At 35.5% G+C, this 120,621-nt stretch overlaps 3 protein-coding genes and 2 long non-coding RNA genes across 14 annotated transcripts; 1 reads left to right on the plus strand and 4 right to left on the minus strand.

Annotated features, from left to right (window-relative positions):
• Positions 1 to 4,507: 4,507 nt before the first annotated feature.
• gpr4 (G protein-coupled receptor 4) lies at positions 4,508 to 55,035 on the minus strand. 6 transcript variants are annotated; one of them, XR_015508698.1, is made up of 3 exons: positions 54,722 to 55,035; positions 9,685 to 11,627; positions 4,508 to 8,840 (listed from the first exon to the last, which is right to left on the minus strand). XR_015508698.1 is itself a non-coding variant. In XM_087283150.1 (2 exons), the coding sequence occupies exon 2, from the start codon at positions 11,244 to 11,246 to the stop codon at positions 10,125 to 10,127; it is 1,122 nt and encodes a 373-aa protein (XP_087139276.1). In that variant the 5' UTR covers positions 11,247 to 11,627; positions 54,722 to 55,035; the 3' UTR covers positions 4,508 to 10,124. The 6 variants fall into 6 exon arrangements, 2 of the variants coding, with proteins under 2 accessions (XP_087139276.1, NP_001429733.1); XR_015508697.1 differs by having other exon boundaries at positions 4,508 to 5,297; positions 5,722 to 11,627; XR_015508695.1 differs by lacking the exon at positions 54,722 to 55,035 and adding an exon at positions 47,017 to 47,258.
• Positions 55,036 to 56,991: 1,956 nt separating this feature from the next.
• On the plus strand, positions 56,992 to 59,212 carry LOC137487691 (uncharacterized). Of its 2 annotated transcripts, XM_087284275.1 has the most exons (4): positions 57,008 to 57,371; positions 58,314 to 58,448; positions 58,588 to 58,628; positions 58,717 to 59,212. In XM_087284275.1, exon 4 carries the CDS (start codon positions 58,725 to 58,727, stop codon positions 59,178 to 59,180), a length of 456 nt encoding a protein of 151 aa, XP_087140401.1. In that variant the 5' UTR covers positions 57,008 to 57,371; positions 58,314 to 58,448; positions 58,588 to 58,628; positions 58,717 to 58,724; the 3' UTR covers positions 59,181 to 59,212. The 2 variants fall into 2 exon arrangements, with proteins under 2 accessions (XP_087140400.1, XP_087140401.1); XM_087284274.1 differs by having other exon boundaries at positions 56,992 to 57,371; positions 58,588 to 59,212.
• Positions 59,213 to 60,221: 1,009 nt separating this feature from the next.
• On the minus strand, positions 60,222 to 63,693 carry LOC141377861 (uncharacterized). Its single transcript, XR_015509608.1, has 3 exons — positions 61,791 to 63,693; positions 61,465 to 61,563; positions 60,222 to 61,365 (listed from the first exon to the last, which is right to left on the minus strand). It is a non-coding gene; the product is annotated as an uncharacterized LOC141377861 (long non-coding RNA).
• A 4,458-nt stretch (positions 63,694 to 68,151) lies between these two features.
• eml2 (EMAP like 2) lies at positions 68,152 to 94,769 on the minus strand. 4 transcript variants are annotated; one of them, XM_087283206.1, is made up of 22 exons: positions 93,634 to 93,669; positions 89,746 to 89,931; positions 89,114 to 89,240; positions 86,051 to 86,155; positions 81,890 to 81,918; positions 81,367 to 81,496; positions 80,761 to 80,910; positions 78,830 to 78,899; positions 77,617 to 77,727; positions 77,355 to 77,450; positions 74,586 to 74,720; positions 74,234 to 74,333; positions 73,869 to 74,023; positions 73,443 to 73,568; positions 72,431 to 72,562; positions 72,026 to 72,093; positions 71,789 to 71,877; positions 71,047 to 71,144; positions 70,859 to 70,946; positions 70,675 to 70,770; positions 69,615 to 69,745; positions 68,152 to 68,755 (listed from the first exon to the last, which is right to left on the minus strand). In XM_087283206.1, the coding sequence occupies exons 2-22, from the start codon at positions 89,903 to 89,905 to the stop codon at positions 68,630 to 68,632; spliced, it is 2,322 nt and encodes a 773-aa protein (XP_087139332.1). In that variant the 5' UTR covers positions 89,906 to 89,931; positions 93,634 to 93,669; the 3' UTR covers positions 68,152 to 68,629.
• A 10,748-nt stretch (positions 94,770 to 105,517) lies between these two features.
• Positions 105,518 to 109,307, minus strand: LOC137487761 (uncharacterized). The gene is made up of 6 exons (XR_015509602.1): positions 109,245 to 109,307; positions 108,818 to 108,924; positions 107,722 to 107,848; positions 107,460 to 107,545; positions 107,115 to 107,157; positions 105,518 to 107,017 (listed from the first exon to the last, which is right to left on the minus strand). It is a non-coding gene; the product is annotated as an uncharacterized LOC137487761 (long non-coding RNA).
• Positions 109,308 to 120,621: the final 11,314 nt, after the last annotated feature.

Below are 120,621 nucleotides of genomic sequence, written 5' to 3' on the forward strand. Positions count from 1 at the left end.
TAGCCACTGACATCCATGGTAAGAAAAAGGGGTGACAATTTTCATGTTTAACCCTTTTTTTTCTGACACTGCTTTACTTGTACCAGCATCAAACACTGCACTTACAAGTAAAATAAAATATTAATAAAACTATAACAATAGTGCTTATACTATTAGTGTTTAATTTATTCATTTTCTTTCGTCTCAGTCCTTTAACTAATCAGGAGTCGCCACAGTGGAATGAACCACCAACTATTCCAGCACACAGCGCATGCCCTTCTAGTACTGGGAAACATCCATACATACTCTCATTCACACTCACACATATGGCCAATTCAGTTCCAATTCACCTGTATCGCATGTCTTTGCACTTTGGGGGAAACTGGAGCACCCGGAGGAAGCTCATGCCAATGTAACCCCGCCGGTCCAACGCCACCCAACCCGCTCCGAGCTGGTATCGAACCGACGACCTTTCACATGGGAGTTGGTTGCTCTACCAAGGAGGCTAAAGACCGTGGCCTCTAGCGGCTGTTGCTAGAGCACCTTTAAAAGTCAGAGGAGTGAGGTTTACCTGCACAACACACACTAGCTGGCCTCCGTTACACTCACCCCCCTAAACCTCACTCCCATCCGGGTCACGGCACCAATGCAACCCCACCAGTCCTACACCACCCAACCCGCTCCGAGCTGGGATCTAACTGGTGACTCTCACCTTTAGAGGTCAGAGGAGTGAGGTTTACATGCACAGCACACACTAGCTGGCCTCCATTACACCAATACAGGGAGAACATGCAAACTCCACACAGAAATGCTAACTGACTCAGACGGGTAGTGTTTCTTTTTAAAAAATTTTTTTTCTCCAAATTCAAGGTCAATTTATGGCAGGGAGCAGAAGTATGCATACATTTGCACAGTCTGACACTTTCAGATAAGAACCCATTGGCATTACTCCTTTCCAGGTCACTGGACAGCCACACACACACCGGCACAGAGCTGAAGTGCCAAGGCATTGTGTTTCAGTCAGGAGGAACATGACCCAGTGAACAGTGACCTTGGACAGATGTGCAGTTTTCTGCAGGACATTGTTAAATGAAGGAGTATGAAGACATGACTTCAGTCACACAGATGTTGAAAGGTAATAGTAAATGTTGGCAAGGCATGTTTAAAAATAAACTCATTAAAGACCTTTTCAACCTTTTCCCAGTGTTATTCTGTTTTATTAGTGATGTCTAACTACACATTTCAAGTAATAGTTCAGCATAAAATGGAAATTCCATCATCAATTTTTCACCCTCCAGTTGTTCCAGGACTGTTTGAGTTTCTTTATATTTTTCAACTCAAAAGAAGATATTCTGAAGAATGTTGAAAATCAGATATTCATAATATTTTATTTATTCATTTCTTTCACAAGTCAGCAGTTACTGGTTCCTCTGAATATCTTCATTTGTGTCCAACAGAAAAAAAGCATTTTTTTTCCATTCGTGTGATTTTAATAGGTGATTTAGGGCCAATCACAACAGGACAATGACTGTAAAGAATATTTTTAGCATATTTTTTTGTAATTATATCTTAATAGCTATCTTTACTAAAGATAACTATTAAGATATAATAAAAAAAGATATAATAAAAAAGACCCATATGTTATTTTCTATTGGTCTAAGTTTACTCCAAATATTGATTGGAGGAAATTTGGATATAACCTTAAATATCTAATTACAAATATAATCAAAGAAATCTCATTTAAGATACTACACAAATTTTACCGTTAAGCATTTTTTTTTACCTGGATTTATTAAAGACATGGATGTCAATTGTTCATTCTGTTTATTGTACCCAGAAACAGTACCTCATATTTTCTGGCATTGACCCAGACAAAACGGTTGGGGAAATGTATCTAAATTGATTTATCTAGTTTTATTTTTTGGGCTCTGGTCATCCCAAACATCATTCATTTAAGGATTATGAAGGCCACTGTGTTCTTAGGAACCTTAAGTGCAGCAGAATTAATTTTTTTTTGTAACCTTGGCCAGATCTGTGCCTTGCACTATTCTGTCTCTGAGTTCTTCAGGCAGGTCCTTTGACCTCATGAATCTCATTTGCTCTGACATGCATTGTGAGCTGTAAGTTCTTATACAGACAGGTGTGTGGCTTTCCTAATCAGGTTCAACCAGTATAATCAAACCCAGCTGGACTCAAATGAAGGTGCATGGTACTGTATATATGCAGGAATCCTAAAGGTAATTTCATTACATTATTAAGACTTTTTAAAGACCTTCTCAGAGCATTTTAAGTCCTCTTCGCCACTTAAAATTCTAATCAGTATCAAACTTTTAACTTAATAAACAGTTGTTAATAAACAGTTGTAGTAAAATAAATGGAGCACAACTATGCAACAGAACGAAGAAACAAAGCTTGAAAGAATTAATTGCGTGGTTGTTTTCAGCGACAGGCTTCAGCCACTGTTTAAACTCGTCATTCACCAGGAGTACGCAAACTTACATTTTTCCATTTTGCCGTCTGTTTTGCTCTATGGTTTCGCTACATGTGGAGAGTGTCACATCACCTTCCCACGTTTGTCGCAAATTACGTGACATGACCTGGACGGAGGAGCTTGGCCAGACGCTCCTTGACCCGAATCAATCGAATCAAGCACGCCATTGTTAATATTAGGAGGAAAATATATATATTTATGCTTTTTTGGAGTCAAACACTTTGGACAACGCTCAGAAAAAAGTTAATAACTCAATAAAGACTTTTAATATTTTTTGATGACCTTCATTTTGTCATAATTGATTTATCCATTTTTAATACTTTTAAAGACCCTACGGACACCCTGTATATTTCAACCATCGGTTTAGTTTTTTTGCCTGCACTTACAGTGGAAGCAATAAAATCTCACAGATTTAGTGTTACTAATATGAATGAAAGTCATCTGTTTGAAATTACATGAGGGTTAATTTGGAATGAACAGGCTGTTTTAAGTAGTCACTAGCCAGACACAAAACTTCATGCTTATAATAAAAAATCAGTTTCATGGACCGGTGTGAATGCTTATATAGTTATCTGAACAAACCTTCGCTGCATCATTAGCAAGAGCAAACATCTTTACAAATGAAGAGTTCATATGCAAAACCTCTATGTGCAACTAAACAAAAACCCAGGAGGCTGAAAAAAAGCTCATTTTAGGAGAAAATTTCAGACACATCCTCGTTTTTGCATCTGAACTCTTCAAAGGATCTTTTTTCACACTGAAAGAGACAAAAACAGATCACTCGTGCAGAAAGATTAACTTTCAGTTTGTTATACAAACTGGAATTAACAGACTTCTTAGCATACATAAATATTTTGGAGATAAAGCAGTGTGTTTACAGAATATGTACGGGTTTCCCCTTGAGCATTTTACTGGCAGCTTGGAGTTCTGCTCTATTAATCGGCTGAGACGCGCTACGAGCAGCTTGATTCTTCTTTACAGTGGCCAGTAAGTGATGTCATCTGTGATAAAACATCTACACGTGAACAGCCGTGTTACAATGACTACAATTTTCTCAAGTTTTGCCCTGGATTGCACGACCGTGTATAAACGGCAACATTCTAAAAATGTAGCCCTTTGTATATACATTTCTGGAGATCACGAATTATGTAGCCAGAGCTACGTATGGCTGCACTTCATCTTTAAAATGAATGCTACGGGGTGGTATGACAACATTCCTTTTCTCACTTACCAGCTGGCCACTTACCTCCACATGGACGACTTTACTGCTGTGACCAGTTTGTCCGGTAGCTAGACATGTATGTCGACAAACTTGAGATGCAGAGCGGAGTTGATCATGACAACAGGGTTCGAGTCCGATAAAAAAACTGTTCCAGAAAACAGGTAAGATAAAAACAAAAGCCAAAAGATAAAATAAACAAGTAAATAACAGGGTGAGAATGTGGTAAAATCTCAAAACCTGGTAAAAATCTGGGGGCTTTTCTTTTTCTGGATTGCTTTTTAAAAAACTGCAGTTGGGTTCAGGGAAGTGGCTGGGCAGCTCAATCTGTGCTTTTTAAAACACTATTGGTTGGGTTTAGGGAAGGGAGAGGGTTGGGGATTTGGTCAGTTGGTCAGTCAGTAAATCAGTCAGTCGACAGCGGCCTCTGGTGGATTTACATAAGACCAGCAGGTGGAAATGGCACTCACGAGAAAAATTTAAGATCTGATAAAACATACACAGCGGCCTTCAATAGATTTGCGAAAACAACAACTGCAAAAAAAAAAATAATAATAAAAAAATAAAAAATACTTAGCTACTGGGATGTATTTTGCTCTCTCCAGAAATGTATATAGAGGAACATAATCAGATGTAAACTTTATCTTTAGGTTATAAAGCTTAATTCCAATGACCTTCAGAGCACATAATGTAATACAACTTTCACATGTTTTATTTATGTACAGTACCGCCATTACTTCAGTCTAGAACATCTGTTAATAAAGAAATCATTCAACTAGAACTGCCTTGAGAAAAAAAAGCTGAGCACTACACAACAGTACAACGACTGACATGTATTTTATTTTGGCATAACAGAGAATCCATTACATTGCACTTTCCACTGCTGACATTCAGGGCTTGGAGTTTGGTAGTCTGAAACAGGGCACCTGAAGAGAAAAAAAATGTAAACAACAGCAAAGCCCATTGTTTTGGGAATAGTTTTCATTTTGGTTATCTTTGGGCCACCAGACAGAAAGTATGTCAAAGAGATGGCCGACTCTGCACAGAGTCTTCCTAAGACTTTATACAGCACATTAAGATGCACATTGAGACGTACAGTAAAACAACTCAGTTGATGTTTGTGTTGACTGTGACAGGAAGGGGGAAATAAATAATTGGACTTAAAACAAACAGTAATTTCAAAATGGGGACAGTAGAAAATAATTTCCTACAAATACAATAAGAACAGACACAAACAGCAGGCATGAACAGAGAAAACATTCAAAAAGGACAAGCGACTTTGACAAAAACACTTTGCTTTCATCGAAAAATCCTTATCATAGTGTTTCTGGTTGAAAGTCTAGGCACACATACAGTAGCTGTTGGATCTTCAGAAAGTGTACGTTTATATACAGCGGCCCCCAAAAGTATGTATACTTCAAGGGATAGTTCACCCAAAAATAAAAATGTAGTATTTGCCCATTTTTTTCCAGTTCTTTTTCTCCATAAAATTGTTCTTTTATGTCTTATGATTTTCTAATGATAGTCCAAAATAAAACTTAATTCATAATTGTATGGAGAAAAATATACACTGACTTTCAACAACATGGCTGCGTCCGAAACCGCATACTACCATACTATATAGTACGCTAAAATCAGTATGCGAGCCGAGTAGTATGTCCGAATTCATAGAATTCGAAAATCAGGCGAGAAGTATCCAGATGACTTACTACTTCCGGCGAGATTCTGAAGTGCGCATCCCATGCATGCTGCGCTATCCCATAATGCCCCGTAAGAGAAATCATGAATGGAAGTGAGGCGACGCAACTGACGCAGGTAGGTCATGTGACCATGACAAAATGGCGGATTTAGTACGTCCGAATTCCATTCATACTTTTCACATTCATACTGTATAAAACATACTTTTCTAACGGCCGAGTAGTACGTTTAAATTCAAATGCAGTACCTACTGAGTAGTAGGCGGTTTCGGACGCAGCCCATGACTTCAAAAAAAAATTATATTTTTAAAGACATGAGGCTGAATAAATGAAACATTTTCCAATTTTTAGGTGAACTATCCATTAAAGTCACACTTAAACATGTGAATGTTATTGCAGTACTTGAAAAAAATCGAATCAATGAGTGTTATTTTAGACAAAGATCATACAAGCACAGTTTCTAAAAAAAAATAAAAAAATGTTAATGTTTACATTTGTACAACTTTTAAGGCCTGGGTATACTTCTCAGCACAGGCTGCTTGCTGATATCCACAGACACCGTCACAAAATGAGGCTAGATGAAGTATATGTTGAGCTTTATGCATTGTGTACACTCCACTAATCCTAAAAATTGAAGCAAATGAATCCAAAATATTTTGATCGCCCCCTGGTGTCTGGCTGCAATAAACGACTTAAACCCCATGTAAATGAATGAATGAGATGTGAGCCAATTTTACAATTTAGGCTGTTCACAATGATCAATGTTCAAATGTTTTTTTCTTTAAAGTTTGCTTTTAGATAGCGATTTGATGGAATATGGAATAAATTGGGTTGTTTCTTTTGAAAGTAATGCACTACAATATTGAGTTACTCCCCAAAAAAGTAACTATAGTTGCGTTACTTAGTTACATTTTATGGCAAGTAATGCATTAAGTTACTTTTGAGTTACTTTTTTATTACTTTTTATTACCTGACTGAGGCTTGATCTCTTTCAGAACTTACACCTACACCTTCATTTACCTTTCAAGAGTTCACACATGGTTGATGATTAATTATAAAGTGAGTTTGGCATGCTGTCCCGGGAGGGAGTCCTGAGCTCATCCTCGAGCCTGTGGCTCTCTTTCATTTGCAGGGGAGTTTGAGCTCAGGTAGACTCACTCCCCTTTTTTAGGGCTGATGACAGATTATAAACTGCTATTCAGTAACATACTGCTGGTTAAGAGCTTGACTATGGTGCTAATTTAGAATGATCAATTCACATAAGACATATGTTTTTGGACTATGGGAGGAAACCGGAGAACCCCAGGAAAACCCACGTAAGCACGGGGAGAACATGTCAACTCAGAAACAACAACTGGCCTGTTAAGGATTTGAACCAGTGACATTCTTGCTGTGAGGCTACAGTGCTAATCACTAAACCCCCATATAAAGGGAAAGGTGGAGGAGTAAGTGTGGAAGTCAGATTCTTCAAGGCGAAGATAACTAAAGTAAGAATCTCTGCCAACTGACCCAGCCGAGGCTTGAACCAGCGACTGTCTTGCTGTGAGGTGACAGCACTACCTACTGCGCCACTGCGTCGCCCACCTTTAAAAAAAAACATGTCAAACAAAAATATTTTAGCATAATGTTATCTGAGAACTTCCTGACCCCATAGCTACATGCTGTATATGCAGATTATTGAAAGTTTTCTGCAATGTGTTAGCTTTTTTTGTATTATTTGCCTTTTCTTTGATACGCATTCTCTTATTGACTGTATGATTTACTGTGACTACTTTAATTTAAAGCTAATTAATTAAACTAAAAAGTAGCTCTCGTTACATTTTCAAAAAAGTAACACAAATATTATTACTTTTTTTTAAGTAACCCGTTTTTAGTTAAAAAAGTAATATTATTACATAACTCACGTTACTTGTAATCTACAAGAGTTTGGGCAGGACTTTGATATACATTTGTCATACATGTCACCAAATGGTGTCATCGGTGCAGTATGACAGAAGCCATTACTGTAATGCTGAGATCACACCACACATGGAGCACTGCATCACTTTCTCTAGTTTACTCACAGGATGTTTTTCCGCTCAAGCAGATATTTTGTTTAAGGGATTTAGGCAAATTCTGCCCAACTTCTGATGCATTTCGAGTTATATGCCTTGAGTTATTATCACAAATTTGTGTGTAATTTACTTGTGTAAATACTTAATCCCACATTTGCTGTAAACTCAACATAACAATTTCAGTGCAGATAATCTCTATGATACGTAACATACAGTAAATCAGGGGTCACTAATCTCTGTCCTGGAGGTCCGGTGTCCTGCAGAGTTTAGCTCAAACCCAATCAAACACACCTCAACAAGCTAATAAAGGTCTTAGAAGGTATAGACCATTTCAATGTGGTGGCCAATGAACATTTCCTGCTTGTTATTAAACTGATTCATAACTGTAACAAGAGGCGATTCAATCATAACCTATTGTTGAATCAGCTATTATAAAATTATTTATCAACGTGTGGATCTTTTTGGATTCTCTGAAGCTATAGAAATTAAAAACGTAAAACAGGAAATATACTGAGACTGTTGTTTCTGTTTACATCTCTTTAAACGGTCTATAATGGAAACTTAAAGGAAGTTAGAGCTAAACTCTGCAAGAACCCTGGCCCTCCAGTAGCAAGACTGGTGACCGCAACAGTAAATGGTCATATCCAGTGTAGACAGCACTAGTGAAACACGGTTATAACTACTGTGAATTAAACATGAGGTTACTTTACAATCATCTAAGCTCAAATTATACTTCAATTTTATAGGTAGATTGGGGTACACATGCAGTGTGTATGACTGAAAATTCAGCATCAGCATAGTACATGAATAATCAAATTAGGCGGAACTCACACATGTACACATTTTTTAAAATTAGTTAGTTTGTCCATGAAGGTGGCAACAGTGTCTGGTCTGTTAAAAAAACAATGGAGAGACATGACATTAACAACAAACAAACTACAAGAAATGTGTCAATGAGGGGATTAAGAGACACACAATTCTTGCTTTAATGCCTTCAATTACATCATTATCAGTCATAACTTCTGGAAAGAAATAGCACAGACACTGGACAAGAAAATACTTTCTACAGTGCCTATGGTCAAGTGCCTGTGTTCATGCACACTATGAGACATTCAGCGCGTAAGCATTCCCGTCAAAACGGAAATACATTTTGGACTTTAAAAGTGACTGACAAAATGGCTCACAAAACAAACTCGAATTTTTTTTTCACAAAAGCTCTATCAGCATTTGCAGATGATACCTGGTTTAATATTTTGCTAATATCAGTTAAATTTATAAGAGTTTTAAGTGTGGTGTTCACCCCATATAGAAGTCTGACATATGGAAATATATGCAAACTACATACACTACCTGACATAAGTCTTGTTGTCAATCTCAATTGTAAGAGCAGCTAATAATAACTTGACTTCTAATTGATCATTTGGGAAAGTGGCAGAAGGCAGATTTTTCTGAAGAATCGTCTGTTGAACTGCCTCCAAACCATCACAAATACTGCAGAAGAGCTGCTGAAACTCGCAAGGACCCAAGACTGTCACAGGAATCAGTCAAGTTTGGTAAAGGAAAAATCATGGTTTGGGTAGACATTCAGTATCGGGGCATGCAAGAGATCTGCAGAATAGATGGCAACATCAGCAGCCTGAGGTATCAAGACATTTGTGCTGCCCATTACATTACAAACCACAGGAGAAGGCAACCTCTTCAACAGGATAGTGCTCCTTCTCATACTTCAGCCTCCACATCAAAGTTTCTAAAAGCAAAGAAGGTCAAGGTGCTCCAGGATTGGCCAGCCCAATCACCAGACATGAACATTATTGAGCATATCTGGGGGAAGATGAAGGAGGAGGCATTGAAGATGAATCCAAATAATGTTGATAGGAGTCCAACAAGAAGGCTTTATTTGCCATTCCAGATGACTTTATTAATAAGTTATTTGAGTCATTGCAGAGATGTATGGATGCAGTCTTCCAAACTCATGAGAGTCAGACACAATATTAATTCTTTTCCCACTGCACCATGACTTTATATTCTATACTTTACATTATTTCTGTTAAGTGACCAGACTTTTGTTTAAGCAAAGTCAGACTTTACTGTCCTAATTAAATCATTAAAAATCAAGGCATGATCATATTTTATTTTGGTAAAATAAGTGTAATCTAGAGGCCTTTGCCTTTCATATAAGCCACTTATATCACTGATACCAAATGATCAACTACAAGTCAAGTTATTATTTGTTGTTCCTAAAACTTGAATAGGCGACAAGACTTTTGTCAGGTAGTGTATATGACATAAGATTTCATATTTAGATTTTACATAAATAAAAATAAGTCATATATGCAACATATATTTAAAAAAATTGCAAAAATAGCTGCCTTTATATATTTTTCCCCCAACAACTGAGATTATAAATATGTACATATATGTTCAAATACATTATATATAATTAAACATATATTTATATAGAATAACAACTAATATATCTGAACGTATAGTAACATATTTGTTATACAAATGATTGAGAAAAAAATAGCCAATATTTTGGCGATATTTTGGAATATTCGCTGCATATATGACATATATAGGTAAAATCCAAGTATGAAATTTTATGTCATTTGCATATATTGACATATATCAGATTTCTATGTGGGACTTTTCGGGGCTGCTGTATGTTGCAATGGCATTAAGCTTCACTTTTTAACACTGAGAATGGTCATCTGAAGGCATTCGTCTTTGAGCACTTCAATATCATTTTTATAGGCATTCGTTTTGACCTCGCTGTAGAAATCAGGCTTCTTCACTGCCAGAGGTGTCTCCACTGTGATGGATGCTCCCATGAGAGTTTCTGGGCTTTTGCCCCGTTGGAAGAGTCCCAAGAGGGTAGCAAGGGCTCGACCCACATCATGACGGGCCCCTTCGTTGACAAAACAGTAGAGGATGGGGTCCGCCACACAGTTGAGGCTGGTGAGCGCTAGAGTCACATGATAAGCACCAAACAAGTTTTCCTCGCCACCACAGTCGCAGGGGTTGATGAGAAAGAGCACACTGCGCCACAACAAGAGGACGTGGTAGGGAGCGAAGCACAGGAGGACGATGAGGATCAAACTGAGGGCCAGCCTCTTAATCTTGGCCTTTTCCTGTCGCTCTGTGGAAACGTTACCACGTACGGCTCTTAGGATGCCTCTGTACGCGGCCAGCATTATGCCCCAAGGTGCTAGGAAGCCAAGGAAAGTGCGGTAAAGGTTCATTCCAGCAACCCAGGGCTCCATAGGATACTTCTCGAAGCAGAAGGTGTGGTTGAATCGGTCCTGGAAGAGTTCGTCATGGAACAGAGGCGCAGAGTTAGCAACGATTTCGGTTAACCACACAATGGCGCTGACCAGTAAAGCTGTTTTGACCCTACGGACTTTAGCAAATTTTAGGGGATGAGCTACCGCCAAATAACGATCCACAGATATGCAGCAGAGGAAGGCGATACTGACGTAGATGTTAGTGTAGAAGATGAAACCAAAAAGTTTGCAGGACACCTGACCATGGATCCAGTTATCATGGTGGACAAAATAGTCTATCCAAAGTGGTAAAGTGGTAATATACAAGAGGTCTGCTATCGAGAGGTTCATCAAGTAGATCCCCAACTCATTCTTCTGCTTTACCTGCATGTAAGCAGCCCACAGGGCCATGCAATTGGTAGGGAAGCCAAGGACGATGACAATAATATACAGCGTAGGCTGGAAGAACTGGTCTATGTTTGAGTCAACATTGCATGAGGTTGTGATGTTGCACATGGTCTCACTTCCTCTGAGACTTGCCATCAGTAATCATCAGCAATGGCTGAGGTGTCTTTGGTCCCAACTCAAGCCATGTTTAAAAAGGAGAAAAAAGTCAAGAGGTTTCTGTTGAACTTTCATGTATCGTACTGTGACGATAACACTGTAGCCCACTACAGTCGAGCATGGTGGGCCTGATGTGTCACATGTCTCTACTGCATTTCATGGCTGGTTTTTTAACCTTTCAGAGAGCTCAGAGATCAAAGACATGCCAACAAGACAACAAGTCATTAATGCTAGTCAAACAATCACCATGGAGCAGTTTCAGGTAGGGTCAGGGTTATTTTTAGAAGTCGAAACTGGTCAACACCATCTCTGAAGATCACACAATGACTAATCTTCTTTGGTCTGTCCAACAACACCCATCTGCAAAAGAGAATAACATGAGTTGAAGGCTTTATGAAATACTCACTGCAGTGTTTGAAATTGTTCCCAAATGTCTTTTCCAGGGCAGTGATGTGTATTTGTTAGATTGGCTCTGTGATGCATTGATTGTATGTTTTTCTCTTCCCACCCCTAACCTTGGTCATCCTCGTATTTGCATCTGTTTATTTGGAGTTTGATTGAATTAACAGTCATTACAATGCTTCATCTTGTTCTCCAAGGTTTATATCTGCTGGAACAGAATCTCTAGTCTGAGGTTTCTCTCTGAACAAGCGTTTGTGCAAGACTTAGCATGTCAAAGATATGTTTTCTTTCCATAGATCAAGCAGATTATATGTAGCTGTACATGAGGAAATATGATATAGAATAAACAGAGCATAATATTGTGGCTGGAAAGTTGACCTATGCTTATTGCACATACAAGCCTCGGTTACTAAACCTGTCAGATTAACACAGCATTCCTTATATACACACTTTCAGACGTTAAATGAATATGTTTATCTAATAATGCAGTATTAGTTTAACTTAAAAAAATTTATAATTTTATATTTCTCATTTAAAATGCCTTTGATACTATTCATTTTCAAACAAATCAAAAATGATACAAATTCCTTCCACTTTGGATTTCTAGTAGGGCTGGGCAATATGGTAAAACTGCAATCTCGATAATTATTTTCCATATTGAACGATAACGATATATATTTTAATAAAAGTTAATGCACATCAGCGCTTTCTGTTTGTCCTGCTAAACCTGAACAGACCTCAGTCGGTTTTATCTGTTCCTTTAGATTTAAGCCTTATAATCACAAAATTAGATCTTTAATCTTAATAGAAATCTTACGTCTATATCATATGTTGATTTTTACTGGAACAATATCTTTAATAATGTTAACTGGACACAAGTATGGTCATTAGCTCAATTTTTTTATTACAAAGGCTAAATCAATATAATTTAAATTACTTCATAGTTTATTCATAAAAATATTTCTACAAAAATTTTAAATTGATATGGAGTTAGAATGCTGTTTTTGTGAAAGCTTTAATGAAAGTATTTCACATTTATTTCGGTCTTGCCAATATACTTGACTTTTTTGGATTAATGTTGAAGCTTTTATTGCTCATAATATTAAAATCTTATTCCTCATCTTATAAACATGTGATTTGGGGTTATTAAGTTAAGGGTTGCTCTTTTAAAGATGCTGGTTTTATTATAAACTTTATTTTATTATTATATAAATTTCACATGCATAAATCCAAGTTTGCCAAAAGCAAATCTCTCTTCATGGTGCAAGAAAAAAACATTTAAATGTATATAAAAGTGATTTCTAAGTCTAAAACTAGAAAATAAATTAAAACAGTTAATATTTGCTCCTCTTTTAAAATTTTTGCAAAAAAAAAAAATGTTTTTATGCATAATACATAATACATTTGATAATTATGTATGCTTTGTGTTTTTTTTCTGTACATACTGGTTCTTGTTAATAAAAAATAAAAATAAAACATATGTTAATGCTTCCAGATTTAAAAGAGTACCCAAGCAATGGCTAAAGCAACAATAATTAGAGGGTCCATCAAATGGCATAACATATTTTCAGATGATAAATCTTTGGCGGCCAACAATTTGGTACATCTCTAATATGAATACACTTCTAGATTCTCATTGTTGCACATTTCTGCTGTGTGATTGGCTCTTGGATCAATATTGAGTAATAAAGAGCTTAAGAGCTTGTCATTGTTATTACATCCATTTTATTGTAACTCAATATAATATCGTTTATCGGCCTAGTTCTACTTCTTTAGCAAGAATTTTTGTTTTGTGTGTTAAAAGACATCTAGACATCCAGGCTAAAACTAAGCTAGGTCTAACAATAGCTCAAAAATAGACTAATAAATCGACAGGAATAAATGACTACACGTGACGTCTCTCTAATCTTTCTATTTAATGACACCTATTTTTGCACTATTTTTAGACATCTTTAAAATTTTCACTAACAGCCCAAATCTAGCCTTGTTTTAGCCATACATCAGTGTTTGGACATCTATTACATGTCTTTTAAACACAAAATTGCTTGGTGGGTTCCATCATTTGTCATTCGCACAGCTCCTGTGCACTCGTCAAGGATGACAAGCAGCCTTTTTGTAAATGGTGTTATTATTAAACCATAGTGATGTGCCACAGCTAGAGTGCCTGGAGAGAAACCAAGCTTGCTGTTTGCTTCGGAGTGTTTATAGAGAGTCACAGAGAAATTGGCTGGGCAGAGGAGATAAATTACAAAGGTGGGGTGCAAACTAACTGGGTATCTGTGCATGTGCAACTACTGGTATCCATACGGTAGATCAAAATCACAAAAGAGACTGCACTATATTATTAATAAATACACTCCAAATAATCAATGTGAGCACTTCACAAAATGCTTCTCATGCTATTTGAAGTCTTTACTTTTAATGTAACTAATAGTGATTTAATAACTTCAAAACAAGTCAGTGTCATTTAAACTGCAGGCTGAAAGGAAATAGCAGAACAATGTGGAGAAATGACTCAGTGTGATTCAGGCTTTAGGGATAACAGCAGACAACATTTGAGAAACAAAAACCAGAGGTTCATTTCCCAAAAGTATCATTAGCCATAGTCAACATAGTTCAGTCATATACAATTAGCTAATAATACCGTTTCAAAACGCAATTGCTATTCGATCCTACCTCATCATTTTCTTTGGAATATGTTTAAGTTCATGACCACTTTCATATTTCTAAGGTTTCAATAATTAATTGCAATTCATATTAGGAATTGTTCCAATATTTAATAAAACCTTTATAAATTTGATATTTCAATGCATGGCAAATCTTATTTCCTCACTTATGTTTTGTTGTATTCATGTATCACTGTCTCTTTGGTTAAAAGGTTCAAATATTACTTAACTGTTCAACTGATGTTTTTCTTTTTTCCAAAAAAAGAGAAAAAGTCTTAATAAAAAGTAAAAAAAAAATATATATTTTTTGTATATTTTAATCATGATAACAAAAGCCACTAAATGTCACTATAATAAAGATCATTATTGTAATATGGACATAGTAACATCTGATAATCTTTCTGTAAAGCTGCTTTGAAATGTACAAATAGACTTGGATTGAATCAAACTGAAGTGAATAGAGGTTTAAAGATACACTAGAGTAAGTAAATGATGACGGAGTTTAATTCTTTTTGATGAAAAACACTTTAAGAACACAGTAAAGCAGTCAACTGAAAATGAAATGAGTGTAGTTAAATTACAAATTACCTGAAAAATAATTCTACTCATTTGAAAAGAGTTTTGAACTCAGTTTTGAAGGTAATGAATTAATTAAATATCTCATTACTTCAACTTAAATGGAGAAAAATTACAGTACTCATATAGATTCGTTTTTTAACTCAGTTTGTAGCAATTGGTTTCATCAAGCGGTTAAAGTTGCCTTAACTTATTGAGTTTTACAGAACTCAGTTGGTTTGAGTTCTCTTCATTAATTGGGTTTTACTGTGCTCAAATTGCTTCATTTACCTAAATAGATTAGGTTCACAGTACTCATTAGGATTTTTTTTTTACTTAAATGGTTTGTTGTAATCGGTTTCCTCAAATGGTTTGAGTTACCTTAACTTTTTGAGTTTTACAGTGAAGGTACCACTGCATCATTTAAATTATACAAATCCGAAAGAAAATGTGCTCTAGCTGACACAGACATGTTAATTAAACTCTATTTGTTTTTTACTAAAGTATTTTCTTTACACTGGCTGTCTGTTAAGTTCCATATTGATTAAAAATAAAGCTACACGATGTTGGAAAGTTTCACTTTGCTATAGTTATACATTGCAATGACTCATATATTCTCACCTATAACTATAAAAACTTAAAACTGCATTTCATGAGAAGTGATTATTGCCGACACACACATTGCGATATTGATGCTGAAACAATACATCCAGGCACGCCCTCTCAATTTAAAACTACTCACTGCTGTTTACTCAGTGTAACCACAGATACAGGAACACTGGAGCGTTTTAAAGCTGCGATTCATCAGCGAATCACTCATCTGTCAGTTTATAGAATAACCAGCTGATGGACGTGACTTTGAAAAACTCCAGTGTAGCTGTATCAGTGTTTACACTCAGTAAACATTGGTGAGTTCGGTGAACTCATGACCTTCACAGTGCTCAAATGTAAGCGGGAAATGGACGTTTTTGAAATTTCAGTATCGATTGTTACCGAATTCCAGTATCGTGACAACCCTAATATACAGAATAGATCACATAATTTAGCATACAGATAAATGCATGTTTTCAAATGCTTCCTTCACGCTGACATTAATATGTCTTATCTCTGAGCAGCTATGCTAATTCTCTTTCCTTCGCTCTATGTTTCCACCAGGGAATGCCATTTCCGAGGCCTCTAGAGATTGTGCAGAGCTGCTTAATCAGATCCAAAACTTGAGAAGAGATGATGCCAACCCTATGAGGACTTCAAAGACAACACAAACACTTAATACACTTTATTGAACATGTATTATACACATCGACATTTTGGAAATACACCACATACTGTACATTTAATATAAAATGAAATAGTGACAAAACTGAAGCCCTTCTCCTTGGGACTACAAGTGTTTTGAAGAAAGTGGATAATTTTACAATAGACATTGATAATAGCACAATTTTCCCTCTGTGCAGGTAGTTTGGGTGTCATCTTGGATAGCACACACTCATTTGAAGGCCACATCAATAATATTACACATACTGCATATTTCCACCTGTGTAATATAACTCGTCTCCGCTAGGCATGGGATGATAACCGTTTTCAAAGTACATCGCGGTTTGGAAAAGTCAAGGTTTTAAAACCGCCTAAATCTTCTACTATACTGTTCCTAAAGTGTGTGTTAGATTTTTTATTGACTTTTTTTTTAAGACAACAGTATCTCCAGCAGAAAAGATTTCCAAAATACTGTTTTAAATGGTAAAGAAATCATTGTTTTTGAAACAAATGAGGACAGTAGTAGTCAATGATTCATTTGAATCATTTAGTTTGTCATGTTTACTGCTCCAAAATATTTTAAATATTTCTCAAAATAAAATATTTTGTGTTCAAAGAGAAAAAAAGTTTTAGTTTTTTTACCCAGACATTTAAAAAGAACATATTTTAGAACAGTAATCACAATACTGCCAAATAGTGAAACTGTGATATTTTTATCCAAGGTTATCATACTGTCGGAATCTTACACCGGCCCATGCCTAGTCTCCGCCTACTTCATGTCTTGACTACTGTAATACACTTCTCTCTGGGCTTCCTTCTAAACTTCTTTATAAACTCCAACTGGTTCAGAACCATGCATTTCATGTCATCTCTAGGGACTTTATCTCATGAGCATGTCACACCACTACTTTATCAGCTTCACTGGCTTCCAGTAAAGTTTTGTATTGATTTTAAAATACTACTTCACACTTTCAAGGCACTTCATGATCTTGCTCCTCAAAATCTCACAGAACTTCTCCTTACTTATACCCCTTCTTGCACTTAGATCAGCCAACTCTTTCTCCCTGGTGCCACCTCACACTCAATTAAGCACAATGAGTGCCAGATCTTTTAGGTCCACAGTTCCTCGACTATGGAGCTTGCTTCCCCTGTACAGTAACTGATGGTTAACTATGTTTATATACTGTCTAACCTATACACAACTCCAAAAACTTTTCTGATTTTGACTGTAATGTAGTAATAATACAAATAAACTTGAATTGAACTGAATTGAATTTAAGTACTGTAGATGCATTTCCTTGACTAAAAGTAGCTGAATTGGGAGGATTATGAACACAAGTACTGTAAATACAGTAGTATTCAAATGGAGTACTTGATATATGCAAGACAAACCAACAGAAAGAAAGAAGTATTTAGGAAATAAACACAAACTATTTTTACTCTGAACCCAGAGCTAAAATTGACCCGCACAATATTTTGATCACAATATCTGACTAAGGTTATGGTATAAACATTTTTGTAATGCCAGTCACCCTCCATCAGAGCGTTCAGTCAAAAACACTGAAACAAACAGATCAGGTGCCGCAGACTCCCACACTGTCACGAGTCTTTAGATACTGCTTACAATCCTGATGCTTTTCAATCAGTAGGGAATATGAGATAACATCACAGGTCTGCTGCCTTGCCTCAGGCCAGTGTCTGTGTCCAATACGCCAGCAGAGGCCTTAAAACCACCAGCCTAATCCAATCTGTCATTCTGCTGTAATATCAATATCTCATAGTGGCAGATAACAATGTATCCTTTAATAGAGAAAAATGAAAAGCACTACAGGATAAGAAAGACTTAAAGGAATGTAAACCACTGGAAAGGTAAAACCAACCCAACTTTTTTTTTTTCTTTGAGATGACAGATTAAGGGAGACAAAGATGACTGGCTAAAATTTTGATTTAGGTTAAAAATTAGCAGTCTGCATGCATTTAGATATCTTGAACATTTCAAAGTTTGCATTGCACAAAAGACTGTGCAACAGATCTTAGCAAAAAAAAACTAGACTAAAACTAAAGGACTGTGAAATAAAATGTAAACAAATTGCAGTATATTTAAAAGGTAAGCTAAACTGAAAAAAAACAGACTTTCCTTATTTAAAAAACCTTTTTTTTATGTAACATATTTTATATTTCATGTGACATATGAATTTTTATGTAACATGGAACCCATATATTAAATACTTTAACAAGAAAACAGCAACTGAAGCCTAACAGTAACATTTTCCACAATTTTTCCCTGAATTTCTATTTTCTTCATTTTTTCCTTTACCCCATTTACAGTATATGATGTTAAAAACTGTTGTAAAAAAAATCTGTATACACATATAAAAGTTGATCTAATTTTGTAAGTTTGTAGAATTTTTATGCCAATGTTAAAAACACATTGTATAAAAAAGAATGCATAAAAAAGTAAAACTAAACAAAACTAACAACAGTCACTGAAAATATGAACCAAAATAAAATAATAATTACCAAAAATAAATAATCGTTTTCAGAATTCAAGAGTTCACACTTGAAGTCTACAGCTTGATATTAGCAGTTTTGGTATGCTGTCCTGGGAGAGAGCCATTTTCAATTAGCATAAAAGGTGGTCCGAGATCAGACAGTTCTCGAGAGTTCCCCCAAGGTAAAGGAGGAAAAGGGGGGATGGGGTGGAGGGGGTATTCTTCAAAAAGGGAAGTAAGATAAAGCAGGCTATATTGTAGGCTTGGATTCATCTGATTGGTTTATCGATGATTATTGATGAGAGACCAGCTGTGATAAATCAAAGCATGTGATGCTCTCGAAATTAGTTTATAAAACCTTGGTTAATAAGCACTCATTCTGTGGCAGATAATCGGAAATGCGGCTTTTTAGAAAAATACCTGTGTAAATGGAGCTTTTCAACTAAATACATCAGCCAAGCATATGACTATATGTATAAAAACATATTTTCTACATAAACATAAAACATGTTCTAACTTTTCTTTACTTTATTAGAAAATGTAAATGGATCCTTTTCATATTTCCAGGTTTCTCCATAGTGAAACTCGGGTAAACTCAGAGTGCAATGTATGGGAGGGTTTAACAAATATTTTTTTTACAATCCTATTTGCTAAAATAATAAAAGATAAATGCCACAATGGTGTGATCAAGACTTTCAGAAAAAGGAAAAAATAGTGTGAGACTGATAATGGCAGCCAGAAGAGAAAACAATGTCAAATGTACTGTCAGTGCATTCGAAACACCTCGCATAAGCGGTAATTCGTTTTTTGTAATTTGAGGCAAAGAATATATAATACATTAAGAAATACATATAAATGCTCATACATTTAAAAATATACATATATTAAAAACTTTCAAGGATTTAAGATTATGATGACTTTTAAACGCGTCATAGCAGTCTTGTAAAAAAGAGTCCATTAGAAATGTTTAATTGCATATACAGTAGTGCTGATCGATTTTGGTAAAAATCATAATCACGATTATTTTGGTCATAATTGTAATCACGATTATTCAAAACAATTATCAGTTGAAGTCAAAATTAATAGACCCCCTGAGAATTAAAAAAAAAAAAAAAATTTCCCAAATTATGTTTAACAGAGCAAGGAATTTTAACAGTATTTCCTTTAATTATTTTTTTTCTGGAGAAAGGCTTATTTGTTTTATTTTGGCTAGAATAAAAGCAGGTTTAAATATTTTGAAACCCATTTCAAGGTAAATATTATTAGCTCCCTTAAGCAATATATTTTTTGAAGAAACCACTGTTATACAATGACTTGCCTAATTACACTAATTAAGCCTTTGAATCACACTTTGAATCTGAATGCTTGTATTTAGAAAAATATCTAGTCTAATATTATGTGTTGTCATCATAGCAAAGTTAAAAGAAATAAGTTATTAGAAACTAGTTATTAAAACTATTATGTTCAGAAATAAGTTGAAAAAAATCTTTTTTCCATGAAACAGAAATTGGGGGGAAAGGGGTGCTAATATTCAGGAGGACTAATTATTCTGACTCAACTGCATATATAAAGATATTTTCCACCCTGCAAAGAAAAGAGAAATAAATACAATAGAATAAAAATATGAAACAAACTGTGCTTTAAGCATCTACACTGTAAGAAAAACACTTTAGCTACAAAAGTTCTTCAGTCAAGAGCAGTGTTTTTGTGATTAATAATGATAAAAACAGGCGGCAGGAGGAATATCGCGCTTTCATTTTGAATGGTTTCTCTTTCACGTCTTTTGATTCTCAACATGTTTGTTTATTACACAAATGAAGGTTAATATGAATAATCACTAAACACCGCGGTTTGACTCATATTTGACCATTAAAACGCTCACGTTAAGATGACTTGAGATGTGTGTGCTCTGCTCGTCTCAGTGTGCAAATGAGACCGAATGCTGACCCCATGCTTCATGCGCCACAAATCCAGAGCCCGCTTTTTCAAATCTCAAATTTCTCTCACGAGTGCCATCTCCTTCTGCTGTTCTCACTTAAATCTACCAGAGGCTGCAGTCGACTGACTGATCGACTTACCCACCCACCCTCCTTTTCCCTAAACCCAACCAATAATGTTTTAAAAAGCACAGAATGACCCGCCCACCCCTTCCCTAAACCCATCCGCAGTGATGAAAAGCCCCCTGATTTTTCCACATTTTCAGATTTTACCACACTCTCTCCCCGTTATTTACTTGCTAATTTTATTTTTTCGCTTCTGTTTTTGTCTCACATGCTCTCTGGAACCGTTCTTTGCTGCACTCGATCCCCGTCGTTGCAGTCGACCCAGCTCTGCATCTCAAGTCTGCCGACATACATGGCAAGCTACCAGACAACCTAGTAACATCGGAAAAGCTGCCCACATGGACGTATGCAGTCAGCTGGTAAGCGTAAAAAGGATTGGAGTCATACCGCCCCCCATATTGTGGTTTTAAAGATGAAATGCAGGCATATGTAGCTCTGGCTACATAATTCGCAATCTCCAGAAATGTATATAGGGCTACAATTTTAGAATGAGCCTATGTTGCAAAAACCTAAACAAAATTCAATAAAACTATTAATAATACAAATTAAAACTAAACTAAAATTTACAGCAATTTTTAAAAAAATAGTATCGAAATATGAACTAATTGTAAAAAGCAACTCACTGAACTTTCAACTTACTGCAACCAAAAGAAAAAAGCTTCATGATTACACTAATTTTTCTTCTATAGGCAGGTGGAAATAATGCACAAAGCACTCAGGCATTAGATCAAATCTTCCATTATCCTGTAAACAGGCCCGGCGCTACGGGGGGGCAAAGGGTGGCATTGCCCCCTCAGACAGAGTTTGTGCCCCCCCAGTTTTTATAAAGGATTGTTCACTCAAACTGAAAATTCTTTCTGTCATTAATTATTAACACTCCCGTCCTTCCAACCTTCAGAACACACATTTAAATATTTTAAAATATATGACATAGCAATTAAATTATGAAAATGGTGAGGTTAAAGCTAGTCCTATAGTCCAGAGATACGGTCCCCGCGTCAGGTCTGGTGCGCCCGTAAATAGCCTTTAAAACGCGCACACGGCGATGGAGGCGCACTCAACTCACAAGGGAGAAAATGGGTGACATGATAGGAGCAGCTTAATTCATTACATGTTTTGGTTAACTAATTATTTAAACACAACTCTCTTGAGCTCTAAAAGGAAAAAACACATAAGAAATTTGCTGTTAAATTAATTTTAGCAGAGACGCAACTGCCAGTCATTTATTAGTTATTCGGGAAGATGTAGCCTAATAAAAATGTTTTAATAAAAATAAATAGTTTACTGCACAGTCCCACAGTAGGCTACACTATAAATAATATTTTAATTTATTTATTAATATTATTATTAATATTATTACAATTAAGCTAAAATTGACAAAACGCAGAACCTTTTGAATTTTTGCTTTCATTTTGCTGAAAAGTGCACTTTTACAGTTGCGTAGAGAAACATCCCATTATGCAACTGCAGTCAAAGTATAACACATAATAAATGCATTTTGCGTTTAAAGATGATCGGCCTGCGAAGTCAAGTTTGCAGTGTTATAAATGGAATAGGTATAGTGCTTAAGTGGATTTACCGCGGATCAACCGAGAAATCTCGTGCGCTGCAGGTAGGCAGAATGATAATCTTTTAAAAGTATGTAACTTAGGCTATACTGCTATTTGCTCATGCAAAATTAAACAACATAAAATATATTGTAGATCTGTTTTAAGAGCTAAAATACAACATATCGAGTTTGTTTTGACTTAGCTCATGGCCCTAAAATGAAAATAACCTGAAAACAAGCTATTAAAAAAGGCCTAATAAATAAAATAATTAATAAATAAAATGACGGGTAGGCCTAGAAACTATGGTACATATGGTTTATGATGGTTTACAATATCACGAAAAAAGCACATTTATAATAGCCTTAGACAAATCTTTGTTTTTACATTTAAAATGATGAAAAAAAAGTTATATAGCATATAAACATTTAACCAATTTTCACGGTAATAACTGTGAATTTTTGTATCTTTTTTAGGTATTTTTCTGGCTACACTAATGCCTTAAAATGTAACTAAGTAATTGTTTTGAATGACATTAGATTGTCACATTTAGCTTTTCCCCAACACTGATGTTGGTTGTGAAGCGTGATGACTCGGTTAAGCTGATTTCACTATATTTATTTACCGGTTAAATGAATTGTCTGATCGTGGGTCAGCTTGCATGTGTGGGCATAATTTGACGTCTTTACCTAAAACTTTAAACATTCATATGCCTGTTATTTGAAATAAAACGGAAATAAGGAGAATAACATATGATTTAAAGCACTCGTTTGGCACTGAAGCCATCATCCGTCTGCATTAATAAGCGGTATGCATTACCATCGTTAATAAAATTTGTAATAGCGAAACTGCGTATTGTTATTACTATTAAAACGTAGCCTATATTACTGCCTTAGGTCAGTAACTTAGGCAGTAATGCAAAGTAATAATAAATGCGAATAAATAGCCTAAATGAAAGAAACAAGAGACCAAAATCAGTCACCAGGTCTAGTGCCCCCCTATGGATTTAAAGTGCCCCCTCAGTTTTGACTTCCTGGCGCCGGGCCTGCCTGTAAATGAGGCCATGAATAAAAGGAGACACCTACGTGACGGTAGTGGTCAGTAAAACCATCGCATTCATCTCAGTATTGACATTCTCGAGTACAAAGAAATGAGTTACCCCTAATGAGACGAGTAGCAGCATCATGGAGTCATAGAAACGGAATATATCTCACAGGAGAAGAGCTCAGAGGAACAGGAACAATGTCTGGAAAAAATCTACATAACAGAAAAGTCAGTGTGGCACAATTGACTGAATACGCTCAAGATGGCTGCCATGGTTAAGTAATTGGGAAAAGTGTCGATTACATGGATTCGGTTTCAGTTAACTAGCGTTGCATAATGACTGATCAGAGGCGTTTCAATGATCCTATCAGTGATGACAACAAGTCCCAATGGGGGTTTTAGATTTCAACAGGTCTCAGACATTTCTGTGAAACTCTATGTCCTTAATAACCAAATACACTGTAAAAAGCCATTATGCATTCATTCATTCATTTTCCTCTGGCTTAGTCCCTTAAATATCGGGGGTCACCACAGTACAATAATCCAACAACTATTCCAGTTTTACACAGCGGATGCTCTTCCAGCTGCAACCCAGTACTGGGAAACACCCATACATTCATTCACACACACTCATACACTATGGCTAATTTTGTTTACCAAATTCTCCTATAGCGCATGTCCTTGGACTGTGGGGACACTGTTGCCAACTTAGCAAATTTGTTGCTAGATTTAGCAACTTTTCATACTACCCTAGCAACTTTTTTTTTCAAAAAGCACCAAGCAACAAATTTAACCATTTTTAACATTCATTTGGCTACTTTTAGCAATTTTTAAAAAGCGACTCAAAAGAGCAGTGGCTGCAGGCTTCACTCAGTAGAGTAAATCGCTAGCTCAGATTGTTTTTCATTACTGTTAAATTACTGATATTTGTTAACATATATAATTGTTGTTAATTTAGGTAGCAATAAATTCCAATTGTGCTATAACTGTTGTCACTTTCACACTATTTAAAAGAATGCAACTGGTCATTATCAGTGTTATATTCATTGATTTATTCATTTTTTTGTCTTAGACCCTTTATTAATTCGGCGTCGCCACAGTGGATTTTGCCGCCAACTTATACAGCACGTTTTTTACGCAGCGGATGCCCTTACAGCCGCAACCCATCTCTGGGAAACATACACACACACAAACATACACACACACACAAACACACACACACAATCATACACTACGGACAATTTAGCCTACCCAATTCACCTGTACCGCATGTCTTTGGACTGTGGGGCAAACCAGAGCACATGGAAGAAACCCACGCCAACGTAGGGAGAACATGCAAACTCCAGACAGAAAGGTCAACTGACCCAGCTGGGACTCCAACCATTGACCTTATTGCCGTGAACTAACAGTGCTAACCACTAAGCCACCATGCTGCCCTAAAAAGTATAATAGCAAGTTTAAGTTAGGTCAACTTAACAGTTTCAGGTTACAATTGGTTTGCTTACATTATTTTTAAAAGTAAAGTCAACTTGTTGCTTTTAAGGCAACTGATTTACTTGCTTTAAGCAACTAATAACCTTTTACAGTGTAGAGGTGTCCTAAAGTGGTTGGGTTGTTGACTTTCTCTTTAGTTATTTTACAGTAGCTTAGTTTTTTTCATGCCTTATGTAAATTTGTTTACATTTTAACACACATATAGAGATTACCCCCCCCCCTCCCCCCAAATTGAAAGAAAAATAAATAGCTTTCGGCAAGTGGTGGTCTATTGTGAAGTGTGAGAATGGTCAGGCAAGCAACAGTCAACACAGGAGCAAACAGATGTAAACAGGTAAATCCAGAGGCGTGGTCATAAACAGGCAGATGATCAAAGGCAGGCAGCAGACAACGTAAAACAAACAAAACAAAGCAAAGATCAGTACATGTAAAGACGAGACAGGGGAAATGCATCATAATGTTCACAATCCAGTGTAGCAAAACTCAGCAACGTGTGTGCGTGTGTGTTTGAGAGGTGTATAAAAAGGCTGCGGTCACACTAGAGTCTGAACTTGTTTGAACAAAAAGTCAGACATAGACAGACAGACAGACAGACAGATAGACAGACAGACAGACACTGTAGGTAAAGAGACAAACAGATAAAGAGAGAAAAGACAGACAGACAGAAAAACAGAGAGACAGACAGCTAGATAGATAGACATAAAGTATAAAAATCATACAGAGCATCAATAATAATGTCAATAATTTCTCATATATTAGGCCTTACTGCCCAAGGGTACAACATGTTGGATAAGAAACATTTTGTGATGGGCTGTCATTATATAAATATATATAAATATATATATATATATATATATATATATATATATATATATATATATATATATATATATATATATATATATATATATATATATATATATATATATATTAAAAATATTTGTATTATAAAAATATTAAATATTGTATACAAATATTATTTGTAGTATTAATACAAATATAAAATATTTGTATTAATACTACAAATATTTGTATTATAAAAAAAATTATGAAAAATCTATTACAGAAGTCAGGCAGTAAAATGTGTCTTTGCTGCATACATACGAATAAATGATAATCGCCTGCTAAATGTTATCACGTTCTGCGGAAGCCTGTTTAATTAGGTTCAATTTCATAATCACCTGGATACGGTAATTACCTCAATCAAATCAGCTTTTTTCCTAATAGCTCAAATGCCAATTTTGCTAACCACTCCTGTGGATGTAGCTTTTGATTTGCTCTGTGGAGCACACTTCCATGTCTGACAGACGTGGGTCTGGAAAATTAATAGGAAAAGGAAGACTTTGGACACTTGACCAGAGAATGACCTGATCTCCCAAGGCACCGGCTCTGTCATGAAATGACAAATCTTGTTATTGTCCAGTTTGAACAACGAATCGAAGGTTTCAGCAAAGTAACATTCACTTGCACAACAATACATGGTGGAAACACCTTCTAAAATATAACATTGCAACATGTTTTTTTCATTATCACACATTACAGTAATGCTGTTTGCCACTTTAAATGCTTGAGATCTGTAAAATAGAATAGATTCTGACTGACTCAGAGGTTTTATGATTAATAGAGTAATATCATTCTACTCTCTGCTCTAATTAATAAAACGTATAACTATGTTTTTATATAATATATAAAATATATAGCTTTGTGATTAAAGTTAACAAATTTGTTTCAAACAGGCCTTAAAGGAAGTTTGCACAAAAATGTAAATTTACTAGGACTACACAATATAATGTTTCAGCACTGATATCGCATTGTGATCATTCACAATAGTCACACATCAGAGGATATGCAATGGTGAGTATGGATTTTATTTATCATACGCATGTGTTTTTAAGGCCTGTGACTGTATGGCGACTTTAAAGGCATTCAGGCATAAGAAACTGTAATGTTTGCTATATATACACTTCATTAATGATTAATTTTATTGAATTGTATTTACTTGAAGACTATGCAGTATTATTTTACATTTGATTAATCAATCACTGTATGCCTGAAACTACAAAGCAAGGTTTATTCAAATGTATCTTTTTCTTGATTGTATTTATCTATGCTAATATAGTGTTTATTACATTTTATTCCATACAGAATTATCCCTGCCGAAAAAAAAAAAATAAATAAATTATTTCCAAATAGAAATATTCAAGTCATCTGGTGAAGTTATATTCATTTCACATAATATATACACACAAAACATTGCAATGTTAGAATTTTCCAATATTGTGCAGCCCTAAACTTTACCCGCACCACCCTCATTCACCATGTAAACAATAATATAACTTCATATGAGCTGAATGAGTGATAAGAAGCCACATGTATTAGGCTGTTTTGCCTGAATATGATATTCTGACTCTGAAAGTGCTAGTAGCTTTGTGTTTTATGAATAACCAAAGACTGCACATTCAGCTAAAGATTTCTTTAATAATCTACTGAAGAAAAAAGTTAACCTACATCTTGAATGGCCTAAGGGTGAGTAAATTAACATTGTTTTTCCTCTAAACTGTGGTTAAAGGGTGACAAATATGCTCTGAACGTGCCAGATGGATTGTATCTCAGCTATTAACAGCTTTATGTTTTGTGACAGTTGTCCCTGTGGGTCATGCTACATAATGAGTGTAAACACAACGGATTTAACAAGAGTTTTTCTGCCTTGAACCTCCCCCCTTCCTGGTCTGATGGGAAAGACCCCAATGTTATCACAGCACCCTGACAATAACAAATGCAGTTAGTATTTGAACAGATGAGCCGGCAAGATATCCAATCAGGAGGTGCAGAGAGACGACTCTTTCCGCTGTTTCTTAATGAACGAACTAAGGCATCCACAAAAGGGCTGAATCTAAAATAGAAGCGGCTGATTATTCATTTATTCACTCATTAGAGGGAGATCCGATCAACAGGCGAGCCTGGCAAAAGATCTTGGACCGACAACAGACATCGGGGGTCAAACTAGGTTTATTAAAATGTCCATAGGAAGGACAAAAGGACAGCGAGATCTAAAGCTAGATACGTCTATAATCAAAGGTGACAACAGATGTGGCCAAGTTTACAGACACACGGTGACGCAGGGCTAAAAATAATATTTCTCATCATTTCCAGTAATTCCTGTTTGATAAGCTTTGGTACGGTTTTGGTACACTGAAACACCCGCAAACAACTCTTTTAAGTGAAAGTTGAGCAGCAGGCTGAGTGATTCTAAATTGTTCTGAGAAAAACGCAAGAGCTCAGTCGAGAGCAGCTCTCAGAGACCATTTCTTTCACCTAGAAAAAAATCTTCTTGTTAAAGTCCTCTTCAGTTCAACACGCGCACACACACACACACACATGCACGCACGCACGCACGCACGCACACACACACACACACACACACACACACACACACACACACACACACACACAGGCTGTTTTACCACAGTAATAACCTTGCCACTTGTGAAGGAAAAGCACATGGAGAAACAGCAGCTGCAAGCAAAGAAATGATGAGCGTGCAATGGAAAAAGGTGCTTATTTATCCAGAATTGAGCATCTTATTTTAAATATGTGAATATACAGTGCATGCAGAAAGTATTTATAGCGCTTCACTTTTCCACATATTCTTATTTCACAGCCTTATTGCAAAATGGATTCAATTCATGTATTTCCTCAATTCTACACACAATACCCCATAACGGCAATGTTAAAAAAGATTTTTTGAAATTTTTGCACATTTATTAAAAATAAAAACCTGATAAATCACATGTACATAAGTATTCACAGCCTTTGCTCAATACTTTGTTGATGCACCTTTGGCAGCAATTACAGCCTCAAGTCTTTTTGAATATGATGCTATAAGCCTGGCACTCTATCCTGTCTTTAGGAATTTTTTTGCCCATTCCTCTTTGCGGTACCTCTCAAGCTTTATCAGGTTGGATGGGAAGTGACGGTGTGCAGCCATTTTCAGATCTCTAAAGAGATGTTCAATAGGTTTTAGGCCTGGGCTCTAGCTGGGACATTCACCGAGTTGTTGTGAAACCACTCCATTGATATTTTGGCGGTGTGCTTTGGGTTATTGTCTTGCTGGAAGATGAACCGTCGCCCCAGTCAAAGGTCAAGAGCAGTCTGAAGCAGGTTTTCATTCAGGATGTCACTGTACATTACTGCATTCATCTTCCCCTCTATCCTGACTAGTCTTTCAGTTCCTGCTGCTGAAAAACATCCCCACAGCATGATGCTGCCACCATCATGCTTCACTGTAGGGATGGTTTTAGCCTGTTAATGAGTGGTGCCTGGTTTTCTCCAAACGTAACGCCTGGAATTCACTCCAAAGTGTTCAATTTGACTCTCATCAGACCAGAGAATTTTGTTTCTTATGGTCTGAGAGTCCTTCAGATGCCTTTTGGCAAATTCCAGACGGAAAGTGACTTCCATCTAGCCATTCTACCATACAGGCCTGATTGGATTGCTGCACAGATGGTTGTCCTTCTGTAAGATTCTCCTCTCTCCACAAAAGAACGCTGGAGCTCAAACAGAATGACCATCGGGTTATTAATCACCTCCCTGACTAAGGCCCTTCTCTAATGATCACTCAGCTTAGATGGCCGGCTAGCACTAGGAAGAGTCCTGGTGGCTACAAACATCTTCCACTTACGGATGATGGAGGCCACTGTGCTCATTGAAACTTTCAGTGCAGCAGAATTTTTTTCTGTAACCTTACCCAGCCCTCTCGGAGGTCTACAGACAATTCCTTTGTCTTCATGCTTGGTTTGTGCTTTGACATGCACTGTCAAACCTGTGACCTGATATAGACATATGTATGCCTTTTCGAATCATGTCCAATCAACTGAATTTATCACAAGTGAACTCCAATTAAGCTGCTGAAACATCTCAATAATGATCAGTGGAAACAGAATGTTGCTGAGCTCAATTTAGAGCTTCAATGCAAAAGCTGTGAATACTAATGTCCATTTGATTTTTCAGATTTTTTATTTTGAATAAATTTGCAACAATTTCAAAAAATTCTTTTTTTCACATATATGCGGTATTGTGTGTAGAATTTTGAGGAAATAAATGAATTAAATCCATTTTGGAATAAGGCTGTAACTTAAAAAAATGTGGAAAAAGTCAAGCGTTATGAATACTTTCCAGATGCACTATAGTTACATCTCTGGACTCTCTATAACTTAAAAATTTAGCATTTCGGTCAAATATATATAATAAACATGCATGACATTTGGAAAAAGAAGCACATTTGTGCTGTCCTTTACTAAGACTATACAGCTTTCACTGCTGTCATATCAGGTTTTTTGTCTAGCCCTGGAGAATATGGCAAAAAGGGGAGGTCAAGCCCTGTGGTTAACTGCTTTTTCCAGATTGTTGACTGGTGAGATTTGACACCGTTCCCTGCTGTTAGTGCAAGCAATTTATTCAACCATTTTAATGATGATTTCTAAGTAAATAAAATCTCTACTAAAAAGCTACATAACATTTTAAAAAAAAATGTACTTTATATATCTATAGTCTGTCCAGTCTCATATGTAATTTATCTTAATTTACATATTATAAAAAAGTAAAGGTAAGTTTTTTAAGCATCAGAACTGCAAACTAGCAATATGCAACACAGGCTCATTCTGAAAACATAGTCCTATGTACGTTTCTGGAGATTTATGTAGCCAGAAGTATGTATGGCTGCATTTTATTTTTAAAACAAATGCTACGAGGCGGTATGACGCTGTTCCTTTCCAGCTGACTGCTTACCTCCGTATAGACGACTTTTCCGCTATAACCAGTTTGTCCTGTTTACTCGCCATGTACGTCGGTGGATTTGAGATGCAGAGAGGACTTGAGCACGATGACGGGGTTCAAGTCCAGTGAAAAACGGTTTCAGAAAGTGGGTAAGACAAAAACAGAAGCCAAAAATAAAATAAACAAGTAAATAACAGGGTGAGAATGTGGTAAATTCTGAAAATGTGGTAAAAATCAGGCAAGGGCTTTTCTTTCTCTGGATTGCTTTTTAAAATTGTCGGTTGGGTATAGCCAAGCGGATGAGTGGGTCAATCTGTGCTTTTGAAAACACTATTGGTTGGGTTTAAGGAAGGAGGAGGGTGGTTCAGTCGAGCGTTCAGTCAGTCAGTCAACAGTGGCCTCTGGTGAATTCACGTGAGAACAGCAGTTGCGAATGGTACTCGCGAGAGAAATTTGAGATCTCAATAAGCATACACAGCGGCCTCTGGTGAATTTGCGAAAACAAAAACTCTAAAAAAAAAAAAAATGTAGCTCATGGGACCTATTTGTCGTTCTCCAGAAATGTATATAGAGGTACGTTTTTAGAATGAGCCTGGGTTGGCAATATGGCTTCATTATTGTTTTGTTTTCATAAATATGTTACCTCTTTTATTACTTGCCCCTACATTTTACCAAAATACATCCACTTTAATGTCATTCAGTGTAACAACAGTTATACCAAAAATAAATCTTTTTAGGCCTACTTAGAACAAGAATCCTTTAATGAGATATTTAAATAGATTTAAAAATCACATTGCAGCACCAAAATACTAATTCATTGTAATTTTTAATCTTTATACATAACCACTATTGTCATGCTGCGTTCACACTAGACGCGGAACACGCGTCAAGCGAGAGTGATTTACATGTTAAGTCAATGCAAACATGCGAATAGACATGCTGCGGCACGAAACGCGCGAATGACGAGAATTGTGCGGTGCGCATGGCGCGAATGGCGTGGCGCGAATTAAGCGTTTTGCGCTTGATGCGCTTAATGCGCGCTTGATGCGCTTAATGCGCGTTTCGCGCGAATCACTCGCGTTCGAAAATCTGAACTTCAGCGGACATCCGCGTTAACCAATCAGGAGCTTGCTCTTGTGGGGGCGTGATTGTGACGTATTGCCTGTTGTCGGTGTCCCAGGGGAAATCCCCCAGCAGACACCGACAAGAAGTTCATCAAACTGGCTGGGCTCAGTCAGAAGCACCGCTGAAAACCTCCATCAGCCTGGTTGAGTTTCAGGAGGAGTCTATGAGCTTAAAAAGCTATATGCACCTCTAAAAAATTGTAGTGGACTCAGACACGGCTCTAAACGTATCAACGCTGTTTATCATCCTTCATAAAAGCACATAAACACTGGTATTTTCTTCATAAAATCCATGTAAGCCCTTTAGCTATGAAGCTAGAGTCACCGGGCAGACAGAAGCCCTGCCCATCACGAGAATCCGCGTCTGTTCTGAAGTGAATTTGTCACGCGAATGAAGCGGGGTTTGATGCGCGAATGAAGTAGGGTTTGACGCGCTAATGAAGCGAGTAACCTCAAATGTTCACGCAGCAATTTACGCGCGAATATCACAATTTATCCGCGCGTTCCGCGTCTGGTGTGAACACAGCATCACGATTACCAGCGATCGTTTTTCATAATTTTCATTTCATCAATTCAGCATTTCATTGCTGGATTTCACTAACTATAACCATGAACTACAAATCCGCCATTTCTGGACTACATTTTCATACATGCACTCCGCTCACACTCACACATGCTTCCTCATCTAGACTGATTACACTCACACCACCTGATTGTCAGAGACTGATTGCACACACTATTTAAGCTACACACTCACTCATCCACTTTGCTGAGTCTTGTTTACTGTAAAGTAACACTACAACGTGTTTCTTAGTCTTGTTTTCCCGTGTTTTTGACCCTAGCCTTGTTAGCCGTTTGTCTTAGTCTGCCGCCTGCCTTCTGAGCTCTCGCCTGTTACTTCGACCACGGTTCTGGACTGCCTTTATCTGTTTGCACCTGTGTTGACCATCGCTTGCCTGACTTTGAATAAACCTGCATTTTGGATCCTACCTCAGTTGTATGTGTCACTCACCGGGTTACAACTATCATTCAATCTTATTTTTTAAATAATCTAACATTTTTAGCAAGTATTAAAAAAATATAAAATATAATAACATTCAGCATTATTTTTAAAAACTTTAATACAATACAGTAATAATATTTTGACATTTTATTTTCACAACATTTATTGTAATCATTATATTATTTGTGTATTTGATATGCTTTCACTGTATATTTTGTAAATGTTCTGTTAAAGCTATTATCCAACAAATATCCATCCAAAAAATCCCAAAGTAAAACCATTTAATATATGCACATAAAATATAAAGATTAATCAAACTGTTAAAACATTTTAAGTAATGGCCTGTTTCCCATTCAAGCTCTTTGAAATGATGTAACCCCTTGCAGATCTACTTTGGCACCTGCTATGCATTTCCTGAGATACCAACCATGAAACTACAAAGGTCACGATGGTCAAACATTCCACTCACTCACACAAACTGCTTTGTTTCTGTGAATGTTGGGGACAAAGTGTTTCCATTGTTTTTATACTGTAGAAAATGTATTTTCTATTGCCCTACCCCCAGCCCTACCAGTAAACTGTGTGCAGTTTTATTCTCAGAATAAAAACAACACATATTATGCATGATTTATAAGCCTTTTGAAACATGGCTTAATTCACCATCTCCTAGTAATGTCTGTGCCATAGCCATGTCATTATATACATTTGTGTCATCATGTCACACACACACACACACTTACTTTCTGTCTGTGCTTTACTTTACATTTTGAAAATACTTCATTCTGTGTATTTGTTTTCAAAAATGTTCACATGAGGTCAAAATTTACTGGTATTGCTATACTTGTGGGGACATTTGGTCTCAACAATGTAACACGTGCGTAGAGTAATGAAGTTTGCCCTGCTCAACAATGTAAGAAATAAAAACCAAACACACACACACACACACACACACACACACACACGCACGCACGCACGCGCACGCACGCACACACACACACACACACACACACACACACACACACACACACACACACACACACACACACACACACACACACACACACACACACACACACACACAAACTATTGTAATACAGCTATTTTTGCAGAAGTTACATTAGCAGTTTATATAGAAACCCTCATATGGACACATTCCTGATGCTTTCCAGACATATCCAATCTCCAGCAGACTTTCCTGTTCTAGAGTGATGGTTTAGAGGGAAAAAACACAATCATTCAAAGATAAATGTAATTATAGAATTACAGCATTCTGGTCTTGCGGTCTACATTAGCCAATAGTACAAAAGAGCTGATGCAGGTTTCATCACCAGTGGTGAAAATATTATGGTCATTTTCTTTCAATCCTGGCTCCTTTAAGTGTGACATGCTGACATGATGATAGTGGTGAAAGAAGCCCAACCATTTTTTTTACTGCCAGGGCGCACCTGGCTGTTTAAACAGCAGAGGCTTTTAACATGAGAACATTGGACAACTGAAAGGGAACTAATTCAATTGGGCTTCAGACTGCTCAGCGTGATGAATAAGCAGGTATCTAGGCAGGACACAAACTCATGGTGTCTACCTTAGGGCATGAGATCATTCCCCAGCCATGCCTGCATTTGGCATTATGCAGTTTGAAAATGTCTTCCAATTTAGCAGCAGTGTTCATTGTTTAGCTATGCACAAAAAAAGTTTACTTGTGAACTGAAATTCCTATGCGGCGTTCACAAAAGACATGGCTTGCACAAATAAATTGCACTATTTGTGCGTAAATAGACGCGCAAACATTTTGAGTTTACTCACTTCATTTGCGCATGAAATTAGCCTCATTTACTTCACAATAGATGTGGATTTGCATGATGGGCGGTGCATCTGTCTGCCCAGTGACTCTAAAGTTTTATTGCTAAATCGCTAATATAGATTTTGTTGAGAGTAGCTGTTCTTTATGTGTTTTAGGAAGGCTGAAAAACAGCGTAGATTCATTCAGCGCCATGTCTGAGTCTACTAGATCCTTACAGAGGTGCACCCAGCTCTGTGAGTTCATAAACTCCTTCAGAAACTATACCTGGATGATGGAAGCTTTCAGTGACGTTTCCGACTAAACCAAGCCCAGTTCGATGTTAGCTGTTATACTTTGTTGGCAGGAAATTTCCCTCGGGACACCATCAACAGCGCGAATGACAACTAATGTTCAGATTTTTCAACTCAAGCAATTCATTCATGCGAACCGCATTGATAGGTCATAATCACGCCCCTACAATAGCAAGCTGCTGATTGGTTAACAGTGTGAATGTTGGCTAAAGATCAAATTTTCCAACTCAAGCTATTCATTCACGCGAATCACGTCATTCGCATCATGTGAACCACACATGTTACATCAAGACATCCTGTGGCGCTATTCGCGTCTTTGCATTGACTTCACATGTAAATAACTTGTGCTTGATGCTTCGTCTGGTGTAATTGCATCGTTAGAGAAATCTCTAAATATTGACAATTAAAGACACATTTTGCCATTTTCGCCACTAGAGGGTGCATATTCACAACAAACAAATGCATATTTTAATGATGCCATGACTGAGTGTGGAATCGTGGGAGTTTTCATTCTCATTAAATCCTACGGACTCTTGCAGATATAATGTTCATGGGTTAGCTGAAGCATTCAAGACTTATTTTCATGGTAGCATATAAGACTGAAAGCCATCTAAGCAAAAAGAATGACAAGTGCAACATTATGCCACAGATGACAGCTGTGATCACATTGTTTATAATAGTAATTACATTTTTAGGTTTTGCTATAGTATAATAAAGTGCACAACACATTAAAGTATTTTTGCTGTTTCACTGTTTTCTATAAAACCAAATTGGAATCGAGTATGTATGATGTCACTAGCATGGCCACACGTGACATGATCCGTGCCACTAATTAAAAACATTTTTTGAAACATCTGAGATCATGCAAGTCACTAAAATACTGTATCTAACACTGTTCTTGTAGTTTTTGAATAATTTAATAAAAAAAAAACATATTACATCTTTAAATTAAATGTTGTACACAATTAAACATTACCCATGACAGCACGAGTGACCTTGTCCAGTATACTCTTAAACTTATGTCCAATTTTGCGACAATACACTCCACCCACATGACATTTTTAAAGTGCATTTAGAAATCCATGCACCTAAGTAGCGATGAACTTCACTTCTATATTAAGCTTTTAATTGTATGTTGGCTTACTAAATATACATTGTAAGGGTGTTGCTGTTATCACAATTAAAGAAATAATTTGCCTGCAACAATTAAACAAAAGCGGATATCACAGTGACCAGGAACAGCAAAAAGAGGATACTATAAAAGTGGTTTATAGTACTCATGCAGCCATTATGAAATGCTTTATGTCAGGAACAGACCAAATTTCCGCTGAAGAGATCCGCTGTATCTCTCAAATGTCACTCATGCTTGCATGTATTCAAGTATTAATAGTTCTGTCTCTCATTGCTGATGCAAGTTTTAAACAGTGCAAATGGGAAAGTAGGATCAAATATATTCCTGAGTGATTCCTGTGATGGCAAAGATGAATTTTCAGCAGCCATACAGTAAGTGTCAAAAATGGTTCTATTGCATCTTTATAAAAATTCCATTTAGAGCCTTAATTTTTTAAAGTCTGTGTGAACAGGATGTTGCTGAGACTTTTATTTCAGTATGTCGATGTACTTTCAACTAAAACAGAACATTGAAAAGAGGGTAAAGCTTTCTTTTTGCACATCATTCCCATGAAGGAATCTATCGGTATATTTTTAAAGGTGTAGTATGTAAGTTTGACACCCAGTGGCTGAACTACGTATTGCACATCTAGTTAAAAAAAAGACACCAACAGCAGTGTGGCGGTCGAGCCTAAAGGTTGATTTAAACCGTGTTCTAAATAAAAGCAACAGCACGCATCAGAAAAAATACTTTCCGTAAAAAAAGGAGTTAGAAACAGTTTTTTACCTCTTGCAGCTGAACAACAGAAAACTGACAATGATCACCTCAGGTACACCTTGTGCTTTATTCACTGTCAAATGTTAGGTAAGTTTGAATGTCATTTTTATATGACATTTATATAAACTAAATATACTACTTTTCATATGTATATATACTACTAATAGCAGTAGCAGACAGTTCAGATATCAGATCTTGAAAATAAAATAAAACTTTAGAACTGTGACTCAGTGTAAGCCAACACATATGAGTGATTCAGCATGTACATTCAATAATATTAATGAGGTTTAATATGTATTAATTAGATTATAAACCTTACCATTTTGTAGGAGTGCAGTAAGTGCACTATTCTGTGCTTCTAAATGGCCGGCGCAAATAGCCAAATTGCTTACCACTGCGTAACTCGTCACGAAGTGTGTTGTTAGGACATGGGGTTACAATGTTAACTGCTCAACTGTTAACGTTTGTAATATTTATATTATTTGTTCATTAATAACCTCATGTGGAACTCTGAATCTGTGTCTCATTTCGGAGGAGAGGGTGCTCGCTGCAGAGCCATTTGAGCAGAGCTGAGCTCCAGCGAGGGGGAGCATGAGCTCTCGTTCTGCCTCCTGTAAGCTGTTTTAAAGGGCCATGAAACCCCCTCGTTTCAGCAGGGTGTTTTCACACCTCTACTTTCGAAAAAGTCAGAAAAGTGGGCGTGTCCAGCTCTGTTTAGGGGGGAGTGTCGGAGGAACTAAAGTGGGATGGTGTGGGAGTGTCTATTTGTGCACGCGCGAGTTTCAGAGTCAAAATACACACCCACACAGACAGGAGAAAGCGGTGGTGTTTAACCTACATGGACATCTGTAGTCGAATTATTTGCTGAATTAATAAATGTTGGACTTTAACTGCAGTTTGGCTCTTTCATTCAGGGAATTCATTCATGCCCCTCGCGACAAACGAGATATTTGATTCGAGGATCTGCTCTAAGCGTGTATTTTTCATGCAATGTTTGATACCGCACGGCAAATGAGAGAAAAAACCCCTCCGCATTTCCCGGAAACTTAGATGCACACGGCAGGTAGCGTCAGAAAGCCGCGTGTGTTATTCCGGTCACTAAATGCGGTGCTAACATTTCTGCACTCAGTGCTATAGTTAACTTAATTCGATATGAACAAACTGAATAAACAAAGAGCACTGGTCTCTCACTTACCAAATCTGTAGAGACAGGACAATCACCAGCAACTAGAGCCGCGTCTTTATGGAGAGAATACTACAAGCAAATCCAGATTTCAGCGTTTGCAGATGAGAACAGCTCTCAGGTAAACAATAATCCTCCTTAAGCCTGATTTATACTTCTGCGTCAGGTGACCGGCGTAACCCACGGCGCAGGCAACGCGCGTGGCTGTGCATTTATACTTCTGCGCGCTGTCTCTGTCGGCCTGCATTAACACTTCCGAAACGCTAGTTGGCAGTGAGGTGTAAATGTTTCTCTGTGTCGAGTTTCTTCGCTACTTTTTTGCTTTTCCTGAACACTTCCGGGATGTACAAGTGGCTCAAACTCGCTCAATTTGAGGCAGGAACCGGCGGACGTGCAACAACTTTAACTATGAGGTAAACACAAAACAAAACTTTCCATCCGGAGCTCCTTCACGGGACTCCACACTTGTAAACAATCGCTCGCGCGGCTCTTGGTCCCGCCCAGACTCGTCAGCGCTACCAAGCCGACCAATCACAGAGCTTACGCTACGCGTCGTTGCGACGTGTAGTTACATTTTTTGAGAGGTGCACGTCAGTGACGGCGATGGCCACGGCGAAGGGCTATGCGTCAGCGCCGTAGCATACGCCGGTGTTTGACGCAGAAGTATAAACCAGCCTTTAGACACGTAAGTTATTGTTGTCGAGCGTCGCGTACACTGTAATCCACACGTGATCCAGATAAGCTCTCACAGAGAGAAAATGAAAACGAAACTTAACGGCAGCAAACTATAAAAGCAACACTTCACGCTTGTTTTGCCAACACAACGTGGCGTCTTTGTGGTGTAAACACGGTGACACAAATGAATATTAATGAAGTTGCACAATAGAGCGCGCTGATTGGTTTGAACCAAGCCTTACTCATGCATTAATGTATCACACTGTAAGACGTAATAAGACTCACTCAGGCACAGACGCCCAGTCTGCACGCTGGAATACACGCTATTATGTCATGACCATGACGCAGCTTCAAAAATTCGTTTCAAACAGGAAGTACGAATTTGCTTGAAATAACGCAAAAACAACCAATTTACACTTTTTAGTGAAATATAGGTGTCCTAATAGTGTTTTTAGCAGTGTGGGACACATATACGACTGTCAAAAGCTCAAAAAATGTGTTTTGGTGTTTCGTGACCCTTTAATGCTTACACCAACCCCACCCCTAACCCTACCCCCAGTGACATCACTCGTAGAAGTGCAAAAAAGGTGGAGCTCAAGCTCAAGCTCCCCCTCGCTGGAGCTCAGCTCGCCCAAATGGCTCTGCAGCGAGCACCACTTGTTTCGTAGTCTGCTACTGTCCACCGGAGGTCACATTTCAGTCAAGGATGTTTACTTTGAGAGCCTTCCTGACTGAATGAATGAAATACGCTGGTTTCCACTAAGGCAACTTGAAGTGTTGAAATAAATTGGTTAAACTGGCACTGGGCAGGTTAAAATGACCAAAACAAAGACATTGTTCCGGCACGTAACATACATTTTCAAATCAGAATATCTGACTTCAGCATTGTTTTTCAGATAAACAAGAATGTTCACTTGGCATGTTTCATAAACATCTGCAAACATATTGTGGTATTTTTATGCTTTAGACGAATCAAAAACTTACATATAGCACCTTTAATTGTTCTCCTAAATAACAGTGTGTGTTAGCAAAATATTGCAAATATTAATTTTACACAAACTTTCAAACCGGATACGGTAAATAATTTCTCTTTTTGTGATGAAAAACAATACCTTTTACTAAAACCCAATTAAGTTTGACCCTCGTTTTAAGGAAAACAAACCCTAACTGACTTCCTGATATGTCTGTTTGTTACGCACACATACACATAAGTAAATGCAAACATTCAGAGATACACAACAATTTAGCTTCTTAACCTTTAATTCACACACAAATAGCCCTCTGAGGTCGCAATGTCAACAGACATCAATTGTTGGCTTCATTAGAATTCTCTTTTGTGAGATTGATGGCTTCTTCATCAATGTTAATTAAACGGCGTAAATTTAGAATTAGTCTAAACAAATGATTCCTCAGTAAAACTGCTCAACTAGGCGATACTTATTGTAACCAAATCTTCCTTTGTGACCACTGACTATAGGCTACTTGTTCTCAGATAAAAGTTTCTGAGAAGAGTAATGTGCTTTACAAGGAACAGTCCATTATATCAGTACACTGCATCCACATAGCAGGCTGACCATGGCAGGTGAGCTGACTAAGAACTGCCTGTCTCCCTTGCTATTGATTCAGGGCAGGTATTTAATCCTTTCCTAACTGTGTTTTATGCTCCAGTGGAGAGGCGGCCGTGTGTCTCTAGAGAGACCAGGGCAGGCATCCTGCAAGGTGAATTAATGACCTCAATAAAAGTGCCACATTTTCCACTCAAGTCAAGAGGTTTATTGGTAAGGTTTAATTTGGCTTAAACTGGCCCGCTGCTTTGGGCACGTTCACAAATGCTAATCACCTTTACCCTGAATTGCAATTAGAACAGCTATCAACGTGACAATACTGTATGTTTTCTCAAAACAGAACAGAGAGAGAGTCCAACACTGATTCTGCTTTGAGCTCACTCGGCCGCCTTCATGCTGTTTTTTGATGAAGCTCAAAGGAAGCACCTTCACATCTCATCTGGTGCATCTGGTCCACTTCTGCTATTGTTCTGTTTCAGCTGTGATTGTGTTGACAGGCTGAAACTTGGCAGCCTTGCAGCACAGAAGAGGAAATTGCTGGCACCTGCTTAGCAAAAAACTGGAGCGATGTTTAAAAGGAAACTAGATGCGGTGTCATGCTGAGAAAAACTTCAAAGCAGAGAAGGATTAGTTTATGTCACACTGAAGTGGCCAAATAGTTTAGAAGGGTCAAGACAGGGTAAGGAGCTGAAAAGGGAAGATTCTCATGAACTTGTATTTAAATGAAGCCCATAATCGACTGAGTGTTTATGGTCATCATGACTGCAGCCAAAAAGGTCATTTGTTTACATCAAATACTTTCTCCTTTTTTACGCTTTATTCAAATACTGTGTGGATAGAATTTCTATGCACAGCCTTGGGCCGGAGGGCGTCCGGTTCAGGGACCACAGGATTTCATCTCTGTTATTTGCAGACAATGTTGTTCTGTGGGCTTCATCATACATGGACCTTCAGCATGCAGGTTTGCTGCCCAGTGTGACACAGCTGGGATGAGAATCAGCACCTCCAAGTCTGAGGCTATGGTGCTCCACCAGAAAAAGGTGGTTTGCCATCTCCAGGTTGAAGGAAAGTCCTTACCCCAGGTGGAGGAGTTCAAGTATCTTGGGATTTAGTTCACGAGTGAGGAAACGATGGAACGTGAGATTGACAAGCGAATTGGTAATGCGGTCGATGTACCAGTTCGTTGTATACAAGCAGCTGAGCCGAAAGGCAAAGCTCTCGATTTACAGAACAACTTGCGTTCCTACTCTCACCTATAGTCATGAGGTTTGGGTCATGACCAAAAGGACAAGATCTTGGATACAAGTGGCCGAAATGAGTTTCCTTTGCAGGGTGGCAGGGCGCAACCTTATAGATAGGGTGAGGAGCTCTGTCACGCGGGAGGGTCTAGAAGTAGAGCCGCTGCTCCTCCACATTGAGAGAAGTCAGTTGAGGTAACTCGAGCATCTGGCCTCGGGGAAAACCCAGGACACACTGAAAGGACTATGGCCCGGTTTACACTAGTGCGTTTTAGTTTTAAAACGGCGTTTTAGAATGAAAACGATCCGCGTCCACACTCGCGTTTTACCCAGCGTTTCTGAACTGCTCTCCGTCCACACCAAAACGCTGAAAACGCACATCATGTGACCACACAGACACTCTCGGGCAAGCGCTGCAGCCCATCTACCCAGATGAGAGCTCTGCTAGTCGGACTTCTCATCAAGCATCTCCCGCTGAATCTAATCTCACTATATTTATTAAACGGGATATTTCATTCATCTTGTTGTCTTTATCTAACGACACATTCCCTGACTTTGGTCATTGGAATCTATTACTTTTTCTCAGGTAACATGTTTTGGTTAAGCGCAAAGATAAGTTAATGATTAATGTAACCACGTAGCCTATTATTTATATTCACTGACCCCTTGCCTTTAATTCCTATAATGTATAAACTTATTGTATGTTATACTTTTATAATTATCGATTATTAAAACTGATATTCAGCAAAAGAGAGGGTGTGTTTTGTATTTTCACTGAAATTGAAAGGAGACAGTTGTTATCGGCTCCGTTTTGTTATAAATATCCACACAGTGAAGATGACGCTCATGCAGCACGACGCCTCAATATTTCTGCTGTCTAAGTTGCTAATATTAAAATGAAAATAGGCAGTTCCTTAAATCATGTTTACATTTTATTGTTGAGAAAGTGAAACAACGTAGCCAGGGTGATGTGAATGAAGTTATAAAGTACACTGTTCCCTTTGAAGATTTACCCGTGTCCTCGGTATAGTCTGTTTTCCATATCAAACTGAGAAGAAGAGACTGCAGCCTTGATCAAACTTGCGAAGTCTGAACTTACAAGGGGAGAATGCAGGACTGAACTGTGTGTGTTAGGCTACTTAATATTGAGGAAAAGCCCCAATCAGAGAGGCGAATGTCTGCAGCCCTGCCTCCGTTTTCAGATGTCTCCGTTTTCCATCATCCACACTGAGACGGAGCAGCAGCGTTTCAGAATGAAAACGGCCTCTCCAGCGTTTTCGAAACGCTCCGTTTTCGGCGCTCGAGAACTCCGGCGTAGTGTGGACGGTTGGCGTAACCATAGCAAAACGTATGCGTTTTCAAACTAAAACGCATTAGTGTAAACGGGGCCTATGTCTCTCAGCTAGCCTGGGAACACCTCAGGATCCCCTCCGCAGGAGCTGGAGGAAGTATCTGGGGGGAGGGAAGTCCCCAACTCACACCTGCTTAATAGTTAATCTTGAACACCTTGATTAGTTTGACCAGATGTGTTTGATTAGGGTTGGAGCAAACTGTGCAGAGCTGTGGCCTTCCAGGAATTCAGTTTGAGACCAATGTTATTCAATATATATATTTTTCACTCAGTGAATTTCTTGTACTAATTTGCAGCTAATTTACAGAAAGCAACTTGATTTTAAAGTGAATGTGTCTGAGTGGTGCTTCAAGCAATACTACACAAATTAGGAATTAATTGTTTCTTCGGTGCACCGTAATGCAGACGCGGACAATTCGGTATCGGTTCATTAATAATCATAACCGGTTATTATATACTGACGTCATTTATCTCATATGCGCTATGTCATCGTAGCTTACTATGGCAAGGGAGGCGAGCGGGAGTATTTACAACACTCCAACTACTTAAAAACTCAGAAACTGTGCACAATTTCACTGCGTGTGTGTTTTCTGGACAAACTTTCACTGACACTTGCAACAGAAGCCGCTATTTCACTGTGATTGAGAGAATAGAAGTAAACTCCCTTTCTCTCTCATTCTCTCTCACTGGCACATTTCACCTGCTGGCATGACTTTTCCTATACTTCTGGATACAGACACGAGCGCGTGCCTGCAGAGTTTTCTCCACCATGTCTATCATGGACCAGCTGTGATCCCCGCTGCCGTTTATCAGAGTCACTCATCTATGAAGAGTGCCAGAGCGTAAGAGCCAATCACAGCCCTTTCTGTTGAGCGCGTGACCAATCAAAGGGGTGTAAGAACTTGGTAGACAAGGCTCAGAAAGCGAGTGGGATATTTACATTTGTTTATTTGCTAAAAATACTTGTGTTGTTTAAAGGTACAGTTCATATATCTGACTGTTTGTATTAAAGGACAAAATGTATTACAAATAGCGAATAAATATAAATATATTTATACATTTTAACACAAGCATTGCTGTGCTCTGAAGAAAATATAAAACTGTGTATGGAAAGCATCGTCAATGCACCGTGATGCACCAAAAATTTAACCGAATTGATGGCATGATAATTGTAACCGAACCGAACCGTGAGACCACATCACATTGTCACCTCATATTTATGTTCAAAGTTTCTATTGAGATTTTAGAATTTAATATATCTGTCATCATGTTTTATGAATTCATTATCCTAAAATTATTATTGTTTTTATAATATAGCCAATATTTGTATATGAGATGTTACTAATTGTGTACTAGACCACCTGCAAAGGTGAGTAACTAACTTTGTCTGGCAAGCGGAAGAGCAAAGTTTTTTCACCACTGTGAAACTGTTGTTTTAAAAGTAAAAATGTCTAAAGTAAAATTAGGTTGTTGCTTTCAGAAAGTTATGTTATGTTAGCAGAAAGTTGTTAGAGAACAGAGGCATGCATATACTAAGTAATGGGAAAAATGCACACTGAAAAATAGCAAAAACATACCTTTCCACACTAAACATGATTACATGGCCAATATATATATATATATATATATATATATATATATATATATATATATATATATATATATATATATATATATATATATATATATATATATATATATATATAAAGGCTTATTTTTAAACTACTATAACAAAATGTTATGACAAACGTATTTATCTTACTACATTTTTGTCACATATCTGCTCATGTAGCCCAGAAGATGCCCTTTTACCGCATTTTATGCAAATGTATAAGTAGTTTTAGAACACTGATTCATGTAGACATGTTTTTTTTTCCCCCAAAGTGATGTTTCATGTGTGTTTTAATGGGTTCAGAGGGTTTCAAATGTGATTTTAACATGAAGCTCAAGTGACGCTTTAAGGAGCTGATTGACAGCTTGGAGGCTGAGTGTCTCTAAAACATAATGGCACACTTTTATCTTCCAATAAAAGTCTAGTAATAGCTTAATGGGTCCTTCAAAAGTCCTTGTCGATAACAAGGCTGATAAAAACATTAACGTGATAATAATTGACATGACCTTTGTACAAGGAAAATGATCTGAATTACGTCTTAGCTCACACAACATGACAAAAACACAAGAGTGTTCTCGTATCAAAACTGCATGCTTATATTTTCTGAATTTCAGCATCTCATTAATCACACGTACTCTTCAACATTTTTTCTTTCAGCAAAAAAGAAAGCCTCATAAAAGCTGTGCTCATAAGAGCCAAAGAAAAGGTTTAAAACCTTTATCCCGAGCCACCTGAATCATCAGCAATGACCTAACCTTCGTATTTTATTCTCGCACGTCAATACTGCCACAAGTGACTACACCAATAGCTCCACTAAAAGCTGCTACTTTTGTCCAGTGGACCACAAGGGACTGAAGATTACAGCCATAAACGTGCCGAGTTACACAGAATGTGTTGAGTTACACCATCTACAGAGGAAGGAGACAAACAACATTGTGCATTTTGACTTTTTACATAACCCAGCTGACAGGGTGGGAATGTTTAGACAGGGTTCTACTGATCCAGCCATTGAAAAACTCAACCGTGTTAATCATGATCCAGACTGAGCCTCGGGTTCTGAGAAGAGCGATGCGCAAGATAAGCATATGTCTGATGCCGTAATATGATATAGCTTGATATCTAACATGTTTCCGGTGAAGTCAGTGTCAGGTTGCTGAAAAGATCAAACCGCTCAATAGAAAGTCAATGATACGTTTAGCACGCTGTGCACTTTACATTAGCGCAGGCATGTTTTTATTTTTTTTTTCCAAGAAACGGCATTGTATTAGGGTAGGTGAGTAAAAAAAAAAAGCAGACCACAAAAAGCTTTATACAAATAGCTGTGAGCCTTAATATCTGCCTCTGCTGTATGTTTAAACTACAAATTACTCCACATATTTAATTATACACTAAACTGCTATGAGTTCATTAGCAAGTTTGAAAACAACCACTTGTGGGGCCATCATGCCACAGGGTTATTGCTTCCCTCACACAATCTGCTGCTCAAACCAGACATTACCCTCACAAAACACCCTTATTAGCTCAGGCGGGTGGCACTGGAGCAGACACCTTATTGGTTCACATGAAGATTACTCTTCTCTTCTAGTCATGCTTTTAATGTTAGTTCTTATCTCGCATCCCCAAGAGGCAATTATTCTTTGCTCACAAGGACTGATTAAATGTTTGTGCTTGTTTCCTAACAAAACCAAGAGGGAGACCTACATCGGCCAAGACACAAGGGAACATTCCAGAAAACATTTCACGTGCCACAATGGCCTTTGCCTCAATAAGATCAACCACATGCTGGAGAAAACAAGATGCTGCGAGGGGAGAAGAAAACATATCTCAAGTGCTGGGCTTACATGCAAAAGCCCCTGTATTGAATTCATACCATATTTCATTCAACAGCTACTGAGCTGAAATGAAATACGAAATGGTATCTGTTTACGAATATTGTTGTCATTCCCCGCCAAAAAGGGATACGCAATGACTGTTTAACTGATGCTTTTATATGTTGAATGTGAGTGAAAATATATTGTATTGTACACACACAAATCACATGCTGTAAACCTGCAGCCAGGCCTTTATAGCTTGTTAAACTGCTTGAGAAACGATGCGAGAAGTTGCACACACTATAATCCACATGTGCTCAACAGAGGATTTATTATAACTACTGGGGGCTATTGTCCTTTACAATTATGTTACATTAAAAGGTTAAAACGCAAAGAGAAGTTATAAGCAGACAAATATGATAGGCTATATATGAGCATTATATGATTTTAAATTTCCTAATAACTTTCCATTAGAAATTAATATTACTTTACATTAAATTAGAAATATCACTCACTTTGTAAACAACGTGTAATCTCATAATGTTTTCAGACTAAATGAACTGTAAAACTGTCAACACATTAACACTGATATTAAGTGTATGTTATTTCCTTAGTCATAAAAAATAACCTTTACAAAATGGAAAAGACACTTTATAGAATGACCACAATAACATTTTATTACATCTATGCGTTATCAGCTTAATGTCTAGTAATCTCACAAGTATAAATGACTCAATATTAGATTTGGAAAACATTAAGTCACGTCAATAAGGCAGCAGACGTACAGGTTTGTTGCAAATGTGTTTAAATAAAACCTGACACTTGTTTGAAAAGTACTTAAAGCGACATTTTAATAAGCTAAACAAAACAAACATTTCATTCAAGTCCAAAGTAAAAGCTAAGGGGTGAAACTTACATGATAGTCTGTCCTTAGGTCATTCAGTAATATCGACATTCATATCGCCGGTGATAGACGTGATGTTCCCTATGTCTCCAAACCGCACGCACAGCGATAAACCTGATAAAGCTCTCGTTTTCCTTATTTGAATATCAAACATGGAGCCTCACGTGCATAAAGAAGCATTTTATGTCGCATCACAGCAGCGGAAACGCAGAGACACTTGCGAAGTTGCAAAGCGCAAACTGAAAGTGAGCACCGCGCAGCTCGTGGAGCTTGAGGAGAAACGTGACGTGCGCTTCCAACACTGACCGTCCCATTGCATTACTGGGATGCCACTACTGACGCCGAAGATAAGCAGATGAAACATTTCAGAACATTGTCAATTTGTATTTATTGTTTTATATTTCCAATGGCACTAGGTGCAGATAAACCAGTCCATAGGTAAACAAAAAATAATATGGTGCAAAATGTGACTAAACGTTTAAAAGTATTTTTTCCACTATAAAGTGCATTTGATGTCCCACAAGATTGAATCAGTTCTATATGAGCATAATGCAAAATAATGAAATTCTGATGTTTTAAGTGGTTAAACCTTTACACACATGCAGGTAGAATTATAAGTGTTCAGAAATATGTTTTTTGTAAATTTTTGCCATATTCTGAATGATGTGATTTTGCCATATCCCACACACTGCTCAGCCAACTTCAGTGATTTTTGTCTTCAACAAGTTATTTGATAAAATTACTTTTTTTTAATAATACTTATTTTGTTTTCATAATATTATTAATTGTTTTGCACGCGTCCATAAAAATGCTGTCCTCCACCCTGTCATGATGTGGTAAATGCTCCTTTAAGAAACCCCCTGATACTCATTGGCATCCCCATGACTATTTTGCCTTTCTTGAGAGGAGGTTAAAACATCTGCTATGCACATAGTAACTATCTACACTTATTTTTCCTTTTTTCCCCCCGCATATTGTGTTTGAAACTGAATGTTGTCAAGCTTATCATGTCCACCATGTCATAGTAAAATATTAATTAACAATTTAAAAAAATCATAAAAAATACAAAAAATATAGTTTTTTAACTGTGTACAAAGAGCTTAAACAGGGAAAGGTTTCACCAGCTACAGGTACAACATGTGTTGAATAAATATCTTTAACCAAAAATGACCCCTTCATTGTTCACCCTGTCTCAAATACGTCCTTGGGTGAACATATGTATTGCTATTGACACTTTGTTTATGTATGTATGTATGTATGTATGTATGTATGTATGTATGTATGTATGTATGTATTTATGTATGTATGTATGTATGCATGTATGCATGTATGTACATATGTATGTATGTATGTATGTATGTATGTATGTATGTATGTATGTATGTATGTATGTATGTATGTATTTATTTATTTATTTATTGTAATTAATTAATGTTTTTATGTTGCAACTCTTATATACACACAGTACTACACCAGTAGATGCAATCAATGAGTGGACAATACAAGCCTCCATAAAATGGAGCTCATTGACTGTTTGAAATAAAAATACATGCCAATGTCCACCCTGTCATCTTGTTTACCACTGTCATGTTAAACTTTTATGAAAATAAACAAATTATTTATAAACTTTTAAACAATCTTCCGCAATTTCTTATTAACCAATAAGGTCCAGGAATATTGTTTGAAAGTTTGACAAAATATTTTGGATCTTGGGTTTTATTTTGAAAATAATGTGCATCGATTCCATATTTTATTGGGAAATAAATATTTTGTCCATTATTTTATTATTGCAAATAGGCTTTTTGCTAAATTTAAAAAGTTGGGTTGGTAAAGGGACACATTACCTTTCTGTAAATACACATTTTATAATCACACTGTAATGAAAATATACTTATACTACTTTGAATTTGTCCATGACAGAGTTGACAATTTGAGGTTAATTTACAGTTTTTCTACTTCCAAATTCTTACAGCCTAATGTCTAATTAATACAACAACTATGTGGTTACATCAAAAATCTCAAACTTTTCTTTTTTGAAAATTTTAACATCTCAAAGGCATTTTATAATGATAAAGACCCTAATAGGCTACACCTGGATTCTGGTTTCAGTGATTTACAGAAAGAGGATTTGAGGTTTTTTTTTTTTTCAGTGCATTTCCAGTAACTGGCACAATTAGCAAAGCGCCAAGAATTTGTTCAGTTTTCAGATTTAAACAGTATATTAGTGTTTAATCATGCTAGTTAGGCTACAATAGGCTATGTTTCTTCAAGAGACTTCCATTAAATATGGATAAGCAAGTCTACTTTACAGAGAGTGGACTGGTGCTCTTGAGACTTTATCAGTAGTTGACTGACAGGTCAGTTGACCTATAGCCAGGGCCAGACAGAATCTGTGGATTTGTGGCTATTTCTTCGCAGAATGTTGTTAAATAGATAAAAAAAAATCTAAGTAAAATAAATAATTTTTAGAGTACATGATTAAAAAAAAAATTATTTAAGGTTTGCAATGCAAATCCAAGAGACTTGTTTATGACTCACAGATATAATACCCTAAAATATATCACTCTGCAAATTGTATTGTACACAAATCATCCAAACACCTGTATGTTATTCAATAATATAGAATATTTGCTTATATAAAAAAAGGAATAAATATTAACTTACACAAATAAAAAATAGACTGCATGACTTCCTCACCAATCTGCAAGTAATCAGTTTTCTGCATGTGCAGACTCCATGTTGGCCACAGTACATGATTAAGGTAGACCTGCAAGCTGTAAATGTTTAATACTGTTATCAATACTTACAGTAGACATCAATGTTCAAGTACAGACATTATCCTTTACAGAGAGAACCATGTTTTTCTTGGCTTGGCAATACAGTATATATTGTGTTTTTACTTTCTGAAAACACTTGAACACTGTTTTAGTGACTTTATTTATATTTTTTATTACAGAACTGTTTGCATTTTTTGTGGCTAAAGAAACATTATCCAATATGTATACAACGATTACTCCAGCATACTCTAGTTAGTTAGCCTACCTGTTTAGGGCAACAATCCTTTTTTACTAGCATTTTGTTGATATGTGTACAATCCCAGATGGCAAACTGACTTTGATTCAACATCAATTGTTGGTTATAAGAATCAGTATCAGTCATTTATCAAATTTTGACACTGACTCAATGTTTTGGTCGGTACATATGTGTTGTAAACCTGATTTCAATGACTTTCAGGGGGGCTTTACACAGAAATTTGTTTAGGGTTTATCTCACACAACTGACACAAGTACCGATATATTGACTTTTCTTGTTTAAACATTTTTTCGTGATATAGCCTACTTGTTATTTGTAGTAGTATGATAAATTTATTTACAGCACAACAAACTGGCTGGGTTTACATCACATAATTGCCATAATTTCAAGATGACAAAACCTGACATTATATTTGGAGTTGTGCACACCTTCGGACTTGGAATGTTTTTACAGAAACACTATCAACATCTAAACATAGCATCTGAATGAATCTCGGCCTGTCAGGTTGTATTGTGGTCAGTCTTGTTACAAAACAAGTTTATGGTAAACATAATTATGGTAATAGCAATATGATGTTTTTCAATGTTTATCCATGTTTTTAATCTTTCGTGTTACACATGAATGAACTCAACTTGATTCAGAAACATTTCAAAAATCTCAAATGTTGGAGTACAACCTTATCAGATTGTGAGACAAATCAGTCTTCATTCACTCAAATCCAGAACTATAATTGTGTTTGCAAGATGTATTTTTTTTAACCAATATTTCAGTATTTATTCAAGCATATTGCATATTTAAACAGTAATGTGCACGTGCTACTGACAACATACATCCAAAACTAAATAGAACAAATATAGATTAAATACGTTTACACATAGACCAAAAATTCACATTGGAATGATAACATAAGGTGCAGTTACAATCTACAAAGTCCCTTTAAGGCAAGTCTTTTTAATAGGCGGCCATCTTTGAAACACCTCTCGGGCAGTATGCTCGGGCATTCTGTGTAAATGGGGAAATATCAAACTCTCCAAAACTGCTTGCCAAGCTTATCATTAAATTTCATGTTAGGAACCACCAATGAAATTAAATAACAACTGAGTCTTTCATTTCTAAACATCCAAATCACACAAAATCTGCAGAAACTCACATCTGGTCCGAAGCCCCCTACTCCGAGGAGTATCGTCAGTCTATAGCAATCGATGATTGGCTCCTGTACTAGAGAGGGATTTATTCACCATATAGGGATCAATGTTTAGCTCCTGTACTAGTAGGTGGGGCTTTATTCACTATATTGACCCTTACACTTTTCCCAATTCAAAAAGATACGAGTGACATGTCTTGTGTATTCTACAGTCTTTGCAAGTAAACTGACCGATACAGTGTGTCATAATAAATGCCAACACTTTACAATAAGGTTGTATTAGTTAGTGTGAATATATTTATCTACTAACATGAACAGCACATTTATTACAATGTTTACATTTATTTACAGTATCTTCTTTAACGATAGTTAATTGAAATAAAGCTATTAATTCATGTTAACTTACAGTATGTTACTTAATTTTAACATGGATGAATTAGGATTTTTAATAACCCATTAGTAATAATGACTAATAAATGCATAAGTATTGGTTATTCTTAGTTCATATTAAAAAATACATGAACCAACATTAATTAAACCTTATTTTAAAGTGTGAACACATAAATTATTAAATGTGAAAGAAGAGTAAAGACAAACTAGCAAAAAATCTGCCAATGCTACTGGTTTAGGCATGTACAACACATTTGACAGAAGGCAAACGGGATCTAACCACACACACAAACAAACAATACAAATAAATTGTAGGATGCATAACAAGTTCACTTTAATGGTTTTAATTTTAATTCCAATAAACTCTACAACAACATATATATATATATATATATATATATATATATATATATATATATATATATATATATATATATATATATATATTTGTCAGTACTTACTCCTTTCTCTTAAATTAATAAAAAATAGTTTTTATAAAATTCTATATTGGCGATAAATGAATAATTGACAACAACAGTCTTCAACTATACCATAGAACCTGAGCCTACCTGCAAAGGATTGATTCACCTCCATACTGTACGGTACATCAAAACAATTTTCCCAAGGCTCTAACAAGCCCATTAGAGTCCATTAAAAACTCATGCCGAGGCCTTCCCAACTGCACTCTCTTCCAGAAAACATGATTAGAGGTAGCGCCGGCTTTCTAAAAAAACATCTTGTGCCTTGTTATAAAAGCAGTTTGATTGTTTGATGAACAAACAAAGAATGCATCACTCTCAGTGCGTTCCAGCTGAGTCTTGGAAACACTCTTGAAAATTCACTGTCCAGTCAGCCTATGTTAAGATAGCACACTTTTCTTTGTTGACCAGATGTTACCAGAGTTGTTTTTTTATTATTATTACAAACTTTTGGGTTATATCGCTAACTTTATACAGTTAAAGGGAAAATTATTAGCCCTCTTGTGAAATTGTAATTCTTCTCCAAATATTTTTGTTATATTTAACGGAGCAAGAACATTTTCTCAGTATTTTTGATAATATATACACTTACCGGCCACTTTAATAGGTACACCTTACTAGTACCCCCTTTTGCCTTCAGAACTGCTTTAGTCCATCATGGCGAAGATTTAACAAGGTACTAGAAATATTCCTCAGGAAGTTAGCTTCATATTGACATAATAGCAACACGCAGTTGCTGCGAATTTGTCAGCTGCATATCCATTATGCGAATCTCACGTTCCACCACATCCCAAAGGTGCTCTATTGGATTGAGTTCTGGTGACTGTGGAGGCCATTTGAGTAGAGTAAACTCATTGTCATGATCAAGAGACCGGTCTAAGATGATTGACGCTTTATGACATGGCATTTTATCCTGCTGGAGGTAGCCATCAGAAGATGGGTACACTGTGGTCATAAAGGACTGGACATGGTCAGCAGCAATACTTAGGTAGGCTGTGGCGTTGATTTGATGATAATTGGTACTAATGGGCCTAAAGTGTACCAAGAAAATATCCCCCAAACCATTAAACCACCACCTACAGCCTAAATTGTTGATGGATCCATGCTTTCATGTTGTTGACATATCATTTAAATTCTGACCCTACCATCCAAATGTTGCAGCAGAAATCAAGACTCATCAGACCAGGCAACGTTTTTCCAATCTTCTATTGTCCAATTTTGGTGAGCCTGTGAGAATTGTAGCCTCAGTTTCCTGTTCTTAGCTGACAGGAGTGGCACCAGGTGTGGACTTCTGCTGCTGTAGCCCATCTGCCTCAAGGTTTAATGTGTTGTGTGTTCAGAGATGCTCTTTTGCATACCTCGATTGTAACGAGTGGTTATTTAAGTTACTGTTGCCTTTCTATTAGCTCGAAACCAGTCTGGCCATTCTCCTCTGACCTTTCAAACTATTCTCTGTAAACCCTAGAGATGGTGTTGCGTAAAAATCAGTTTCTGAAATTCCAGTAAATACCAGCCTGTCTGGCACCAACAACCATGCCACGTACAGTCACTTAAATCACCTTTCTTCCCCATTCTGATGCTCGGTTTAAATTGCAGCAGATCGCCTTGACCTTGACCATGTCTACATGCAGGGGCAGATTTAGTGAATTGGGGGCCCTAAGCACTTCCAGCCACATGGCCCAAAAGTTCTGAAATGCACCTTTTCTGTATTAATTTATTTTTAATTAATTAATTTTTCTTATATCACTCAATCACCCCTTTTCTACATTTTGTCTTAATGCAATATAATAATAACAACAACAACATGTTAAGCAGTTTGTAAAACTTTTTGAATGATTTGTTTTCTTAAAATGAATTCACAACTAAAAATTATATATAAAATATTACATTTTAAAAACTAAATCTTTACCCGATTTGACTGCTGGACTTCTAAATGATTGAGGTCATTTGCGCGGATGTAATAAACATTAAACATAACATTTTTTATACAATCATCATACAAAATGTGACAGAAAATTATGTTAAACATAAAATGTATATGTATAATTATACTTCTAGAAATTTATTTGAGGACCCTCAGATTTCCTGGGCCGTAAGCGGCCACTTATTATGCTTATTGGTTAAATCTGTCCCTGTCTACATGCCTAAATGCACTGAGTTGCTGCTGATTTGAAATTTGCGTTAACTACAGTAGCAGTTGGACGGGTGTACCTAATAAAGTGGCCAGTGAGTGTATATACTTTCACATTTCAACTTAGTTTGATTTTGAGTTCATTTTTCTTAGTTTGGCTGGGAAAAAGAGCAGTTTTTATAAAAATAAATGAAGAAATATTTAGTTCAAAACCATTAGCCCCCTTATGAAATTGGCTACCGAACAAAACACCATTTAAATTGCACTTGAAGCTGAATATTAACATCTTGCATAATAACTATAGAAACATATTATGTATGGTAATCATGCCAGATATTGTTATTAGAAACTGGTTATCAAAATGGCTTTTTAAAAAATGCTTTAAAAATCAATTCTCATTATTAAACAGCAGTTGGAAAATACTTTAAATTGTCTTCAACTGTACATATCTTTGCTAATAATCTCATACAAAATAAACATCATTGTATACTCAATAATGAAGTATCAATTCAGTCTTGATATAAGCAAGGATAGACTCACCTTTACTATATCAATCAGAGTCTGAAGAATGGACAGTCGCCGCATAATCCACCACAGTCACATAAGGTCACAATGACTCCGTAATGAGGAAGTGCTACATCAAGTCAACCTGCAGCTGTGACAAATGGTGTGTCAAATGCATTGCACAAACAAGCCTGATAAACAAAACCAGTAAAATCTCCAAGGAGATAAGAGCAACGCAATTAGTATTTGACATCTTGAAAGAAGAGATGAATTCATCGCCCTCGCCTGGGTACGATTCAAAAACATCTGGACCCTGAAACCGTTCGATACTTGCACTGTCAATACTGCATGTCTGTATCAAATTAGAAAGAGCTAAATTCACCTGCAGAATTTAATTTGTTGTAGCAAACATAGTTCCAAGTCATTACTTCTTAGAGCTTTAACCTTGACACAAAAATAGCCTTGTCTGTCCTGTAAATGCAAGCCTTTTCCATGAAATGTTCAGTACTGTATGTTAATCTCTTACATTGCCTGAGGACAACTATAGGGCTATCTTGGGCACAATACGCCGACGTTGCTTTTAACTTAACCTCATAACATAAGTTTATTGTGTTCATTAACATAGCAGCGACTCTTAAAAGTATTGTAAAGTTGCTTTGCGTATAGCTTCTATTGCTGGTTCAGTTTTGAATGCATATTAGTAAAATAAGGCAATGCATGGCAGACATTATGTACAAGAAGAAGATAGATTATTCAGTCGTAACTCAGAGAAATGCAACAACTTTTAATAAGGTCTATGAAATCAAGACTGTTAAATCTATCTATCTATCTATCTATCTATCTATCTATCTATCTATCTATCTATCTATCTATCTATCTATCTATCCATCCATCCATCCATCCATCCATCCATCCATCCATCCATCCATCCATCCATCCATCCATCCATCCATCCATCCATCCATCCATCCATCCATCCATCCATCCATCCATCCATCTATCTATCTATCTATCTATCTATCTATCTATCTATCTATCTATCTATCTATCTATCTATCTATCTATCTATCTATCTATCTATCTATATGTCTGTCTGTCTGTTTATCGGTCCGTCCGTCCATCAAGACTTCAAGCTTGCCTTGCTAAACTCTAATTTTTGGTAAGAAATTCCATCTTCTGTACTTCAGTTCTTTGATTAATAATTTATTCTGTACTCTTACAACATATTCTTCAACAGCATTGGTTCTGGATTTTTCTTCTTTAATTGTGCTATCAAAAAAGTCTTGGTTAAGGCATCACAAGCCAAAAGAATCATTAAAGCATGACAATTTTCTTTGAAGCAAATAAGTACATGAAAATCTTCCAAAAAGACAGACTAGAACAATTACATACAGTATTATGCAGTTTGCATCATCTGAAGTGACCAGTTATAATGATTATCAACATTATCATGGTTTTGTTACAGTTTTTCTCAGTGTCTTTGGTGCATTTTTCACAACACTATTTTTGCACAACAGTTAATGCAATTCGCAAAACAATTAGTTCAAACTGCTTAACCTTGTTGATAACCTGCAAAAGCGTGTCACTTGCTCAAAATAGATAGCTCATTCCTCAAAAGAAAGTATTCATTTCAATGAAAGTGTCTGTCATCAAGGTGAAAAGTCCTGACACCATTGCTTATGAACAAGATAGTTAAATGACACTAAAAATGCTCAAGACAGCAGTATATATTTGTGCAGCCATTTGAAAACTACAGTAAGGTTAGACATCACTGCATTTAGTGAGGTATCTGAGTACAAGACACTGAATATGTATGTTTCACATGTTTATAATAATTTATTAAATCTAGATTTATAATCTAATTTATTCGCAGCATTGTGTAAAATAATAAATACACCCTTATTTATAACAAACAAAAACTTCCTTTGGGTAGAGCTGTGCACAACTATAATCTATTCGTTCATTATTTGGCCAAAACCAAAAAGTGTTACTTCGTGCCCCGCTCTTTCCTATACGTCTTGCTGGATGGATCACATTGAAACTGAATACTTCAAATTAATTTGTATTATTTCTGTCAATAAATGTCAGTTTTGTGGTTTGAGTTTCACAGAACCCTCTCGCGCTTCATTTGTTGTGCTTCTTTGTCTACAGTAGCATCATTTTCTAACTGATTATGTATTAAGGAAGGCTTTTGATCAATTTATTTAGCATAGATTTTCTTATATGTGGTTTGCACATGTCCTCAATCATTTGTTTTTAAAAGAAAACATTTGTTAGTGGAGGGTCTGGTTACCATAGTGAAGCGTGTTCTGAGAACAGAACGCATTCCAAAAGTGTACTCTAAGCCTTGCAGCATAGGAGAAACTCTTGTTGGATTGTTGTAGTGGCGTTAAGCGGGTGTGTCTTTCATAGTGACTGAATATCTAACTCCTCTTGTGTTTCTCAGCGATTGAACATCTGCCCATTTGAGTGATTCACGGTGCAAGACCGAAATCCTCATATTTCAGCTACCAAACCCAGAGTTTTGACAGAAAGCCTGAAAACCAAATTTCCATCATGGTTGAGCATCTTCCACCCGTGACATCAGCTGCAGAAATGGAGAGCTCTTTCCCAAAAGCCAGCAAGATCTCCAAGAGCCAGAAGGAAATGCAGCAGCTCAAAGAACTGCCTTTAAACGGCACTAATAGTGAGTCATATTTACATTCTGATATGAATATCCAGTGTTTTCCTGACATAATAATATACTTACTATTAAAACCTAATGTTTGATAGACAGCTGTTTTCTTAAAGAGCTCTGTTAACACATTCCTGTAACATCCACAGCCAGTAACAGAACAAAAGTCCTGTATTTACTCTATTTATCTTGTGGTGTTTACAGAATTATATGTATATTTTCAGTCATTTTCACAAAGCAACTTTAAAATACAGAAACACCACATAAATGCAGTAAAACACAGTTCAATAGTGTGTCATTAACAGTGAGGCTATAGCAGGATGTACGATTATAATAACCTCTGGCATTATTAGTTCATATTGATGATATTATCTCATCAGTTGGCTAATCACAGTGCTGCAGTTAATGAATAGCAGAAACAGAATATGCTGAAATAGTGAATGCTAAATATTATAGTCTATTATTAGGCCATTCAAGTGCATCTTAATGAAATGGTTTGATGTTGAATCTTATTTTTTAGCTTTTCTAACACAACTTTAGTCTAAAATCCCACAGTAAAATGAAGTATTCGCTTTTCTGTTTTAAAATAAAGTGCACTGAACATGTATTTTTATATTGTTTGGTGTATTGACCATTTATTTCTTTAGCCAGTTGTATAAAACATGAGAATAATTACATATTATTATAGTTGATTGCAATAAATAATAATAAAATACAAAATAAAGGTGAAATTTCATGGTTAAATTATGTTTAAATCATGGTAAATGTGTGGTTTAGTTATATACACAAATATATATATATATATATATATATATATATATATATATATATATATATATATATATATATATATATATATATTTGTGTGTTTGTTTTTGGTGAATGTTCATTTAATTTCCTCTTAAATTACTGTGGAGAAGTGTGTCAAGATGTGCAATTGTTTTCCTTTAACAGAGGACAAGAAGGAGAAAGTGAAAGAGACAGAGAAGAAGAAAAAGAAGAGCAAAGTTGCTTTGTTCATCAGAGCGGCCTTGAGATGGTTCTGCTTCTCTCCCAGCTATGAGCCTTTCAGATTTCCATCCTCTGATGGTAAATGATGCTTTTGGCATCTAGATATGTTTTAGACTATAATGTTGTGAATAAACCGTATTTTTACTGCCCTCATCTGGAGTTTAACATGAAACTGACTGTGTGTATGTGCAAACTGCAATCATTTGTTTTCTAACAGATTATGAGGTCTATGAGAAGACGGTGGTCAAAAAGGAGGAAGTGAAGGAGATGATGCAGAAGGAGGAGGTGGTGGCGAAGGAAGTGGAGGTGGTGATGACGGAGGAGGAGGTGGTAGAGAAGGAGGAAGTAAAGGAGATGATGCAGAAGGAGGAGGTGGTGGCGAAGGAAGTGGAGGTGGTGATGACGGAGAAGGAGGTGGTGGAAAAGGAAGAGGAGGTGGTGGAGAAGGAGGAAGTGAAGGAGATGATGCAGGAGGAGGTGGTGGTGGAGAAGGAGGTAGTGATGATGGAGGAGGAGGTGGTGGAAAAAGAGGAGGAGGTGAAAGGACAGGAAAGTGAGGAGGTGGAAAAGAACATGAAGGAGAAAGAGACAATTACTGACATTGTAAGGAAGGAGGAGGTGGAGGAGAGGGTGGTGAACAGGAGGAGGATGACGACAAGGACAATTTACAGTTTGAAAGAGGAGATGAACAGAAAGTTCCCAATACAGAAGCAGCATATGTGGCCCAACAACAGACCTGCCTCCAAGGCCCAGGCTGCACGGCGGGGGAAAAATCACCATATTCTTTTATGGGGACAGAGAAAAGTGTAAAACTCAATAAAGTTGTGTTGAACAAAACAGAAGAGAGTGTGTTGTGTTTATCTGCTTAATTTCTGCTTCAGAAGTGTTGAATGTGTTCTTACAGGTTTCGAACATTCTTACAAATGTCTTCATTTCTGTTCAACCCGTAGAAAGAAAGTCAAACTGGTTTATAACAGCTGAAGGCTGAGGAAATGAGGACAGAATTATTATTTTGGTTGAACTATTCATTTCAAGGCCTAAAAATTTGCTTTTGAGATTTAAGACTTTTTAAGACTCCACTGATACCCTAAATGTCTTAAGGGAGCTAATAGTATTACCCTAGACATGCTCAATAATGTTCATGTCTGGTGACTGGGCTGGCCAAGTCCATTTGTTGGAAGGAAGGAGAAACTGCTATGTTGTGCACAAATTGTTTTGAGAAATGCATTAACTGTTGTGCAAATGTAAATAGTGTTGTAAGAAATGCACCAAAGCGACTGAGTAAAACTGTAAAATGGTTCAATGATACTCTTTTCAATGTCCTTCAAGTGAGTGTAAATAAATCTACGTTTTTGATAACTCCTGTGACCCTTTGCCTTTATGAGAGAGCGCAGGTGTGACTGATGCAATGTTTAAAAAAAATAACTGCCACACACACACACACACACACACACACACACACACACACACACACACACGGCATTGTATCTGAAAATGAACAAACTACAAATACAATTTGCAGCTTTATGCAACTTTGTGATAACATAAAGATCTGCTTTGAAATACAACGTTTAGTTGTTGCTAATCCAATCTACTCATTTAATTGCCTGAATTAACATAAATGTTTTTTTTTTTTTTGGGGGGGGGGACAATTGTTTTATGTTCAGTTCACTTAAATTTGTAAAAACAATTAAGCTAATTTAATCGACTTGTGTTGAGACAACATGAAGTAATTGTGTGGAACACAGCATTTTTTTTCAGTTTATCAGTACAAATTGATTTTCTTATTCAAGATATTTTAAAAGCAATTTGTGTTTAACCTGCATTTGAAAAACGAACTCACAGGGGATCCATGTTTACCTTTTTATTTTACAAAACTTATAAAAGCGGGCAAAGCAGAGGTGCAGTAGTTAGTGCTGTCGCCTTACAGCAAGAAGGTCTCTGGGTCGAGACTCGGCTCAGTTGGCGTTTCTGTGTGGAGTTTGCATGTTCTCCCTGCCTTTGTGTGGGTTTCCTCCGGGTGCTCCGGTTTCCCCCACAGTCCAAAGACATGTGGTACAGGTGAATTGGGTAGGCTAAATTGTCCGTAGTGTATGAGTGTGTGTGTGTGTGTGAATGTGTGTGTGGATGTTTCCCAGAGATGGGTTGCGGCTGGAAGGGTATCCGCTGCGTAAAAACGTGCTGGATAAGTTGGCGGTTCATTCCGCTGTGGCGACCCCGGAATAATAAAGGGACTAAGCCGACAAGACAATGAATAAATGAATGAACTTCTAAAAGCTACTTTATAAAAGCCAAAAAGGGTTGTGCGATTTGATGAAAATATCAAATTGTGATTTTTATTGCGCTTTGATTTTAGACTTAACTTATAGAAATAAATATATAGGTGTGTATTAATAAACTGTTATTAAATGTCTGTATGAACGTGTTTACATTGCAGCCTTTCACAATTAGCTAATCGCAATGACACAGGATTTACCAAAAATCTTATTTTTCAAACAATGTTTATTCATTCATTCACACATTCATTTATTTTCCTTCAGCTTAGTCTAGAATTTATTAAAGGCCGCCCCAGCGAAATGAACTGTCAACTATTCCGAAATCTGTTTTACACAGCAGATGGCCTTCCAGCCGCAACCCAGCACTGGAAAACACCAATATACTCTCGCATTCACACACACACACACACTCATACACTATGGCCATTTCACAATATTTATTACAGGGGTGGCATGGTGGAGCAGTGGTTAGCACCGTCCTCTCCTAGCAAGAAAGTCGCTGGTTCGAGTCCCGGCTGGGCCAGTTGGCATTTCTGTATGAATTTTGCATGTCCCCGTGTTGGCATGGGTTTCCTCTGTGCTCCAAAAACATGCGAAAGAGGTGAATTGAATTGGCGGTAGTGTGTGTGTAGTACTGGGTTGCAGCTGGAAGGGCATCTGCTATGTATAACATATGCTGGATAAGTTCATTCCGCTGTGGCGACCCCTGATTAATTAAGCTGAAGAAAAATGAATGAATGAATGAATGATATTTAATACAATCAAAAAAACAACAATACATTTTTATACCAACCATCCAAAAATGTAGTGTGGTTTACCTAGAAACTGGTTATCATGGCTCATTCTGACTCTCTGATTGGTGGAATTTTCTGTACAGCTCCATGAGCAATTGCAATGCAGTTTTTCTACACAAATTCCTGCTAGCACAAAAAAATACACACAGAAGGGTTCAACAAAAGCACACACCGATAAACAACCTCATTACTGTTCAAATCAATTACTGTTAAAAATGTACATCCCTATGGAGAAAGCAAGTGGACATGCAGACCCCAAATGTCACGTTCCATTGTAAGCCACAATATATCATTTTCACATATTATCCCCCAATCCATCAATATTTCTGAATTCTCAGCAGCATTCTCACCTGTCTGACACGAATCTAGCGTAACATCAATCAGCGCAGATGTTCTGTCCCAGGGCGTGCTCTGGAGAAATCCAATTACACCATTATCAACCTCCAGTGTCACATCCATAAAGTATCTGTGGAAGTGTGAAAGTGTGGTCAAAAAACAGCATGGACTGCATTTGCATTTTCAGCCACTGTAGTTGATGCATTCTTCAAGTCAGGGAAAAAAAAGAAAACATAACTGCAGTGTCAGCATATCTTTCGCAGTTCGCATAAATCAGTTTGCCTGTGCATTGGGAATAGGCTGTGGGGAAGGGGAATTCATATCTGTGAAGTGGTCAGAAACCATTACGCCCTTGCATTAGGACGCTGTTCTGCATGCCGTTTAGGGACATCTTGGACGGATTCCCTTCCTCCCTGACGCTGACTCGCAATCCCGGATGACAGCATTGCTTATTTTCTGTTCTGTCACCTCGTCTCCAAGGAGCAGACTGAAAACTGTGGGTTCAGAACGAGACAAGGCCGGAATGTCAGGTCACACACTGGAGTCTGGGTGGCTGCAAATGTCTCAAAATTCCAGCGCAGAGGATGGTATGCTGGAAAATAGACTTTTAATAAAACATATAATTAGAAATATTTAAATTAGTTCTGATACAAAGTCATTTTTATTAGCCGCTTGTATGTATATTTTCCCCTCTTTCTTTTGAACGTAAAGCAGATTTTTTTTTTCCAACACATTTCTAAACACTGTCTAACCACTGATGGTTTCTCAGTTTAGTCCTCATCCTCAGTCAAAAATCTGGGGGTGATTTTTGATAGCAAACTGTTGTTTGAAGGCCAGATTTCAAGTATTTGTAAAACTGCATTTTTTCATCTTAAAAATGTTGGCAAACTTCGACATATGCTATCAATGTCAGATGCGGAAAAGCTAATTCATGCTTTCATGACCTCTTGGTTAGACTATTGTAATGTGCTACTAGGCGGTTGGCCTAATTAACAAAAGAGTTTCCCATAATCCTGGACCAGGCCGTATCCTGAGCAGCTGCTGAGGTGGTCAAGGAGGAGTGGAGAGCATGATTCCTGTAAGGCCCAAATCAAATGACAGGAGAAATGGTAGTGCCTGTGGTCGTTTCTTTTTCTTCACTTTTATCAATTGGTGAAGTTTGTGCCACTGTCGCCACTTATGGACTTGTGGAGCTGCGGATCGATGGATTTTCTCTTCAGTGTTTGGACTTGAACTGAACTTAACTGAACTTGAACTCTGAAAACTGGACTGACACAGTTTCACAGTTTGTTCTACAGACAATTGAATAAAAATTGCTTAAAGGGGCTAAGAACATTGATCTTAAATTTGTTTTTAATAATTAAAAAATACTTTTACTCTAGCTGAAAAGAAATATATTATAGGAAATACTGTGAAAAAAAATCCTTGCTCTGTTAAACATTATTTGGGAAAAAGAAAAAAAAATTACTGGAGGGCTAATAATTTTGACTTAAATTGTACTGTATATCCAACTATCGCATAACAATCGAAATGCTTCTGGTATATCGGTAAAGCAGTGTTGATATTAACATATGAACATTCAAAGAAAATTATATCCTTCTACCCAATTTTCCTCTCTTTTGAAAGACGAAATTTAATGTTGCTTTGTTTCAGCTCAATGATGTGAACAGCACGAACAGCCAGGAAACATTTTTTGAGTCAATAGTCATAAAAATTCTAATGGACATTTAGTGGTCTATAAAGAAAGAGTGTCAAATTACTGCGGGTCCCAAATGCAGGGAGTCCATTATCGTTATTGCATTAAATAATAATGTAGATAATACGCTTCACTCAGGTGCACAAACCAAAGAACTTGAAAAAGAGTTTTCTGAAGGAACAATGGTTTAACTGTGCCTGACAAACAAGGTACTTTTGAACAACTTATTACTTAACAAAAAAAAAAGCTGTGGATCATTCAGGAAACAACACAAGTGATTTTTTTAAAATTATAAATTCAGCTATTATATTATATTGTACATACTGTAGGATTCACAGATTATTTTAATACATATCAAAATTGCAAAAGGTGTGCATTAGTTAAACTTGCTAGAACACTTTGCTATTAAAGCTAAGTTAGAAATGTGAGCGTTTCAATGTTGGAATGGTCTCTAAATTTTGCAGTGTTCACAATCATTATTTTTGTTATTATTTAAAAAAATTCAATAAAGATGATTTTCAAAAATAGATTTGGCACAATTTCGCAATGTCAAATTTTATAATTGACTGTAGTAACCACTTTGACACAGTAATATTGTTTAATTGCTGTGAATTTGCCACAAGTTTTACTGGCAAATTCAAAAATGTGCTGTTCTTCACACACAGTAGAATTATGCTTATTATGCTAACTGATTTTCTGAACCTCTCATTCCAGAAAATTGACAGAATTAATTTTCCTGTATTTTAAGGGTCTGATCACACGGACCAGTAATTTTTCTAGAAAGATACAGTAGGCTTATGTCTAAAAGGGCCTAATGTCAAGCAGAATTCAAGCTAATGTCTAGTGGAATATTACATTAATGAAACAATATTCATGTATCATCCATAAAATGTTATTACAACAACAATAAAAAACATTCCTAAAATTTTGCCTTATTAAAAGTAGGTATCAAGAAGAAACATGAATCCTAAGCTCAAAATAACATTTTGTGACATTGAGAGAACTTTAACATGTATATTTTCCCTAGGGGTGCTGTGTGTAAGTTTTTGACTCTTCTAAAGCATAAAAATACAATATGTTTGCAAATATTAAAGAAACATGTCAAAAAATAATGCTGAAGTCAATTTTTCTGCTTTGAAAATGTCTGTTATATGCCGGAAGGTCTGTCTTTGTTTTGGTCATTTAACCCACCCAATGCCAGTTTAGCCAATTATATTTCAACACCCCGGGTTGCCTTGGTGGAAACCGTATTTCATTCAATCATTCATTCAGAAAGGTTCTCAAAGCATGCGTCCGTGACCGAAATGCGACCTCTGGTGTACAGTAGCAAACTCCGAAATAAGACGCAGATGAGGTGGATATTAATTAGCAAATAATATAAATTTTACGAAGGTAAACATTAGGAGAGCAGGTTACATTTTAATCTTATGTCCTAACAACACGCTTTATGATGACGAGATATGCAGTGATAGGCAATTTGGCTGTTTGCACCTGATATAACAATCAGAAATTTAAATACAGCCATTCAGAAGCACAGAATATGCACTCAGTCACAAAATGGTAAGGTATTTATAATATAAGTAATGCATATTATACCTCTTTACCATTATTAAATGTACATGCTGAATCAATCATTTGTGTTTTATTTTGATGATCGATTTTATTTTCAAGATCTGAAGTGAACTAGCTGCTGCTGCTTTTAGTAGTGTGGCAATAAATGTCATGTAAAATGGCATTCAAACTCACATTGTTAGCATTTAACACTGAATAAAGCACATGAGGTTTATCTGAGGTGATCGTAGTCATTGCATCCTGATGTTCAGCTGCAAGAACTAGAAGCATTTTCTAATATATCAATTCAAGGTGTTGGTAAGAACAAAAACTAATTTTAATATGGTTTAATAACATTCCTTCTATCGCATGGCGTTGCTTTCATATAGAACACGATTAAAATCAGCCTTTAGGCTAGATAGTCAGACTCACTAGTGTTGGTCCTCAATCTGGCAACCTCGTCTTGCGTTTGTTTGGATTCATGCAATACCTAGTTCAACCACTGGGTGTCAAACTTGCATAATGCACCTTTAATTTTCCAAATCAATGTTTCTAGAATGTTGTATTTTAAACAAAATATATGTAAAAAAAATTGTTAAACAAAGCTGTTGGAAAAGAAAATCACCTTTTCCAAAGTAAAGTGTTAGAAGAACATCAGAACATAAAATTTTTTGGGATAACAGACATCGGACAAATGGTCACAAATGGTTTCCCTCGCTCTTCCATTAAAAGTAAGGCAGATGATCATCAGTCTTGACATGAACTGGACTTTACCTGGTTGAAAGAGCTTCTTGACACACAGCATTGCAACATGCGAAGAGGATGCTGTGACAGACTAATCACAATCAAGTATTCAAGAGACGGGTTTGATATTTCTGAGTATTAATGTTTGACATGTTGGAACAGTGGACTGAATCAGGAGGAACACAATTACTGAAGAGATACCTCCACTTTTACGTCCTAAAAGCAGGTCTATTCTGAGCTTCTGCTGGTTTTGATCTTGGACTGAAAGCACTTGAAGTCGCTGTTCATCAGAGAGCGGCATCCGGCTAATTCTTCTCAAGACGTGTTTGCCTAAAAAGAGGGAAAAGCTTTTCATTTCGCTAAGAAGCAGATATTATTTCTCTTGCATTCAGGAGCTAGAGAGCTGTAGATGAACGCTCCCACACACAAGGGCTTTAAAAGCCAATATCTGCTGTGTCGTTGCTGAGCAACCAATTATCCAAGATGTGCACTTCCTCTTTGAACGCTGTTTGCTAATAAATGTTATGAATATATTTTTTATTCTAGAGCTGAAGTATGTCATGTTGAAGGCATTTGCGCCATTGACATCAGAGAATTTGAATGCTGCAAAGCCGAATTAATTATCAACCGTCTGATAAAGTCAGAAATTAAAAGACAGGCATTTTGTTGGTGTAAACTGATGCTAGACCTCGCTCTGCCTCCATGCTGTGCTCAGCTGGAACAACACAGAAAAAGGCGAATGGGTGTAAAGAACATTGCTGACACTTTCTCCATTCAAAGACACTTAAGTTTTGATTAGAGAGAAGAAAAAGAAGGCAAGATATTCTGCGGTCTCATCATCTGCTACTGCGGAAAGCAATTCATGCCTCTGGGAACTACTAGGACAGTCTGTTTATGTGCCCACATATATTATTGAATAAGACTTGGTGTGAGGAAACAGTACTGAAATGAACACCAAATAATAGTTATTTGGCCCAAAATAGGGCCAGATGCACACGGCGCGGGGGATTTGTTCTGAACTGGATGTCAGCACTTGCAATGTTCGATGGCAAAGGTGCTTGTTTATGTTGTAAGGTTTTAACCGATGACCTTTCAGACAGTCTCCATGCAAATGTTGGCTGTAAATACAGTACGTACTCCTGAATAAGCCTCGGGTAGGAGAGTAAAGAGCAAGACCGTGACCAAAAAACAGCAACAGAGCTTTAGGGTCACATGAGTTTTAATATTATCTATATAAACTGTAGTACTATAGTTTAATATTTGTTTGTTTGTACAGTTAAAAGTAAAAAAATTATTAGCCCTCCAGTGAAATTTGTATTCTTTTAAAACCATTTTCCAGTGTTTAATGAAGCAAGGAAAGTTTCACAGTATTTCCTATTCTATTGATTTCTTCTGGAGAAACTGTGTTTCTTTTAGTTTGGCTGGAATGCAGATTTTATTTTTTTAAACAATTTTTAAGATCAATATTGTTAGCCCCCTTAAATTATGTTATCCAATAATCTACCTATTTAACCAAGATTGCCTGGTTAACCTAGTCATGCCTTTAAAATGCACTTTAAGCTGATGAGTAGTACCTTGCAAAATTACTAAATAAATATTGTGTACTGTCATCATGCCAAAATAAAAAATATATTTTTTATTTAGAAGTGAACTGTTATGTTGACAAAAACTCCATTAAATAGCACTTGAGAAATATTTGTAAAATAATTACAATTTGACAGAAGGGCTACTAAAGGGCTACTAGTCTTCAACTGTATATATACACCAGAGATGGGGGACTCGAGTCACATGACTTGACTCGAGTCAGACTTAAGTCGCAAAATTTAGGACTTGCTTGACAAACACCCAAAAAAAGACTCGACTTGACTGTTAAATTACCCGAAATAACTTGCTTTTGTTGAATACAAAATCACCCCAACCCCCACCCACCCCCATATTGTGCACTATAAGATTATGGTCTTGTTTAATTAATAGTATGATTTTTTAATGGCTTTGAAGTAAGCACACACATTCCCCAGAGCAGAAAGCTACATGATTCACTAATGATGAAAGTGTAAATTCAAATTACAGTATATATATATATATATATATATATATATATATATATATATATATATATATATATATATATATATATACATATATATATATATATATATATATATATATACACCATTGCAAAAAAATTTGCAGAATATTGAAAAATCAACAAAAAATTGATTGACTTGAAAGTGACTTGCTAGACCAAGCTACGACTAGACATGAAAGAAGCAGTGACTTGACTTGACTTGAGTGCAACAAAAATTGACTTGAGTTATGACTTGAGACTCGCCTCGTACATGTTTGACTTACTCCCATCTAAAATGATCAATATACAACAGATGTTATTGGAGTAAATTCATTATGAGAAACTTTATTAACAAATAAAAGGCAAAGCACAGCTTAAGTTCACCCCTAGATATGCATCAAAAGCTAAGTGCCACAACATTATCATGTACTTTTAATATTAAAATACAGCCTCCACTAAGTGACAGCATTATGTATTTCTATAGGCTTCGGCAACACAAATAGCAGCTAAAACTCTTTAAATAGGCATAAATAGTCAACAGTAGACAACATGCTTCTTCTCCTGCACCAGAGCTCCTTCTAGTGGTCATTCAACTCTGATTGCAAGCTCAGCCTCTAACCCTCAGACAATCCCCATAATTACACCCGGGCAAGAGGCAAAACTGACTCTGGACCAGCACGTAATGGAAAACCTAATGATACAGTACACAATACAGGCAAACAGACAGCAGAGAATTAGGCACAGCAGTGCTGCCCTCTAGTGGGCAGGAGTTTACAGTGAGGGCTCAGATCAGACTAAGCCAGCACCCATTGAAGAATGCTGGTGTCCTTCCCACCGGTAGAAATAAGATGACTGTCGTCATGCAGAAAGGCAACATTGGTCACATGGCTGCTGTGCCCACCATAGATGTGGCTGGGAGCCTGCAGATAAAAATATATAGAATTATTAATTTTTAATTTAAATGGCAAATATAACAATGGTCAATACAGGTCAATAAAACCAAAAGCATGAGACTAAAGTGTGTTACTTCAAATGAAATAAACATTAGCTATTTTTACAAATATAGATAAAAAAAGGTTTGTTGCTAAAGCCTAGTCTAAAAGTTTCAAGTAGGTCTAAAAGCCTGAAGTTTTAATCGCTTGGTTAAAATCTAGATAGGATGCATGGCTGGTCGGAAGTGTGATATGCACATCAATATAGAAGCATTTTTATGACACTGTATAAAAATAATTCATATTTTTACAGTACTGTGATGGTTGGAAAGGGGGGAGACGTTAAAAAATACATTTTATTGGGTAATTTAATAGATAACATAAATAATACTCGGTACAACTACTGTTTTTACACTACTGTGACAGTTGGGTTTAGAGTTGAAATGGGGTTAGACGTTAAATAATACAATTAATGGGACATTTACTAAATAATACAAATCATTTTTGATAACTTCCTGCCGCAACTATATCTGATATAGCAGCAACCACTATGGAAGGACAGATTCTAGTTGGTTACTAGTGGTCTCTGAGCTGTTGCTTGAAAGTGTTACTATGCAGTTACCATTATTCTGGTTGGTTGCAAGGCTGTTGGGGTCAGGGTCAGGTGTTGTAAGGATTTTCTGACTAATTGTTTTAGTAAAACAAATAAATGGAACTTATTTTAGTTGAACTAGAAATCTTTAACTAAAACCCAAAAGAAATCTGAAAATCTACATAAAAAAGTATTATTTATACCACAACAATATTTAAAGTACAATAGTTATGATACTAAAGCAAAACAACTTACCCTTGGTTGAGAACAGGGGTTAGAAAACAAGTGCACTTTGCCAAAATCATCAGCGGAGGCAAGGAGGTTTTTGTCATGTGACCTGCATACAGCATTAATATCTGTTCCATCAGCACCGTCTGGCCAGATTCCTTCAAACAAAATAAAACAAACATCAAAGTTATTAATTGAATTAAATATTTATTTTTACATATATAACAATAGAAATCAAACAACAACAAAGACTAGTACAAACAAACCAATAATTTAATAACATTTTGAAAACATTAATTCAGCATTTCATAGTCATTTTCACTGAAATAAGCAAAAAATAATCATTTTAATTTTAAATAATATTCAGTTCAATTTAATGGGCCATTTTTTATTTTAATTTTATTCACAGTATTTTTAGAGAATCACAGCTCGCCTGCTTTTCCTGATGACGCTTGTGTTTAAATGGTCTTTTGATCTTGTTTTACGCTTTAACAACTAAATGAATGCTGAAGTCTATTAAACTGATTATATTTTAATTAAATGACATTATCGCTGCTGTAAAACAGGTGTGTCCAAACTCGGTCCTGGAGGGGCGGTGTCCTGGAGAGTTTAGCTCCAACCCCAATCAATCACGTCTGAACCAGCTAATCAAGCTCCTACTAGATATACTAAAAACTTCCTGGCAGGTGTGTCGAAGCAAGTTGGAGCTAAACTCAGCAGGATACCGGCCCTCCAGGACCGAGTTTGAACACCGCTGCTGTAAAAGGAACCTTATGAAATTGAAAATAGTCACATTCACCTTCACCGGATGTTTATCAGTGGCTGAAAAAAACTTGATGTGCACAAAGGCTATTCAAGTTCATTTGTATAAACCTTTTTACAATAATTATTTAAAAGCAGCTTTACAAAATGTTAACATTATTTTATTACAATCCAAACCAGGAGTCAAGTTGTTGAGTACAGTATATGGTGGGCAGTACAGTGAACAAAAATGTACACAGTTAACCTGCAGTTATACAATTTAAAGTGTACTATCAATAAAGTGATACCTACAGTATGTATACAATACACATTCAATATGACTTACCAAACACACTGAAACCCAGCACACAGGTTGAGGTGGCCCACTCCAGATTACGTACTATATCATTATTAGTAATATGCTTCCCACTGGATGCCTCCCCTTTTGAACAGGAAAAATGGGATGAGCAAAACAATGACATCGGAGCTCCATTCACTAACAGCATTGCAGAGCTGACAAAACTACTCACAGTATAAGATCTCATAGTCGCCTGAGTTGGTTACAATAAACTGGCTGTCGGTGGACCAGTCGAGATGAGTGACAAAGCTGGAGTGTCCCTGCAGATACAGGTCATGGTATTAAACAACTTTTTGATGGCTAACTATTTACAGTTTAAAAAACAGATTTATGAAGGGTTGATAAATGAACAGAACTCACAGTGCATTTGCCAACACGGCTGTATTTCTTGCCATTTTCAGTAACAGAGTAGATGTAAACAAAGTTATCGTGGGATCCTACAGCCAGGTACGCCCCATCTGTGGACAGATAGGATGTGAGTGAGGATTATGGACATATTTAATTACATTAAACACTGGGGTAACAAAGATCTGCTGGAAGGAGACATGTTTCTGACACTTGTACAGAACACACGTTATGATTTTGTGAAGTACGATACAATCCTGGATTAACATCTATGTTGATTCTGGAACATGTAAATCCTAAAAATGTAGTCCACCCCTAAACCCAAGCACAACTGTAAAATCTTCCCAAAATCAAAGGGGAATAGTTAAAAAACACTCATGAAGAAATGCATAAACCTAACCGTAAGCCTAAACTTAACATACAGAAAAAGGTAAACGTATCTTTTAATTCTGATCGGCTGATAGGAATGTTGTTCCAGGATCAACATAAATGTTAAACCAGGAACATGTCCTCCATGGTTAAATCAGGTTGGCATGTATTGAACTGTAATGTGCAAAACTGCAGCTAAGAGAAGAAAAACGGTTGATGTTTAAATCACAAATAAATTATGGTCAGATTTTGTAACATGCTGTTGTGGGTTAATTAAGATGTATTTGGTTTGTGATGTTCATTTTTCAATCAAAGCACACCAGAGATCCATCTTTCTGAGACTTTTATGACAAGAAAAAGATCAACTAAAAATGAGAAAATGACACACCTGGAGAATATTTGACAACAGAGATGATTTCATTGCCATCTGTATGCATAGAGACGAGATCACGTGTGTCAGTGTCCAGCACCAACCACCTGCAAGATGGCAAAATAGACAAGTTTGATTAAAAAAATAGCTTTTACTTGAACATATCTAATGCGTGGTCTATGGTTTAGAGGTGATAAATACTTGAAATGAGATATAAAGCATGAATGCATGATGAAATTTTTATGTCAAACATACTTTGCTGTCATGGTTCCCACAGCAACCACTGTGCCACTGGGATGAAATCCAACAGAACGTGCAGGGTCCTAAAATAATTGTAAACATATTTTTAAAAATAAATCAATCAATAAGCACATTTTTAAAACAATTATTACATTTTTAAAATAAATATAACTAAACGTTTTAAACATATGCTATATATTTTAATAAATATGAATCAACAAATATATATTTTTAAGCTGTAAAAATAACTTTACTTAATTAATTTTAAAATATTATAATTTGTAACAAATATGCACAAAAAACATTGCAAAAATTTTTAAAGCTATTATTTGCCCTTAAAAGTACAAACTTAACAATGGGATCATTGATTATGTTTACTCATTACTGTAATGAAAATGTGAACAGACAGTTCAGACAGACCTCAATGGCCTTGGTCCACAGAGGCAGATGGGAGCAGGTGTCCCACAGACAGACCTGCTTGTCTTGACCACATGTCACAAACTGCTCAGTGCTGGGATGAACATCTAAACCCCACAGCTCATCAGTGTGACCCTTTACAGAGAAAGCAGAGTAAGAATCACTTTAATTCTAAATAAATACAGTAGTTTTTTTAGAATAGTACAATACTGTAAAAATGTCTTGATGTCTTTTTTTAAATAAACAAATAAAAACATTAATATTTTGCTAAGTGTGTTTTTGTGTTGGCAACTTGACCAAACCAGCCAGCAGGTGGCACAAGTCCCTGTCTGAACCGATAATAAATGATTCTTTCAGAAAATGTGTGGCTGTCTTTTTGAATGGACCATTGAATCCCAGATGATTTTGACCCCTTGATTTGTTCAAAAGTAGATTTATTCAGGAACAATATAGGATGCTGCTTTGAGATGCACAAATGTTCTTCTCCAGGTTTACTTGGAATTAATTTAATTGTCAAAAACAGAAAAAAAGACAAAACGAAATATTAAATTTGTACTTTTGCCAAAAATGTGGACCAAAAATGTGTACTCTTGCATGTGCGATATTACTTAACTATATTGTGTTAAAAATATACAAAAAGAAAATTACATAAATGGATATTTTTGCTTTTATAATGGTGATGATGATGATAGGTTATTATTGCTGCATTATATAAGGCTCTATGCAGTAAACACCTTTGGACTTGAGATGTACTGTATTATTTTTGTTTGTATTTTTTGCAAAATGATTGAAATACTTAATGTCAGGTTGCACATGAATAATTCTGTCACGCAGTATTGATGTATAATCTATTTTAGACATGTTAGGGTTAACCCTAATAACTAATAACTCGCATAACAGCTAGTAGCCTTGTTTAAGCATGATCCCCTACTGTTTGAATCTGTGTTTTTTGGCAGTATAGTCATCTAAAAACAGGATACCTAAACACAAAATACTATCAATTGACAACCTGTACCTGAACAATAGGGGTGAGAGAACCAGAGAAAGATCCCCGTAGAACAGCATTTTTAGTTGTTCCTACAAACAATTCATCCTGTTTTCCTTCAGCAAGAGTGCGGACAGGGCCAAACGCCTCAGGAACCTGATTATAGAGAAAATATGCTGAAGAACATGTAATCTGTACATCTGAGCTAAAACATGATTTGTATAAATCGTTTTCAATTTAATGAAGTGAGTGCTGATGTAGTAGGATCTAATAAATATGACAAACACAACGCCTGGATTACATTTCATAAAATCAAAACAATAAAAGCTGTATTTTAGTGTATATGGCAATCTGCAAAAAAATAAAAATAAAATCTAAATCTATTTAATTTTTACTGAATTTTATTAGAAAAGTTATAAATTTTTACTAAGGTAAAGAAACAAAAATCAGCCTTACCTCCATCTCGCTCTTCTTGCGGTAATCATGGTCCCACAGCAGAACCTTGCGGTCTTTCCCTCCTCCAGAAACTAGTGTCCCATCCTTCAGCACACATAGAGAGAAGATGCCACCCTCATGAGCTCCTGAAACCACCTTGCTGATCCGGTTTCCACCTTTTAATAAGAGTTTACTATCAAAACACTGGCACACTATAACGGAAAATATTCACCAACAGCAGTCAAACTGATGAATGTGCATGTTTTTTTTCCTTTAACTAAACTGATTAAACTATTTAGAGCTAAAATATAGCATTTGGAAACGCATTCATAAAAAAATATATTAAATTTAAATATAAATATATAATAGCATAATTATTTCCTGACCTTTAGCCCAGATGTAGATGTTCCCGCTTGAATCTCCTGTAATTGCATCTCCATTCTCAGCAAAAGCAATGCAGAGTACATACTTGGGTTTTTCATGTTTCTGAAAGCAGCACAAACATAACCACAAATCAATAAAACCAAATTAAGTCACGGTAAGGTAATAAACTCAAATATATCATCCTATGCTGTCTTTGTATTGAAATAATTAGAAATGTACAATCCAGCTCTAAACAAATGATAAAATATAACACTAATACTATACAACACTTTATCCACAGGCAATAAACTCGATGCTATCACTATGCTGACTTTGTATTTCAGTTGGAAAAATGAAAAAGTAAATCTCGCAAACCTCAAACAGTCCTTGGCGTTTAGTGAGAGTACTTCCTTCCACTGTCCAAAAGTTGATGTGAGACTTCCCGCAGGTGACAATAAGATTTGCCTCCATAGGGTGGAAGACAGCACCCAAAACAGAGTCATTAGAGCACTGCAAAATAACACAAAAGACACTAAATAAGAGGCATTCTTACTTTGTCATGAATAGTTGCAAATTTCTTACTATGTCCCATTATTACCATAGCACATTATTACAATGGTCATACACATGTTTAGATTTTAGAAATGTATTCGATTGTAAACCTAAAAAAAGGGTTTGTTAAATAATAAAATTAAGCTTGGTCGTAAAAAAGAAATGGATTTTAAAAAGAAGACAGATTGGTGACGAGGCATTGGTTGAAATACTGTAAGATTCTGACAAATTTCTGCTCTAAAATAAGTTATTTTTTAATCTCAGGGTGAATAACAACAACTTTTCCCCCACATTGAACATAATATGTTTTAGTTTAAGAAACATTTATAATATTTTAAAGCAGTAAACATGTCAGGGTAAAATATAAAAATAAATCATTGACTTCTGCTGTCTTCATTAGTTTCAAAAACACACTTCTTTACAACTTGATAAGGAATCTTTGAGATCTTTCTTTTCTATGGATACAAAGCAGCTCTATAGCATGCTTGGATGTTATATTAGAAGCGATTTGTTTTTAAGATGTTTGCTGAATCAAGAGCTGACCAGTAACTTTTGATGTCCCTTTCTGCTGGAGATACTGTTTACCTTAAAAAAAAAAAAAAAAAAAAAAAAAAAATTTTAAATAATAAAAAACTTTAGTAATGGGATAAAAGAACATTTTAGCAGTTCTTAATCCTTGACTTTTACAAACCACAGTAAATCTTGAAACCGGTTATCTTCCCATGGCTATTAGTGACATTAGGAATGTAATTTCATAATCTCAATAACAAGTCATTTCAAGATTAAGTAGACAAACACGGCATCTTCCCAATGAAAATGACCAAAAAGCATCATGGTGGTGTACACTAGTGGCCAGGGTTTTACATACTGTACAGGTCTCTGTTATTAAAGTATGGAGTCAATCTAGGACCATACAGGTATATACTTGCAAAATAAAAAAAAAGTTTTGCAAACAAAAAATAAAGTACTGAGTAAAGATAAATAAAATGCAAATCTCCAAAAATGCAAAAGCAAAAACTATTTTTTGAGGAATAAAAATAAAATTTTGCTAACAAAAACAAAACTGCAAAGGAAGAATTAAGTTTTAAGTAATGAAAGTGAAATTAGCAAAAAAAAAAAAAAAGAAAAAAAAAAGAACTGCAAATAAAAATCAAGCAGTGCACAAAAAATAAAATAAAATAATATATGTATGTATGTATGTGTGTGTGTATGTATGCATGTATGTATATACACACACACACACACACACACACACACACACACACACACACACACACACACACACACACACACACACACACACACACACACACACACACACACACACACACAGTTGACTAAAAAGCCAATTAAAATGAGCATTGAAATCGACTGGAGAGGTTTTGTAAAGGCAATGCTATAAAAATGTTTTGCAAATTTATATAGTTTTGTTATTGCAAATATTTTAGTTTTTTTTGGCACTGCTTTTGTTTGTAAATATCATTTTTTATTTTTTAACTTAATTTTCCTTTTGCAGTTCTTTTTTTTTTTTTTTTTTTAGGAAAATATATTTTTCTCAAATATATTTTTGGAGATTTGCATTTATTTATTTATTTATTTATTTTTGCTCAATACTTTATTTTATATTTGCAAAACTTTTATTTTGCAAGTATACTGTATATGGCCCTAGACTGACTACATATAAAGCCATAACCACACTGTGCAAAGAAATTGCAAAACATATTGCAAAATTGCAAAGTAAGCCTAATGTTTTGTGTTAACTGCTTTCAAACTATTACTGTTAAAGATAGAATTATTAGTCCTGTGAAATTTACTTTGTTTTATTTTAATATTTCCCAAGTAATGTTTAGAAGAGATTTTTCCCCAACACATTTTAAATGTAATAGTTTGCATAACTTATTTCTAATAATCAATTTCTGTTGTTTTGCCATGATGACGGTGCATAATATTGTACGAGTTATTTTACAAAATACTAGTTTTCAGCTTCAAGTGCAATTTAAAGGCTTAATTAGGCCAATTAGATTAACTAGGCAAGATAGGTAAATTAGACAGTGGTTTGATCTGTAGCCAAACAAATAATATATATACTGTTAAAAAATATAAAGGGAACACTTAAAATTACATTGTTTTGTTGTAACAAAATAATAAAGTGTACCCTTAATTTTTTTAGAAGTGTACTGTATATTATGGTAGTGTTGTCAAATTAACCTTAACATTATTTAAAACAATTTTTAATAATTGTTTTTATTTCAGCAAAACTACAGTAATTTAAGTGACAGTATTTAAGCTAATAATATATTTTTTAAATCTAATAAAATAATAAATTATATTACACACACACACACGCACACACGCACACACGCACACACGCACACACGCACACACACACACACACACACACACACACACACACACACACACACACACACACACACACACACACACACACACCAAATTAAAAGAAACTAAATACTGTGGAAAAAATATAGATTTCCTTCCTGGGCCTGTTAAACATCACTTTGTAAATATTTGAAAAAGAATCAATTTTAAAGGAAGGCTAATAATTTGTTCTTCAACTATATGTCACCTCACCTTAACCTCGGCAAGCTGCTTTTCTTTCTGCCAGTCCCAAACTGACAAAATGTGATCATTTGCATCGTCAACCGCACACAAATGAGCTCCACCATTCTGTGAAGAGGAGTGGTATTATTTCCATGTAAAACACCATTGTTAATTCAGCCATTCATCACATGTTCATTATGTTATACCCATTGTGCACTATTCCCCATATGCAGCATGGCAGCAAACCACACGGATGATTTATTAAAAAACCACTATATAAAAGTTAGCTTACCGACTTTGAGAAGGCAACACAGGTGACAGCTCGGTCGAACACACCTGCTCCAATCACATGAAGAGTGTTCAGACTGACAGAGTCCCAGACACGGACATGAGGTGGCAGAGCCTGATGGGAAAACAACGATTGAGTTGTGTGTACTGTTAAGGATTTATGTATTTTTAAAATGGAATTGAAACACTGAATGAATCATTTATGTAATTCCACAAAAGAAAGTAGTAAATTCATATTTACACCATGTGTGAATGGTTATAGTCTTGCATTTTTTTGCCAGAATAGACTAATGTTTATGCGACTAATGATTTTGTAAATGTTTAAAAATATATATGTATATACAATTGAAGACAGAATTGAAGACCCCTACCCCCCATCCCAATTTCTTTTTAAACTATTTCTCAAATAATGTTTAACAGAGCAAGAAAATTTTCACGTTTTTTTATGTCATGAAAATATTTTTTCTTCTAGAGAAAGTCTTATTTGTTTTATTTCATCTAACAGCCATTTTAGGGTCAAAATTATTAAAGGATGGCTAATAATTCTGACTTCAACTGTATGTGTGTGTATGTGTACAAATATTGTTTTATATCTGGGATGGAATTTTGGATTTTATTAATAGCTAGAAGTTTTTTTATTTGAGTTATTTACTATATCTTATTAAACCAAATGATTAGTAATATTATGAAAGTAATATTAATTTACCATGTAAAATGTTGATGTTTTATATAATTAAATGTATTGTAATATGTACTTTACTTATGTGGTAAAGCAGAATTATTAACAGCCAATATTTCATTGTCACCTTATCCTTCAAAAATCATTCTAATATACTTTGTTTTGTGCACATTTCATTTTATTAATTGAAAAAAATAAATTTAATTAATTTAATAAAACTAAATATGATTAATATACTTATATATATAAAGATTTAAGAAATTATATTATATTTATTAATAATTATTTTATAAACATTTTAACAAATATTTTATTTATTGAATGTTTAATAAATTAAAAGCATAATTGTTTAATGAAATTTAATATTCCTGTATTATTATCAGTTTAAGAGCCTTTGATGAAAAACAGAAAGCCCAAATAATAAAATTTAGTGTTTAATAACATTATCATCATATTTCTGTCACTTTTGATCAATTCAATGCATCCAAAAAAATAAAAAATTCAGCACACATGCCACAGAATGCAAATGTGAACAAACTTTGCCATCTTTGGATGTTCCGGCAACTTGTCCTGTTGCTATAGTGACCATGTCTGGATGGATGGCCAAACTGCAAAGAGAACATTGACAGGATCAGAGCTTGTCAGAAAAGATTTCCCATTCCACTCTCTCGCTCTCAGGGAACAGCAAATGAATGCAGTTCAGTCCCCCAAAAAAAGCAGTAAACAGACAGTTTTGCAAACCAGCACGGACTCTTACAGTCAAAGGGAGAAAGAGCATTCCAGTGTTATTTTAATTAGCAACAAATGATAATTAGCTAATATTTTATATATACAAATACCATGTTCACATTCTGTTGCAGCAGAATTTTATTTAAAATAAAAATTTATTTCTCAAATACACAGCCATACACTGTAAAATGTGCAATGAAATGCTTATACTGTACAACTGCCTGTGACCTTATAAAAAGAATATAATTCATTCATTCATTCATTCACTTTTCGGCTTAGTCCTTTTATTATTCTGGGGTTGCCACAACGAAATGATCCACCAACTTATTCAGCAAATGGTTTTACGCAGCGGCCTTACCTTCCAGCCGCAACCCATCTCTGGGAAACATCCATACACACTCATACAGGGACAATTTAGCCTACACAATTCACCTTTAACGCACGTCTTTGGATCGTGGGGGAAACCCACACGATCACAGGGAGAACATGCAAACTACACATAGAAACGCCAACTGACCCAGCCGAGGCTCAAACCAGCGACTAACTTGCTGTGAGGCGACAGCACTACCTACTGCGCCACCACATCGCCAACGAACATAATAGCAATAAAAAATCTAAATTCTGGACTTTAATAAGTAGTTTAAAAACAGACAATTTTAGATATAGAAATAGATAGTTATAGCAATAAAAAATAAAAACAAATATAACATTTAAACTATATACTTTAGATAATGTGGTGGACAAATTCATTTAATTAATACGAAGACTTTGATTTCTATAAAACTTCTCTTTCTTACTAAAAAACATAAAGAATAGCTTCTCATTTATTAAGAAACATATGCCTTCCTAAAGATTATATATAAAAAATATATATATTACTAGAAGGGTCAATCAGAAGGTGGTCATCTGCTTATGTTTATGCATTCAAAAAGTGTAAATCCTGGCTCTAAAATCTAATGCTCTAAAGAGAACTGATTGTCAACTGTGACGAAGTGGGCCTTGAAGAAGGGGAAAGAAGATAAAACCTGGTATCTGGCTAGCCAGTGGGTCTAGCCTGATCTCACGAGGAAACATAACTATTTTACGTTTTGTCAGATTAGTGGCTAATGCGTAAGAATTCGTACGAGTTCAGTCGCACAAAAATGTACGAGGAGGCGTGGCACCCAACCCCATCCCTAACCACAACTGTCAGTGGGTGATGAGCAAATTGACTAAATTGTACGAATTAGATCTTACAAGTACCCTACAGGTGTTTTGTCAAGCCCACTCACCTCTCAGAGAACTACAACAAATAACCTAGCAACTGTTAATAGTACAAGCATTTGATATCAGGCTATAAAGCAAAGAAAAAACAAGGCAGACGAGATCTAGTTTGATTGCATGTTTATTTGAATAAACTGCAGGATTCGCTTATCTTGCAGATAAGAGCCTGTTAAGGGGGGTTAGAGCTGTCCCTAACAATGCAAATTTGCTCAGAAACCAGCAACACTTCCCCAATACAATGCCTCTTTTTGCTTAAAGACTGGCACAATATATTTGTTCATGTAGATGATCACATTGATAACATCTCCTGAACAATGACCTAGTTTGAGAATAATCTGCATATGAAATCGGAAGTGTTTTTTTGTGCTTCAACATTGGATTGATTTCTCTTCTGCTGTTGTTTAACTATTTGGTCAAAAACACAAAGGGCTCTCTTAAATGAGTATTGCATGAACTTAATGAAAACAATATATTTACCACTTGACATCATCGTTGTGGCCCAGATAGTGCCTTTGTTGCTGCTCTTCAACGTTGTAAAGCACCACTACGGAAGCATTAAAGTACACAATCTCTCCAGTCGGCAGCAGGTAGAGGTTAGAGCGACAGTCTCTTCCCCTATAGCCATAACTAATGGAGTGTGTTAAGAAACAAAAAGGTTGAACTGCAGACCAAACACTGTAAAAAATGCTTTTCTTACATGTATTTTTTTGTCTTATTTATAGTTCAAATATTTAAAAACTTTTAAAATCAAGAAGCATTGTCTAAACAAGCAAAAAAAAAAAGTATCTTGTTTTAAGAAATAGTATGCCAATATTAAGTGAGTTTTTACTTAAAACAAGCAAAATCATCTGCCAATAAGGTAGGCAAATAATCTCCTTTTTCTTTTTGACTTATTTGACTTATTTAATTAAAAAAAAAAAAAAAAAAAAAATATATATATATATATATATATATATATATATATATATATATATATATATATATATATATATATATATATATATATATATATATATATATATATTTTTTTTAATATATACACATTTATTTTTATAAATATTGCTATGTAAATGGCAAGGATACACCCATTGAAGTTTCAGCTTGCGCTCCGGCAGCGCCACCTTGCTTTCAAGACTGTAGCTGTACCTCAGCTGGTCTGGAATATGCATGGTGATCGGACGTCCACGTAAAAACATCCGAACGTAACCCTCATCTGTTCAAGACAAACATGAGCGGCCACAGAAAAACATGCTTTGTTAAGGATGATTTGTCAAATTATCCTGACCCTACTGACAGAGCCTAGAAACCAACTGTCTTGCCCATTACAGAATGAGACTGAATGGAGGCATTACGCCAATCCATAATGGTTTCTATGTTTAATGCAGAAGATAATGGGATCGGTAAAGGCTCATATATAACAGTAATTTCCCATAACACACGGCTCAGTTTCTTACCATAAAACCAGCTTCTGCTGTAGTCAAATATCACATGCATTTAGATAAAAAACATGCAAAAAATAAAATAAAATTTTAAAAATCACCCACAGAGCCCTACTATGTCTTTTTGTTTTAAGAATAAACTAATCAATCAAAAAATTTAAACTTACCAGCATTGAAGGAGCACTCTTTGGTTTTGCTGAAAAACAAAACAAAAGAGAGAGAAACACATCATTTATTTTTATCATCACAAAAAAAAAAAAAAAAAAAAAACAGTCAGAAACCGCACCAATAGTAAACAAAAATTTTTAGAAAACATTTGTAAAAAGTTTGTTTGCCGTCTTGGACTAGTGTTTTTGTGAGAGGATGACTAATTCATTGAGCTCATCCATTGATTCTGACCCAGCTTTCATGTGGCCTTTGATAGCACTGTGTGCAATGAAGAGAACACTGAGCTAAAGCGACAGGAGGCCAAAACTGCTTTCAACTTTAGTTACAGAGTCTGTTTACATGAGCAAACATTTGGTGGGGAGCCAGAATTGGCGTGGATTTTGCTTTGAAAACATTTCCACAAAATAGCTTTAAACATGCAGGCATTGAAAATAATGTCTGTTTGTGCGCGCGTTTAAGCAATTGCTTTACCAAACCACACAGTTTCCCACTTCCCATATGCTGATGCATGACTGTCATGGCTGACAGGCTGTCTCAGACAAGCTAAACGTGGTAAATTAGACCCATCAATCCAGCAGTATTTGCTGGAATAGGTTTGTGTCACTCCAGTTATCCACATGGGAATCAGGATGGACGGCACACTGTTTCTGGCTGGAAAACTGGACATTTCTGTACAGTAGTTAGAGGGCATAATAAACAGTTGATGTGTAAAGGGGAAAAAATTGGGTGATACTGAACAGAAACGATCTACACTTTTCTGTTTGCGTACTGTACACACAGTCATTAAAGCTTGAAAGTGGGCCACACCAAAACAAGCATCACATCTAATAACCGTTTTACAGAGTGATCAAAAGCATGCAATGTATTATAAAGGCAGTATATATAAAATATATATGTTCTTTATGTATACAGTGTACACCACAAATTATATTTTGGTATTTGTTTTATAACTTGTAGTGTGATATTTACATGGATTTCTATACACAGGCATACTGTTAAATGTAAACCAAGACAACATCTTTCATTTACAATAATTAGTTTTATCTAATGGCACACAATATGGCAGCTGTCCATGCAAACATTTTTTCATAAGCACATCCTGGAAAAATCCATTTAACAAGCTTAAGACTTTAGGCTGTGTAGCATCCAAACTCAATATACTGCTGTGAGTATGAAGCACTAATGTGCTTGACCTAAAAGAAGCTCTATACTAATGCACCGACTATGTACAGTACACACCCATCCTTAGAACACTTGGTACAGTTGACAAGCTACAATTTGACAATTCATGGATTCATAAAAAGATGCCATAAATACATGCAATTCAATACAAAATAAACTGAATCTCTAAAAGCTACCGTTAAAGTCGTATGTGATGTCCTTCATAGCATTTTATTTCCTATTGTAGAAATTACTCTAATTTGACTGCATTGTTTGTGCGTATGTGTGTGTGTTCCATGTTTAATACATACAGCTGAAAAGCAACAAAAATCAATATCTGACTCAGATTGCTAGATAAGCATTTAGTAATGCACTAAAGCAATTAGTAAAACATGCATTATATACAGCATGCCTTCAACTTGAATGGAAGTTGAAAAGATAATCATCTGTCATGCTAATGAGTTTAAAAGAAATAACGGCTCCAAGGCAGTTGGAAACATGCACATTTTTGCTAAATGACGTTGCATAAACTGCCCCTACAAACAAACAAACAAAACCAAAGGCTTTCACCTCAAATTAAAAATCATCCTTAAACAGTCATCTGATTCATCTCTACTTGTAAAGTTTGCTTCTTTTTCTTTTATTCCCATTTGTAAAATTACATCACTAACTCAACCCAGGTGTGTTCGCTTTGCTTATCTATAGAAGCCATGATGCTGCTTGTCTACCTATGTTTGCTTTGTTATTGGAAGTTGAAACTAGTTCCATTCTCAGCCTCACCCAACCCACAGTTTGTGATTTGAAGAGCCTAACAAGAGCGTGAACGTTACCTGGTTGACTTCTTCATGTTGCTTTTCCTGTTATTTCCTTTAACTACTAGCTGGAATTTGCAGAGGCGTCAAGCAGAAGACTGAGTTCCTTGTTTGAGTAAACTTCAGCTCTGCAGGAACATGGACCTCGCTAACCAATGGCAGGACACTTCCTCAACGTGCATGACAGCCCCTTTTGGGTGACCACACCTCCTGGTGCTTCATTGCAGTAATATGAAACAGTCTGTGTGGTCAGCAGGCTGTTTCAGTGGTGAACTAAGTGACTGTGTGGAGTTGCCATGCGCCTCACAAAGTCAAGTCTTAAACAATCATAACGCCATAAATATAATCCTATAAGGTGGAGGATTATCTGATGTAGAAACATCCTGAGGGAACTTGGTGGGGAACTTCTTAGAACAGTTCATTAATCTTTTAGCTGAATGAAGTTTTCATTGTGTAGTAGTTTGTGACTGTCCCCCTCAGGCCATCACCATATTTATTTTTGTTGTTTTTCTTCAGTAGAGCATTAAAAAGGATTTTTAGCTGAAACTCTGACCCTTGGTGATTTATAAAATGCAAGTCAATTGCTACTGGCACTACACAACATACACCAAAACATACACAACAAAATAATTAATGTCTAATGTAGCAAAAAAAAAATAAAAAAAAAACTAATATCCATTGACTTGCTATTGATGAATCACTAAGAACCACAGTTTCAGCGGAAAAGAAAATCTTCTTTAATGTCTAATTTCCTCTCGAATGTACTTGTTATCCTCATTTCCTCAGTGAAAATAAAAAAATAGTTTTAATTGAACACTACATTAAGTGATAAAGTGCTTAATGGATTTCTGTTCATGAAAGTTTAATGAGAGTTTCCCAATGTTTGTTATACAGATCTGATAGCAGCACACTTCTGACTGATAGCACTAATACTTCTATTGACAGATGTCCAGCATGAGCATCAGTGTTTACATCCCTTCCTGGAACTGCATGCATGCACATCATAAATGATTGATTATCTGATCCCATTGTTCACAAGCCTTCTTGGTGTGAGCACAAACACATTTACTAGTGAAATACCTTTCTTACTATGAAAAAGAGTACAATAACATTCAAATAGTTGGAGTTGATAAGATTTTATCACAACATTTATCAATGCTACATTTAGTTGATTTAAAGTTGTAAAGCATAAACATTGTTCAATTTTATTTGAAATAAAATGTACTTTTCTTTCAAGTTTTAATTTAATTTATTTAGGGTAATTTATTCCTGTGATGGCAAAGAGTAATTTTTAGTATCATTATTTCATCTTGAATACCACACGGTCCTTCAGATATAACACTAACACTTGCTTGTTGATGTTGATCAGTCTTTTTCTATGCATTGCATATACATCAATTCAAATAAATTACTAGCATATATAAATACAATGAGCAAAAAGTTAAATAAAAAGTGTTTTCTGGTTTTCTGGAAAGTCTAACATATCAATCAAACATAAAATAACATGGTCATTGTATAAATAATCTAAAAATAAATATATTTAAATCTTTTAATCTTTAATAAATAATCTAACCCTGCGATGTAACTATTGTGATATTGATGCTCAAATGATATATTGTTCAGCCCTAATTTCAAAAATGTTGTTGTGCTTTTTTAAACTTAAAAAATATACGAAAACATCAATAACAATTACTTAAAATAGTTTGTTTGTAACATAAAACTCCCTTTTGGTCATGTTGATGTGTTTAAGAAAGCTTTTTAACTATTTCTGTAGTCGTGTATTTTTATATCTAGAAAACAGGCATTCTGCACAGAATCAGCATGCAAGTATAACATCATTCTATTTGTAAGTTAGAACTAAACAGTCAAAACTGTACACTTAATAGCATATTTTAAAATATCAATACCATGAGAATAAAAATGTCAGCCTTTCATTTTGATTTTGCTTAAATTATAGAAGAAAATGTTTTATGGATACTCCACCTCATTCCCATTATACTGTTTCTGGTGCTTGCTAACCAAAGGTCTGGACTTGTTATCTAATTAGACACTGAGGTAGCATCTATTTTTAGCTGTGTTGACGTCTTGTACTAGCCTAACGGTTTAGAGCGAAGGAAAATGACTGAACTTCAATTCTATGTAGAGTACAAGAAAAATCTAACTGCACTTTATTCATAAAAAAGGTACCTGTCTCTCTTTCCGCATGTTGAACTGCTGGATGAGGTGGTTCTGCTGCGGGAATCGGCCATCTCCTTCTTCACTGTGGACAGGCGTTCAGTGGACATGCTCTTCCTGACACACAGAAACCAAAGCTTGAGGAAGACAATGACTGAGGCACAATGCAGAGGGCAGGTGAGAAAGACATCAAAGAAACAGGAGGACAAAACAGGTCTTGGGCTAGGCAGAAAATATGACATCACACCACCTTAAAATGCATGTTTAATCTCAATTAACTTATGAACTTCATACATGTGTTTTTTTTTATTAATTTTTAATGAATGTTTTTTCCAAGAATCCATACATTGATCAATTGATAAGATTTCTATTCTAAATAAATACTGTTTTCCCCCAGTACTGGGTTGTCCACTGCGTAAAATATATGCCAGAGTAGTTCACAGTTCATTCCACTGTGGCGACCCCAGATAAATCAGAAACTAAGCTGAAGGAAAATAAAGGTGCAGTATGAAATTTTGACACCTCAGATCTTGAAGATAAAATAAACCGTTTGAAACTGAACTTAATAACTAAAGAGTGAGTGATTCAACATGTATATTTAATAATGTTAAAGAGGGTTAATAAGTATTATTTAGTTTATAAACCTTACCATTTTGTGAGTGAGTGCATATTCTGTGCTTCTGAATGGTTGTATTTAAATTTTGGTCATGTTTCGTCTGATGCAAACAGCCAAATTGTTGCGTAACTCATCACAAAACGTGTTGTTCGGACACACGGTTACAATGTAACCTGCTCACCAAATGTTTACATTTGTAATATTAATATAATTTGCTAATTAATAACCTCATGTGGAACTGAATCTGCGGGTCTGCAGCTGGATATTATTGTCTTATTATTGAGATTATTGATATCAATGTCAATAATTTATATTATTGACATTTCGGAGTCTGCTACTGTCCACCAGAGGTCACATTTCGGTCACGGATGCATGCTTTCAGAGCCTTTGTGAATGAATGAATGAATGGATGAATGAATTAAACACAAGGTTTTCCACCAAGGCAGCCTGGAGTGCCGAAATATAATTGGCTAAACTGGGACTGGGCAGACCAAAACAAAGACGGAAAACGCATTTTCAAAGCAGAATATCTGACTTCAACACTGTTTTTCAGATAAACAAGTTTGTTCACTTAGCATGTTACTTAAATATTTGCAGACATATTGTGGTAATTTATGCTTTAGTAGAGTCAAAAACTTACATACAGCATCTTTAATAAATGAATAAATACCGTTCTTTTATACTTTCTATTCATCAAATAATTCTAAAAGAAATGTAGCACAGTCTCTACAAAAAATCTAACAAGCGGATTTCAACATTAAAGCAATAGTTCACCCTAAAATAGAAATTGTCCCATAATTTACTCATACTCATGATGATAAGCCATGACTTTTTTCTGTCACACAGTTGGAGTAGTTTTAAATTTTATCCTGGCTCTATGTATAATGTTGAAGGATAGTGGCTTTTCAAACTAACCCATATGCAGAGGGTTAACGTATGTCTTATGAAGTGGATTTGACTGATGTGTTTTTGTAACAAAAATATTTCACATTTTAAAACTGACTTCGGATGAAATAAAAGAAGCAATTCATGTTATGCGTGACTGATCAATATGACGTACAGTATGACGCATGACTCATTGCAGAAGCTCTGGGAACAAATGCATCTCACTGGAACCACTTATCACACTGTATATTTACCACAAAAGACAACATCACACAAGAAAACTATTTAGCTTGGTGTTATTGTATAATGTTATACAGTAGTTTACTCACATAATGTGTCTTTCCATGTTCATGAGTCATACATCAGTCGCGTATTATGTGCAATCACCCACCACCAGAAGTTAGGGATTGGGGTTCATAATTTAAGAATTACATAAGTAAAAATTACATTACCCCCTCGAGACATTTGGGTTAGTTTTATGACAAATTTACACTATCCAAAACCACCATACAGTGTGGAAGTGCCGGGATAACATTTAAAACTACCCTGATTGTGTTCATCTGACAGAACAAAGTCATCTTATACACCATGGACGACTTCAGGGTGAGTATATTATGAGGCAATTTAATTTTTGGGGGGGAAATATTCCTTTAATAATAACAAAAATTCAATTTTAGTTGTAGTTTTTACGGTTTTAACTAGATTATTGGTAAAATGATGTATATCAATAAACTGATTAAGAGAACTGAAAAAGAGAAACGCATTTCAAAAACAAACAAATATTGCTGAAAAAAACATTTAAACAGTAGTTTACATTATTGAAAAGATTATCATACTAATGGTATGCTTATCTGAATACTGAGTACTGTTTTACACTATTATATAGTGGTGTGCAAATACTATGCAGTACTGTGTATACTGATATTGTAATACTAATATTTTGGAATTGCAAGCAGAACAATATGCCTAGTTTTATCATGTTTAAGAATTATATTAATCACCTTTAATCTTTAGCAAAGTAGTTAGCATTACAGGATATTACTGTCACTTGTATTATATTTCTATTTGAAACATGTTTATCAAATAATAATTATTGAACTTATTACACTGTTTTGCATTTTCAGTTCAGATTGGCCAGTCATTTTGAGACTGATAAGTGCTGCTAGATCACTTTTAACTTTCTAACAAACAAAAAGAACAGCATGAACATCAAATATTGGGTGAATTGACATATTTTCACATTTTATAGACTATCTCAGATTATGTCACTCTGGAAGTATGAAAAAACAACAGGCTGTTAATATTAATTATCAAATATTATGATTATTATTACAATGTACAAGAACGTACAGGTCATGTGAGTCATTACAGGCATAAATGTCTACAGCTCCTTGATTATGCAGATCCTTTATATCTCATATAATAGTTTATTACTCAATGCTGCCATCTTGAGGTAAAGAAATACCCTTGCACTTCAACATGTGTGAAATCTGTTTCAAGAAGGCTTGGAAATTTTCTTTTCATATAATCACTTTTTGCCTATAAAAATTATATATCTTGTTAATAGCTCTCACCTCTTGATAGACATCAGCACTTCCTTTTTTGGAGATGAGGGAGAGGAAGGAAAGCCGCTCAAGCGTTTTGTTTGCACATAGCCATTTGTCAGAGGCTTGGATGGCAGAGCTTGCAGTATCTGCCGAACTAAATCAGGAAGGAAAAAACAGTGAGATACTGTAACATGCAAATGTTTTTTTACCTCCCACATGGAAATTTTTATACAACCCCTACATGTGTATTAAAATACATTGTTGGTTGACATATCAGTTTATCTAGCTCACACGAAAAAGAAAACCCCTCTGCTAACATACTGTAATTTACAATTTTCAATCAGTAAAGAAATAATTTCAATCTAAATCAAACTTAATCTGCGGTTGCCACAGCGGAATGAACCGCCAACTTATTACACAGAAATGACAACTGACCCAGTCGAGGCTCGAACCAGAGACCTTTTTGCTGTGAGGCGATCATGCTACCCACTGTGCCAACATAACACCCTCAGCAAAGAAATCTTGAAGAATATTTACTCTCTTTTTTTTTATTAGAGTTCAAGTATTTATTGATAGAAACATATTCCAGTGGCAGTTACTATTTTTATAAGCTCTAATGATGTAATGAAAGCAACATAATGTCATGATGAAGCTCTGACCTTTAGTAGGTCCACTTTTCTTGTTGCTGGCTTGTGTGATCTCCTCACAGCAGCCCAGTCGTCTCAAAGCATCGGCCAGCGCCGCCTTTAGCAGCTGAATCTCATCCTCCTGCAGCTGCACCCTCTGCTCCAGGTGAGAGAGACGGTCGTCCATCTCCATCCCACTGCCGGCTGATACGTTATCATCTAAAATTGATCAACAACACACATTAACAGCTACAGTAAATCAGTAATCCAGCTGTAACGACAATGCAACTTTTTATTAATAGACTGATACATAAACATACAGTATACAGTAATTCGGAATTTTGTTTGCACACAGTTGAACTTTTTTTATTTATTTATTTATTTTTATTTTATTGATCTTTCAATTGGGTTAATTTAATTACTTGTTGATTTTTGTGTAAAATTTTTGACTTTATTAAAAATAATTATTTTAATATTCATTCTTTTTGTATCCCTTTTACTGCTCACTGGTTTGGTCCTCAGAGATATGATACAATATTTGTAAATAATAGCTTACAGTGGAAAGGAATTAATACAAAAAAAGTAACTCCTGTTATCGTAAAATTGAAAATACATTTAATTTTTTTCTTTTTTTTTATTTACATTTGAAAACTTAAGTCACATTTTAAAATTTCTTTTCCTAATAAAATATCAAAACCAGTGGATGAATTAGAGCATAAATAATTAGGAAACAATGGAAATATCATTCTAAATGAAGATAATCTGGGGTTACACTTTTAGAACACTTTTTGTTATGAATAAAATCTTCTCTTTTTTTGGTATTTTATTTACAGTATGTATCTATTCAAGAAAATCTAAAATATTTATTTGGCAAAAAACGTTTTCAATTACATTTTAAAAAATTCTGTCAGACTCAATAATCCCCTTTATCCATCGACTAAAATAGCACTGGATCCAACAATTAAAAATAAAATTCAGAAAGATGACCACAACTCTTCTCATGCTTTTTTTTTCTATTTTGGATATCTTAGAATCAACATGTGGAAAAATCTGTGATTAAATCGAGAGATTACAAAGGCATTAAAAAAAACAACAACAACAAAAACAACGACAACAACAATATACTGACACAAAACTTCAAACCACTTAAAAACAAAACTAATTGGAAAGCCGGACTGAATAAATGAGCAGTATTCAGAAGCTAACAATGCTGATTCACTGTGGCGGCCATCAGATGACTTCATTCAAATTTACGTCCTATAAATATATCCGGCAAACAAAACCACATTGAAAATCTCAAACAAATTTACATTGTTCCAACTATAGCTGGTCAAAAAAAAAAAGTACAATTAAATCACACTGCACATTAAAACACATTGCTCCTTGACTTTATCTCAGTCTCAAGGGCAATGCATCAGTAAATGTGCATATTCAATAAACCCTCATTTAATACACAAGCAGATAAAAGCAGCATCAGCAGGTGGCAAGCATCAAACAATAAAAGTGAAAAAAAAAATTTGCAAGGTGAGAAGAACGCCGGATGAAGCTACTAGTGATGCTGGAAGACAAAAGCAGTGTGGAGGAAACCGGATGCTAGCAGTTAACCTAACATGCTGAAATATTCATCATCCCGTTCTGCTTGCATTCTCCTCCTACCTGCCATTCCAGTCAGAACTACTGTGTATGTCCGCCTGTCAGTCAGCCGCCCGAACAGCCTGATCCTTTACAGGTCTCTAAGGGCTTCCCTAAAGGTGCCAAACGCCTCCCTGGCCAAAGATTTTTCCTCTTGGCTTTGCTGGACGGATGATCCCGTGTCTGGACGTTCTTCCTCCCCCTCCCCCACCCTCAGTGCTAAAGAGGAGAAGGGTGATGTTTGTAACAGGACGCTGTTCTCCGTTTCTATGCGGTAGAAAACTGCTGGTGGTGCTGCTGTTGTAAAGAGAGCTTTGGCTTGATTCCAGACCTGTCAGACGCATCGGCCAGGCACTACCAGGAAGTGCACTGACCAATGGGACACTGAAGTGTGTATGTGCATTTGACATTTTTACGACTTGTTGTTTTATACCTCTAGGATGCATACTCATTTTATTATCAATAAATGGCACTTTGGGGGGTTTTGAAGTGCTTTGACCTCAGATATTTACATTGAGTATTTAAAGCAGCTCAATGTTACTGTAATGTGGAAAGACACCCTGTCTGACCCGGTCTCATCCTATACTGTCTACCCATCCATCTGTCGTTCAGCCAAACCATCTGTCGCAGAAACTGACCTGCTGGAAAACCCAAACAATGGTCACGATGTACACCGATACCTGTCACTGAGAGAACCTGTTATTTACAGGAACTGGTCAAACAATTGCTTCTAAATGACAACAGCAACAAGACGTTGCTTGTAGGAAGATGGCATATAATTATAATATCAAGTAACCTAACAAAACACTTTCAGTGATTTAAGAAAATAAATGATATAACATGGTAGATGTTTTTGAATAATTTTTTTTATTGTGCTTTCTCTTTTTCTTTCTTTCTTTCTTTCTCTCTTTCTTCATTCATATAAAATAAAATATAATTAAATGTGGTATAATAAAATAAATTCATATTTAATATTTATAAATAAATATGGTATAAAAAATAAATATGTATTTAATGATTTTAAATATAATACATTTCTTATACTTTAAAATATATGCTATAAAGTACTTTGCTATTCTATCTGCATGTAAATTTCTGTTATTACACTAAAGTATAAATAAATAATATGAAATATTGTGTATAATAGTTATACACATCATTATAATAGTATAATGTTAATGAGGCATTTTAATTGTGCTTGTTTTGTTTTATTTTATTTTATTCATTCATTCATTCATTTTATTAAATCATATATCAATACATTTGATTTTATTGCAATAAAAATACTGTATAATAATATAGAACATTTTAATAATATTAAGTATATTAGAATCATTTATTTATAAATTTCTATTAAACATTTGCAGGCGCTTTCTGTTCTTTAAAAAAAATTATACTTCATAATGATCGCCTCAACAGGCTTTATGCACAGCTAGTGTTTTTCAGCCAATGATAAATTTCTTGTGAAAGCTTAATGTGACTATTTTCAATTTCATAAGGTTCCTTTTACAGCATCAATGTTGTAATGTAATTACAATACACTCAGTTAAATAAACTTAAGCATTCATTTAGTTGTTCAACCATAAAACAAGATGATAGATCATGTAACCACAAGCATCATCAGGATCAGCAGGTTAACAGAGAAACTTCTTTGACAACGCAAGATAAAAAAAACTATCATATTTTAAAGACATATTTTAATGCAGTGCTTCTTATTTAATGCAGTGCTTAAATAAGAATATTATTTAATGCAGTGCTTCTTGTTTGGTCTGAGACCCACCTTATATTGTATATCTAACAGGCAGTGAAGATAGCTGTTTTTTAAAGAAATTAGACCTTAAACGTGGCAATTTTATAATGAAAAGACAGTTCACCGGAAGAGCTGAATACATATACCACACTGGTTCTGACACAAATTCGGTTCTGCAATACTAGTGAAAATAAATAAAATTAATTTAACTAGCCATGAAAATAACAAAATGATAAATAGAAATAATAAAATACAATCAAGCATATAATCATGCAGCTAGAAAAAGCAAAATCAATAGGCTTATCATGTCTAGCAGGGAGAGTCTTATCTTATAAATGTTGTTGAGGTCAAAGGCTGTGTGTTTAAACAAACACACGTAATGATATTTGATGCACATTAGTCTTTTGACAAACCAACTAATTATTACTGCTAAATTAAATTTCTGCTGTTGTTTACACTTTAAAAAGGGTGTAAAATTTAGTTGCTGGAGGGTGAAAGACCAGCAGAGTTTACTTCCAACCCTGCTCCCAAACACTTACCTGTTGATTTCAAACAAGCCTGAAGGGTTTGGTTAGATTGATCAGGTGTGTTTAATTAAGGTTAATGCTAATTTCTGAAGGCCAGCTGCCTCCAAACTTCACTTCAGATCTAATCAACAGAACTTAGGCAAAAAGGTAAAAAGATGTCAAAAATGTCTGCATTAAAGTTGGGGATTTTTATATTTTCTACCGTGTGTCATATATATATATATATATATATGACACACGGTAGAATATATAAAAATCCCCAACTTTAATGCAGACATTTTTGACATCTTTTTACCTTTTTGCCTAAGTTCTGTTGATTAGATTTTAATTTTTATTTAATATATACATTTTTGAATACAGATGTGTAATATTTGTCATAATGCTGCTGACAATATTATGTTTTTTTTGTTGTGTTTTTACTTTAGGGAGACACTGTTGGCCAGATAAACCCATCTAAATAGCTTGGTAATGTTATACATTGGATTACTAGGTCACAATAAATAAGTAACTCAGTGCATTATTTCCATTTAAAACCTGCACGGCTGAAAATCAAACAACAAAGGCCCAATGAAGCAAACTGAATCAGTTTTATGAGAGGCTCATATTAACAGATGAATAAGAAAATGAATAGAAATGTAACAACATAATTGTCTTTAACACCTTTCCAGAGACTACTGTATGTTCTCACACCAACACAGAGATCGCAGACGCACAGCATATAATTAGCGATAAGAAAATGTTTCAGGGACGAATTAAATTTGCATGCAGGCTATATAAAACTGATGAGTAATTTAAATATCTTCCTCACAGAAAACACAACAGACAGTAGTTTCTTTTGTTATTGTGCCCTGGCAGGCAGTGACGCACACTGACACGTCAAAATAACGTTAGGGAATTTCTGGAAAACTGATATGAAAGACAAAAATAGCGTACACGTTTGTAATACGTGACGAAAACAAACCATGTCGCGGCATTCAATATAAATGTGCTGTCTAACTTACCGTTGCAGTACCGAAGCAGAAGGGTGTTCGTGTCGTACAGGTTCCCACATGAGGCTACTCGCTCCGACATGTCCTTCTTCTGAGCAAATCCTTTATTATTTCTCCCTATTTTAAAACGCCTGTCCTCAAATCCGTCTTCCCACTTTTCTGACATACAGTACGAGTGAACCTTCTACACCTTTCCGCCGACGACAACCTGTACTGCCTGCGTTTCTATAGCAACAGCCTCACCGCTCATCTGCTACCCAGAGGGAACAAGACAGCATGTTTACGTTACTCTCTGAGTCCCATAATAAAATAAGAGGCGCCGCTACTTTTACTATGAGCACAATGTGCATATTTATTCAGATATGACACACTGCTTAGGCAAATTATCAAGTCCTTAGGACAAAGGCCACATCAAGATATGTGAGTATTTTGCACGGGCATATAGGAGCTTAACAGATTATTGTTGCCTGGTGTAACAGGTGTAGAGATATTTATCTCGGAAATTTCCTGCTGTCATAATGTTGACAGTCAAGATTCTGTTAGTTCTGCTATTTAACAGTAGATGGCAGTGTAGGTCTGATTAAAGCGACATCAAGCTTTAAATGTTTCTACAATTAGAGATCAACCAACAATTTTCTTAAAGTCGAGGTCACTGTTAGTTGTATTAAGGTTAGTTTTTAAAGAATATTTCATGAGCTATATGTAACCCTGGGATAAAAAACTGTCTTTTTTTATTAAGATTTATAGCCTACATCTGAATAAATAAGTTTCTGTTGACATATGATAATTTTTGGATTGTATCATGGTTGTACTATGGATTGTTATAGTTGTATTATAAGATACAACTATTTGAAAATCAGGAATGTCTGTTTTCAAAATAATCTAAATGCTGATAAAATTGCTATTAAAGTTGTCAGAATTAATCTCTTAGCAATCCATAGGCAATTAGATATTAAAAAATTAATATTATATTAAGATATTAAATAATTATTATTTCTATATCTAAAGTTTTAATATATTTATCATTGTAGGAAACATATAAACTATTAGCTTTGAACATGATCTTTACTAGTTCGGCATTTAAAATAACTAAAATGTAATTATATAATGTGTATTTGCTTATTGTATAAAAAAAATATCTTTCCGAGAACTATTTTAGATTCCTGGTAATATGGATGGACTTGGTATTACTTTTCTTAGTTATCTTTTAAACCCTATTAAAAGCACGTCTTGCAAGATGCACATCATGTTTTGCCAAGTATGGGATCCTGGATTAACATCTATGTTAATTTGGAACATCATTTTTGTTGGAAAATCTAACCCATACCTATTGTCTACCCCTAAACCCAACCACAACTGTAAATTCCCAAAATCCCTAAAATATTGGGGTATTCCCAAAATTATGTAGAAGTTTATAAACCTAACCGTAAACCTAAATTTAACATAAACTGAAATCGTATCGCTTAATTAAAGACTGGCTAATTGTAATGTTGTTCCAGGATCAACATAGATGATAATCTGAGAACATGTCCTACTTGGGGAAATCAGGTTGGCGTTTACAAGATGGTACGACATCCTATCAGATCTCACCATGCAGTCTCTCCACATTCAAGAGCATTTGCACTAAAAGACATATGGTTGCAGCCTTTATGATGCAAGCTGAGATTGCAGAAACAAATTCGAAGGCTACTAACCTTTGCATGTTGTGTTGACAGAGGAGCGGTCTAAAGTTCACTTTAGTAATAAAAAAAATAAATTTATGTGAACCGTAATATGGTTTTTTGATTACATAATCAATTTAGATGTCAAAATCCCTCTGCACTTCAGCTTCTCACCAGATTTTCTGTCTAGTCTAATGCTTTCTAGATTCTGAAGTGTCCAGACCCCTGTAGTATATAGCTGTGACAGAAATCAGTCAGCTGTTCACACAATTACTGTTTTCTATATGTTGAATGGCATATTGTGCACTATGAGGATGAATTATTCAGACAGTGTAAATATGATTTCCATTTCGCTTTAGTCTCATGTAAACTGCTGCAGCAAAAATAACTTCAAACACTTCATGTGTAGACAAAATAAATGTCTATGAACTTCATCTAGCAAGTATCTGTCATACATAATCTTTCAAACCAGCATGAAATCTTAGTTTACCATGTTTATTTTGCCAGTGAACATTGTTAGTCTTAAAATGGACGAGTAATCTGTACAAGTTAGTCCACTAAAAAAAAAAAAAACAGTTTGTATTGATAATCTTTAATTAAAATCTGACCGTTTGCTTCCACTCTAAAATGGCAGTGCTTCGATGATGTCTGTTTGATGGTTTGGACGAAAATGCTTAGTGTGGGGAAACTGGTGTCCTGACATTTTATCCTACCCATCAGATTATGCTACCAACTCTATTTGAATGGTTCTGAGGTTGGGGTTAGGGATTAGTTAGGTTAATGTGATATTACAGCTTCATATCACTCTACTCCACATTCAAATTTTCACTGGTAGCAAAATCTGATGGGTTGCATATTGCATCATCAAAATGTGCTATACCTACTTTTTGAATGAGAGGTAGGACAAATAAACAGAACACCGAAGCACCTGGAGGAAAACTATGCGAACACGAGAAGAACTCGCAAACTCCATGCAGAAATGCCAACTGACCCAGCCAGGAATCAAACCAGTGACCTTCTTGCTGTTAGGTAACTGTGCTAAGCCACTGTGTCAATCGCAGCTTGAATTTTACAGAACTGTAAAAAATACTCAAACAATGTATTCAGACAATTATATTTGATTTACAAAATTTCCACCAAATTCACACCAAAAGTGCCAATTTCACATTTATCACATCCATATCTAAGCTTTTTCCGCATAAGTGCAAAAAATGTTAAATAAAATAAAATCAATCATTTTTGTTTTATGGAGAGCCAACCTTATCCTTTTGACAAGCATTATTTCTTTTGGGTTGAGCAGTTTAATTAACATCATTTCTACAAAGTATGCTGTTTACTTTAAACTTGCTATCTTTTTTGGTCACATCCATAAAGCATGTTTGTTTTCCTCGTTTAAAATATCAAAATGTTTACAGATTGACATTTTTCTGATCCCATAACTCTGTAGTTAGTTATTTTGGAAAATATAAAGAGATGTTTTAATATAATGTTAACGTATACTTTCTATTTGAATTGATGTTTTGAGTTTTTACTGTAAATGTCACATCCATAATGCTGGAATTGCTCATTAACCTTTTTCACATGCAACCCAGAAACTACATTACCCCGCATAAGCATATTACTAAAATAAAAGTATGCAGGTACATCTGGTTCATGACCTATAATAATTGTATTTATGCATGAACTGGGGAGCTACAACAATCCTCTTTTTATTCATTTGTAAAGAGTAAACAATCCTACATAACTGCCAAATAATATTAAGCTCAATTTGTATCTGCACTTATCTTTCGTTTGGTTTTCATTCCTGTTGACCTGCTGTGTTTTGCCTGATCACTGAACATCTATTTATTATTCCATCAGTGAGATGTGAATTCAGTTGACATTGAGGCCTCAACAGGAGTCTTTGTGTTTGTTTATAATTTTCCCATTCATTAGGCCGAAACAGAAGTGTCTCTTCATAGAGCGAGGCTCACTGGTTCATCTTGCCATTTAATCAGGAAATGACTTAAGCCAACCCATTCTCAAAACATTTTTGGGCAACTCTATCACACCCCTCATTTATGAATCAGATTGTTTAATGGTCATGCGGTTATGCAAGATCATAATGGTTTCCAGTTCAAGCATATTGGTATCTGGTGTTTACTTCATGTTTAGGTTTTGTTTATGCTCCATTCACTTCTGTCTTATCCTTCAGGGCTGGCGAAGATAGAGAACAGAGCTCTCGTATGGATGTCAGATGGCAAATGCCCTTTGTTTGACACCCTGTAAGGTCAGCGTTTTCTTTTTCTTTTTTTCTTGGCCATGCTCATTTGGATGGTTGAATGGAGCAGAAAGAGTTTTAATTGGGTTGTGAACAAAAAGAGAATGAGAAAGACTGTGATTTATATATGGATTTTTCCATCACTCTACTAAAAGGCTCCATTCTGCACATCTCAGCATTTAAAAGATATAACCCTAAGTTTTTTTTTTTTTTTTTAAATAGACCTTAAATCTTGTAAATACTAATTAATGAGTGCAACATTTCTTCATATAGATGCAGAGTAAATCGAAATAGTGCTTATCATGCAAGTGCTCTGAAGTGCTCTTCAAAGGCTTGGAGAACATTTTAAAAGGACTGTTTTTGTTAAAGTGATGCACTGCACTAAAGTGAGTGCTGTAATTTTCTAAGATCTCAGCATATCCCAGAGGATTTTCCAAAATATTCTTTCTGAATACATTCCAATTTAACTTAATGGAAGTTGCTTATTTGATGCAAGAAGTACAGTTTGCAATATACAGTATTTTACACTTAAGTCTCGTCACCTATACAAGTTTTAGGAACAACAAATAATAACTTGACTTCTAGTTCATCGTTTGGTTTCAGAAGTGGCATATGTGAAAGGCAAAGGCCTCTAGATTATGCTTATTTTATCAAAATAAAATATGGTCATGCATTGATTTTTAATCATTTAATTAGGACAGTCAGATCTGACTTTGCTTAGACAGAAGTCTTGTCACTTTACAGAAATACCCCATACTGAATGTAACCCCAAACCATGATTTTTTCTTCACCAAACTTGACTGATTTCTGTGAGAATCTTGGGTCCATGCGGGTTCCAATGGATCTTCTGCAGTATTTGTGATGATTGGGATGCAATTCAACTGATGATTCATAGGAAAAGTCTACCGTCTGCCACTTTTTCAAATGATCAACTAAGATATTATTTGTTTCTCTTAAAACTGGGATTGACGCTATAGTTTTGTCAGCTAGCATAAATTCTGTTTGTTAATGTTTGTTGAAATTATGGATTCTGAAAACACAATTGTTTAACAACTTGTGACCATATATGACAAACTATGTTGTTGTTTTGTGAAATTAGCTCCTGAATGAACTTCTCCTCTAAAAGTTCTCCCGCTGAAACTGTATGTTCTCATAAATTAGTGAAAGTTAGTTTAGTTTGTAATACACTTACCAAGTGCAGCTTTAAAATGCAAATTGAATATGCAAATGTATTGGCCCTAAAGGAGCACATATCTTCTCAAGCATTTTGAGGAGCTGTGGGGAACAGACAGTTTTAGAGTAGAGAATATTCAGAAGTGCAATTGTTGTACAGTATGCATGGATGCACAATGAATTTGGATTCATTAAGACATCCTAATGAATTGATCACTTTCAGTAGAAGTGTTTGGTTGGGTTAGGTTTGGGTTGGGTTGGTTGTTGAGTTTGGTTGGGTTATTTTGCTGTGTATTATCCAGAAATTACTGCCTATTAAAAGGTGTGTCCGTGAGTCAGTGGTTCGAGCTGAGTGTTTTGTAAGACAACACTGCTTTGTTTCTGACGTAGCAACGCTCACACCGCTTCTAATTATGAGTGGGTGAACGCTTTTTTTTTTTTGGGTTCAAACTGGAATCACTGTCCATGTGTTACAGCCCGGGGTCAGTGTGTGAGAATTTCTGGCAAGTTGCCTAAACTTTCGCTTGCTGTGTTAGATAGCAAATGCAGTTTTGGAAAACGAAAGGAAATCTCGGATGGCCTTCATAGAATCCCTCAGAATAGGCTGAAATGACAAACCAAACAGTATTTTTTTAGTGATTGTGTTTGAATATATGACTTAGAGGATAAATATAATGCTGTATAAACAGAATATTTTTTTTAATTATGACAACTGTATAATAGGTGGCACGGTGGCTCAGTGGTTAGCATTGCCGCCTCGAAGCAAGGAGGTCAGCGGTTTGAGTCTTGGCTTGGCTAGTTGCCATTTTCTGTGTGGAGTTTGCATGTTCTCCCTGTGTTTGTGTGGGTTTCTTCTGGGTGCTCCAGTGTATTGGTGTTTCGCAGTACTGGGTTGTGGCTGGAAGGGCATCCGCTGCTTAAAACATATGCTGGAATAGTTGGCTGTTCATTCCGCTGTGGCTAATAAATAAGAGATTAAGCCGAAGGAAAATGAATAAATGAATGACAACTGTATAATTACTGGATTTCGGTTATCTAGAATACCTCTACAGTACTGGAATAGACAGTATTTCAAAGTGCTTATTGACCATCTTCATGTCAAAGAAGTACAAAGCCCAGACGTGTAATGACCCCTACACACACATATATAATATATATATTTCACTCATGCATGAATGAGTAATGCTGATGAGGAACTAGAGTTAAATATGGATTTATTTTTACATCAGAATTTCCGTCTCTACGCACCTGTGAGGGCAAGTATTTTGTGTTCATGACCCTGTTACCATTATAATTATATATAAAAAGACTTTCCAAACACCTTTATATCTTAATTCCCAATACTAACACAACTTTTTTGCCCTCCTGGCAGTGTCATATTTTGTTACTAAAAAAGGCTCCTGATCTACCAAGAGTAGAGCTCAAACCTGGGATCATCTGCCCCACACTCAAGAATGCTAAATTAATTTTTGTCTTTGTTTGCCAATGTCTTTTTTTAAGACTAGCATGGTTCAGTTAGTGTGATATAATCACACAGCTGTTTCCGCCTGGAGCAGCTCTACCACAGCAGTTTGCAGAAAATGACTACCAATTGAATGTGAAGGTTTGACCCTTCCTTAACTCAATCTGTGCAATACTTACTTGCAATAGCAAGCCAATTTTTGATTGGCATCCAATTGTGCAACGCACATTTTATTTATGCAATGATTACCGCTGAACAAAAGCAAAAGTGGTCTGTATGATGTAATCTTAAACTTACATTCTAAACGTGCATGCATTTAGTTCTTCTGTGAACGTAAAAGAAAATCTTGAAATTGGATTCTAGTCCTTAATTCTGATTGGTTGAGCTGCATTCAAAGTTGCTCTACAAAATACACCTGTGACCTGAGTCTGTGTTGCTCAGAAATACTCTTTGTTGATGCCACAACTTTTATTATCATTAAATCATTACATTATATTTGGGTCAATTTGTGAATAACTGTTTCAAAAGATCTGTGTCATATCCAACAATGCCCCTTGACTGTTATTAATTCACTGTAATCCACAGCTTCCTGTGGAGTGTTGCTTTAATTTTCAAAAATAACACTGGGAAACAAAGTTACGCATTTAGTAGAGGCATTTCTCCAATCAAAGAGTGAAAAAGATATGTTTTTTTATGTTTTTTTTAGCCCCTATATGAGCTCATTTGTCCCATTTTTGACAGTATGCCATCATAAATTGTGAAAATAACCAATGGAAGAAGTCTTTAAGAAGAATAACCAATAAAATAACTAATAAAAGAAGGCTTTTATTATTTAAAAGGACAAATTCTGACTGAGGAAGTGAGCTGGCCAGTTTGTTATTTCACTATAGGCTAGATTTAAAAAAAAAAACAAATCTAAATTTTTTGTTGTTGTTTGTTTGTATTTTATGATGGATGATAATAAATTAGCATTTAAAAATAAATAACTAAATAAAAAACTTTTTCATATTTCTAATCTCATTACATTATATATAAAACTGTAATAACATATAGTTTAAATGCACATTTGTAAACAAACATATATTTTTGTAAATAAAAAAATAGCATGATAGCTCTGACAAATAAAAAAGTGTGGTAATGATAACCCTCCGACAAGCTAATTCAGCACAAATTAGTCAATAAAATGCAGTATTCAAACCGCGAATAACTGCAAATAGGTCCACTTTTTGAGATAAAAGAACCACCCCATTTTAATAGGTTGGCAATGGGCCTGGATAATGATATGATCCAAAGGCTACCATGTCATGTATAGCAACGACCCTTACTGTAGCTGTTACATTCACAACAATCCAGAGCCTTTTTTGTTGCTTTAAAAAAAAAAAAAAAAAAAAAAAATATATATATATATATATATATATATATATATATATATATATATATATATATATATATATATATATATATATATATACTGTTGTGTCACCATAACATTGCTCTTAATCTGTTAATAATTCACTATAATGCACAGCTTCTTAACCAACTTTGTGGGTTATTGCTTTAATGAAAAAAACACTGGGAAACAAATTTACATTTATGCATTTAGCAGAAACATTTATCCAAACTGACTAAGACAATTTTTTGTTATAAATCATTTCCATATACTGTCGTGGCGTGTCTAACAATGCCTCTTAATTCACTATAATCCACAGACTTTTGTGGGCTTTAATTAAAAAAACACTGTGAAACGAAATGCATTTAGCAGAGGGATTTATTTAAACAGACAGAGACTTTTTTTGCTATTTATTTCCAAACACTGTCCTGTCATAAGATTATATTACATATTTTTCCATATAGGGTGAAGCAGTGGAGCAGTAGGTAGTGCTGCCTCCTCGCAGCAAGAAGGTCGCTGGTTCGAGCCTCGGCCCAGTTGGTGTTTCTGTGTGGAGTTTGCATGTTCTCCCTACATTCGCGTGGGTTTCCTCCGAGTGCTCCAGTTTCCCCCAAATTCCAAAGACGTGGTACAGGTGATTTGGGTATAGGCTAAATTGTCTGTAGTGTGTGAATGTGTGTGTGGATGTTTCCCAGAGATGAATAAGATTAATAAATGGACTAAGCCAACAAGAAAATGAATTAATTAATTTTTCCATATCCTTTCATGTTATGAGAAGTGCTAGTAAAAAAAATACTATAATATTATATTATATATAATATTATATTATAAATACTATAATATTTTAGGGACCCAGCATACTGGATCAGGTTAGAAAGACCATTGCACCAGCAAGTTTCAGGGATGAGACATTTCTGGAAAATTATTTTGTGCCTCAATTTTGTGACTCTTTTCAACATTGAAGATACACGCACAATGAAGTCCACTATACTCCATTGTATGGGCAAAAATTGCACTGCTACATTTCTCAAAATACCTTTTTAATGTTCAGCAAGAGACTTTTGCTTGAATTTCTTAGAAAGGCCTGTCAAGAATATGATTATTACAAAGGAAAAAAGACTGTGAGAATGGCTGCACTTTTTCAAGCAGAAAGAGCATCTGAAATTGATTCCTCAACCAAGAAAATACCCTGCACCTATTGAAGAGTGTGCATTGACAATCAGGTATACAGTAGCAGTGATGCTATAACTTGTTGGTTTTCAGTCTTCACAAAACTCACTCCAGTGCATGGCGGATACTGAAAGGCTAGATTCTTTGTCTGCAAAGGGTTTCTATTTTGCACTCTGGCACAAAGGAGATATAATGATTGCCCATTGTTGTGTCTTTTAGATTTTTCTCCTCTACTAATTTTTAAAAGAACAATCATAGTGGAATTAATAACCTGCAACTGTTATTGATTAATGTTCCTTTTTATTTCCTGCACCAAATTAACTTCTTAAAATCTTAATTAAAATTAGAGCATTTTTTAGAGGATTTTTACAGCAGAAAATAATTTATAGTAAGATTCATGGTGGCACAGTAGGTAGCACGATCGCCTCACAGCAAGAAGGTTGCTGGTTAGAACCTTGTCTGGGTCAGCTGGCATTTCTGTGTGGATTTTGCATGTTCTCCCCTGTTGGCGTGGGTTTCCTCCGGGTGCTCTGGTTTCCCCCACAGTCCAATACATGCGCTATAGGTAAATTGAATAAGCTAAATCAGCCATAGTGTATGAGTGTGAATACAAGAGTTTATGGGTGTTTTCCTGTGTTGGGTTGCAACTAGAAGGGCATCTGCTGTGTAAAACATATGCTGGATAAGTAGGCAGTTCATTCTGCTGTGGTAACCCCTAATTAATAAAGGGACTAAAAGAAAATAAATAAATGAATGATACTCATCCAAAGCTCATCAGATGGTCACTGAGGAACCTCAGGGATCTGTTCTTGGTCCCCTTCTATTACCCTTTTAAACCAAATCACTGGGAACCATCGTCCAATCACATGGTTTCTTTATCATTGTCATTACACTCGTATTTTGCATTACTTGTGTTCAGATTAACAAAACATCTTACTGTAATATGCATGGTATAAACAGGGTCAAAATGTGGATTACATGCATGCGGTTGCTCAGCCAAATCTACAATAAACAATTGAGAATTGCTCACTTTCCATGCTGATATTTCCCAACAGATGGTAACAGGCATGTGTGGGAGTCAAAAAAAGCTGATTACAACAAAACAAAACAAAGGTTTTGAGTTAAAGAGTGTGAAAGCAGTTGCCATGACCATTAGAAAGAATGTTTTAAACAACTTTGACTGAAATGACATTTTAATTTCATTTTATATGCAAGTTATTAAAATGTAAGCCCATTTCTGTCAGTTTTAGCGATTAGTGTGGGTTTTAAGTATAATGGTGCCAGATACTGAAGTAATGGGAAAAAAAAAGCAAATCTCTGCTGGCAAACTAGACTTGTCAGATCAGTTCACTGACATGTTCCTGGAAGATTTTGGGGCTTTGGTTTAATTGAGTGCAGAATTCATTTTTGATGGTTGGCACAAGTAATTGTTCCTGTTGCCATTCACTCTCATTATGTGATTTAAGAGGAACAGTACACTTCAGTTAAATTTACCATTGAGAGTGTTCCAGATCTTCTGATGCCGATGATTAACAGGAACAAAACACATTCAGGATAAGGGACAAATAATGCCACTGCACAATTAAAATAAGTATTATATAATAATATGTATTATGGCTGCTGCAATTAAAGTATGATGTGAAAATACAAAAAAATTGTTTTGCTGTTTGCTGGAATATGATGTGCCGTTTTGCTAAACACAAAGAGGCTTACATTTAACAGTTTGTTTAACATTTTATTTTTATAAGTTTAAACTATTCTGATGCCAAGCTGGTATAGACAAGACAGTGGTTATCTTTTCACAAGTTTTATTCAAAACGAGGTCACTAATTACAAAGGGATTTTAAAGGGTTGTGTATTTGCTTTTATGATCTTCAAACACAGCAATGGGAGTCTCAGTGATGTAGAATTCGATCTCACAGGGTGTTAAATCTCATTGCAGGTGAATACTCTGATATAGTTCATCAAGATTGGTAGTGGATAGACAAACAACTCGTGTAAGCATTTATCTCACAAAGTGTTTGCTCTCATCACTCACTACAGGTGATACTCACATACACAGTTAATCAAGATGGGCAGTGAATAGTCGGACAAACACTACTCCAGTGTAAGCATTCGATCTTAGACTGTTCGCTCTCCTTACTCTCTACAGGAGGATACTTAGATACAGTTCATCAAGGTGACAGTGGATCTCTAGTGAACTCTGCACATGTGTAAGCCTTCCACTAGATTGGAGAGAAGTGTCAGAGAGCAGATAATTAATCCGTAGGTGAGTACAAGCACACAGTTCATCAGAGTGATAGTAGATCCTCTAGTAAACATCAAATAAGAGTAATCACTTCCCTTGATTAGTATGAAGGACTGGAAGACTCATAAGGGACATCCATGGAAGAAGGTGAGAAGACGCCTGCACAAAGGTGAAGACAATCATCTGACTTCAATAAAAGCCGATGAGCGAATTAAGAAGGTATATATAGTGTCTACACAGCAAAATATGGGGACCCAAAACAACTCTATGGGTGTTAATTTCAACACTTTGAAAGTGTCTCATGGGGTCCACTCAAAGCAGAGTTAAATCAACACTTTCAAAAGGGTTGGCACATTGACACCGAAGTAAGGGTTAATTTTAACTCTGGGCAGAGTTAAAAAATGCAACTATATTTAACACCGCCTGGTGTAATATATTGTTATTTTATTCAACTCTTTTGAGTGTAAATATGGTAAAAAGGTCAAATAGACTGTAAATTACAAACGAAAAAACATTTTATTTGAAAACATTCACCACTTCAACAATTCATTCAGTTTTTAAAATGCAACAATGTCAAATATGCTTTAAATGTTTTATTAGTACAGACAGTATCAACAAAATATGTATGACCAGTGCTCAAAAAGGCTTTCAGTCCCTTGGTCCAAACTTGATGTGTTATCTGAGCAATTTGAAAGTTCAATATAGCGTCACTCATAGTTTACTTCTGAACTCATAGTTTTCTTGTGAAATTACATTTTAAACAACTTGGCGTGCAAATCTTTCACTTCGGGTGTTTCCTTGGTCCTCCATATCAAACACAGCAGTTTAGATGAAGGTATAAATGCTGTAAACTTGTGTGAAAACAAACTGGAGCTAGGAAATCTCATAAAGCATGTCCTGTGAATGAAGTGCTTCCCAGCCACAGGATGACCTTTTTATCCATGACGATGTACAGTAGTAGCTGCTGATCACTCGTCTGGTGGTTCCTGATGCACGGATATAGGGTGATGCTCTTCTAAGAACTCTTCAAGACTCCAGCATGGCTAAGAAAAATGTTTAAAAACAAATTGCAATCAAATTCTATGATATATTTAAAAGAACATTTAAAGTAAATAAAACATTCAAGAAATCTAAACTCACTTTTTGAAAATCTTCATGATGATCCACAACTTGACTCTCCCAGCTGGTTGAGGTGACAGGATATGGAAAAGTAGAAAAAACACATACATCACTGTTGGATCTCCAAAAACAATTAGGTTAACCACTATGACTAGAACTGAAAAAAACAGGCAGCTGTCTGTCCAGAATCCTGAATTTAACACAACACTTGGAGCAAATTTTAGAGGAGCTTAAAATCTTTTATATCATTTAGTGATGCTGACTTCCCCAAAATATTGGCCACAGTGTAAAAAATATTTATAAACTTCATAAACAGTTTTCTGTAAGCGTGTGCGTGCATGTGTGCGCGCGTGCATGTTTCTTTACCAGATTTAACTTGTTAGGCCCTTTCAGGTCCAGTATTGAAGCCACCTTTACTGGAGTCTAGCAGATGTTTCAGGTCCAAATATAATCTAAAATATTAGGATAAGCAGAAGAGGAAAAGTGCAAAGTAAAGAGCAAAAGATTATTTAAGTAACAGTTCACCCACAATACAAAACTTATCACCTTCATGTCATTTGTTATTCTCTAACGCTCTAATACCCTCTCAGCTTATTGTGAAACAAATACAGAACTTTATCAAACATACCTTCATTATTATCACCACATATGACCAAGAAGGTGTGCTTGGTCATTTCACCAACTCTGGAAATACACCATCCGTCTCTAATCAGCCACCGTCACAGGGTCTTGTGTTATTGTATAGAGAACTGTGGCTGTTAAAAAAACAACAAAAAATTAGTATCTAACACATATGCATAACCTTCAGATAAAAAAGAGAGATGAACATCACAAAGTATGCCTCACACTTTTCCAGATATCTTTTGATTCAGATGTTGATTATTGATAATAAATCTACAAATCAAACCTGTATCATCATTAGGCTGCTCAAATATGAATCAGTTGATTAATTTTACAGACAGGTGGCTGTTTACAACGCACTAAATTGTCTTTAATAAAACGGAAATGTTGTGTACAGTACATGCTAAGTTTAGCCTATAGTTTTAAGCACAATATCATGCGGGAGAAAAAGCTTGACTAAGATGTTCCTGACTACATAAATAGCCTAACTTACTAACGTCAGACATCCCGAGTTGGGAAAAGTAATTTTCGGGGGATACAGAGTTGATTTGCGGGAGGTAGCGGGAGAGATGAGAACCTGAAGAGCAATGGGATGAGTTGCGCGCGACGTACCTAAAGAGCGGTGGGGGTGACTTGCGCGCGACGTACCTGAAGAACTGGGAGGGATGCGGTGGAGAGGGGTGTGCAAAGTGTTTAATGACCGGCCGGGAGACGCGCGATTTCCGGGAGATTATCATTCATTTGCGGGCATCTACTTGGGCATCTGGGAGTCTCTGTGCATTTGCGGGATAACGTTAACGTTAGTCCCGCAACTTCCGGGAGACTTCTGTAACCTTAAATGTCTGAGAAAGTGCAAACGCGGTCATTTAAAGACATTAATGTTAACATTCCGACTTTAATGGTTGTCAACGCTTAATATAATTCAAGCGTACGTTATCACGCGAGTATATGGACCAACGGTAAGTTATATGGACGGCCACGAATGAACCAGTTTAAAAGGGCCGCGGTGTTTAAAATAACCAAATTAACGTACACGAATAACAAACAATCATATGTTTTAGTCAGGAAGCCTTTTACAAGTAAGCATATGTTCATTTACTCACCAGATATGTTTTAGAAACTCTCCAGAGCGAATGGAAACCGTCCTGTGTTGCCGTTAGCATCCGGGCAGAGTAGGCTAGGCTGCTCCGGGGATTCCCTCGCTAGTTTGCTTCGAATTAAAGGAGAAGTGTCGATTTTATTTTACAAATGGGTAACAACGCACAAAATGGCATTAAGCGTAAAAGAAATGTATTGAACATGTACATTTGATGTTTTTATGCACTATGTATGCGTGAGCATATATAAAAACATTCTTGAAAAGAAGTGAATAGTAATGCAGTTAAGCTAGATACACAAACGACCATGAATGAACCGCAGAAGTTTAAAATTGTCACTCCATTGTAAAGTTATTAACTTAACAATATGTTTACAACTGTATTTCCTTAAAGAAAGTCAGTAAAATACCAACATTTAGGTAGTTTGACTCACCAGTTGCTGTTCTAAACCTCAGATGGAAAATGGCGTCTGGAAAATTCTTCAGTGACTGGGGCTGCATGAATTCCCGGATGTTGGAAATAACACCACCAAGTGTTGAAAACTTAACTCCTTTATTTCGCACTGAATAAAATCAATTCTAACTCTTATTATATTCATTTATCAAAATCTAACTCTTTAACGTCAACACTTTACTCTGAAATGCTTCAACACCGAGAATTTAACTCAGATGAATTTGCTGTGTAGGGTAATGGGAAACAGGTGCAAATGATTAGTAGTCTGGTTAAGGTTCACGGGGTTGGATGGAGGTGGTATGAGAGAGAATGTTTATTGAGTGAGCAGGAATGAGCCGGGGATGTGACATCTGATTGACTGAAGTAAATGGTTACAGTTGCTTAAAGTTGACATTAAAACAGAAACAGTAAATAAAGTTTTTAAAAATAATCAAATTTGTTCATTTTACAATGTATTTTATGTTATAATACACGTTTAGCTGAGTGTGCTAAAAATGTCAGATTTAGTAAATGTCTAAAAATAAAATTTTTGCTTTAGCTGTGAGTCATACGTTCTATTTATATAAATATAATTATGATTCATTTTCCTTCTACAGCTTTAATGCATCCCGGACATTACCAGTAACTACATTTCCTTTAATCAAAAATGTGATTTTTAATGCTTATGACATGCAGCGTCACATCATGTTATTTGCAAATGTCAACCAATTATTTAGAATTACCAGTAACTAAAAGTCTGCATCCTTTAACACAGGATGCACTGTAAGTTCTGTTCTCAATCACACTCAAACCCTTGTGTTTTGGGGTGTCTGTAAGTGGCGCCGCTTTGGCCATCATGCTTGCCCAGAGCAATAACCGATAAAAAGTATAATCTTCTAATTGATCATTGAGGAAAGACTTCTGGATTCATTTGTTCAGCTTCATTAGCCATGTCCACAATTTGTGTTTTTCACAAATTCTGTTGTTTGAAGTATATCTGATGCTTCACAGCCACCGAACAGAATCAATTGAGAATTTAGTGGGAGGAAAATTACACCCCTGAAAGATTTGTGTCTAGTAAAATAAACAGGAATCACGAAATGGAGATGACACTCCGCTGAGTGCACAAGGGTTTAATTTGATTTGGTTAATTGAGTATCAGTGTGTGCTTCAGGAAGTTTCCTCTAAAATTACATTTTGGTGTCATAGTCAAAACAGCAGTTTTACCACCCAGTTTAATTAACTTTTCTTGCTTGCTTGTTTTGGAGATGTATGAATCACCATATGGGGCATAAGAATAAGACTTTGTTTTTAGATATAACTTAGTTTTTTGACCGTAGTTTGTGATTATTGTTTATTTATCTGTTTGCTGGAAATTAGAATTATATTTTGAAATAGTTTTAAAACATATCTTTGTGCTTAACAAACTAAATTAATTTTGTAGGCTAATGGATGTCTTTAGTGGAGTGTGTATATCGTTTCCTTACTCCACGAAAGTAAAGGTGTGAAGTAAAGAGGCTGAATGTCCTCGCGCTGCAGATGGTCTGTTTAACTGTTTTCTAGAAGCATTCAGTTTATCCAATTAAGAAGCCCGTAATGTAAATAGCAAATGCACCATGGCGTGATAAAAACTGACCCTTAAAGGTAATGGCAGACAAAACTCTGCTTGGTTAAATGCACATTATGCTCAAATTACACCCATAACTCATTAAGAAAATAAGGACAACCCTGTTAGACCATGCGCCAGGGTGCAAAACTTATTTTTCCATCCTAAAATAGCAAAAGTGGATTCGGACACAGCCTTAATGCTTTTGTGCCATGCGCCTTAGACTTTGCACCTACGTAGATCATTAAAATAAAGCCCTCTGGCATTTATTTTCATTTATCTCCCCCATGCTGTACAAGGCTGATCTATTTAGATTTAGGGCAGAAAATTGAATTATATCAAATTTTAACATATTGGACATTGCGTAAATTGAACTTTGTCTTACAATGCTATATCTTCTGAACGATTTTTGCAAAACACATCTTTGATACAATCATATTAACTCAAAAAGGTTTTGCATCCTTGTATTGAACCTTGTGGTCAAAAATTATAATGATTGCTTTGCTTTTGCTCTATTGCCACTAGACTGGCCATTTTTTTGCCGAAATTATTTTTTACTCGATGCCAACAAAATTTATGGCATGATGCCAAACTGCATCTGAGGCTGTATCTCAACAAAGCTTTGATATATGGACAGCAAATTTATATGTATAATTGCCACCTTACACTCACAAATAAATAACTGTTCATGATTTTTTTAAAGATATTTGAACAGAAATAATCTTAATATGTATTTGATTGCTAATTACACATGACACTTGTTAAATAAATGAATTGTTCAGCTCTAACTTATAAAAACACATATAGTATTTAACCAAAATTCTCCTCTGTCACGTAGGTCATGTACTGTAGGTTTCTTCATATATCAAAATGACAGATTTGTTGCTTTTATGTTGTGTACATGCAAAGCTGTGCAAGAAGATCTAACATCAACCTCTCAACCCACACATTCACTGAAACATAATCCGAGCCTCCTGGTGTGATGTGAGTTACGTAAGCTCAGAAATCACATATCTAGCACATTCATGAGTAATTCTTTATCTTATTAATCAAACCAGCTGCCAGTCACATGAGAGGAGTGTGTGCACACAGCCAAATGACTCACAGAATGTTTGAAAAAAAGTGTTTTTTTGTGTGTGTGTGTGTATGTATGTATGTATGTATGTATGTATATATATATATATATATATATATATATATATATATATATATATATATATATATATATATATTTATATATATATATATATATATATACATATATATAAACATAGTGCTTTTTTCTTTATTTTCATGGTTCTCTAGTCCAGATCACAACGTCATGCTTAAATAGTGTGCAGGGAGTTGGAAATCTCTTCTTTTGACCTCTAAACCCATCGTTATAGAGAGTCATGTGAGCAGTTCTGAATTCTCATTTCATTTTAATCCTGCCATAATACAATAAAGAGCTAAAGTGTGGTAAACAAACACTATTACAGGTTGACCTGCCGACCTCAGACTGTGGGGTATTAAAGAGAATTAAACGAATGAGCCTTCCACGCAGACTAAAACCATTTCTCTAGGGTTAATATGGGCCAGACATTAAAATGGCCATTTATTTCACAATCATGTTTGTCTGGCTGGCATATAAACAATCATGGAGCAAAACAGAAATGGTAAATTTATGCTAAATAAATCACTGATTCATTTGTATTATCAGTTGTAATTTTAGGGCAAATACTGAGGATAAGTGGAAGGTATTATAATGCAATTCAAAGTTACAAAGACTTAAAAAGAGGAATGTTGCGTATTTGTAAAGATTTACTAATATTAAGCAGGATTAAAGCCTTCTACTGCCAAACTAATGCCACTCTAGACATGTTGATTATGCAATAAACTGGAGGTTGAGCAAGGTTTTTATTATATGGACCTTTTTTAATCACAAAGTCAATTATATAATTTAATCATATTTATATATAGCCCTAAAAAGGCCAATTTAAAATGTTCAGATTTTAAAGTTTCATTCTGTAACCTACTTCATTTTTACACAACACAACAGCAATAATTTTTGTTTGTTGGTTTTTGTCTTACTTCAGTAGCGTTTAATAAATAAACCAATATTTAATGGTATAGCCTAATGCTAACTTTTTGATTATGTGGCTTATCCGTTTGAATTTGTACGATCTGATTCATTGGTAACACTTTACAATAACTGTACATGAATAATGATGTATTAATATGTAAACTAAACATTACTTTATTATGAATTAATGATTAGTTAAGGTGTGCGCTAATCATGAACTTATTATAACTACAACATGAGTCACATGAGGTAATGTGTGAATAACAGCCTAATTACTTGTTATGATTGTTTGTTAATTTTTGTATTAACATTTAAGTTTAAGCTAAATGTAAGCTGTTAATGTATAATTATGTCATGACTTTACTTGGAGGGACACATCACTGTCAACTCATCCTTAGCTACTCATGAACTCCTGTGTTTAAACTGTTGATGTTGACAGAACACATTTCCATTGTTATTCAGTGTAAACGTACTGTGCATAAGGACTTCATGAGTAGTTAAGAATGGGTTAATGGTGATATGCTTCTACAAGTAAAGTCATGCTAATTCACATCATGTGGGTATGATGGTTAAATTAATCAAAAAGTTATACATTCATTAACAAACAACATTACTAACAAGTAATTAAGGTAGTCATTATTCACACATGAACTCAAGTGACTAGTTAAAGTTATGATTAGCGCAGGCATTAGCTCATCATTAATTCATAAGGAAGTAATGATTAGTTTACATATTAATACATCCATATTTATGTACTGTTATTGTAAAGTGTTACCGATTCGTTCATTTTATTGCGATTTATAACCCCCAATCACGGTTTTATTTAGGGGTAGGGTTTGGTGCCTCCTTTTAAAATCGTATATTTTTTGTACGACTGAACTCCAATTTGTATGAATTGCCACTATAACCCAGATACTTAATCACAACAACTGAAAAATTACTATTCTGACCATCGTTTTCTGAAGAACAAAACAAAACAAAAATGCTCTAAATGACAGTATTTTTCTTCATTCTCTAATGACTCAAATAAATAGCCAAAAATTTCTAGTTATTATGCTTATATACTCTGATGTTTTGTTTAAAATCAACTCTACACAGATGTCAGGCAAAGTGATCACTTAAGAATGAACAACTCTGATATTTTGCTGTCTTTAATACTGTTTAATTATTAACATTTCACTTTTGTCCTGGGGTGGCATGGTGGCTCAGTGGTTAGCACTGTTGCCTTACAGCAAGAGGATCGTTGGTTTGAGTCCCGGTTGGGACAGCTGGCATTTCTATGTGGAGTTTGCATGAGTTTGTGGGTTTCCCCTGGGTGCTTCGGTTTCCCCCACAGTCCAAATACATGCAGTATAAGTGAATAGGTCATAGAGTATGAGTGTGTGTGTGAATGAGAGTATGTATGGGTGTTTCCCGGTACTGGGTTGCAGATGGTAGGGCATCCACTGCCTAAAACATATGCCGGAACAGCAGGCGGTTCATTCCACTGTGGCGACCCCTGAAATATAATGGACTAAGCTGCAGGAAAATTAATGAATGAACTTTTGTCCTTTATAATACAACATGGCCACCATCATTTCATCCCTGCATGTTTACCATTAAACTATACAGTACCATTGCTAAGACTACAATAGATGTCACCTATTGTGAAGAGACTGTTTTCATCCTGTTAGTTCGTATCTTCTCAAAGCTCTGCTGCTTCTTGGCAGCCTCAGCAGAAACTGTCAGCAGACATCAACTGTTAAGCAACTCATGCCTGAAGCCTTTCAGCAACACCAGCGACGTCTACGCTAATCAAGCGTATGTTTGGAAAAGCAGCTGTATTTCTAATGAGTAGTGCCTGAAAAGCACTAAAGGTGGAGTCCAACCACTTCATGCAACATCTGTTCTTCAGACCTAATAATGTTTTTTTGTCACCTCATAGACTTTCTGTAGAGATTTATAAAAGCAAATCAGCCCTCACCTTTCACATAAACAATCTCCACCAATGTTTCTCATTTTAATAATGGACATGAGTGAGGAAAAACTCCTCGCCGATGAGGTTATTGTCACCATTTATCTTATCTGTACTGTACAAGAGACATGCTCACATCCTCGTCGAATGTGACGGCCAGAGATTTACAGGTATGAGCCGCCGTCTCGTTTTCAGCCAACCGGGATCAATTGCTTGTTCCCGTGCCCTTGTGCATTTCACAGAGATTCACCACCATACAGCATGTGAATAATGGCTCCTGGCTGATATGCTGTTTTACGGATGGCAATAAGTAATTGGTCTATGCCTATCTTGGCTTATTCGCTCTCTAGCCTGTAAGTTTAAGATTTGCTTCCTTTGACATTTCTAGGACAGTGCTAAGTTAATTGTTCAACCAGTAATGAAAATGTGGTCGTTTAGTCACCCTTGTGGCACTTTAAACTTGTCTGACCTTCTTTTTGTCTTCTACCTCTTTAAGCATGTCAGAAGAGATGTTTAATGAATCGTATTGTAGAACTGTCAAAAAAACAGCGGGTTGTTTTAACCCAACGCTGGGTCAAATACCTCAGCTGAGACCTTGATGTCAAACCAATGTCAAATTAACATTGATTAAAAAAAAAAAACATTTAAAAATTGGAAATCTATTTGATGTCAAAACTTTGGCATCCGCACACTGATGGCCTTTTGACCACACAAAAAATGTACTGTACAGGAAAAGTTTTGTTCATTTGAAGGCTTAAAATCCAAATGACAAATTTATACTTTTGTACTTTTGTACATAGCACATATATCTATTTGATGCTTTGTGTTTACATCGAGAAGACATATGTTTTAGAGCATTTATTTGCTCATCTACAATATATCTATGAGATTTCTTCTGGTTGACATTTGCATCCATAAATATGACATAAATATTGTACATGTTTTTAGAACGCGTCATAATACGCTAAGTGCCTGATACACTTTGAATGGTATTAAGTACTTTATTTGTTGATACCATTCAACATAAGCAAAATATGTATTGATTAATATGGTACTTTTTAAAGTAAATTAATTAAATGCTATCTTTAACAACTAGATCAGAGGTGTCCAATGTAAGGCCTCTGGGCCAAAGTTGGTCTACTGTAACCTTTAATTTGGCCCACCATCCCATCTGAGAGGAGAAGTGAGTAAAATGGAGAGGGTTGGGGTGAATGCCTTTCACATAGAGGTCAATATTTCTAATTTGATGTAACTTTTTTTTGTTTGTTTTATTGCTGAGCTACAAAAAGAAAAAGCAAACTGAAATGACATGTTTCAATTAAATGTTGTAAATGAATGACTTTTTAAAAATGTAAATACTGTCACTCGATCGACAGAGGACTATGCAGAAGACATCAGCAAATCAAGACAAAAACTATTATAATTCTGTTATAAATGAGATTTTGTTTTTATTGTAATAAGTTCATTATTAAATCAAAAAAATCATTTTAAAGCAAGTTTTTAAAGTCTTTTTTTAAACATTATTAAATAAATTAGGAAATTACAGATAGCAATGACATTTACCTTTCACCCAATAGTCTCAATCAAGTTAAGTTGGCCCTTCATAAGAAAAAGTTTGGGTAACACTTTATTTTGATGGTCCGTTTGTTGAATATAAGTTACACTGAATCTACGTGTCAACTAATTCTCATTAGATTATAAGTAGACTGTTAGGTGGGGGTTAGTTTTAGGGTTTGTGTAAGTTGACATGTACTTGTAAAGTTTCTTATATTTAAATGTCTTTTGAGGGAGTAGTATCAACAGACATTAAGCAGACAGTCTACTAATACTCAAATGGACCATCAATATTTCCAAAGTTTTGCCACCTCTGAACTAGATAAAACAAAGCATGATATGTTTTCTAGCACATATGTCTAGTTAGCTATTAGAATTTCTTTTTCTATCTTTGGGTTTAAAACAGACTGTGTTTTAGCACTGTTTTAGTATTTGTTTCCTAAGAACAAAACAAGGGTATTCTGGAAATGTTATTTGTAGGGTTCTTTATTGGTAATAAAAAAATGACCTTTCCACTGGATAAAAAGTATGTTTAGGGAATATTTTCTTACCCTAAAGGGAATGTTCTATTATCGTAAAGAAAAATTAACCAACTGAAAACATTCTGGGAACCATAAATTGTTAGCTGAGAATAGACCAAGCGTGATTAAATCATCCAAGGGCAAATTTCTTTTGATCTTTAAATAAATGTATAAAAAACTCAGGTTACTTTTTTTGGCAGAAATATACTGATGACAAACATTCAGACATCTTAACATTAGAGTGACGTTTAGGTGAATATATGTAAAAAAAATAAAAAATAAAAAAAATAAATAAATAAAGTACCACAAACTTTACTCTGAATAACGAATATGTGTTTAAGCATTCTTTAAATATCTTTAAAAATTATTCTGGAAATCATCTGTTCACATATCTGTGTAAATATTTTCTTGTAGATGTGACTTAAAAAAAAATGTTTAATCTTTTTGCGCTCATTTTTATTTCCCACTCAGGTGTACAAAAATAATACATGCAAGACGGATCTGCACTGCTCTGCTCCCTTAAATGTCACACATTTCCACACATACTTTTGGTAAGATCTTGCCATACACCGTCACTGATTTAAAGAGACCCTATTATGGGTTTTCATGTTATACAGAGGTTTAAATCTGAAAGTGCACCGTGTTTAAAACTATTGATTCTCAAAAAAAAAAAAAAAAAAAGTGGACCCAGAGTCATCTATATAAAACATCTTAAATTCTAATCTTTATTGATGTCGATATTAAACATTGCCATGTGGTGCCTGACACGGGAAACCTTTAACCCAGCCTCTCTCTCAAACACTAGAAAAAAATTAATTGCTAAACCAATTAAATGACATAATTGTGGAAAAAATAAATGTATATTATAAGACATGGAGACCCCAAAACCAAAAGATGACCCTTTAATGCATAATAGGGCCTCCCTCGGCTGGACAGATTTTGAGCTCACTGGCTAATTAAATATGATGATTCAGCTTATATTGTAAAGGGAGATCATTAAATGAAATCTATTCCTCTACATATTGAGTGGTCACCGAAGCAGAACAAGTAATATCAGCCTTAATGAAATGGTTATAGTGTGGCTGGCTGAAGTGTTTCTTTAGGATGTATGGTCTTGCAATGATTTGTGTGCATCTGTTGCTGTTTTTTTCATTTAAGCTATCTATGATCAAAGTCCTCAAGGAAATACGTAACGCATTTGAAATGTTTCAACATCCTAGATGCAATTGCATTTCAAATTAACAGATAAAATCAGCAAGGTATCACTCCATTGGAGCATGTCAAGGTCAAAATGTGATTTTGTAAACTGAGGTTTCTCATGCTTTATTTAATAATGGATTGGTCACTCAAAATGAAAATTTCCTCACTATTTAATCACACTCCAGTAGTTCTTAACTTTTATTTTGTTGAACACAAATCAAGATATTATGATACTATATACACAGTAGCAAAAATAATACTATGGCTGTTTTTTTTTACATTCTTCTTTTGTGTTCAACAGAGGAAAGAATCTCAAGTATGTTTTTAATTTTCATTTCTGGATGAACTATCCCTTTAAAACTATTTAATAACTTGCTTTGTAAGGCCAAATAAATATATGTTTTTATCAAAGTAATAATAAGTCATAAATGGCTAAAGCAAAGTTTGTTGAGTTATAATTGAACAGAATTTAAAGGGCACCTATTTTACCCCTTTTTCATACCATAAGATAAGTATTTTATGTCTCCAGAATTTATTATACTTTTCAGAACATTACAATTTTCTGCTTTGAACACACTGTAGCTGTTTTTGCTGCCTGTGGCTTTAATGCTAGCTCACCCCAGCCACCGTTCTAACGTTGCTGTCAGAGTGTGCCTTAATTTCCGTCTGAGTCAGATAAACAGTACAGTAACAGACATGAAGGAAGCATATCTCACGTAACGTTTGTGAGAAATACAACAGTAAGAACTTTCCCAATGATTATTTGATGTATTTGTTGTGAAGTTAATTCGGTCAACGTCAGAAAATTTCAAAAAAGAGATTACTATAACTTCAGTATGACTGTGGACACACAATTTTCATCATATGTGCCCTTTAAATTTCAATTATAAGGTTTATCTCCTGTTTTTCTCATTGCAAAAATGAAAGGAAAAAAACTAGATAAAAAAAATACAAAACCTTTTATTTAGCAGCTTTAATAAGGAAAGTAAAAACCCAGGATGTATTGAGAATGATACAGTAATAAAAAATAAATAAATAAATAAAAATGTTCTCTTAAAATTGGTGCTTGTATCTAAACAATGTGAGTATTAAAACTGTGTAAATTGATTTTCCCTATTTTTATTCTCTTTTATATTTTTTATTGCTTTTAACAAAAGTAATACAGAAGTAATTAGAATACCTTAACTTTGTAGCACTGATTGTAACTGTTTTCAGTTATCATCATGTAATTTGTAACGTGTCTTTGACTACAATTCATTTACAGCACTGTCAATATTTTTTCAAGATTACTCCATCTTGAAAAAATATTGACAGTGCTGTAAATGAATTGTAGGGGGAGCTAAATATAACTTTTGGCTTGCTGTGATTGTCTGATTGGTGGATTTTTTGTGCAGTGTAATATTTTTTGTAATTAAACACTTTGTTGATTAAAAATAATGATTTATATGACCAGATGAATTAACATCTTTACAGCTCATATCAGTTCAAATTTGTCTATGAAGAGAATCAGATTTTTACTTCTGTAAACTTGACTATTGTGTTCTATAGCCCTTTACCCACGTGAACCCACTTTAATTTACCCAGAAAATTATGTAATATTATGTCTATGGCTCTTTGTAGATTGCATAATATTTTGGAAGTGTGCCCCCACATCCTTTCAGGAAGAGATATTTTGGTGCATGATGTTGAGTTCTCAGGCACACATTGAAAATTATTCCTCACCTGTGTAGATTTGAATGTTGAACTTGAGATGTAGACTTACTGAACTGAATACTACAATTTTACTAAAAGACTGAACAATTCAGTGATTTAAAATGAGCCTGAGGTTTACATAAAAAAATTGAATGTTGAGAGTATATTAAACAATATCAGTTTATGATTAAAAAAATACAGCTAACATGAATGATACTGGGAACTGTTAATACAGTCTTGGCAAATATTCATTTGAGTCATGCTGGGTTTGGTTCATATTAATTATGTGCTTTAATCTGCCATCTTGGTGATTTGGGTGTGAAAAACAGACATAATACCTTGTGTTTAAGGCATGATTATGACAAACCTTCTATCGACAGTGACTAAAGTGATACTGTTTAAAAATAGAAGATGAAGCATTCATCCGTAATTGCACTGTGGATTCCCAAGGTAGATTTTCAGTTGCTAATGTACAACAAAACATGAACTGGTCTGGTAAAAAGTGGGTCATTTGTGATTTACCTTAATACAAAGGCTAAACATTAACACTGCTGAGTGTTTCATTTAGCTTCTTGACACCATACTGTACGTGTCACCCATTAGGTTGCATTAATTCCTGCTTTTGAAGCATATGAACTGTGCATTTTACTATTTTTTATGACTTAAAAGTTTAATATACAGTAGCCTACAGTGAAGTTCAAAAACTGAGAATAAAATTCCTAAATTTCCTGTCAATGCTTAGCCCTATTAAAGTTATCCTAACAGGGGTAAAAGAGAAACAAGCATATT

The sequence above is a fragment of the Danio rerio genome, chromosome 15 (assembly GCF_052040795.2).
Source record: "Danio rerio strain M-AB ecotype USA chromosome 15, GRCz13ab, whole genome shotgun sequence".
In the NCBI taxonomy this organism is placed as follows: Eukaryota; Metazoa; Chordata; class Actinopteri; order Cypriniformes; family Danionidae; genus Danio; species Danio rerio.

What these genes read in the sequence shown, in the direction of transcription:
- gpr4 (XM_087283150.1), bottom strand. Translation starts at nt 11,246, where the DNA reads ATGGCAAGTCTCAGAGGAAGTGAGACCATGTGCAACATCACAACCTCA.
- LOC137487691 (XM_087284274.1), top strand. Translation starts at nt 57,242, where the DNA reads ATGGTTGAGCATCTTCCACCCGTGACATCAGCTGCAGAAATGGAGAGC. An exon ending in GCCTTTAAACGGCACTAATA is followed by an intron (nt 57,372 to 58,313) that starts GTGAGTCATATT and finishes TTCCTTTAACAG; the next exon opens with AGGACAAGAAGGAGAAAGTG. An exon ending in CAGATTTCCATCCTCTGATG is followed by an intron (nt 58,449 to 58,587) that starts GTAAATGATGCT and finishes GTTTTCTAACAG; the next exon opens with ATTATGAGGTCTATGAGAAG.
- eml2 (XM_087283205.1), bottom strand. An exon ending in GCAAGAAGAGCGAGATGGAG is followed by an intron (nt 73,569 to 73,868) that starts GTAAGGCTGATT and finishes CTCTATAATCAG; the next exon opens with GTTCCTGAGGCGTTTGGCCC. An exon ending in TGTGGACCAAGGCCATTGAG is followed by an intron (nt 72,094 to 72,430) that starts GTCTGTCTGAAC and finishes CAATTATTTTAG; the next exon opens with GACCCTGCACGTTCTGTTGG.